The sequence below is a fragment of the Capra hircus genome, chromosome 5 (genome assembly GCF_001704415.2).
Source record: "Capra hircus breed San Clemente chromosome 5, ASM170441v1, whole genome shotgun sequence".
Lineage (NCBI taxonomy): Eukaryota > Metazoa > Chordata > Mammalia > Artiodactyla > Bovidae > Capra > Capra hircus.
Window position 1 is genome coordinate 3,376,920 of NC_030812.1, and position 144,179 is coordinate 3,521,098.

Here is a 144,179-nt window from a genome sequence, read left to right on the forward strand (position 1 = left end):
TAGCAATTACCTTCAAGCAATGTATCCATAGCCTTTATTTTCAGTTACAAAGAAACTAAACTCTGATCCTATGGGCAAGCTCAGAGCAGGAGCCTGTAAGAGAGCAGTTTGAAGAGTCTTAAAAAAATTTTGAGTCTCTGGGGTCCAAAAGAGCTTGTAAGTTTGGGCCTGCTGAGTTTCAGTTATAAGTTTATATAAAGGCTCGGCAAGTTCCCCATAACCCAGAATCCAAATGTGGCAGTAGCCTGTGATTTCCAAAAATCTTCTCAGTTGTCTTAGGGTCATCGGTAGAAATGGCAACCCACTCCAGTATTCTTGCCTGGAGAATCCCATGGACGGAGGAGCTTGGTGGACAGTCCACGGGTCGCAAAGAGTCGAACATGACTGAGCAACTTCACTTTCACTTTAACTCTAACAAGAAACCTTGAAATCAATGACAGAAAAAATATTTGGCTCGTTCAGGAATTTCAAACAATAAAGTATAAGGATTATCACTTGTTTGTATATCTTGAACTAGTCTCCATTTATTATTTGACTTTTTTTACACCCAAAATAGGAGTGTTGCATGGATTGTTATAGGGAATTAATAGCCCTTGTTTCTTTAAATTTTCGATGATGGGTTTTAACCCTTCCTTAACCTCAGGCTTTAATGGATACCACTTTTGTTGTGAAACTAGGTGAGGGTCATTAAACTTGATAATGACAGAAACAACATTTTGTGCTCTACCCACAGTTTTTTCATCAACCCACACTCTAGGATTTACATTTTGTTCCTTTAAAATGAGCAGGCTCCATATTCATGAAAACAGAGGCTGGGACCTTATTCAGTATATCCTTCCCCAGAAGGGGTGAGGGAGATTCTGGCAGGATCAAAAGTTCGTGAGGAAACAGCACAGAGTCCCAGCTGCAGCTTAAAGGATAACTGAAACAATACCGTTTGGCTCATCCAGACAGTCCCATTACGGTAGTGGATTGGGAGGAAAGCAGACCAGGGGCTTCAGTGAGCACAGAGAAAGTTTCCTCAGTGTCCAGAGAAATCGACTGATTGCCCACCCACCCCACACACACACAGTTATTAATACCTGGGGTTCCTCAGGTGTAATTGAGACGGGAGCTTATGTGGGGACCTCCAGGCACCTTCAGTTCCGATTGTCCTGAGAGTCTGACCCCTGGTGCCTACACCTCAGAGGGCAGTCTCTTCTCCAGTGTGGTCCTTTGCCGACCATATCTGGGGCCAGGGACAGCTTAGATACCTGAGGGCAATCCGCTTGAGATGCCCCTCCTTTCCACAGTAATAACAAGTCTATCCCTTTTCACCTGGGTCCCTCTGGGGGGACCCCAGACCCATCTACTCTGCTATTTTAGAGAAGATCTAACAGCCATTGTTGGGGCTTCAGTCTTTCACCTGGTTCTTTCTTCCTCCTGTCTTCCTCCTTGTATTCTCTACCATAATGTACCATCTGAGCCAACTGCAACAGTCTTTCTAAAGACTGATTCAGTCCAAACTCCTGTTTTTGTAACTTGTGTCATATATCTGAAGCCAACTGAGTGAGGAATTTATTATTTAAGATCGTTTCTCCCTCTGAACTTTCTGAATCAATGTCAGTAAGCTTGCAGAGAGCTTCCTAAAGTCTATCTAGGAATTTACCAGGAGTTTCCTTTGCTCTCTGTTCTATATCAGCCAGCTTAGCATAGTTTAAAGTCTTAGTGTGTGTTTGCTTGAGTCCTTCAAGAATACATCTTGCAAAATGGTTCTGATCCCACCTTCTTTTAGCCATCTTATAGTCCTAGTCTGGCTCTGTAATGGGAACCGCTTGACTCCCAGTAGGGAGAAGGGCTATTTCATGTTCCCTCTTTCCCCCTGTCTCATGTTCAAGCCATTCATCTCCAAAAGTAGTAGCTTCTCCCAAAACTTGAGTTCTTGAATCAGGAATCAGCATCTGTCACAAGACATACATTACATCTCTCCAAGTAATGTCATAAAGTAAAGTTACTCCTGTAAAGACTTCTATGTACTTTTTGAATCCTCTAGGTAATCTTGACTGTAATTGGTAGTTAAATTTCCTACTGAGACTGAGGCAACCCCTCCTGGAAGGCTGCCCTGATCCTAAGTATGTTCATTTGGGAGCCCCGTACAGGGGGAAAGTACAGGAGGGAGCTGAAGGTTTCACACCCAAATCTGCACCCTTAGGACATAAGTCTGGCATGTCTCTAAGATAGATAAATAGCAACACATATGAAACATCAACCCATTTCCTTTGTTCTTTTAACTGAACTGATCTAATTAATTGTAGAACAGTATTATAATTAAGAGACCCTTCAACTGGCCAGTATTCTCGGTATTCCAAAGGATACTGTGGCCATTCATTATCACAGAGAAAGATCAGGCATGTCTTTTTTAAATTCTGGGGATCAAACTTGTCCCAGTTTTTAAAAATACAATTAAAGGAGTGGTTCTGGAAACTGCTAGCTCCCATCTGTAAGAAAGAAAAAATGGCATCCACAGCCATGGCTTCTTTCTACCAGAGGCGTCCCTCCCTGCTCTAGATGGGGTATATACAGACTTTCCACAGAAGCTTTCCTTCTCTGGTCGGACTTAGTCTGTCTCTTACTGACACAGGGGCCTTACTCATCCTTCCCAGTTCTATCACCGAGGTGGGGTGGAGATGCACCAGGGTAGAGCTGACGGCATCCCAGGTTGATTTTTAGTTCTTTACCATCAAGACCTTTGTCTGATTTGTCTTTTTCTCTGATGCCACCCGGGGTGGAGCAGAGTAGCTTTCCTAGAATGTTTCCCAAGCTAGGACTACTGTGAGACGCATCCATTTGACGTGTGCCTGAGCACATTCATAAGTACAGTCTTGACTGCAGTAGAAGTGGTGAGTCATAAAAGGATGAACAACAACCAAGATGCCCCTTCTGAGCGTCACCACACCAATATATGTGATAGCAAAACAGATTGTGGAGGGTTGCCCAGAGAAGAAAAGGTGATTTTTGTGCTCGAGCTACTAGGGCCAGTCCTTCAAGTTCATTTCCACAGATTCCACAAAAAGAGTATCTAAGGAGTTGAGGCAAAACCCACTGGAGAGCTTTGTATGGTCTGCTAAGAACTGGCACTATCAAAGGAGGAAGACCCCTCTACTTCCAATCTGACCAGATCCTGCAATTCCCAATCTGTGTCCTCAAAAACCTCACGGTCACCAGCAATGTTTCTATCTACACAGATCAGAGGCACAGCCATGACAAAGACTCACTTTCAGGTCTCTGGGCCTGAGGCAGGCACCCAAGAGAGGGACCCCTAGCCTGAGAGACGTTTCTGAAGTCAGAGCTCTGCCTTGCTTCCAAAGTACTCACATAATTTTCAGCTCCTACCATGGCTAGGCACTTCAATACATGGGGTCTAAGTAAAAGTACATAGTAATGGCATGAATTACAAGTTCACTGAAAGTCTGTGCAGATTAGGATAGTAGTTCTAATTCATAATGCAGTTACAAAATGGTCACAGAGACCAGAAAAGCTGACCGAGAAAGGAAAGTGCAGTCCACATGCTTTGCCCATTTCCAGCCACTCCCGTCGCAGGGACGTTGGCTGTCTCTTGGCATTGGCAGGGCGGTACAAACCCCCAACAGGAACCCCTTTGGGGGCTGCCTTCAGTTACTATGAGGCCTGGTGAAACTGAAGAGCAGGGCTCATCACTTGCTTCGTGCGGGGCGTGTCATTCATTCACAGAAGCACACCTTAGAGTGAGTAAAGTAAAGCAGAAAACGTGTATATTGAGAAAGCAGAGAGGCTAGAGCTCTGAATGTTCTTACCTTGTCCTGAAGATTCTGGATGACCCCCAAGAAGATAGCTTATGGTGAACCGGATTCTTGATCTCCAAAGAAGATTTAGTTTCAGGACCAGGGACCAGGCTTGATCACTCAAGAATTTTTGTGTAGCAGAGCTTTATTAAAGTATGAAAAGGGACAGAGATGGGGATGGAGAGTGGCCCCCTCTCTAGTCTTAGCAAGGAAATTATATACTTTTTGAATTGGTTATTACAATAAATCAAAAGAATGTCTCAAGTTTGTAAAGATCTTACTAGACACATTCCCATAATTTTCATTTTAAGATGACAGAATTAGAACTAACAGTAGAAAGATCTTACCAGACTCACTCCCATTGAATACATTTTAAGATAATAGGGTTCAGTTCATTTCAGTCACTCAGTTGTGTCCAACTCTTTGCGATCCCATGAACCACAGCACACCAGGCCTCCCTGTCCATCACCAACTCCCAGAGATAACAGGATTAGTCAGAAGGTTTTCAAGAAGGAGAAACTGTCCTCAAGCAGGACATATTGTTGTTATATAATTCTTAGTACAGGGTTTGGATTGAGTTGTTTGCTGTGTAATCATTAGTTCTGGGCTTAAAGAAAAAAAAATGCTTTACCTGACTAAGACTAAGGAATGTAGAGAGAGAGAAAAAAAAAAGATGTTTGTCCTTTCCTCCTTGAGGATCCCAGACCACTATCTCCTCCTTGAGAGCCCCAGATTGCTCTCTCCTCCTTGAGGATCCCAGACTTCTTATCAACTTGCCTAAGAATTGATTCTTTCATTAGTTAATCCTGGTTTGTTTCTATAAAATAATAACTTTCAACATTATATAGGGCAAAGCTCTTTTAAATATCAAGACATTAATCTTGAGCTTGGGTTTTGAAATTTTCTGTTTCAAATGGACTGCTTTTTTCCTGTGTGAAATAATTTTCTTTCTAGAAAACTGAACAGCTTTACTGTCTTCATAAGTAAAACAAAATAATACAGAGGAAACGGACTGATTTTACTTTTAATCTATGACAGTCCTATTTTTTTCTTAAAATGATTAAACTCTTTTTATATTTCATGTCTACTATTTATGTTAAACACATATTTCATGGTCCCAGTGTTCATTTAATGTTTGCTTGTATGCATTTACTACCAACTAAAAATAGTTATTTCATTCCATCCATCTATACCATACTTAAAAGAGACATCTATGGTATCAAATTTCTGAAATCCAAGGTCTAACCTTTAACCACAATTAAATACATTAAATTTACAAATGCACTGGCATAATAGATAAAAGTCGCTTATATATATTAAAAGATTACCCAGTAGTGCCACATGGTAAACCACTGATTTTTATAACCTGTTCCCAGGAGAGGATTTGTGTTTTGAAATAATCATGATTCTAGGAAACATTTATTGGGGAGTTAATATGTTTTAAGTACTGTATTCAGTACTTTATTATCATACTTAAGCTCCAAACAACTCTATAATAAAGAAAATATTATCTCTGTTTTACAAAAGAAGGCAATTATTCTGTCTACAGTTCAATTCAGTCTCCCAGTCGCTCCAACTCTTTGCGACCCCATGGATTGCAGCACACCATGCTTACTTGTCCATCACCAACTCCCAGAGTTTACTCAAACTCACGTCCGTTGAGTCGGTTCTGTCTACAATGTCATAACTAATAACTGAGCTAGTTGCAAACCGGATCATTGGATTCTAAGGCACATGGGCTTAAAAAGTCTGTATAGGGAAAATAGCCCTGGAAGAATGGTCACTGAGGGAGATAATTGCTTATGATGACTGCACTCTAAAATGGTTTTAAACATCCCACCATTGAGAAGTTCTTTGTCTTCTTTGAATATGCCACAAGGCATATAACACTATAAACTTCTCTTTGCTCTTTTTAAAATGATTGCCCAGCACGAGGAAAGTTTTCAGAATTCATGAGGAGGAAATGAACTAGCTCAAAATCCCTCATCAGCTTCTCACAGAAGACAGATTCTTTTGTACAAATGCATTTTGCTGTAAACAGTTCCATTATTAGCTGCTATCCCTTCCCAGCAGGTAAAATGTGACACAACAATAAATGTCTATTCCCCATGTAACTTCTGATGAAACAACAAATAACATTGATCAAAAGGACAATTATTTTCTACTTCTTAACTGTTTGGATGGAAATAGGTGGCATGATGTCTATTATATCTAAGGATATAACATTTAAATATAATAATTTAAATCTTGATTGGAAAGGTCCTATTCTAAATTTTAGACCTCCATGGAACTACAGAGAATAAATTGTCCAATTTTTCTTAACTTGTAGGTGAAGAAATTCAGGCTCATAAAACTTGAGTCTTTTTAGGGTCACACAACTAATTATTGACAATCTGAGAATAAAACAGTTGTCTTGAGTACATTTCTGAGGCTGAACTGAGGAACCATTTTAGATATTTATTTTTTGGACATATATTGTTGTTGCTGTTGTTCAGTCACCAAGTCAGGTCCAACTCTTTGAGACCCCATGGACTGCAGCACACCAGGCTTCCCTGCCCCTCACCATCTCTTGGTGTTTGCCAAGTTCATGTCCTTTGATCAGTCATACGATCTAACCATCTCATCCTCTTTCATCCTCTTCTCCTTCTGCCTTCAATCTTTCCCAGCATCAGAGTCTTTTCCAATGAGTTGTCTGTTTGCATAAGCTTGAACACATATTTAAAATTTAATTATTTTTTTCTCTTAATCTCAAAGTTACATTCTTTGCTACTTCTACCAAAATCTTTACCATCCTGGATCCCATTCTTTTTCACTTCATTTATCATTTACTCATGCTTAAATGAAAGGGTATATAACCACCTAGATTTTGTTGTTTGTTTTTCAAAATTTAAATGTAAGGTCTTTAAAGACAAAAGTTTTATTTCTGGTAGGATTACCAGTCACACTGGTTTCCCTGGGACTGTTTTCTGGATGTGGGGGTTTTAGGGCTAAAATTGGGGATATCCTGGGAAAACGGGGTTGGGTTTGTCATCCTATCAGGGCCTCTGTATATAGTTTTATAAGTCATTCATCTCGCTCTTCCAAGGAATATCATTAACATCAGAAATAACCAGAAATTTAATTATTACCCATGTATTTGGGATGGTAGCAATGTGGCATTATTTGCAAGGAGTTGCTATTTGATTTGGGATGGTGCTTCTTCTATCCTCATTTAAAGGACACTGTATATGTACCATAGACACTCAATTAGCAATTGTTGCCTGATACCCCTATTAAAATTATAGCAGAAAGGGAATAATGTTTAGTTATGGTTTGTCTATGCATTTCTCAGTCTCAAATTTTGGGCAAAATAATTTCTTGTTAAGTGGGGAAGCTATAATATGCATTGTAAGGTCACACATATATACTCAGAAATATACATGTATAACCCATACTATGCATATATATATATATATATATTCATATTTTGTATGTATAATAAGATAGGAATTCATGATCATATTGGTACCATACATACATACATATTGTCTTAAATACTATTATTTTATTTTATTATTTGACTCAAGATTGTCTAATAAAGGCAACAGGAAAAAGTAAGTAGAAAACAAGGATCAACTAAAATTTTCTTGGCTTCAGGAAACAGACAGCAAATCTCTTCAGTATAAGAATAGAATCCCTTTAAAAAAAAATGTTTTTTAGATTAATCTCAGCAAAGTGACCATCACTATAATGAGGGAGGCTTGGCAGAACTATCTTTAACTCCATTCCCCACTGTGACAGACAACAAACCATATACTTAGTACCTGCTTGCATTGTTGAGATGAAATTTGTCATGTCACTTCCTATATAGCCCGTGATTGTGTTTGCGGTTTGGGGTGGCTCTACAAAGTCTTCATAGAATTGCAGTTATCAGCTATTCACTGCTATCACCAACCACAAAATTACTATTTTTTTTTGCAATCATCCACTTCCAATAGTTCTTCCCAGACCCTGCAATGACTAGTTTAGGCATTTGGTAATTTTCTTTGGACCTCAACATTCACTTTGCTCACAACCAGACTTCTTTTTTCATTGTTATGAGAAATACCTTTACAAAAGCCTCTTTAATGCGTTTTTATAGAGGCTATTTTGTGGCTTTGTTAGCTGCTCCTCTTGATCTGTTGATCAAAATCACCCCAACAAGACTGTGATAGAACATTTTGCTTCAATTTCTCCTGGCTTATACTTTACCTCTTGGTCTATATACTCAAACTCTTTAGTTACTAGAGTATTCTTAAACCAGTTCAGCTGCAAACATCTAAATTATGTTTGCCTCATCTTTCAGAAATTCCTTAAAATGTATCTGGGGAAGGTACAAATCTTTATGCTTTTATGAATATTTATGTATAACTTAGAATTTGTCATAAGCCTCCATTTCTACAAGGAGGGAAATATTTTATCTGAGGACCAATAGGTTTTCCTACACAAATGAAAAATGATGAAATCCTTTTTTCTTTTTACTCTCTTGTTTGCTTGAGACTTCTCTTACTAAACAGGCCAATCATATATTAGCACATCCCCTCGAAAGCAAACGTAAACCTTCTATAGAGAAAAGTAAGATAATACAAAATATAGCATTAGCTCTATAATTGGTCATATATAATGTCATGACCATTTACTTACAAATTATCACTCATAAAAAAGAACAAAATGCAAAAGAAATTGGCAGACACTAAAAACTGAACTTCAGATAATTATACGTTGATATTAAACAAAAATTAAAAATAAATGTGGCTGTTCAGGTAAATCTGAGGATTCAAGGTTTTCAAATGAGCCTATCAATATATCTCCATCCCAAGTCTAACAGCCCCACTTCCACCCTATGAGGGCCCTAAAATTCACATAATAAAATTATTTAGCTTTAGAATGCATCCTTCCTTGAATTTTTCCTGCTTGTAAAATTAAGTTCCTTGCCTGACATTTAACTATTTGTGACCACTGGCTGTGTATAATGAGGATCTCTTTAAATGTTCCCTATAAGGCTTTTTGAATTTTTCTTCTTTGTTTTAAAATATTGATTAACACACCTAAACTTGTAATTTTCTCTCTTCAGTGACTCAGTCATTCCAACTCCACTGTCTTCGTAATTAGTGTGTTATTTATACCTCTCAATTGCCCAAGACTTGTACCAGCTAGTGAATTTCATTCCACTCGCATCTCTAGAATTGCATCTGCACAATTTGCTTCTTAGAACAACTTCTCTTAAATCTTTAGAGGAAAAAGTCTGAGGAAGGGGTTTTTTTCAGTTGTTTATTTAGAAGGAAGAAGAATGAGAAAAGTGCGACTGGATGGAGGCCAAAAGCAAAGATAAAATATTATCTCTGTTGGAAACCAGCCTTAACCTGGTCCCGCTAGGATGATATGAAACATAGATGCACATCAAACTGGCCTCCCATGAGGCAAGTGGTCTAGCTACTGGTATCAATGTGTCAGTTAATCATGGGCTGATGGTCAAAAATGAGGGGTGGGGTGGTGGACAGAACTGCTTCAATCAGCCAAAGTGAGTTCATGGACAAGTAAAGAAGCTGTGACCTGTGGAAACACACATTAGCTGACTCAATATATTGGTCCATGGTGTCCAGAGAAACTGAACCAATAAGGGATATGATAGACACTAATATATCTATATTTATCTGCATATCTCTCTATATATCGATACAGAGAGATTGGGATTTATTATGAGAAATTTACTCACATAATCATGCAATTGTAGAGACTAAGTCTTGAGATCCACCTACAGTCAACAAGCTGGGGACCTAGGAAAGCCAATGATGTAAGTTCCAGTCCAAAACCTGGCTGACTTGAAACCCAAGAAGTGCTGATTTTTTGTGTTTGGTGATTTATGAAATAAGTGATTTGTGTAATCCTTTGCTATGCTTCATTAAAAATATCATTTAAAAAGAATACAGCTTGACAAGTTGACAAAAAAATATCTTTCATTGTTTGTTGGGCTCTGGTTATTAAAATTAGTGCAAGAATCTGGGAAGTTTACATGGTATCCAGAAAATGGTTTAAGTCCTTCCCTTTGGTTCATGTTAGAGACTCAGCCTTTTCTCCATCTGCTATTCTGGCAGCTCTTGAGTTTTATCCTATGCTATCTGTTGGTCAGCAACCTGTTAGAACCACTCACAAATGGCTCTCTTTTCCCTTATCATTGTTTTCAAAGCCCAATCTCTTAGTATAAAATTCCCAGTGGCAAACAAGAGTCATGAATAATCTCTCTAAATTCCTGTCTGTAAATAAGGGATAGGTCTTATTTTCTTTCCTGTCAATTTTTGCCATTTTCTTTCCTCTTTTCCTTCTGAGTGAAGTGACTTGTTCAAGTCACTTCAAATTGTGGAAATTTTGAAAAAAAGATATTTTGTCCTTCTGTTTTCTAAGATATAGTTAGCCTTAGTAGCAGCAGCAGCAGAAAGCTAACTGTATCTTAGAAAACAGAAGGACAAAATATCTTTTTTTCAAATTTTCCACAATTAATGTAAAATAAATAAATACATATTTTAACCCACCACAATAAAAAGGTGACTTGCCATCATTTGAAATATTAAAGACTAAAAGTCAATCTTTCAGTGGTTTCTGTGAAAGTGATGGTTTCTCCATGAATAGTCCCAATAATCTGTCTTTTATAATGTGAGCCACTCACCCTGTCACCATTGGTTGGACTCAACTGGGAAAATCAGATATACTTCTGCGGTTTCATAACTAGACTCAAATTATTTAATTTACTTGAAGAGTTGTCTTGGCTGATTTATAAAGTTGAGAGCTATACAGTGGCCATTACTAGCCTGATACTTAAAAGAAGGAGTAGAAAAATCTATTGTTATTAAACAAAACAAAACAAACAGTGAAAGAGGTATATAGAAAAGAGAAAAAGTAGGCTGATGCAGCTTCTAATTCTAATTATTTCCTGAAAGCCAGCTGTGATGTGAAATGTGGTTGTCTATAGGTGCAATGGATACTTATAAATTCTATCCTTTGGTTTCAATGTGCCCACATTGTTTTTCTCTTATATGGGGCCAACTAATATCAAATGGTAACATCATTTATTTTAGTTACTAAAACATATATGTATATGAAATATTGTCGATAGAAAGCTACTATAAAAATGTGGTTATGGACATGTACAGCTACTATTTAGATCTCCTAAATATTAGATATCAATTATTTGTGTGAAATAAAATGGCAAAACCCACAGATATGATAACAGAAGTTATCAAAATAAACTTTAATGAGCTGGGTATGTTCCAAAATAAAAAATGTATGGTGATTCCACCCTGTTCAAAAAGAGCAGAGCTCATTGCAGTTGAACAAAGGTGATTTTAGTTGCTCTCTGAAATGAGGAAATGAGCAAGGCATGAAATGGGGGTGGGGGCGGTATGAGAAGTCTCATTAAGAATGTTAGGACTTTCTTACAGAATTTGAACTTTTTTAAGTGATTTGAAGAGAGTGCAAGAAAACATAGTCTTCTTCTGGATTAGATATTTCCAGAAAAAGAAAAGGTGATTGTATGATTGATTATCTTAGTAATTTTGTCTAAAGGTTGAGAAGGAGCTAAAAGTGTTAATTCAAAGCAAAGTAGCACTCACTTGTGTTAGCTGGGAGGGAGATGTTTGGCCACTATTGCTTGACAATATTGTTATTTTTATCATTGTTGAAATAATTATGGATTGATTTTCTTTTGACTTGGCCTCATCTTGGTAGTATTGTATCAAGAGTATCAGAGTAGCATTGTCTGATTTTTTTTGTTGTTGTTGTTCTACAAGGAAATACCATACATGCCTCAGCAGTCTTCAGGCTCTGTTCTGATTTTCCCTGCTCAAAGCCAAAATCTGAAATTCATAGCCACAATTTGGCTGAGTAAAGGAAACCCATATCCTAATTAAAAACACATGCACTCAGATAAAGAAAAATTTGTTTTCTATTTTCTTCCATATAGCTGACTGAATAAATTGACAGGACCTCTACTTCCTTACTAGCAGACACTAGATACATAATAAACACATTTTTTAAAACATACCTGATCTCACAGAAAATAAAAGGAAAGAGCCACAGCAATACAATAAACACAATGGGCTTATACCAAATCAGTGAGTATGGCCAAGTGGGCTTACCTATAATATCCATTTTCTCATTTTATAGTAATAGAAACCCAAATGTTCAGTTGGACACAGGTCAAAGTGACCATTACTCAGATGTTTTAAAGATAAATACAGACTATATATCTAAGTTTGATTAATGAATTATAAAAACAGTGCCTTCAGTCAAATCTAGGAGTCTTTAAGAGATACTGTACTCCCAGCACCACTTGTTAAAGAGATTGTCTTTATTCCATTGTATATTCTTGCCTCCTTTGTCAAAGATAAGGTGTCCATATGCGTGTGGATTTATCTCTGGGCTTTCTATTTTGTTCCATTGATCTATATGTCTGTCTTTGTGCCAGTACCATACTGTCTTGATGACTGTGGCTTTGTAGTAGAGCCTGAAGTCAGGCAAGTTGATTCCTCCAGTTCCATTTTTCTTTCTCAAGATTGCTTTGGCTATTTGAGGATTTTTGTATTTCCATACAAATCTTGAAATTATTTGTTCTAGTTCTGTGAAAAATGTGGCTGGTAGCTTGATAGGGATTGCATTGAATTTGTAAATTGCTTTGGGTAGTATACTCCTTTTCACTATATTGATTCTTCCAATCCATGAACATGGTATATTTCTCCATCTATTAGTGTCCTCTTTGATTTCTTTCATCAGTGTTTTATAGTTTTCTATATATAGGTCTTTAGTTTCTTTAGGTAGATATATTCCTAAGTGTTTTATTCTTTTCGTTGCAATGGTGAATGGAATTGTTTCCTTAATTTCTTTTTCTACTTTCTCATTATTTGTGTATAGGAATGCAAGGGATTTCTGTGTGTTGATTTTATATCCTGCAGCTTTACTATATTCATTGATTAGCTCTAGTAATTTTCTGGTGGAATCTTTAGGGTTTTCCTAAAAAGAATGAAACTAGATCACTTTCTAACACCACACACAAAAATAAACTCAAAATGGATTAAAGATCTAAATGTAAGATCAGAAACTATAAAACTCCTAGAGGAGAACATAGGGAAAACACTCTCAGACATAAATCACAGCAGGATCCTCTATGATCCACCTCCCAGAATTCTGGAAATAAAAGCAAAAATAAACAAATGGGATCTAATTAAAATTAAAAGCTTCTGCACAACAAAGGAAAATACAAGCAAGGTGAAAAGACAGCCTTCTGAATGGGAGAAAATAATAGCAAATGAAGCAACTGACAAACAACTAATCTCAAAAATATACAAGCAACTCCTGCAGCTCAATTCCAGAAAAATAAACGACCCAATCAAAAAAAATGGGCCAAAGAACTAAATAGACATTTCTCCAAAGAAGACATACAGATGGCTAACAAACACATGAAAAGATGCTCAACATCACTCATTATTAGAGAAATGCAAATCAAAACCACAATGAGGTACCACTTCACACCAGTCAGAATGGCTGCGATCCAAAAATCTGCAAGCAATAAATGCTGGAGAGGGTGTGGAGAAAAGGGAACCCTCCTACACTGTTGGTGGGAATGCAAACTAGTACAGCCACTATGGAGAACAGTGTGGAGATTCCTTAAAAAATTGCAAATAGAACTACCTTACGACCCAGCAATCCCACTGCTGGGCATACACACCGAGGAAACCAGAATTGAAAGAGACACATGTACCCCAATGTTCATGGCAGCACTGTTTATAACAGCTAGGACATGGAAAGAACCTAGATGCCCATCAGCAGATGAATGGATAAGAAAGCTGTGGTACATATACACAAAGGAGTATTACTCAGCCATAAAAAAGAATTCATTTGAATCAGTTCTAATGAGGTGGATGAAACTGGAGCCGATTATACAGAGTGAAGTAAGCCAGAAAGAAAAACACCAATACAGTATACTAACACATATATATGGAATTTAGGAAGATGGCAATGACTACCCTGTATGCAAGACAGGAAAAAGGACACAGATGTGTATAACGGACTTTTGGACTCAGAGGGAGAGGGAGAGGGTGGGATGATTTGGGAGAATGGCTTTCTAACATGTATACTATCATGTAAGAATTGAATCGCCAGTCTATGCCTGACGCAGGATACAGCATGCTTGGGGCTGGTGCATGGGGATGACCCAGAGAGATGTTATGGGGTGGGAGGTGGGAGGGGGTTCATGTTTGGGAACGCATAAGAATTAAAGATTTTAAAATTTAAAAAATAAAAAAATAAAAAAATAAAAAATAAAAAAGAGATACTGTACTGTGTTCCTTGTAGCTTTCTACTGTTTTGCTTTGTTTTTGCTACATAGTTTGCAAAACAAAGTACCTGGGGACCTAAGGTAAAGATCACATATGCAAATGGACAGAAGAAGCAGGGTCTCTGAAACACTGGAGAGCAATGTCTCCAGTACCTGGACATATACATGATAAAATATAAACTTCTATCTTGTTTGTGTCACTGCTACTTCAGGTTTTTTTGTCTGCAGCTGAACCTAATATTAATTGATACAATGAATACATGAGTCACTGGTACAAGTGACTATACAACCACCAATACCTAGAAACTAAACCTGGGGCTTTCTCTAAGTCTAGGAAGGAGCTTCTGTATTGTTAAGACTATAAGCAGAAGTCATAGATGAGTAGAAGCCTAGATCACTTAACTCCTACAACAAGTAAATGTTATATTCAATAGAAAAAAAGCAGCATCTTCTTAGACCCTCTGAATTATTTCTTATTATTATTGCTATTCTTTATTGGGAGAAGAAAGAGTATTTTCAAACTGTCCTAATATCAGCAGGGAAAACTTAAAGCTCATGTATTTGGGTGGGGGGTGACTAATATCTTATTCAAAAATCACCATTAATTAGCTATTTTCCATTCTGCTTTATAGATCAACCTGTTCCTAGAAACTGAAGAACCCAAGAAACTAAACTTGTAAATATGAAAATCTGAATTTAGAATATGGTGAATTCCCAGAATGTTCTGGATATTTTAAGAAGTAATGAGGAAAGTTATATGAGAGGAAAAGGGAGACAACGAAAGTTGCTATTTATCAAGCACATGCTCTGTCAAGCACCCAGTTAAACAACTTACATATTTCATTGGTTTTTGAGTTGTCTTTTATAAACTGTCTTCGTCCTTCATCTTAGCTAGAGGCATACATTTGGCTTTCTCTTGCCTCTGCTTAGTACTGACTTGGGTAATATCTGATTTCCCTTCTTAGGTCTACAACTAAACAGTGTATGGACATGCTTTGCTCTTCCTGTAGTTCTCATTTATATGACATTCATCCAGTGAGGATGCTTGTACTCAAGTGATGTCTTTTAATTCAAAGCCTAGTTTTCAAATATATTTCCTTATTAAAGAATCTAGAATTTATACCTGCCCCCAACCACACACACACTGACAGTGAGAGTAGAATAAGTTATGACCCAACATACCCTGATTTACTTATATTAAGGACACACTCCCACATGCCCTCCAGGGCATGTTAGGCATCTTCCTCCTTTTCTCATCATTTGTTGTTGTTGTTTCTCTCTCTGAAGGGAAAAAGATAAGCAAAACTGTTTTATATGTTTATCTTGCTCAGTTGCTTCAGCCATGTCCAACTTCTTTTGACCCTATGGACTGTAGCCCACCAAGCTCATTTGTCCATGGGATTCTCCAGGCAATAACACTGAAGTAGGTTGACATTTCCTTCTTCAGGGGATTTTCCTGACCCAGGGATCAAACCTATCCTTCCTGAAGTTCCTTCATTACAGGCAGATTTTTTACCACTGAGCCACTGGGAAAGCCTGTTTTATATCTATATTTTCTGATATTTTTTTAATGTATTTATTTGGCATCACCCTTATGGCAGAAAACAAAGAACTAAAGAGTTTCTTGATGAAACTGAAAGAGGAAAGTGAAAAAGTTGGCTTTAAACTCAGCATCATGGCATCTGGTCCCATTATTTGATGGCAAATAGATGGGGAAACAATGGAAACAATGGGGGCCTCCAAAGTCACTGTAGTGTCTACAGCCATGAAATTAAAAGATGCTTGCTCCTTGGAAGAAAAGTTATGACCAACCTAGACAGCATATTTAAAAAGCAGAGACATTATTTTGCCAACAAAGATCCATCTAGTTAAAGCTATGGTTTTTCCAGTAGTCATGTATGGATATGAGAGTTGAACTATAAAGAAAGCTGAGTGCCGAAGAAGTGATGCTTTTGAACTGTGGTGTTGGAAAAGACTCTTGAGAGTCCTTGGACTATAAGGAGATCCAACTAGTCAATCCTAAAAGAAATCAATCCTGAATATTCCTTTGAAGGACTGATGCTGAGTCTGAAACTCCAATACTTTGGCTACCTGATGTAAAGAAATGACTCACTGGAAAATATCCTGATGCTAGGAAAGATTGAAGGCAGGAGGAGAAGAGGATGACAGAGGATGAGATGTTCAGATGGCATCATGGACTCAATGGACTTGAGTTTGAGGAATTTCTGGGATTTGTTGATGGATAGGGAAGCCTGGAGTGCTGCAGTCCATGGGGTCACAAAGAGCCAGACATGACTGAATGACTGAACTGAACTGAACTTAGTCTTGGCTGTGGCAGGTGGGATTTTGATCTTTGCTACAGCAGGTGAAGTCTTAGTTGTGGCATGTGGGATCTAGTTTCCTGACCAGGGATAGAATCTAGGACCCCTGCATTGGAAGTGCAGAGTCCAAGCCTTTGTGCCCGGTCACATTCGTATCTTCAAATCAGATAACCAGAAATAATTTTCCAGTTAAGAACATCTAAATATCGGTGTATGAGAACATTGGGTGAGAGAAGAAAGCTTTTTGTTGTTGTTGTTTTGATGCTTGACTGACTTTTCAGAAACTTAAAGGAAACTTTCATAGTATGAGATAAAGGGATTTCAGAGAAGCCAGAGAGCACTAAGGCCAGCTTTTATCCCAGAGTCAGGTAGCCTTGGTGATAAGGGAAGTTAGATTATGGATCTCTCAGAAAAAGCCAGCCTCCTCAGTAGGTAAGTTATGAAAAACTCACCATGTAGAGGCAGGATGATAGAAGAGATCAATGCCTATTTCAACCTGAGCTAGAGGGGAGACATAATAGGAAAAGCTATCGGGGACAATCTCTAATCACACCTTCAGTTCATATGACCTATCTGTTTGAAAAATCTGCTGAAATGTATTTTAAGGATGTCTAAGGGCTTCCAAAATCACTGCAGATGGTGATTGCAGCCATGAAATTAAAAGACGCTTACTCCTTGGAAGGAAAGTTATGACCAACCTAGATAGTATATTCAAAAGCAGAGACATTACTTTGCCAACAAAGGTCCGTCTAGTCAAGGCTATGGTTTTTCCTGTGGTCATGTATGCATGTGAGAGTTGAACTGTGAAGAAAGCTGAGTACAGAAGTATTGATGCTTTTGAACTGTGGTGTTGGAGAAGACTCTTGAGAGTCCCTTGGACTGCAAGGAGACCCAACCAGTCCATTCTAAAGGAGATCAGCCCTGGGATTTCTTTGGAAGGAGTGATGCTAAAGCTGAAACTCCAGTACTTTGGCCACCTCATGGGAAGAGTTGACTCATTGGAAGAGATTCTGATGCTGGGAGGGATTGGGGGAAGGAAGAAAAGGGGGCGACAGAGGATGAGATGGCTGGATTGCATCACCGACTCGATGGACTTAAGTTTGAGTGAACTCCGGGAGTTGGTGATGGACAGGGAGGCCTGGCGTGCAGTGATTCATGGGGTCACAAAGAGTCGGACACGACTGAGCGACTGAACTGAACTGAACAGAAGGGCTTCCCTGGTGGCTCAGACAGTAAAGAATTGCCTGCAGTGCAGGAGACCTGGATTCAATCCCTGAATTGGGAAAATCCCTGGAAGAGGGGATGATTCCCCACTCCAGTCTTCTTTCTCAAAGAATTCTATGGACAGATGAGCCTGGAGGGCTACAATCCCTGGGGTCACAAAGAGGCAGACACAACTGAGGGACTAACAGACTTGTTCAAGATTTGTAGTGGGAAATGCTTGCAACAGAAGAAAAGAAAATGCCTTTTTGGAGCAATGTCTGTTATAATCATGCAATTAAAAAAAAAAAATCACCAAACATGGAACCTTTCCAACTTTAGAAATACTCATGAGCCAAGGATAGTGTCATCCCTTCATGGCCACAGGGACCCAGTTCCACGACACTCCCACAAATACTAAAATTCACTGGATGCTCAAGTCCCTTATGTAAAATGGCACAATATTTGCCTAGAATCTACATACAATCTCTCATCTACTTTAAATCATCTCTACATGTGTACTCAGTTGCTAAGTGACATCTGACTCTTTGTGACCGCATGGACCAGGCCCCTCTGGAGATCCATAGGATCCATAGGATTCTCCAGGCAAGAATACTGAAGTGGGTTGCCATTTCCTATTCCAGGAGATCTTCCTGGCCCAGGGATCAAAATTGTGTCTCCTGCACCTCCTGCTTTGGCAAGCAGGTTCTTTACAACTGTTCCACCTGGGAAGACCTCAACTATCTATAGATTTCTTATAATGCCTGGTACAATGCAAATGCTTATGCAAATAGTTGTGTATGTGGCAAATTCAAGTTTTGTGTTTCATAAATTTCTGAAGTATTTTTTTAATATTTTTGATCTGCCATTTGTTGAATCCACAGATGTGGAACCTGTATATAAAGAGGGCTGACTGTATTTTTGTCATTTGGAGTATTTATTATCAGAATATGTTAGACTGAGGAGTAAAATAAGTGATGCATTTAAGTTTCATCACTCTATAAATACATGTTTTCAGGGCAATTTTTCTGCAAACATAATATTCAGTCATTTTCATTCATTTCTCCTCATTTAATATTTAGCTCACTAACAAAAATATAAGTATAGAACTGTTTCTCCCACCAACATCTTCCATGAGCTGTACTAAATTCGGATGATATTCATCCCTTTATGATGCATGGATTTTTTACTAATATCTACCAAATGTTGTACATCTGCTAGCAGAAACAGATGGCCTTGAGAGGGGTGAAATGCATGATCTCTAGCACCTGTTATCGCATTATAACATGAAATAAATTGTGGAAACATGTTTGAAACTATAAAAGAATCAGTATAATTTTGTAGTAGGCTTCGGTGGCTCAGACGGTAAAGCATCTGTCTACAATGTGAGAGACCTGGGTTTGATCCCTGGGTTGGGAAGATTCCCTGGAGAAGGAAGTGGCAACCCACTCCAGTACTGTTGCCTTGAAAATCCCATGGATGGAGGAGCATGGTGCAGGCTACTATCCATGGGGTCGCAAAGAGTCAGGCACGACTGAGCAACTTCACTTTAGAGTGAGTTGCTCATAGACACCATTTTTAAGGAGAGATATATAATAAGTATATTTATCTATAATTTTTGTTAAATGAAACATAAAAGACAAAACATTTGCAAATGGTAATTTTGTATTAGAATTATAGAATAGTCAATCCTACTGATAATGAATTGTCTTATAATAAAATTCTATGACTTTATTTTCAAAAATATTATGTGTAGATTATATGAATGGCTTTTAAGAATGTACGTGATCAAGCACCTCTAAAAATAACCTAACTTTGGAAGTCTAAAAGAAAAATATACTATGAAACATTTTATTGTCAATCCCCAATTATCTCATAGAAAAAACTTCAGGAATATTATATATTTCTCCATCATTTACAGTGAACTGCATTTAATATTGCTATGTGCATGTCCATTTGAAAGTATGTAAGTACATTTTTTGAAAATTCTGTTAATACTTCATTGATTAAGATCAACTTTTATTAAAGGACAAACAAGTATATGTGATTGATGTGTCTTCCTCTGGTCTTGGATATTTACATTTCTCTATTCTTTCTAATTTGCTTAATTTTTGGTTGAAAACACTATTATTCTCCCACAGTTTTTATGCTTCCCACATTTAACAAATACAAAAATTATTTTGCCACTTTGGGAAACTGAAAGTTCCTACAAGACCTTTTAGAACTAACACCCAAAAAAGGTGTGCTTTTCGTTATAGGGGACTGGAATGCAAAAGTAGGAAGTCCAGAAACACCTGGAGTAACAGGCAAATTTGGCCTCGGAATGCGGAATGAAGCCGGGCAAAGACTAATAGAGTTTTGCCAAGAAAATGCACGAGTCATAGCAAACAACCTCTTCAAACAACAGAAGAGAAGACTCTACACATGGACATCACCAGATGGTCAACCCGGAAATCAGACTGATTATAGTCTTTCCAGCCAAAGATGGAGAAGCTCTATATATTCAACAAAAACAAGACCAGGAGCTGACTGTGGCTCAGATCATGAACCACTTACTACCAAATTCAGACTCAAACTGAAGAAAATAGGGAAAACCGCTTTTCAGGTATGACCTAAATCAAATCCCTTATGATTATACAGTGGAAGTGAGAAATAGATTTCAGGGCCTAGATCTGATAGATAGAGTGCCTGATGAACAATGGAATGAGGTTCGTGACATTGTACAGGAGACAGGGATCAAGACCATCGCCATGGAAAAGAAATGCAAAAAAAGCAAAATGGCTGTCTGGGGAGGCCTTACAAATAGCTGTGAAAAGAAGAGAGGCGAAAAGCAAAGATATAAGCATCTGAATGCAGAGTTCCAAAGAATAGCAAGAAGAGATAAGAAAGCCTTCTTGAGCGATCAATGCAAAGAAATAGAGGAAAAGAACAGAAAAGGAAAGACTAGAGATCTCTTCAAGAAAATTAGAGATACCAAGGGAACATTTCATGCAAAGATGGGCTCGATAAAGGACAGCAATGGGATGGACCTAACAGAAGCAGAAGATATTAAGAAGACGCGGCAAGAATACATGGAAGAACTGTACAAAAAAGATCTTCATGACCCAGATAATCATGATAATGTGATCACTAATCTAGAGCCAGACATCTTGGAATGTGAAGTCAAGTGGGCCTTGAAAAGCATCACTATGAACAAAGCTAGTGGAGGTGATGGAATTCCAGTTGAGCTTTTTCAAATCCTTAAAGATGATGCTGTGAAAGTGCTGCACTCAATATGTCAGCACATTTGGAAAACTCAGCAGTGGCCACAGGACTGGAAAAGGTCAGTTTTCATTCCAATTCCAAAGAAAGGCAATGCCAAAGAATGCTCAAACTACCGCACAATTGCACTCATCTCACATGCTAGTAAAGTAATGCTTAAAATTCTCCAAGCCAGGCTTCAGCAATACATGAACCGTGAACTCCCTAATGTTCAAGCTGGCTTTAGAAAAGGCAGAGGAACCAGAGATCAAATTGCCAACATCCGCTGGATCATGGAAAAATCAAGAGAGTTCCAGAAAAACATCTATTTCTGCTTTATGACTGTGCCAAAGCCTTTGACTATGCGAATCACAATAAACTGTGGAAAATTCTTCAAGAGATGGGAATACCAGCCCACCTAACCCGTCTCTTGAGAAATCTGTATGCAGGTCAGGAAGCAACAGTTAGAACTGGACATGGGACAACAGACTGGTTCCAAATAAGAAAAGGAGGACGTCAAGGCTGTATATTGTCACCCTGCTTATTTGACTTATATGCAGAGTACATCATGAGAAACTCTGGACTGGAAGAAACACAAGCTGGAATCAAGACTGCTGGGAGAAATATCAATAACCTCAGATATGCAGATGACAACCACCCTTATGGCAGAAAGTGAAGAGGAGCTAAAAAGCCTCTTGATGAAAGTGAAAGAGGAGAGTGAAAAATTTGGCTTAAAGCTCAACATTCAGAAAACGAAGATCATGGCATCCAGTCCCATCACTTCATGGGAAATAGATGGGGAAACTGTGGAAACAGTGTCAGACTTTATTTTTGGGGGCTCCAAAATCACTGCAGATGGTGACTGCAGCCATGAAATTAAAAGACACTTACTCCTTGGAAGAAAAGTAATTATATTCAAAAGCAGAGACATTACTTTGCCGACTAAAGTCCGTCCGTCTAGTCAAGGCTATGGTTTTCCCAGTGGTCATGTATGGATGTGAGAGTTGGACTGTGAAGAAGGCTGAGCACCGAGGAATTGATGCTTTTGAACTGTGGTGTTGGAGAAGACTCTTGAGAGTCCCTTCGACTGCAAGGAGATCCAACCAGTCCATTCTGAAGGAGATCAACCCTGGGATTTCTTTGAAAGGAATGATGCTAAAGCTGAAGCTCCAGTACTTTGGCCACCTCATGCAAAGAGTTGACTCACTGGAAAAGAGTCTGATGCTAGGAGGGATTGGGGGCAGGAGGAGAAGGGGACGGCCAAGGATGAGATGGCTGGACGGCATCATGGACTCGATGGACATGAGTCTGAGTGAACTCCAGGAGTTGGTGATGGACAGGGAGGCCTGGTGTGCTGCAATTCATGGGGTCGCAAAGAGTCAGACACGACTGAGTGACTGAACTGAACTTAACTGAACTTATGTATCTTTTGAGCAGAGACTCTTGGATTAGCCTCACTGATTTAGCCATTCAGTCAGGTTACTATCCTTTGAGTCAGTAGACTGAGTAGAGCAAAGTGCCATCCACAGTGTACTCTGTTGAGGAGCTGAGTAGAACAAAAATGCAAGGGAAGGGGGAATTATCATTTTTTCTCTCTGTTTCACCAATGAACTGCCCATTAGGCTTTCCCCTGCCCTCAAACTGGGACTTTTGCCATTAGTCTGCACTCTCAGAGGATTTGGGGATTGAACTAGAGCTTTATTAACTGCCAAAAGACTTACAGCCTTTTGTCAAATAATAATTTTCTCTTTGTTCTTAATACAGTACAAATTTCCTTCTAGGACTTATTATGATCGTTAATGGAGAAGGGAATGGCAACCCACTCCAGTACTCTTGCCTGGAGAATCCTATGGACAGAGAAGCCTAGTGGGCTGCAGTCCATGGGGTTGCAAAGAGTTAGACATGACTAAGTGACTGAGCACATGATCATTATAATTAGTTATGCTTGATTTTTCCCCTGATTTGTGTTCTACGACATACATATCAGAATACACATATACTGACCAGCTGTATATATTAAATATATAATTATGTGATGTTCACTGATTTGCTGAATCTATGGATGAATTAAATGGTTAGATTGCTGTTGTTCAGCTGCTAACTGAACATGTCTGACTCTTTGTGATCCCATGGACTGCAGCACACCAGGTTTCCCTGTCCTTCACTATCTCCTGAAGTTTGCTCAAACTCATGTCCATTGAGCTGGTGATGCCATCCAATCATTTCATCCTCTATTGCCCCTTCTCCACCCACCCTCAATCTTTCCCAGCATCAGGCTTTTTTCCAATGAGTTGGCTCTTCTCATCAGGTGGCCAAAGTATTGGAGCTTCAGCTTCAAGAGCAGTCCTTCCAATGAATATTACCGTTGGTTTCCTTTAGGATTGACTGGTTTATCTCCTTGCTGTCCAAGGGACTTTTAAGAGTGTTCTCAGTGCCACAGTTCAGAAGCATCAGTTCTTTGGTGCTCAACCAAAGAAAGTTGGTGTTCCAGCTCTCACATCCGTATGTGATTACTGAAAAACCATAGCTTTGACTATACGGATCTTTGTTGGCAGTGATCCCTGCCTTTTAACATGCTGTCTAAGTTTGTCATAACTTTTATGTTTGTGAGTGTTTGAGGGTCTCCTGCAGATGTGTGGGATGGCATGGCCTGCTTCAAGGACAGAGGCGGTGGAAGCAACAGTCCTGGAAAGGGCTGGTTGGCATAAGTCCTTGTAGAGGTCTGCAGTAGCCTTACCATAGAGCCTTTAGACTCGAGGACTGGGTTGCCTCAGGCCAAACAACTAACAGAGAGGGAGCACTGCACCACCCATCAGCAGAAAATTGTATTAAAGGTATACTGAGCATGGTCCTGCCCACGAGAGCAAAACCCAGTTTTCCCCAACACCAGTCCCTCACACCAGGAAGCTTGCCTCTTATCCTTATCCATCAGAGGGCAGACAGAAGAAGCAAGAACTATATCCCACAGACTCCAAAGAAAGCTAACCAGTATAATCACATGATCACAGCCTTGTATAACTCAATGAAGCTATGAGCTATGCTGTGCAGGGCCACCTGAGACAGATGGGACATGGTGGGGAGTTCTGACAAAATGTGGTCCACTGTAAAAGAGAATGGCAAACCACTTCAGTATTCTTGCCTCAGGAACCCCATGAACATCATGAATAATGTTTAGACAGAGAATAAATAAATGAAGTAAAATTTTTCCTGGGGTCTCCTTCCTATCAGCTGTTACTGCTTATAACTCTTTGAAGACATGAACAGTTTATTATCTGCAAAACATGACAAGCACATATATGGCAGAAAAAGGTCTCATTGCTCCAGCACTGTTAAATGCCTTTTTTCCTCCAAGTCTTACTCCTATAATGTTTGTTTAGGAGAAGACATGGCACAATCATCAAGGAATCAAATTTTACACACAGATGAGAAGACAATGTTTATGAATTTAAAAAAGCTCACTATGCTATGTGGATTATAGAAGATAAATTTGATAATTATGTGATAAAATTCCTTAGCAAATCAAATGTGATTCTTAATTAAATTCATATATAAACTTTGTGTTTAAAAAATATTTTCATACTGATATAGGTCTTGTATTTATATATTCTGCAATGCAAGAAACTCAATATGTAAAATATTGTGTAATTGGTTAATTGAGCTCTCATTTCAGAATTAATCAAACTAAAATACATTTTTGGGATTTGAGAATGTTATTATTGTTTGATTATTAATGAGAATTTGGTTGGAAATGAGTGAGCAGTGAGAATATCTTCTAAATCACTTATGCAACCATCTTCATTATAAACTCAGTATGCAATTGAATAGATTCTTTTCATAACTTCTAAAATGTTTTGTAAATTAATTTCATTTTTGTTAATACAGAAGCAATTTTCTTTAAAATGAGTTATATTCACTTACTTAGTCACTTCAGTTGTTTCCAACTCTTTGCAATCCAATGGATTGTAGTCTACCAGGCTCCTCTGTCCATGGGATTCTTCAGGCAAGAATACTGGAGTGGGTTGCAATTTCCTTCTTTATATTCACTTAGATCAGTTAAAAATACTGAGGTTTATTTTCTTTATTAATTTGAAAAGAGGAGGTGAGGCCTCATAGATATAAAGTAAAATTGCAATTTGAAAAATATAATAACTATGATATAATAATTTACAACTTTTGTTCATGCTTCTGGATACTATGTAAAGCAGAAATGCCTTTGACCTTATGTTTTTACACATGAATGCACTTTTAATTAAGACAGTATCATCCTTTTAAAACAAATTCTTTCCAGAACCATTCACTTGAATAAAATAATTATTTTTAAAAATTTTAATAGCACTATCTGAAGGTCAGCAGTTCCTCATAGATATGAATGCTAAGGCAAACTTCCTGTTTATATTTTCCCTCTGGTAATGGAACCAAGGCAAATAAGACTCGAATTTGTAAATGTCCAGTTTACATTTTGAAACTAGTCAGCAATACTCATTCCATTATATAAAGGGCATTATTACTAAATTTTAGAATTTCTTTTTTCAAATTCTGCTGAAATATATTGAGTAAAATAAAATGAAAAGCAAATGATTAGGCTATGTCATACAACAATAAAATAAATATCAGATATTTTCTTTGTCTCTCTATACTAGTCAATCAATAAAAGAAAACTACACTTATATTCTTTATGGAAGGATTTCTAACTACAGTTTTATGTCCTTTTCATTGTAGTACCACTGTATTACCTATTTAGAGAAGCAGTATTAACAAATGAAGCATTTTCTTACTTTTAAAATATATTCATGAGAAAAATAGCATTTTAGGTATTAGTTTAAAATTGACTAATTTATGATTATTGAAAAGAAACAACTGAAATAGAAAAATTTTACAATAATCAGTGGAAGGATTAAAAGAAAGATAATAAACATATTTTTGGCCTATTTCATTTCATTTTTTTTCTCTAACTTTGTTCTAAATACATTTGTTTCTCAAAATGCTACTAGAGAAAAATAATTACATCAAAATATCTATTAAAGTGTAAATTATATCACTTTTAGAGATAGACAATTAAGACCAATGACACAGTAATTGTGAATTGAAGGTGTATTAAATATGTTTCATCAGGATACATACACAGCACCAGTTTGACTCTTTCTATGAACAACTGATGTTAATTCAATAAAGTACAGTGAGAACAACTGGGTTTTTGTTGTTTTTGTTTTGTTTGTTTTTACTGAAACTTTTATAACTAATTCTACAAGGTTTTTGAAAATTAAGCATTTCACATCTAGGTTTGATGTTAAACAAAATATCAATATTTGAATTTAACATATTATATATATATTCAACTTTTAAAGAATATGTTTCCACAAGTGGTTAGGACATTACTTAAGTAGTAGTCTTTTATCAGTCAATATATTTCTTCAAAAAATTTTTTACCTTGAAAGAGGCCTTAATGATTATAACATTTCTTCACCACTTGCTATTAATTACATTTTAGAATACTCAAAGTAGAATTACTATGTGAAAATATATGAAATTTTGACAATAAACATACTAATTCTCCAAGTGCTTTTCAAAATAATGTTTGTTTATTCTGTCACAGTAAGGAATAACAATGCATGCCTGTTATATTCTTAGTTATATATAAAGATTTTCATTTTGTTTTAATCATGCTTTTTTTAATTTTTATTTTTACTTTATTTTACTTTACAATACTGCATTGGTTTTGCCATACATTGATATGATTCCACCACAGGTGTACGTGAGTTCCCAAACATGAACCCCCCTCCCACCTCCCACCCCATATCATCTCTCCGGATCATCCCCGTGTACCAGCTCCAAGCATCCTGTATCCTGCATCAAACATAGACTGGCGATTCTTTTCTTACATGATAGTATACATGTTTCAATGCCATTCTCCCAAATCATCCCACCCTCTGCCTCTCCCTCAGAGTCCAAAAGTCCGCTCTACACATCTGTGTCTCTTTTGCTGTCTCACATACAGGGTCATCATTACCATCTTTCTATATTCCATATATATGTGTTAGTATACTGAATTGGTGTTTTTCTTTCTGGCTTGCTTCACTCTGTATAATCGGCTCCAGTTTCATCCATCTCATTAGAACTGATTCAAATGTATTCTTTTTAATGGCTGAGTAATACTCCATTGTGTATATGTACCACAGCTTTCTTATCCATTCATCTGCTGATGGACATCTATGTTGTTTCCATGTCCTGGTGATTATAAACAGTGCTGCGATGAACATTGGGGTACATGTCTCTTTCTATTCTGGTTTCCTCGGTGTGTATGTCTGGGTCATAATGCAGTTCTACTTGCAATTTTTTAGGGAATCTCCACACTGTTCTCCATAGTGGTTGTACTAGTTTGCATTCCCACCAACAGTGTAAGAGGGTTCCCTTTTCTCCGCACCCTCTCCAGCATTTATTTCTTGTAGACTTTTGGATCACAGCCGTTCTGACTGGTGTGATGTGGTACCTCATTGTGGTCTTGATTTGCATTTATCTAATAATGAGTGATGTTGAGCATCTTTTCATGTGTTTGTTAGCCATCTGTATGCCTTCTTTGGAGAAATGTTTATTTAGTTCTTTGGCCCATTTTTTGATTGAGTCATTTATTTTTCTGGAATTGAGCTGCATAAGTTGCTTGTATATTTTTGAGATTAGTTGTTTGTCAGTTGCTTCATTTCCTATTATTTTCTCCCATTCAGAAGGCTGTCTTTTCACCTTGCTTATATTTTCCTTTGTTGTGCAGAAGCTTTTAGGTTTAATTAGATCCCATTTGTTTATTTTGGTTTTTATTTCCAGTATTCTGGGAAGTGGATCATAGAGGATCCTGCTGTGATGTATGTCGGAGAGTGTTTTGCCTGTGTTCTCCTCTAGGAGTTTTATAGTTTCTGGTCTTACGTTTAGATCTTTAATCCATTTTGAGTTTATTTTTGTGTGCTGTGTTAGAAAGTGATCTAGTTTCATTCTTTTACAAGCGGTTGACCAGTTTTCCCAGCACCACTTGTTAAAGAGATTGTCTTTACTCCATTGTATATTCTTGCCTCCTTTGTCAAAGATAAGGTGTCCATATGTGTGTGGATTTATCTCTGGGCTTTCTATTTTGTTCCATTGATCTAAATATAATATATACACATATATATACAAATATACATATATATATATACAATCAACTTGACATTGTTTCTGGCTTAAATAGTTTTTCCAAGTTGATTAATTAGTGTTAAAGAATATTTCTATTTTAAGATGGTCCTGAGGGTTTTTGACAAATTATTTTGGGTTCCTGATTTTTAAGTTAACTGTTTACATTTGTCTACTTTTTAAAGAACATATTTGTTTTCTAGTTAGGTTTTCAAGATGTTGTATGCTAATGCTAATTCTATATCATGTGTGTTTAAAATATATTTTCAAGTCTGCCTCATTTTCTTTTGGCTTATCTTCCCTTTTTCTGAGTAAAACATGCAATTATAAAGTAATGAATATTTTAATTCATTATATGTTGCTCTTTCTACATCTTATTTTGTATATTCCATATTTTCTTCATGAAAGTTTAAACATTATAAATTTTTCCTGTTTTACTAGCTGATAGTAAGTTATTTTCTTTTTGCAAAGTAGGAATCCTTACTTATGCTTTTTGTAATGGATATTTGTTGAGAGAGGCATTCAAGTAAGCACAGTGCCTGGACCCCTGCCTGGTCACATAATAATGTGGTTCGAGACAGGAACATTTCCTTACAAAGAAATAAAGAAACCTCATAGCCTGTGCTGGGCATGTCTTTGGGAATATACTTCTCTCTTATGGATTTGAAGTGTGCTTTTTTGTTCTCTTTATATGTGTGTATCATACGGCACTCAGTCAGCCCCACAGCTATAACTGTTTCCAAAGCAGAGGGGTGCATGCAAACCCGTTTGCTAGGCGGTGGGAAGAGACCCTCTGCTCAAGGGAGATAAACACTCAGCTGTTGCTGATCTCCTAGCTCTATGTGAGTAAAGATGGGAAAAGGAAGGGAATACCAGACCACCTGATCTGCTTCTTGAGAAACCTGTGTGCAGGTCAGGAAGCAACAGTTAGAACTGGACATGGAACAACAGACTGGTTCCAAATAGGAAAACGAGTACATCAAGGGTGCATGTTGTCACCATGCTTATTTAACTTTTTTGCAGAGTACATCATGAGAAATTCTGGACTGGAGGAAGCACAAACTGGAATCAAGATTGCTGGGACAAATATCAATAACCTCAGATATACAGATGACACCATCCTTATGGCAGAAAGTGAAGAAGAGCTAAAGAGCTGCTTAATGAAAGTGAAAGAAGAAAGTGAAAAAGTTGGCTTAAAGCTCAACATTCAGAAAACTAAGATCATGGCATCCGGTCCCATCACTTCATGGCATATAGATGGGAAACAGTGGAAATAGTTATAGACTTTATTTTGAGGGACTCCAAAATCACCGCAGATGGTGACTGCAGCCATAAAATTAAAAGACGCTTACTCCTTGGAAGGAAAGTTATGACCAACCTAGATAGCATATTCAAAAGCAGAAACATTACTTTGTTAACAAAGATCCATCTAGTTGAGGCTATGGTTTTTCCAGTAGTCATGTGTGGATGTGAGAGTTGGACTGTGAAGAAAGCTGAGCACCGAAGAATTGATGCTTTTGAACTGTGGTGTTGGAGAAGACCCTTGAGAGTCCCTTGGACTGCAAGGAGATCCAACGAGTCCATCCTAAAGGAAATCAGTCCTGGGTGTTCATTGGAAGGACTGATGTTGAAGTTGAAACTCCAATATTTTGGCCACCTGATGAGAAGAGCTGACTCATTTGAAAGACCCTGATGGTGGTAAAGATTGAAGGCAGGAGGAGAAGGGGATGACAGAGGATGAGATGGCTGGATGGTATCACCGACTCGATGGACACGAGTTTGAGTGAACCCCAGGAGTTGGTGATGGGCAGGGAGGCCTGGCGTGCTGCGGTTCATGGAATCGCAAAGAGTCGGACACGCCTGAGTGAATGAACTGAGCTGAACGGATGTGAGTAAAGCATTGTTCCAACCAGTGTCTGTGTGTTACATCTTTCCTGGAGGCCTGATTCCTACACACCATGGAGTGGTTGACATCTGAAACGACTCTGCCTGGTGTAGGCAGTATTATGCTATTTGCTGTGTTCCATGTTACGGGACTCCTCCCATGGAGGTAATAAGTGCTGCTTAATGGATAATTTTTATTGATTCAAATTCTGTTCAGTAAGTTAGATATCTCTTCATTTATTTGTACTATTTCCCACAATGTCTACTAAGTTTCTTTAGACTGTTTATCTTGTATCTAGTCTTTCTATTTTGTTCCATTGCTGCTAATTGTTAATTTTTACAGCCTCAATAATGTCTTAATTTCTATCATTTTTAATAGTATTGCTACTTTAAAGGAAATATTTTATCATTTTAGGCACCAAATCTAGACTACAGTAGGTATAAAGACATGGGAAAGGGAAGGACATTGATTGACTTTTTACTATCAAAAAAATGAATAGTTAATTTACTATTTTTGTCTTTTGCTGAGGCTCTGGCTATCATAAATAAAAGTTATATATAAATATTATAAATGCAATTATATAAATACATCTCCAAATTTGAGTTTAGTCACCAAGTCGTGTCTGACTCTTGTGACTCCATGGACTGGAGCCTGCCAGGCTCCTCTGTCCATGTAATTCTCCAGGCAAGAATATGAAAGTGGGTTGCCATTTCCTACTTCAGGGGATCTTCCCAAATCAGGGATCAAACCCAGGTCTCCTGCACTGCAGGCAGTTTCTTTACCAACTGAACTATCATGGAAGCCTGTATTCATATTAACTACAGAAGTCTACCTCCCATCCTCTTTTTCACTCCTGAAAGACAAATTTTAAAAATCTACTTTATCCTCTGATGTGAGACAGCTGTGTGACATGTTGCAAAGGCTTGGTGCACAATCTTCTTAGAGGTTTTGTTCCATGCTCTTCCATATCGACTCTCCAATTCATCATGCTCCCTCTGGCTATCTGAAGCTTGATGTGGACAAGCAGAGAAAGAGAAGATGTCTGGCATGGAAAAATTCCTAGTTGCCTAATGTAGATGAAACTTAGTACTGGCTTCCCCTGGACTAACACGTGGTCAGATGCTACACTGTTCTCTTATTGAGGTGCAGTTTGTTTTTCAAACTCATAATAGAGGGACATTTGATTCTCCCTCAGGGGTGTGAAAGCACAGTGTGTTTCTGTTATAACACTCTAGAACAGCCTTCTTGGTGGCTAAAGCCAGGTTTGGGGTCAGTCTTTCTGCCTGAAAACCATCCTGCAGGTTGTCTGTATTTATTTTAAATAACCACTTACTTGGCTTGTGATGATGACTAAGAGTCCCAATATTCCAAGTTAAATGGATAATGGAAAATGGGAGAAGGATTAAACAGCACTCCACAAATCCCTTCAAAGAAATATTCTCTATCAAATATCTCCCCCAATCATGTCTTCCTCCTCATGCTCAGAGTAGCAACCTTTTTCTGTAACGTTTTCTAACCATTGACCAGTAACATTTTCTGTCTCACAGAAATGATCATTGTGCTGTCCAAGCACAATGCTTAGCTCCACACATAGCTCCATAGCACTTGAAATCGAAATGCGCATGTTACTGCACACAGAATTGTAAATTGTCTTTAATTCAAAATAATTAAAATTAAATTTGTCATATTTATGGTAGCTTCCATAATAGGAAAGTCATGGAGTTCTGTTTTGGTATAGAGGACTCAAACTCCATTTATGTGATGAGACAAAATTCTCTGATACCTTGTCTTTCTTTAGAAAGTGAGACTACCTTAAAAATATTGTCTTCAACTTTGGGGCTCCAGAGGAAAATTCAAGTGGTAAAAGTTCCTACTAATATTTTTCCCAATAATATTAAAGAACTTACTGGATCTATTGAGATAATCATATAAATTCTTCTTTGCTTTATGTTAATGTGTTGGTAAATTTAGATAAATTTCCAAAGTAAAGCAGCCTTGGATTCTAGGTAGGGATTATTATTTTTGTTCTCTCACACAGTCATGTCTGACTCTTTGGGACCCCATGGACTGCAACATGCCAGGCTTCTCTGTCCTTCACTGTCTCCCAGAACTTGCTCAAACTCATGTCCATTGAGCCAGTGATGCCATCTAACCATCTCATCCTCTGTTGCCCTTTCTCCTGCTGCCCTCAATCTTTCCCAGCATCAGGGTCATTTCCAATGAGTCAGCTCTTCACATCAGGTGGCCAAAGTATTGGAGTTTCAGCTTCAGCATAACCTTCCAATGACTATCAGGGTTGATTTCATTTAGGATTGACTGGTTTGATGTCCTTGCTGCCCAAGGGACTCTCAAGAGTCTTTCCAACACTACAATTCCAAAGCACCAGTTCTTTAGTGCTCAGCCTTCATTACGGTCCAATTCTCACATGTGTACATCACTACTGGGAAAACCATAACTTTGACAGTAAGGATCTTGTTGACAAAGTGATGTTTTTGCTTTTTAATACATTGTCTAGGTTTATCATAGCTTTTATTCTAAGGAGCAAGTGTCTTTTAATTTCGTGGCTTCAGTCACCATCCATAATGACTTTGGAGGCCAAGAAAATAAAATCTGCCACTGTTTCCATTTTCCATTTATTTGCCATGAAGTGTTGGGACCAGAAAGCCCAATACTTAAATGTTGAGTTTTAAGTCAGCATGTTTACTCTCCTTTTTGACTTTCATCAAGAATCTCTTTAGTACCTCTTCATTTTCTGCCATTCAGTTCAGTTCAGTTCAGTTCAGTCGCTCAGTCGTGTCCGACTCTTTGCGATCCCATGAATCACAGCACACCAGGCCTCCCTGTCCATCATCAACTCCCGGAGTTCACTCAGACTCACATCCACTGAGTCAGTGATGCCATCCAGCCATCTCATCTTTGGTCGTCCCCTTCCCTCCTGCCCCCAATCCCTCCCAGCATCAGAGTCTTTTCCAATGAGTCAACTCTTCGCATGAGGTGGGCAAAGTACTGGAGTTAGAGCTTCAGCATCATTCCTTCCAAAGAAATCCCAGGGCTGATCTTCAGAATGGACTGGTTGGATCTCCTTGCAGTTCAAGGGATGCTCAAGAGTCTTCTTAGTCGGCAAAGTAATGTCTCTGCTTTTGAGTATACTGTCTAGGTTGGTCATAACTTTTCTTCCAAGGAGTAAGCGTCTTTTAATTTCATGGCTGCAGTCACCATCTGCAGTGAATCTGAAGCCCCCCAAAAATGAAGTGTGACACTGTTTCCACTGTTTCCCCATCTATTTCCCGTGAAGTGATGGGACCAGATGCCATGATCTTCGTTTTCTGAATGTGAACTTTAGGCCAACATTTTCACTCTCCACTTCCACTTTCATCAGGAGGCTTTTTAACTCCTCTTCACTTTCTGCCATAAGGGTGGTGTCATCTGCATATCTGAGGTTATTGATATTTCTCTCAGCAGTCTTGATCCAGCTTGTGTTTCTTCCAGTCCAGAGTTTCTCATGATGTATTCTGCATAGAAGTTAAATAAGCAGGGTGACAATATACAACCTTGATGTACTCTTTTTCCTATTTGGAACCAGTCTGTTGTTCCATGTCCAGTTCTAACTGTTGCTTCCTGACCTGCATACAGATTTCTCAAGAGGCAGGTTAGGTGGTCTGGTATTCCCATCTCTTTCAGAATTTTCCACAGTTTCTTGTGATCCACACAGTCAAAGGCTTTGGCATAGTCAATAAAGCAGAAATAGATGTTTTTCTGGAACTCTCTTGCTTTTTCCATGATCCAGTGGATGTTGGCAATTTGATCTCCTGTTCCTCTGCCCTGTCTAAAACAAGCTTGAACATTAGGGAGTTCATGGTTCACATATTGCTGAAGCCTGGCTTGGAGAATTTTGAGCATTCCTTTACTAGCATGTGAGATGAGTGCAACTGTGCAATAGTTTGAGCATTCTTTGGCATTGTCTTTCTTTGGAAGTGGAATGAAAACTGACCTTTTCCAGTCCTGTGGCCACTGCTGTGTTTTCCAAATTTGCTGGCATATTGAGTGCAGCACTTTCACAGCATCATCTTTCAGGATTTGAAAGAACTCAACTGGAATTCCATCACCTCCACTAGCTTTGTTCATAGTGATGCTTTCCAAGGCCCACTTGACTTCACATTCCAAGATGTCTGGCTCTAGATTAGTGATCACACCATCATGATTATCTTTGTCGTGAAGATCTATTTTGCACAGTTCTTCTGTGTATTCTTGCCACCTCTTCTTAATATCCTCTGCTTCTGTTAGGTCCATACAATTTCTGTCCTTTATCGAGCACATCTTTGCATGAAATGTTCCCTTGGTATCTCTAATTCTCTTGAAGAGATCTCTAGTCTTTCCCATTCTGTTTTTTTCCTCTATTTCTTTGCATTGATCGCTCAAGAAGGCTTTCTTATCTCTTCTTGCTATTCTTTGGAACTCTGCATTCAGATGCTTATATCTTTCCTTTTCTCCTTTGCTTTTCACCTCTCTTCTTTTCACAGTTATTTGTAAGTCCTCCCCAGAGAGCCATTTTGCTTTTTTGCATTTCTTTTCCATGGGGATGGTCTTGATCCCTGTCTCCTGTACAATGTCATGAACCTCATTCCATAGTTCATTAAGCACTCTATCTATCAGATCTTGGCATTAGGGTAGTGTCATCTACATATCTGAGGTTGTTGCTATTTCTCCTGGCAATCTTGATTCCAGAGTATGTTTCATCCAGCCTGGCATTTCTCATGATATACTCTTCATGAAAGATAATAAGCAGAGTAACAATATACAGCCTTGTCATACTCCTTTTCTAATTTGAAATCAGTCCTTTGTTCCATGTCCAGTTCTATCCGTTGCTTCTTGTCCTGCATATAGGTTTCTCAGGAGGCAGGTAAGATGGTCTGGAATTCCCATCTCTTTAAGAATTTGCCACAGTTTGTTCTGATCCACATAGTCCAAGGTTTTAGCATAATCAATGAAGGAAAAGTAGATGTCTTTTTTTCTGTAATTCCCTTGCTTTTTCAATGATACAGTGGATGTTGGCAATTTGATTTCTGGTTCCTCTGCCTTTTCTAAATCCACCTTGTACATCTGGAATACTTGGTTCATGTACTGTTGAAGCTTAGCTTGTAGGATTTTGAACATAACCTTGCTAGCATGTGAAATGAGTGCAATTGTGTTGTAGTTAGAACATTCTTTGGCATTACCCTTCTTTGGGATTGGAATGAAAACTTACCTTTTTCAGACTTGTGGCCATTGCTGAATTTCCCAAATTTGCTGGCATATTGGGTGCAGCACTTTAAAAGCATCATCTTTTAGGATTTGAAGTAGCTCAGGTGGAATTCCATCACCTCCAGTAACTTTGTTTGTAGTAATGCTTCCTAAAGCCCAGGATGTCTGGCTCTAGTTGAATAACCACATCATTGTGGCTATCCCAGTCATTAAGATCTTTTTGTATAGTTCTGTGTATTCTTGCCACCTCTTCTTAATCTCTTCCACTCCTGTTAGGTCCATGCCACTTCTGTCCTTTATTGAGCCCATCTTTACAGGTAATGTTCCCTTGACATCTCCAATTTTCTTGAAGAGATCTCTATTCTTTCTCATCCTATTGCTTTCCTCAATTTCTTTGCATTGTTCACTTATGAAGGCTTTCTTATCTCTCCTTGCTATTCTCTGTACCTCTGCTCAGTTTTATATTTTTCCCTTCCTTCTTTGCCAGGGATAGTCCAGGGATAAGCACTATGTATTAATGATCTAAATGTGGTTATTTGAAGATTTTTGCATATATGCTGACAAGTAAAAATAATTTATTTTATTTTATTGTACTCCCTTTGACCACTTTAGAAATAAGTGTATACTAGCCTCATTAAATTTGTTGGAAAAATATACATTATCTGTTTCTTTAAGATTTGATAAAAAGCATGTGGTCCTGATTTCTATTTGTTAGGAAAAGGTTTAAAGGGTTGCTTTACTACTCTACTTAGTAATTTCATTTTTATACATGTGTGACAATTCCATTAAATTCTATTTTGTAAGAAAACTATTCATTGGCATTAAATTATCTATATTTTTCTCTTGATTCTTCAACTTATATGTTTCACTTGTGCCTCTACTTACAGTCACATCGATGTTTATAATGATAAGCGTTTGCAATTACAGTGACTACTTACAGAACCTTTGTGATCTAAAATTTAATTGATACAAAATGTTATCCTTATTTCTTATACACAATCTTCTTTTGTTTAACAGTGATTGAACAACCTTTATATTAAAACTCGGACTGAACAATAAACAGGTAACAATAGGAGGTTTTTGAGTGACAGTCTAGCATTTGTTTTAAAACTCTAAACTGTAAGCTCTGTTTAGAAAATGGACACTAACCCAAATATGGAATTTATGAAGTTTAAGTACTGCTTAGAGGCAATCACATCTCTCTTAATCTTGAATTTACTATTTCAACCTTTAAGTATAGATCATATCAGTACTCTCTGCTGCTACTTCTGCTGCTGCTAAGTCGCTTCAGTTGTGTCTGACTCTGTGCGATCCCATAGACGGCAGCCCATCAGGCTGCCCCATCCCTGGGATTCTCTAGGCAAGAACACTGGAGTGGGTTGCCATTTCCTTCTCCAGTGCATGAAAGTGAAAAGTGAAAGTGAAGTCGCTCAGTCGTGTCTGACTCTTAGTGACCTCATAGACTACAGCCCACCAGGCTCCTCGGTCCATGGGATTTTCCAGGCAAGAGTACTGGAGTGGGGTGCCATTGCCTTCTCTGAAGTACTCTCTAGGACTTTTGTATTTGTCATTCCTTTAGGATTTAAACTCCCTAATGTATTGTGCTCAAAATTGCATGTCCTTATGGTTGACTAGGTTGTGGTTGCCTAAAATTATTGCTTCTGTCATTTTTTCCTTTGCCTATAACATATTTAACAAAGCTAGAATTTGTTAGAGAAATTAGCATTACATGTGATAGATTTTGTACTCAGCCCTGAAAAGAAATAAAACATAAACTCTTCCCTCATTAATAATCCAACCATTATTTTAATAGTATTACTTATGAGATGAAATTGTCTAACCATTATTCTCGCACCATCTAAATTTTTTTTTTTCATTTTGAAATTTGGAGGTATTGTGCTTAGTATAATTTCCTCACTTGTTATGCTCCAAGTATATATTGATATTTTCATGTTTAGGTAAGCACATGTAATGAAAAGACCCTGATGCTGGAAAAGATTGAAGGCAGGAGGAGAGGGGACAACAGAGGATGAGCTGGTTCGATGGCATCACCGACTCAATGGACATGAGTTTAGGTAAACTCCAGGAGTTGATGATGGACAGGGAGGCCTGGTGTGCTGCAGTCCATGGGGTCACAAAGAGTCAGACATGACTGAGCGACTGAACTGAACTGATGTACACATACATAGATCCATCATTGCAAGTTTTTGCAATTTAGTAATCCTTGTCAGTTTTTAATAAAATTAAAATTTGGCTATTTGCAATCAGAAAGTAAATATTTGATATATCAACATCCCTTCTAAACTTGTCTATGCCATGAATGCAAGGTAGCTGATATATTAAAACCACTGCACATTAGCAAAAAAAATATTTAAGAGGTTTAAAATACTATAAATAATGATGCATATTAGATTTTAAGACTGTAAGATCCTTATGTCTGTGTGGAATCTGTATCAGATAATGCCCTTCCATCCAGAAACAGCACAAAGCATGTGTATAGAAGGAAATAAAAGATCACATTTCTAGGGTCTTCTTTGTGGTTTCAGTAATCCCCGATACCTGTATAGATCCTATGTAGGATTCTGTAAGACACCACTGTATTCTTATTATTATTGCCTTTCTACTGGAGCTAATTAGACTTAGTTTCTCTCCTTGGCACCCCAAAGCTTCCCAACTAAAATAATTTACCATCAAAATAAAAGTATAATTAAGACTAATAGTTTCATTAGTTTAAAATATTGGTTATAGGAATTAAATGATAGAACTTCCCTGGTGGCTCAGATGGTAAAGCATCTTCCTACAATGCAGGAGGCCCAGGTTCGATCCCTGGGTCAGGAAGATCCTCTGGAGAAGGAAATGGCAACCCACTCCAGTACTCTTGCCTGGAAAATCCCATGGATGGAGGAGCGTGGTAGGCTACAGTCCATGGGGTCGCCAAGAGTCAGACATGACCAAACGACTTCATTTTCACTAGTTCATTTTTAGTTCCCCATCTTTGTAAGAAAATGCATGGGACTATAACTAATGAGGAAAGATGTGAAACTATGAAATATATATATATATAGTAATTGCAGAAATATTGAAGCAATGCATATATGAGGCCAGTATGAAGCAACATCTAAAGGACACTATTTCAAAAATAGAAGTTCTTTTCTCTTATGAATTTGATGAAGAACAGGAATTTCCAGAAGGCAGTTTTTCATGATTCAGATTGCATAAGATCTAGTAACAAAAAATGTCATGTCTCCGAGTAAGATTTTGTGGTTTCTCAGCAAAAGGCCTTTAAAGAACAAGAAACATACATATTGCTCCACTGGGGACCCACAGAGTCTTTCATTGCAGACTCATTGGCCTAAAAAAAGTGCTGTCCTCAGGAATCTATAACTCCTCCACAATACGGGTGGGAAATGAAGAGACAGGGCTGTGAATGATGAAATGCCTGAGAAGCCAAGACTCTGAACACCCACAGGCAGAGAAATGCATGATTAACCATGGTTCAGATAATAAGAGCTAATATTTATTGATTGCTTGCTTTGTACTTACAAAGTCTTTCGTTATAGTCATCTCTTCATTCACATATCAGCTATTTGAGACTAGAAAGTGTTATCACCTCTGAGAAACAAGATTGTAATAAGTGATGGGCTCAAGATCACCTAGTCTGACAATGGAAGACTTCGGATTTTCATCTAGGAGGTCTGGCTCCAGGCGGCGGCCGCCAAATGTGATTCTGCTCTTTGACAGCTATGCCAAGAATAGGCAAGTGAATAATACAAGTGAGGGTGAACAATAGCCTCCAAAAGATGTGTCTGTTCTCTAATTTTGTTTTACTTGTGCATTTTTGTCCTTTACCTCAATGAGTCACACTGACATGACAATTAAGGCAATCACATTTGCAATTACACATGCTCTATAATTTGATATATTCCTTTCATAAATATTTGTTGAGCACCTCATCCAAAGCTAATCACCAGCAGACCGTAAGAAAATATAACACGGAATGTGTTCCTGACGCTTCTAAGAAAACTAGGGTGAGATGGTTAATGGCAAGTTGTAGAACCAAGCATCCATGATGGGCAGAGAGAGCAGTTTCTAGGACCACATAGATGTGGAGGACAATCTCTCAAGGAGACTGGTCAGCCAGGGTTTCTGCAAAGAACTGGGATTTTACTTGACATGTAAGGCAATTGCCTCTGTCTCTGACTTATAAATGGGAAGCCCTTGTGAAGCAGTCATCAAATTCTTCATCTGCAACCACCCCATGACTCTTCAAACCTACAGAACAGCAAAAGTTAAAGTTCTAGAATGAGTATTTGACTTTGTTTAATAGATCTTCATGATCCTCTGACCTGAATTCTTCCCTCTCTGTTATGTGTTATCTGCTTTTTAAGGCCATAATTGAACTTGATATAGTTTACAAAACATCTATCTAGTTTGGTACTGCTGACTTTTGTGGTTCTCTCTCTCTCTCTCTCTCTCTCTCTTTTTTTTTTTTTTTTTTTTGCTTTATTCTTAGCAATCATTATCTTAACTTCCTAAACTTGTTCTAAAATTTATACAATTATTAGAAGATTTCAAATTACTATCCAACAATCTATGGCCCTGTTTCTTTTCCCCAACAATATATTGCTTTTGCACTGGGCACAAAGTGTGGTGCTATCTAGGATTTATGTGTATAACACTTACAGATTATCTTTATTTTTAATTTTTTTAAGGTATCTGGTTTCCGCTGCTAACAGCTTAGTCCCAAATTATATGAGAATAGAAGTAATCTAAGCTTTCTAATTATTTTTGTTGGATAATTCTCCTCTATGGTATTTACGTGTTATTTTATGCTATAAGATTAGTTATACTGTAAGAAGTTAGGGATAGCATCCATAAAGGCATCAGTTGTGATCCTTTCCAGGAATACAACTGGTGGATTATCAATAAAGCAAAATCAAATATTAAGTGACTAGAAAAATTGGGCATGAACTCCTGAAATCACTGGAAAATTCATGAAATTCCAAGACCTGGTCTAAATTGACTGACATCCTTGATATTGTATTATATAATTTGAGAGGAGGTAATCTATGAGTTATTCCTTTAAGTTTTCATATTTTTTCTTCTAAGATGTAAGAACCTGTTTTTGAACAGTTGAGGTCTTTAGATGAGGCTCTGGAATAAACCAAAATGTAATCAGACAAACAATGACTAGTCTTTTAAATTATGCAGAATCTTAACAGTTACAATAAATGGGGAGAATACTTATATGGAAAGAGTCATGGCCAGATATCAAATCCTCTGAGTCAATTATCCATACTAGCTCCTATGGATGGGAATGATTTTGGAAACCCATCCAACTTTGATGCATCCTTTGTGACTGCTCAAGTTTCCTAAAGAAGAAAATGTTAGCAGTCTTACATTTTAACTATATTTACCTCAATCTTCATTAATTATTTGAAATCCTCATTTCAGTGTGAGGTAGAGTCCCCTTGTCTCTTGAAACGCCCACTTAGAGTGAAAGTAAGCTCCTGATTCTAAGCCTAGGGCCGTGTCCCCTGGCCCTACTTGCCTTCCTACTCCTTCCTTGTTCCCTCATTCTCAGATTGCTTGTGTCTTGTTCATTTTCTTCTTTCCTTTTTTTCTTTTTTTTTACATTTTCTATTCAATGGAGAAAGAAAGAGAGGGAGAGACCCTGCTTAGTGCCAACCTTCCTAATTGCATACTGAACATAGTAATTGACTCAATGGAATAAATGTATATTTGGAACCACATCCTTGAATGGCAGGTATGATTAAAAATTCTGCAAATCACATGAAAAATACCAAAAGTGTAGGTTGAGGGCAATTGAAGTCCTTTTATAAAATCTTTGTGTGTTTGTAAGTACCTTTGCAAATGAGTGTGCACTGTGCATATATGTGTGAAAATACACAGCAAAGGTCGTACCTTTAGCAGCCATAAAATTCATAGGTTTTGGGGAACCAGAGGTAAAAAAATGTGTTAAATAGTGATATTAAAAACTTCATGTGGTAACAGTTCCTAACCTTCCTTTTCTGAAATTACTTTTGACAGAAAGTGAACTTACTCTCTATGCTTGCTAATATATACTAGTATGGAGTCTTTAAAAATTAAGCCAGTTAGGTGAAAAATTATCAGATAGCTGCTGAGCTAATATAATTTGAGACTTCTTGGATTGAACATAGGAATATTTTAGTGTCTTGGAGAAATGATATTCGAAGTGCAGTGTCTACTTCCAAAAGTACACACACACACACAAAAAAAAAAATTCTAGAACTTGTATTATTCTTTATTTAGTCTCATAAGTTTAGATCTACTTCTGTTTATGAAGTTTTATTACAGTTGTGTGGACATAGTGTTGATAAGTAAAGAACATGCATGTATTAGGGAAATGTGCTTAAAGTTATTATTATTATTATCATATTAAGTAGGATGTAAGAGAAAAAAATTAGTTACTGGTTGAACGGTGTTGTGCAATGCAAAGCATAAATGGAAGTCTTCAACCACCTCCAAAACTCCAAAATTATTCTTAATGTGTCTGTCAACTTGACATGAACAATAGATTGTCCACTTTGCAGGCGGGAAAGGAAAAAGCATGAGTGACTTCCTATTCCCAGTGAAAGTGCAAATGTATTTCTATAGAGGGTTTCATTTAGTATTCTGTCTTAAAATGTGATTCTTGTTTTCTTCATGCAAAATTTATGTTGATGTGCACACGCACACATACACACACAAATGAAAGATTGTTTCACAAAACGCAATGGCTATGGACAAATTCTTAGTGAATATCTATGTCATAAACTGGCAAGTCCAATTTTATATAAAATATATTTTATAAGCTAAAGGTTGTGAAATAGAAATTGCAGAGAAAATTCCACTATAGCTTGTAGTGAAAAATTGTGTCATACAGTCATATTTAATATAGCTTACTTTTTTGAAACACTTGAGTAACAAATGACTCTTTAGAATTATATATGATAGATATTATGCCACACATTTGTGCTTTGACTTTTAGTTTTTATACTTCTCAAATACATTTAATACTGCATGTCAGTGTTTTAAAGATTTTTAACTACAGTCAAAAAGTTAGTTTTTGAATTTCAACATTTTAAAATTAAGCTTACAAGATACTATTTATCAATAATTCATTTCCCTGAACATTATAGATGAATCATATTCAGATCTCAGAAGTGAGTGGTTAAATAAATATACTGAGATAGTTAGATTCACTATTTATTTAAGTCAACCAGTTTTATAAAACTTCTGTAATGAAACTGAAATTTTCCCTATTATAACATTTTAAAAGTATATTTAACTTAATTTTACAAAGCCCAGAAAGGAGAGTGATGGTAGCCAAATAGATAACATTTAAATTTAAGAACGATAATCTTCAGATCAAAACAAAACATGTGTAATTACTTAATGTCCTGAGAAATTTCTAGTTATTTTTAACTTTATTGCAAAAGCAGATTTCCTTGCCAGTTTTACTCGTGTCAGTTGCTAATGAAGATTTTTCCTGTATGAAAAATTCTCCCTAAGAATATTTTAGGTTATTTCAGAAAATTAAGTTTTTCTCCTGTGCTATTACAGTATAGGTGTGGCTCTATTTTTAAGAATTCCAAATAGGTAAAAATCTTCTGAATTTATTCATAATACTTTATGCAGTTAGACACAACAAATAAATGACTAATTGTGCTTATCCTTAAAAAGGATTATTCAGCTAATGACATCTTTCCATTTTTATTTTTTGTTTTTAATAAAAACTTAATTCTTACAAACTTTTTATATAGAGAGCCATTAGAAGATAGAGACTATACCTGAATCAATAATAAATTAAATTACTGTTCTAATGCCTCTAATCATATCCTAGAGGACTGAAAGTATTGATGCTGTTTTCACAAAAATCTAATATATTCTAAAGAGAGTAGTTTCTTTGCTACAAATCTCAAATTCATTTTGTACAATTATCCCACTGATATTTGACACCGTGTTTAGAGGCATATTTATATTTAAATGTCTTTCTCTTTATTCATTATGAGCCTTTTGGGGGTAAAAAATTCCACTTTCTTTATGTTGTAAAAGATAAGATTGATCTCTTTGGTATTGCTTAATTGTTGATAATAATGCTAAAAACACCCATCTACATACCTCCAAGAATGCTTGGGTGATTAATGAGGTATATTTAAATCATCTGAGTTTCAGAAATGAAAGATACTATATAAATATAACATTCCATGCTATTATTATTAAAATTCAGGCAGTTCTGATTCAACCTCATAACCATTTTAAAGGATTTATTGGCCAAGGAAATTACCTGGGTAAAATAAAATATCATGTCAGTATTTCCAATGCTGAGCTTATTCAAAAACTTTCTTTGAGTCTATGTACACAAAAGAAATAGACCCTAAGGGATAATTACGTGTAGGAGGCCGTCAGTTTAGAGATTAAGACACTAAGGTCGAAACCACGCAAAACAGCACAAGGAACTGAGATATCATACTCAAGACGACAGCAGGTTCATTAGTCATTCCTCCCACCTCATAAGATCCAGCATACAGACTCCTCTGCTTCCAGGCTTTTCTTCAGTTGAAAAGATCTATTCATTACTGAAAAGCTCTTGTGTTAAAATAATCTTTGCAATTTTTTTAAATTTGCTGCTAGATTGATTACCTTTAATTAACCTACTGCCTTATCAGAGAGAGGTGTGAAATTGCTCTTTGCTCTTCTCAGCTTCTGGCAGGTTATCGAGCAGCGTTCTGTCGGCTTTGCTTCGCAGAGCAAACTGAAAATGACTGTCACTAAAACTTTCCTTTTCTGTCTAAACATCCCAAACAGTTGACAACATTTCTCCATCATGAGATCTCCCAACTCAGAATTTTTGTTTTAATTTAATTCTACTTTAGTTTGGATTTAACTTGTCCTTCCTCCAAATTAAACAGCAGGAATTCACACCCAGTGGGTAATATCAGAGTCTCATCTGCCTAAGAAAATGTTGTAATTCATGTTTATATTTAAATTTAGAAACAAACAAAACTTTACTAGTATTTTGTAAATGGATTGGCCTTGACATCTGCACTTTGTGTATGAAATTGTCAGTTTTTATTTACAATTTAGAGCTGCTTGAAGAGAATCACTTCCTACAAGAGACCTCTTTGTCAATACTGGGAGACATGGTGGTTTTATCTAATGCTAAGAATCCAGCAACGATCATAAAAGACTGCAATGAACAATTGTGGGTATGTGGTCAGTCTTGTCTGACTCTGTGATCCCATGGACTGTAGCCTGCCAGGCTGCTCTATCCACAGAACTTTCCAGGCAAGAATACAGGAGTGTGTTGCTATTTCCTATTCTAGGGGATCTTTCTGACCCAGGGAGCCAACTCACACCTCCTGTGTCTCCTGCAATGGAAGGTGAATTCTTTACAACTGAGCCACCTGGGAAGCTACAATGAACAATCATATGCTAACAAATTGGAAAGCCCAGAAGCAATGTATATATTCTTAGAAACATATAGCATAGGAAACTGAATCATGAAAAAATAGAATATCTGCACAGATTAATTAATAGCAAGAAGACTGAATCAGTATTCAAAAACCTCATAACAAAGAGAAGTCTCAAACTAAATAGGCTTACTGATGCATACATGCTCAGTTGCTTTAGTCGTGTCCGACTCAGTGACCCCATGGACAAAGAAGCTTGCCAGGCTTCTCAGTCCATGGGATTCTCTAGGCAAAAATACTGGAGTGGGTTGCCATGCCCTTCTCCAGGGGATCTTCCTGACCCAAGGATCGAACCTGTGTTTCCTGCATTGCAGGCGAATTCTTGACCAACTGAGCCCATATGGAAGCCAGCTTTCTGGTGAATTCTACCAAACATGCAAAGAAGAATAAATGTCCACCCTTATCAAACTTATCACAAAATTTGAAGAGGAAGAAAGTTTCCTAACTTATTTTACCAGGCCAGCATCACCCCAATAGAAAAAACAAACAAAAATATCAAAAGAAAAGAAAATTATAAGCCAATAGCCCTGATGAACATAGATGCAAAAATCCTCAATAAAATGGAAAGGAAAGCTATGTTTGAAATGGGAGAAAATATTTTCAAACCACACGTTCAATAAGGAGTTAATAGTCAAAACATATAAGGAATTCATATAACTCGAGAAATAAAAAATAACCCAATCAGAAAGTGGACAAAGAACTTTAAGAAACATTTTTCTAGAGAAGATATTCAAATAGTACACAGGTACATACATAATACATAGTTGTTTAACATCACTAATCATTGAGGCAATACAAATAGAAACCACAATGAGGTATCCTCTCACACTGTTTGGGATACTTATTATTAAAACGATAAAAGAGTAAAAAAAAGTGCTAACAAGGAGGTTTATAAAAGGGAACTCTTGTGCACTGTTGGTGGGAATGTAAATTAGTATAGGCATGATGAAAAACAGAATGGAGATTCTACAAAAAATTAAAAATAAAATTGCCACATGATCTAAAATACCACCACTGGGTATGTGTATCCAAAGAAAGTGAAATCAATATCTGGAAGAGATGTCTTTTCTTTCATGTTCATTGCAATATCATTCACAATATCCAAAGTATAGAAACAACGTATGTGTCTGTTGAGGAATAAAGAAAATGTGATATACATATATACAATGGAATATTATGTAGCCTTTAGAAAGAAGGAAACATTTTTCATTTGCAATGACAGGACGAACCTTGAGAATATCATGCCAAGTGACATAAAAGACAGGGAAAGACAAATGCTACATGATATCACTTTTATTTAGAATCCTTAAGAAAGAGAGTTCCCCTTACAGAAACAGAGAGCAAAAAGTGGTTGCCAGGTGCTACTGCTGCTGGTAAATCGCTTCAGTCGTGTCCGACTCTGTGCGACCCCATAGATGGAAGCCCATCAGGCTCCCCCGTCCCTGGGATTCTCCAGGCAAGAACACTGGAGTGGGTTGCCATTTCCTTCTCCAATGCATGAAAGTGAAAAATGAAAGTGAAGTCGCTCAGTCGTGTCCGACCCTCAGCGACCCCATGGACTGCAGCCTTCCAGGCTCCTCTGTCCACAGGATTTTCCAGGCAAAAGTACTGGAGTGGGGTACCATTGCTTTCTCTGTGCCAGGTGCTAGGATGGGGAAAATAGGGAGAGGCTGGTAATAAGATAGAAACTTTCAGTCATAGTTGACTAAGACCTGAGGCTAATGCATCACATGTTTGCTATAACACTGAACTACATAACTGAAATTTGTTATAAGAAAAATAGAACTAAAGTATTCTCACCAAAACAGGAAGGAGTATTAAATATGTGAAGTGATAGATGTATTAACTCAATAGGAGAAATACTTGGACAATGTAAAAATATATTAAACCATTACATAGTACATTTTAATATTTTTTCAATTTTATATATCAATTTTATCTCAATAAAGCTGGAAAAACACTATAATCCTAATATGACAAATTACTTTTATATATAATACTATGCCACTTTTATATTTTATATGATCAAAATATTCATGGTCTACTTGAAATCAAAGAAAATTATTTTTCTCTAAGTGTGTTTTATTTTTGTAACAGACTTTTCTAGTGTACTTTTAATTTGTTATTTTTATCACTAAAACAGTCATACATTTATTCACTTTTGTAAATATGTTTTCCAAAAGTGTTTTTTATTATACTAGTTCATGCTAATGTTACAGCCTATGAAGGGTAAGCAAAATGATAAATGATAACTTTTCAGCTGCTAAAAGGATGCTAATAACAAGATATTTTTACTACTTATGATTATTCTTCAAGTAAAGTTACAAATACATATTATTTGTATTGCAAGCAATGCTTGATGTTATTTTTCTTCAAAGATAGAAAGGGTATCATTTTATGTTAATTGTATGGAAAATCAATAGAATCATAAAATGTTTTACCTTTTTGGAAAAATTTGGCACTGATTACAAAGATAGAATTAGAGTTAATATATAGTTTTAAAAGGGCAGTAAAGTGGCTTCCTTAGTAGCTCAGATGATAAAGAATCCGCCTGCAATGCAGGAGACCCAGATTTGATCCCTGGGTAGGGAAGATCGCCTGGAGAAGGAAATGGCAACGCACTCCAGTACTCTTGCCTGGAGAATTCCATGGATGGAGGAAGAATTAGAGTTAATATATAGGTTTAAAAGCACAGTAAATTTACAAAATTATTCAGTTATATCATTTAATGGCTAAGAAGACAGAAAAAGAATAAACAGATGAGAGAACAAGAAAATGAAACAAAGTAAACAACTTTATTTCTGTTTCTAAAATAATTAAGGATTCATTTAAGTATATAGCAAAATATATCATTTGAAAGTATTTTTTGTTAATTTGTCTATTGAGGTTTTGACTTAAAATATGTTCACTTTTAACTACAATACAGAATATCACTAAATTTCTTCAATTATATGAGCATCCACTACCAATACAATTCTGAAATAGATATGAATTTTAGCTTTAAGCAATCTGCTTGTTTGTTTGATTGTACTTTTCATTACATTATTCTCAGTCAAGTCTTCCATTTAAGTTACAAAAACATGCTGGTCATTTCCCTCACAGTTTACATGACTGGTTTTCATGTGTTGCTTCAAGACTGACAGTTTCATGTAGTTGGTGCTAGAAATTTCTTGCATAAAAAATGCTAATTTTAGTCTGATTCATATTTCCACAACAACTGAGACACAAATATTTTAAGAATTTGCTTACATTCCTTTGTTCTATGTTGAGTGACATTGATGTGGATTAGTGCATTGATTATGGATGGAATTGTTGTTGTTTATTCACTTAGTCATGTCTGATTCTTTTTGACCCCATGAATTGCAGCATGCCAGGCCTCCCTGGAGTTCACCCACTCCTGGAGTTCACCCAAACTCATGTCCATTGAGTGGGTGATGCCATCCAACCATCTCATCCTCTGTCATCCCCTTCTCCTCCTGCCCTCAATCTTTCCCAGAATCAGGGTCTTTTCAAATGAGTCAACTCTTCACATCAGGTGGCCAAAGTATTGGAGTTTTAGCTTCAACATCAGTCCTTCCAATGAACACGCAGGACTGATCTCCTTTAGGATGTGACAGGTTGGATCTCCTTGCAGTCCAAGGGACTCTCAAGAGTCTTCTCCAAAGCCACAGTTCAAAAGCATCAATTCTTTGGTACTCAGCTTTCTTTATAGCCCAACTCTCACATCCACACATGACCACTGGAAAAACCATAGCCTTGACTAGATGAAGCCTTGCTGGCAAAGTAATGTCTCTGCTTTTTAATATGCTCTCTAGGTTGGTCATAACTTTCCTTCAAAGGAGTAAGTGTCTTTTAATTTCATGGCTGCAGTCACCATCTGCAGTGATTTTGGAGCCCCCCAAAATAAAGTCAACGACTGTTTCCCCATCTATTTACCATGAAGTGATGGGACCAGATGCCATGATTTTTGTTTTATGAATGTTGAGATTTAAGCCAATGTTTTCACTCTCCTCTCTCACTTTCATCAAGAGGTGTTTTAGTTTCTTCAGTTTCTGCCATAAGGGTGTTGTTATCTGCATATCTGAGGTTATTGATATTTCTCCCAGAAATCTTGATTCCAGCTTCTGCTTCCTCCAGCCCAGAGTTTCTCATGATGTACTCTGCATATAAGTTAAATAAGCAGGGTGACAATATACAGCCTTCACGTACTCCTTTTCCTATTTGGAACCAGTCTGTTGTTCCATGTCCAGTTCTAACTGTTGCTTCCTGACCTGCATACAGATTTCTCAAGAGACAGATCAGGTGGTCTGGTATTCCCATCTACTCAAGAATTTTCCACAGTTTATTGTGATCCATGTTATTTAATAATATCATAATAAAGTTGCAATGATAATTGTTCTTAATAATTGTGCTATGAGCATGTGAATTGTTAATATTTAGGAAAACATGATGGCAAATGTAAGGGAACTCTTGGTATTGTTCTTTCAATTTTTCTGTAGGCTTGCTATTAGCCTCATATTGAAAAATAATATACTGTTTAATATGTACTACTTTAAAGTATTCAACAACGAATGATATAAAACCACACAGACCAAAATTTTAATTTTTTTAGTTCTCATGAGGCACTTAATACTGTGAGACAAGAAAGTGAAGTGTGTTTACAATTTTAAAATAACAGACGAAAAAGAAATGGGCAAATTAAAGCAAGAAGTTAAACTCAGCTCTGAGAATCAATAAGGGGGAGTGGCAAAGCTTTCACCTGCCCACTTCTTCCCCTTTGCCAGAATAGCATTACCTGTTTGGGCAGTTATGGCTATATATACAGAATTTTTTGAGTTATAGTTAATGTGTAACAGTACATAAATTTCAGATGTACAACATAATGGTTCATAATTATTAAAGGCTATATTTCACTTATAGTTATTGTAAAACATGTCTATATTCCCTGTTTGTACTATATATACTTGCAGCTTTTTAAATTGTATACATAGTAGCTTGTACCTCTTAATCTCCTAAACCATGTTGCCCCTCCCCACTTTCCTCTCCTTCCACACTGGTAACCACTAATTTACTCTCTATGGATTTGAGTATCTTTGCAGTTGTATTCATTAATTTGTTTAATTTTTTTAGATTTCACATATAAACTATATCATATAGTATTTGTCTTCCTCTGTCAAACTTATTTCACTGAACATAATACTCTCCAAGTCCATCCATGTTGCTACAATGGCAAATTTTTATAGATACCACATCTTCTTTATCCTTTCATCTGTTGATGGACACTTAGGTTTCCTCCATGTCTTGGTTATTATAACTAATGCTGCTGTGAACAATTGGGTGTATGTATCTTTTCAAATAAGTGTTATTTATTTCTATTGGCCAAACACTCAGATGTGAAATTTCTGGGTCATATGGTAGTTCTATTTTTATCTTTTTGGAAAACTTCCATATTGGTTTTGGATTGACTGCACCAATTCACATCCCCACTCACAGTGTACAAAAATTCCCTTTTTTCCACACCTTTACCAAAATGGGTTATATGTGAAATTTTTGATGATAGTCATTCTAACATATATGAGATGGTTTTTAATTGTAATTTTAATTTACATTTCTCTCATGATTAATGATGTAGAACATCTTTTCATGTGCTTTATGTTCATCTGTGTGTCTTCTTTGGGAAAATGACTATTCAGGTCTTCTGTCCATTTTTTAATCTTGTGGTTTATTATTATTATGTTGAATTGGATGAGATGTTTATATATTTTGGATATTAAATTCTATGGGTCATATCATTTACAAAAATTGAGCAAGTTATCATTTTGCTCTATTGATGGTCTCCTTTGCTAAAAAAAAAACTTTTAACTTTAATTAGTTCCTATTTCCTTATTTTTGTTTTTATTTCTTTTGCTTTAGGAGACAGATGCAAAAACATATTGCTATGATTTATGTCAGAGTGTTCCACCTATGATTTCTTTCTAGGAATTTCATGGTTTCTGGTGTTACACTTAGGTCTTTAATCCATTTTGAGTTTATTTTATGGTACGAGAAATATTCTAATTTTATTATTTGACATATAGCTGTCCGGATTTTCTAGCATCATTTATTGAAAAGACTATGATTTTCCTCCATTGCAGATTCTTTTTCCTCAGTCATATATTAATTGACTGTAAGTGCATGGATTTCTTTTTGGGCTCCCTATTCGCTTTCATTGATCTATGTGTCTGGTTTTTGTGCAATATCATACTGTTTTTATTGTTGTAGCTTTGTATTATGGTCTAATAACAGGGAACATTCATCCAGTTCTGTTCTTTCTCAAAATTGTTTAGACTATTCAGTCTTTTGTTTTCATATAAATTTTAAAATTATTTGTTTTAGTTCTGAGAAAAATTCCCTTGGTATTTTTATGGGAATTGCATTGAATCTGTATATTGCCTTATGTAGTATGGTTACTTCAACAATAGTAATTCTTCTGATCTATGAACATGGTATATCTTTCCATCTGATTGTGTCATCTTAAATTTATTTCATTAATGCCTTACAGTTTTCTGAGTACAGGTCTTTTACTTCCTTAGGTAGGTTTATGCCTAAGTATTCATTTTGATGTGATTATAAATGGGATCATTTCCTTAATTTCTGTTTCTGATAGTATTGTATACTGTTTTAATAGTGAGCACTGTTCTCTCTAAAACTATGTGATTGGCATCTGAAGTTGACACCTGCAAAGATACAAGTTTCTTTAAAATACATAATAGATAAATTTACTACACACCAAACTCTACACTGAGCATTGCACATTGAACAGGAACTTTTCTGGAGACTTGGGCACTGGACATGTCTGCCTAGCAGTGCTAGTTAACAGTAATAGTTCCAGTTTATATTACTCTAGATGATGGATTATGTAAAGAAAAATCTATTTCTCAGAATTATCCTCCCCATTGAGAGATTATACTTCATACCAAACTTAAGTATATTCATGTGGTCACACAATGTTAATATTTAATATTCTCATAATAACAGCGTGGCCACTTTATCTTTCTTTCTTTTCCTAAATATTCTTTCTACCATAGCAGAAAACAAGATCTTTTAAAAGTTGTTTTATTTTGTTGAGTATATGACAAAGTTGACAGGATATTTTATGAAATAAAGTCAAAGTAATTTACTTTTATTTACCACTTGAATGATTTCTCTTCCTTTTTCCTCCAGCCAGTCACCACCTGTTCAGGTGGGAAAATAAGACAGCAATTGATTTATTTATTTTGGGACATTAGCTGTACAAAATCAGCTTAATATATGTTGATGCACTTAGAACTACCTGGGGATTTTATAAACACCCTGACACCCAGGTTGCACCACATAATAGCTAAATGAGAATACCTGAAGGAAAGAACCAGGCATCAGTATTTTAGAGCAATATTTCAAACAAAACACTGAAAACCTTTCTGCCTCAAAAGAGTTGAAAATTCTCAATAAAATGAAATGTTTTAAAAGGTTTTGATGAGCTGACGATATATTAAGGCAAATCCCTGAAAAAGGGACCCACAAAGTCAATAATATACAAAAAAATGCTGAAACTCATTAGCAGTTAGGAAAATGTAAATTACCATACTAATTACCTACAATTTCACACCTATTAAATTGGCAACAATTTAAAAAATAGCAAGAACTAATGGTAAGGTGTGGGGCAAAGGAAACTCTCATTCGCTGCTGTGAGATTTGTAAATTGGCACAGCCCCTCTGGAGAACAATTTCACACTCTCTAGTAAAGTAGAAGATGTGCATGTATTATACTCAGCAAGTACATTTCCCCAAGAGATGCCCACATGTACCTAAGGAGACGTATATAAAAATGTTCCTGATAGCTTTCTTTGTAATTTGAAAAACTGAAAATAATGTGAATATTTATTCAGCAGAATAAATCAAGAAGTTGCTTTAGTCACACAACACTGAAGTAAATACTCACTAAAATGAAAGAACAAGAGCCTCTTGTAATAATATGGATAATTTATTTTAAAATATTGACTGAAAGAGCAAGTTCCAGATGATCATAAAGTGTAATACCTTTAATATAATTTTAATGCATGCAGAATAAATTACATGCTGTTTGGATACAACTCCATACAAATAAAATATAAAAATTTGCATAAGAGTTTAAATGCCAAATGTGGAGTAGAGGTTATCTGTAAGCAGGAACATTGGAGATGAGTTCTGGGAGGAATAAATTGCAACTTTGATTCTATTTTATTTCTTAAACTTGGCAATAGATGTACAAATGCAAATTATATTATTATACATATTTTCTCAAGCTAGAAATAGTTTGCTAAGCAATAAATTGCTTATTGTACACTTTAACTACTGAAAATTTTGTGCTTCAATTTTGTACTTTTAGTTTTCAGCTCAGAATCTCCTAGCCTAAGTAGACAATAATTTCTGAACGATTATGATTACCTAAAAGAAAATTTTAATGTACACATTCTGGATAAGAATTGCTGACTGTTAAATCCTTTAACCTAGATCATTTTTCAAATGGAGTAAGTAAAAATTAATGTTTTTAGTCTGTTGCTGTTTGCTTTGCGCCATACCACATCTAAAGTTTGCAGATACTGTTTCTCTTACCATTGCTAAAGAAAGAGACACCCATTTGAGAAAGAATTTCTTGGTCCACAGGAAGCGTGAATTAGCTATTACAAAGTTTCTGCCTGGGAAGTTGCTGTCTGACAGTTGTAGGGAGCCCACAGGGTCCCTGGGGCCTCTGCAATTCTGTTATCAACCTAAGTGACGCTGTCTTTATGTGTTAATTCTGGCTTCCAATTCCAGTTTACCTTATCAGTTGCACATCCATTATAATTATTCCCTGTTCTGTTTCTGTTAATGATTTATTCACTCTCATAGTTTTAATCAAAGTTGACAAGTTTAACCATAGGACTGTTAAGGGTCCTCTTTGTACTATAGGTACCATCTGGCATACTCCACTGGTGGTGTGCTGGGTAGGGATTTCTCTTATTACCAACTCCAAAAACATTTAATTATGAAGGATCATCTGGAAAAGCACTCTAGTAATCTAGTGTAATCGTTTCCCCTTGATATTCTAATGTCATCAATAAAACCCTCTAGACTGTTGGCAGCCAGTGCCATGTCTGCTGTGAATACAGGCAGCCATTTAGTGGTAATGGAGTTCAAAACATAACACCAAGTGGCACAGTAAAAAACACCCAGTACCTTCTACTATTGCTGCACAGAAAAGGCTACAAAGAGCAAGAGCAGAAAAGCAGGCTAAGGGAATAGGCATATTTCCCTATCATTCAGGCTCCTGGAACTTGCTACTATTAGTACTATGTTGTAGAGTAAGAATTCTGTATGGTCCTTCCAGACACTTTCTTTGTTATACTCCTAAGGATTCTAACCTTTCATTAAGTCCTGATTGCTCTAGAAAGTCTTCTGATATAACTAGTATAGGTGAGAAGTCTAGCATATTGATGAATCTTTATTAAAAGATACAGTAAAACAAATTTTGAAAGTTAGGTTTTTAGCTGAATTATTTTCTTTGTGGTCCTATATTTTAGGCCTACTTTATCATACTTTGCCAGTTATCGGTTTTACATAAAATTATTCTCTGGACCTTCTCAAAAGTAGGGAAAAAATGAAAAATTGACAACTTGAAATGGACATATATGACTCTTGTTGGTCAGAATTCTTATCAAAATATAAACTGTGGTAGAAAGAAGTTGTTAAAATTACAGATATTTCACAGAAATTTTGTCTGAGAAAATAAACTTTGGACAGAGATTCTAGAATTGACTTTCTACCCCACAGCATAGAAGTGGCTTCTTAGAAAAGCTATTTCCTCTGCCATGAACATAAAGCTGCAAATCACTCATTCCTGCAGTTTCAGGTCTTTGTAAAACTTGGCATCAGTGTCAGCACAAGGCGTATGCGGCACTTTAGTTCTCCATTTATCCAATCAAAATTTCCTTTGGGTGCATAAAATTGGTGGAATCTAAATTTCATGTCTAAGCCTTAGTAGAAAGAAAAGAAAATGATTTTTTAAGTAAAAGGGAGTGGTTTGGGGGAGATTCTGTATTGGGAGGGCAAGTAAAATAAGGCCAAATTAAAGGTAAAGCAAGAAACCAAATTATGGAGACAATTACTGTTGGTGATCAAAACAGATATCCACCAGAATTCCCACCTTGGATTGTTCAGTATCAAAACAGCAGTAACATACCTTTCAACATAAGATATTGCAACATCCTACATATAAACAAATTAGATTTATCCCTTTCCCAAAGGGCAAGAGCCCAGTTTTATCCATCACCGAACACAGCTTTGAGTCTAGAGTTTTTAATTAATGGCCTTTCCTCTGTAATTTCTTCACAGACATATCTCAATAATCTCAACTGTGTACATAATACAATTAACACCACAATATATTAAATGAAAAGTAAAAGAGTATTTCAAAAAAATTAACGAATATAACTAATTTATTTCTATGACTTTTATTTTTTCAACTTTTCACAAGGTCAAAATTACTATTTTTACTAGCTTTTCTTTTTTTCTGGTTTAACATTTCCTTTGCATTCAATGAGCACTTCACTGGACCAGGACTACCTAATTGGTTGGATAGCTAATCTTCCCTGAAGATTAAGAAACTTTCAATACTACTATATGCATATTGCATTAACTTTAATCAAAACACATAGAATTTTGTGTTGGTGCCTTAGATCTTCTGTGCTTACACCTTATTATACCAAAAGTATTGTTCTTTGTTAATCAGGAACAATTATTTAAGATTAATCTCTCTGTTCCTATTTTCTCAATGACCTGAGCAGTCCCAAATGGTAATTTTGATGGTTAATTGTATGTGTCTACTTGATTGAGTTAAGAGATGCCCAGGTATCAGGTGACACTTTATTTCTGGGTCTGTCTATGAAAGTATTTCTGGAAGAGATTGTAGATAGCAGATTGTTACACTGTAGGATTTCTCAGTTTCCATATCACATGTGCTAATTCCTGTAATAAATTTCTCTCTGTGTGTGTGTGCATGTGTGTGCAGATAAATAGATAAAGATATGGCGGTGGCTTAGTCTCTAAGTTGTGTCTGACTCTGTGACCCCAAGGACTGTAGACGGCCAGGATCCTCTGTCCATGGAACTTCCCAAAATAGAATGTGAAATGGGTTGCCATTTTCTTCTCCAGGGGATCTTCCTGCTCCAGAGATCAAAACTGGGTCTTCTGCATTGTATATGATCTCTGGCTTCTTTCACCAAAGAAGCCTGGATAAAGATACAGATAGATTGACTATATATATATATGTACATAGATCTGATGGATTCTGTTTACCTGAAAAAAAAAAAAAAGCTGGCTAATACAACCATTTAGCAATCATAGCTTTTAAATTCAATAGAAATATATTTGGAATCCTCTTTTAAAATGTTTTCAATCTTTTCCCTACTAGTATAAGACCTCTATGAGTGTAACTTTAATGTAATATGTTACAAAATCAATACTTTGAAAGGAATCTTGATTGGAAGTTGCTACTCTAGCTTGTAATCCTTGTTCCCTTGGGTTCATATTTCCAAACTCTGGGAGAAATAGCAGTACATATTGATCTTATGTACTAAGCTAATACATCATATTCCAAACCCAGAGTATTATCTCCTTTTTAACGTCTTAACTGAGTATTCTATAGAACCTTCCACTATTGTTCCAGGCTAGCCATTTTTGAATGATAAGAAACATGGTAAAGCTAATAATTTGATAAGCATGAGTTTATTTTCTCCCTTCTCTTTCTATAAGGACAGTTTATTTATCAAAGAAAAATTCTGTGGGATATATGAGCAAATGAGGATTAGTAAGGATGCAAATCGGAGAAGGCAATGGCACCCCACTCCAGTACTCTTGCCTGGAAAATCCCATGGATGGAGAAGCCTGGTAAGCTGTAGTCCACGGGGTCGCTAAGAGTCGGACATGACTGAGCGACTTCACTTTCACTTTTCACTTTCATGCATTGGAGAAGGAAGTGGCAACCCACTCCAGTGTTCTTGCCTGGAGAATCCCAGGGACGGGGGAGCCTGGTGGGCTGCCGTCTATGGGGTCGCACAGGGTCGGACACGACTGAAGAGACTTGGCAGCAGTAGCAAGGATGCAAATAGCACCAGAACTGTGGACAAGGAAGGAAAACCCACCTCCATAATCAAACCCTATACCAGTAAGGGAAACAGGACTCCTTCCATGGAGGAATATATTCAGTATTATTAACCTGCCATTGCAAGCAGGCTGTTATCTCCAAGGTATGATAACATGTGAAAGGCTCTGGATTGCTGATGCCTAACTCTAAGCAAATATCGAGTCACAGTGGTAGCCCATGCCGCCTTGGTTAAGGAAAAAGGAACATATTACTGAACCCACGTATTGCTTCCATTCTTGCTACATCCAGTTTGTCCATTAAGCTGGTAGTTGAAGAAAAGTCTTGCTAACATCTACAGAACAGATAATTCTGTCATTTGATTATTGGGAAATTTTTGCAGTGGGTATTATTTGATGAGCATTCACTTGAAACAAACATATTTTCAATCTGGGTCAGCAAGGAAAGGGCTTTCCTGGTGGCTCAGCAGTAAAGAATCTGCTTTCAATGCAGGAGACTCGAGTTCCATCCCTGGGGCAGGCTACAGTTCACAGAGTCACAAGGGTCAGACATGACTTAAACCACCACCACCACTACAATGAAAAGTTCTTCACCCACATACAGGCTTTTCCCAACTTCAGCCAAACTTCCTTGGTATCAATATTACAGTGTTGATTCTCTCAAGTTCCCAGATAGGCTGTGAACCCAGTAATTATGCACATGGGATAAAGTAATTGTATAATAAAGGCTGAATCAATAACAGAAGGGTTAAATGAATAATTGAATAAATAGAGCAATAAATTCGCCCAAATCTTTTACAAAATAGGAAGCATGTAATTCTAAATTCATCAGGTGGACCTGCCACAACTTACTATTTAAGTTTAAATTTGTCTTTCTATAGTAACTTAGGCTCATTATATTAAATACGCTTATATAATGGTATCCAGCATATATAGGTACAGTAAAAATAATTTGGGGAGAAAAAAATATAAACTAAATTTATACCTTTCTAATTTATATTACTAGCAAAAAGTGGGCTTACCGGTATTATGATTTTTTAAAATTTAAATTTATTTATTTTAATTGGAGGCTAATTACTTTACAATATTGTGTTGGTTCTGCCACACATCAACATGCATTTTAGAGAAAAACATTTTTGCCATGTTACAAAGGAAAATAATTGCTCTTAAGTTATATCAATAGTCTGAAAGCCATAACATAATCAGAGACTAGCTTTTCGAATGCACTCTTCTTTAAATGGTTTATTTGTATCACTGTCTTCTATTGAAGCATTGTATTTTAAACACAGTTTATACTCACGATTCAATGCAATATGCCATCTTTGCTTTAAAAGAACTTTTTTTTTTTTTTTCTGAAGAGTATGATTCAGAGAATGGTACTAAGTGCCAGAAATCATTTGAGGGGATATTTATAATTAATAATGGCAGGTAGTATTGCTCAGTTAAAATAATTTCTTACAAACTACTCATTGATAGTATAAAGCATTGTAAAGCTTATACAAAATTTCCTTTTCATAAAAAGTTTCAATAGCTCTTTGTATCTCTAGAATATTATTCATGTTGCAATATCTAGAATTAATTGAGTTGGAAACTAATTAGAGTAGATGAAATGCTACTGTAAATAATGACTAATCTTATTTATCATGATTGTATTCACATTCAGCATCACCATAATTCACTCTTTTTAAGTTCACAAAGGCAAATTATGTCTTTTTAAATACATGTTTTTATTTTGCTATTTTTTTGTTGTAAAAATGACTTAGCTGTGCTCTTAAGTGTGTATTACTTGCTAAAAAAAAAGTATTTGTGTGATTTTTCTGCTAATGTTAGTGATTTGTGGTAAGGATTTAGCTATCTGCAGTAATTGAGCATAAATAAGCCAATATATCAAGAAAACATTAGATCAAATTAATCAATACTGGAACACAGGGAGACCATAGCATGAAATGGTTTTGACTGACATCTAAGATAATTCATCTAAATTTGTCAGGCAAGTAAAATTTGCAGTAAACAATTTTCTCCCATAAATGGAAAGATTAATTGCAGTGTTAACCAAATCGCTTTCATATCCAGGATAAATCACTTTTTCTTTTGTGAAGAGTGCATTAATCATTGCAGTGAGGCTGTGCTAGAGTCTAATTAGTAACTAGATAGTGCTTATAATGTGTTTTCTTCAGACTCATGCAGCTTAATTTTCTACCTTGATCCTTCCATGTGTATGTCTCATTGTGAAAAGGTAAACGGGCCAGACTAGATGAAACAAGAAGCTGACAACAAGAGTTAGCTATGACTATCGATGCTCGGCTGATGGCACAGAACAAACTTATACACGTCATGCATGTCATATCCTATGTAAGTCTGCCACACCAGACAGAAATCACTGTTTCGACAAAAATGATTAAGGTTAATACTATAAGGAACCTTTTCAGGAGTAAGATTCTAACTCATTAATTGCAGACATAAAGACACTATTATCTGTGCCAGTCAATGTGAATGTCTCTGGAATTCAGTTTTTAATTATATTGGGAAAGAATAAACCCTGTACGATTTTCACTATAGAATTTACTTATTAACCACTTTCATGAGTCAGTCTTCTGTTTTGCATTAGTTACATATTCTGTAAGTAAAATCTATGCTAACTCTGCATTCCTTGTTATTTTGCACCTAGCATACATTAATAAATAAAGTAGAAAGTGTCGTGCCTTCTTCAGGGGGATAAAACATGATAATCACCATAATTCATAAAGAACCAGGACTCTTAGTCTCTTCTTTATCCTGAGATGAGTATTATATTCATTACAAATTTAACTAAAAACAGCAGCAGAGGGCAAGAGTTCTATTTTACAGACTTTCAATCTATTTTGACACTGACAGGCATTACATTTCAAAACTCATGGATCCATCATTAGGTTGCAGAGTAGCATTACCTGTAATTCTGGAGAGTCATGCAATGTACTGTTTCTTATTCTTTAAGACTCCAAATCTTGTTCTTCCCATTTTTTACTTTCTGAGTTAATTTCTCTACAGTTAATTTCTTCCCTATTTTATATGCATGAAAGACTCAGAAAGAGCCAGAATATCATGAAATGACTTTATCCTCTTTTATGGTAATTTCAAAATTCATGTTTGTAATGCACTCTTCATGATAAAATATAGTTTTGAAGACATTATTTTAATTTGCTTTCAAAGGACAAGTATTACTAGTTTGATTTTAATAGTACATGAGGCTCATAGGGTGAAATTAATGTTTTTCTTCTAAGCTGAATAGCTGGTAAATATGACAGTCAAAATTTCAACCTAATTCAAGTTTTCCACCTAGCTCTCTTCCTTTCATAAAATACAGTTTTGTTTTTTTTTACTTTTGCTTTGGGTGATCATCACAAAATAGTTTCATTAAATTGTCACAGTCTTTGAGGTAGCCCTCATCATTTAAAATTAAGCAATGTTTAAAATTTGTATTGGTAACCTTTCATGTTACTCATATGATTATTAGCTTTTACATGCATACTCTTACAATACGCATATGTATGCAAGCCCAGTTAGGCATACCTATACAACCTACTGCCACTGAATATATGTGTAAAAATGTAAATGTATGTGTGCAGTTCAGTCATGTCTAAGTCTTTTCAACTCCATGGACTACAACACTTTTTAGCCCACCAGTCTCCTCTGCCTATAGGATTTTCCAGTGGGTTGCCATTTCCTTCTCCAGGGAATCTTCCCAACCTAGGGATCAATCCCTAGTCTCTTTCATCGAATGCATCAGCAGGTGAGTTCTTAACCACACTGGCACCACCTGGGAAGCCACCAAATACGATAAACACAAAAAACAAGCGCACCCTTGGCGGATTCATGTTGATGTATGGCAAAACCAATACAATATTGTAAAGTAATTAGCCTCCAATTAAAATAAATAAATTTAAATTTTTAAAAAACAAGAGCAAAGGAATGAATTTTAGTACTAATCATTTTCAAATTCCTCGCTAGAGAAGGATCTAAGAAGACAAAGGTAAAATTAAACAAACAAACAAATAGACAAATATAACTACGTGACTGTGTCTGTGTGTATGTATACAGTCACGTCTGACTCTTTGCAACTGGACTGTAGCCCAGCAGGCTCCTCTGTCCATGGGATTCTACAGGCAAGAATACTGGAGTGGGTCGCCATTTCCTTCTCCAGGAACCTTCCCAATCCAGGGATCAAATCCACGTCTCCTGAGTCTCCTGCATTGCAGGCAGATTCTCTACCACTGAACCACCAGGGAAACCCAACTACATAACTACATGGCTTTAATGAATATATCATGAAATAACATTATCTGTGTAACTAACATAAAACTCTGAACAACTTTTTAACATTAGTGCATATAAATATATTTTGTTACTCAATATTTTCTTAAAAGTCATCTCAGAAAAATGAGTTAGACCTAGTGTGTTAGTGTGTATAAGTGAGAACATTTTAGAATTTGTCTAATAAGTGAACATCTGAATGAATGTCTCACCCGTATCGGCACCTAAGCATGTGGCTTACAGGAAATCCCGGCACCCATACTTTCAAAATTCTTTCAATTAATTTTAGCATTGATAGATCCTTCATGTCTGTGTGATGCTAAATTTTCATGAGCTGAGTACTCTGTAGAAACTAGAAATATTGTATCAAGCACAGATACACTTACTTCCCGTTTTTCAGATATAGAAACTAAGGCTTAGAAAAGGAAAGCGATGACCTAAAGTTCTACAACTGGGAATGTAGCTAAACACAGATTTCTCTAGCTCTAGAACTCTTGGACTTGCCTTGTGTCTTACCATGCCATCACCAAAGTAATTTATTCTCTCTCCAGCTTCTTATTGTCTGACTGGCTGTGGGAAAATGTCTGAAGTTTGAAAAGTAAAATGTTACAAAACGACCTCTCTTTTGCAATTATTTTTTCTTTTCATTCTTGCTCCACTCTGATCTCTAAAAAGACATTATGATTTAAAGGGAAAATTAATTGCAAGATGTTCTGGAAAGTGCAGAGCTGAAATTATGAGATGTTAATGTGGTTATTTAAGCAACAATTCTTCCCTTTCCCTCAGCTGCAAGTTTTTATACCAGAGAAACTGTATATTATCAACACATTTCCTAAGTCTTTGAGAATATTCATGAAAAATCTTTTATGTTATAGAATACTCTAGAATACGATGTAGCTACTGAGATATTTTTCACATGATTTGTAACTCATTTAGGAAATTGTTAAACTTGTCCACAACCTAAAGCAAAAGCATTAATGATCTTAACCTACAGATGGAAAAAGCTAAGGACCAGGGAAGTTAAAAAATTGCTTAAAATTAAAGTTACTAAAAATAATAATAATAATAAATAAATAAATAAATAAAGTTACTGTTGACAGAACCAGAATTCAAATACTAGTCTGCTTGATTTATATACATATATTTCAACCGCTTTGTTTCATTGCCAATGATTTAATTGTAGACTGTCAAGCCTGATTTGATATTGTTTGCATTTGAAAATTTAATTTTCACTAAAATAACTTGCTAACATATATATTTATTTGGGCTCCAAAATCAATATTGATGGTGACTGCAGCCAAGAACTTAAAAGACACCTGCACCTTGAAAGAAAAGCTATGACAAACATAGACAGCATATTAAGAAGCAGAGACATCACTTTGCCAACAAAGGTCTGTATAGTCAAGGCTATGGTTTTTCCAGCATTCATGGACAGATGTGAGAGTTGTACCATAAACAAGGCTGAGCATTGAAGAACACTGAACATTGATGCTTTTAAAATTGTGGTGCTGGAGAAGAATCTTGAGAGTCCCTTGTACAGTAAGGAGATCATATCAGTCAATCTTAAAGGAAACCAACTCTAAATATTCTTTGGAAGGACTGATGCTGAAGCTCTAATACTTTGGCCATCTGATGCATAGGGTAGACTCACTGGAAAAAAAAAAAAAACCTGATGCTTGAAAAGATTGAGGGTAGAGAAGGGGGCAACAGAGGATAAGATGATTGGATGGCATCACCGACTCAACGAACATGAGTCTGAGCAAACTCAGGCAGATAGTGAAGGACAGGGAAGCCTGGCATGCTGCAGCCCATGGGATCCCCCCAAATCGGACACGACTGAGTGACTGAACAACACCAAACTAAATATATACTTTCGACAACGTTTGTACAATATATCTACAGATCAATATATCTTTCTACAACATATCTATACCATTTATAGATATGCTATAACATCTTACAGCATTGATAACAAAAGTCTGTTCCATTCTTAAAAGTTCGTTTTAAGTTCATGAACAAGTAAACCATTTCAGGAATGCTCTCGGTAAATGATCAAATCCTAACAAATAATTTTAAATATTTCAATAAAAATGTATGTGGGCAGAAGAACAAGAAACAACACAAATCAATTATTTAAATTCTTTAGCAGAAACAAGTTAGAGAATTAAAAGCAATTTTTAAGAAAGCTTCCTAAATGAGTGCACCCTCCCTCCCATATGAGACAGGAAGTCAAAGACTTATCTTTTAGAAGATGTCAAAGCAATTGAAGGTAAGTTTAACAACAAAGAAATAAAATGTCAAAGCTGGTAGAAGAAAAGTAAATCCTTTCGATGTGAAATGTCGCTAACGAATACCATGTGCTGTGGTTAGTTGCTCAGTAGTGTCTAACTTTCTGCACCCCCATGGACTGCAGCCCACCAGGCTTCCCTGTCCATGGAGATTCTCCAGGAAAGAATACGGGAGCGGGTTGTTATTCCCTTCTCCAGGGGATTTTCCCGACCCAGGGATGGAGCCCAGGTCTCCCGCACTGCAGGCAGATCTTTACCATTTGAGCCTCTTCCTGCTAATATCACCTTGCCTAGAAACTGTGATCAGAACATCCCTCATTTACTTATGAGCTCAGAATCTGGTCTTCTCAACCTTCTGCCAGTTACTTCACAAAGTTTTTTCTCTCATGCCACATCATGCAACTGACAAGTCTTTTATCCTTCATTAACCGCCCAACCTTGAAACCTCTTTAAGTGCATTATGTGTGATACAGAAACAGGTTTCTAGAATTCTAGAATTTCTTCTTGCATCAAATCCATTGTCTATACTATTCTTTCCAGGATTTTAAAAATTATTATTCTAGTTGGTGCTCAATATTTAGTGTGCTATTCAGATGAGGAAATATATAGCTCTATTTTCTATAACAAATACTGTCTTTTTCTAAAGTCAACATTCCTGCTCAATAGTCAAGGAATAAGCAAAATTACACATAGAGATAAAAATCTCCTATATTCACTTAAAATCATCTCTTCCATATAATTAGTATTTCTCTCTTTCTATTTTTGAGCACTGCATGGCTCATATAGTAAATCCAATGAATTAAATATTGCCTGATTTATAGAATCATAACAAAAGTTTTTCTATAATAACATCACCATTTTCCAAATCAAAGCTTCTCTAGGGGCAACAAAGGATGATTTTCAGAACTAAAATAAGGAGAGCCAAATAAGGTTTTAGTGTCACAAAAAAAGCTTTCATTTCTCAGATTGTTTTTATTTTTTTCCCTACTTTGTATTATGGGTAAAAACTTGACTCTCAAAAGTTTGTGTATGTCTTCCTGTATTCTAAGTGGTATAATCCCATCAAAAGCTCAGTTTTCGTAACTACTTTTCAGTTGTTTTGGTTTTAATATATTTTAATAGCATGGCATATTATGCATCTTGTCTCTTTTCTAATCTCCACATAACATATGAGCTGTTATTCATCTATGAATAAACATATGCATATATGAATTAAATTTTGAAGATACTCAAAGAGCTCTTTAATACACTTGTATTATAAATTTGTGCTTAAGAAATTGATATGTTAGAGTCTATTTAGTAGGTAAAAAAATGACAATTGAAAATTACTTTCCAAAACTGCATCTTTTAATAAAGTATATCAAATGTTATGTCTGTGAATATCAATACTCGTGCAGTTTATTTAGAGAAAGAATTTAATTTCTCTGATCACTTTCATTATCTGCAAAATGAAAAAGGATTTGACTTTCATGGGTGTTTTTAAGTTAAACTACAGTTGGTAAAGAATTTTTAGACTCACTTTGTGTTATAGATGTTACATACTGAGAGCACTGTAAGTGGGAGAGGAAAGAGTACATGCTGGTGGTGAAAAAAATCAAGAAATGGACCATTCCTTCTATTCATAACATCATGAGCTACTTTTGTGTCAAAATAATGTGGTTTCAACTCCCATTTTTTCCATAATTCTCATCTTTTAAGTTCTCTGATATTCGCCTTACTCACTTGAGAAGAAATAGTTAAATTGTCAGAAGGTAGAAAATTTAGAAAATAATATATTTTATATATTAGAAAGAATTTTAAGGCTCAGAAGATTGATATAAATAAGTAGATAATGACAGAAACCTGAAATTCTAAAATAACTATATTTTGTTCATTTAAAGGTGTTTGTCCATTTTACTTCTCTTGGTGTTCTTTCTATTCAGTGAAGAAATTGAAAAAGTATGTGTGTTTCTGTGTACATGAGCACAATAACTGTTTTGCTTGAAGGGCTATGCAGTGTTCATGATATGATTAAATCTTTAAAGCAGTAAATGCCTTGTTAAGATGCAGAAATGGGTGTATGAACGCTGTTGTTGCTCAGTCATTCAGTCCTGTCCAACTATTGTGACCCCATGGACTGCAGCCTGTTAGGCTTCCCTGTCCTTCACCATCTCCTGGAGCTTGCTCAAACTCATGTCCGTTGAGTCATCCAACCATCCAACCATCTCATCCTGTGTCATCCCCTTCTCCTCCTGCCTCCAATCCCTCCCAGCATCAGGGTCTTTTCCAATGAGTCAACTCTTCGCATGAGGTGGCCAAACTATTGGAGTTTCCCTTCCAGCATCAGTCCTTCCAATGAACACCCAGGACTGATCTCCTCTACGATGGACTGGTTGGATCTTCTTGCAGTCCAAGGGACTCTCAAGAGTCTTTTCCAACACGACAGATCAATAGCATCAATTCTTCAGTGCTCAGCTTTCTTTATGGTCTAACTCTCAGGTCCATACATGACCACTGGAAAAACCATAGCTTCAACTATATGAACCTTTGTTGACAAAGTAAGGCCTCTGCTTTTTTAATACACTGTATAGGTGTGGTATAGCTTTACTTCCAAGGAGCAGTTCAGTTCAGTTCGGTCACTCAGTCGTGTCCGACTCTGCAACCCCATGGACTGCACAGCATGCCAGGCCTCCCTGTCCATCACCAACTCCTGGAGTTCACTCAAACTCATGTCCATTGAGTCGGTGATGCCATCCAGCCATCTCATCCTCTGTCATCCCCTTCTCCTCCCACTTTCAATCTTTCCCAGGTTCAGGTTCTTTTCCAACTTGTCAGTTCTTTGCATCACATGGACAAAGTATTGGAGTTTAGCTTTAGTTGAAATATTCCAATGAATATTCATGACTGATTTCCTTTAGTATGGACTGGTTAGATTTCCTTGTTGTCCAAGGGACTCTCAAGAGTCTTCAACACCACTGTTTGAAAGTATCAGTTCTTCGGTGCTCAGCTTTCTTTATAGTCCAACTCTTACATCCATACATGACTACTGGAAAAACCAGAGCTTTGACTAGATGGACCTTTGTTGGCAAAGTAATGTCTCTGGTTTTTAATATGCTGTCTAGGTTGGTCATAAATTTTCTTCCAAGGAGCAAGTGTCTTTTAATTTTATGGCTGCAGTCACCATCTGCAGTGATTTTGGAGCCCAAAAGAATAAAGTCTGTCACTGGTTCCCCTGTTTCCCCATCTATTTGTGCTGCAACAGGATGCCATGATCTTAGTTTTCTGAATGTTGAACTTAAAGTCAATTTTTTCACTCTCCTCTCACACTTTTATCAAGAGGCTCTGTAGTTCTTCTTTCAATTTCTACCATAAGAGTGGTGTCATTTGCATATCTGAGGTTATTGATATTTCTCCCAGCAATCTTAATTCCAGCTTGTGCTTCACCAAGCCCAGCGTTTCTCATGATGCACTCTGCTTATAAGTTAAATAAGCAGGGTGAAAATATACAGCTTTTTCCTATTTGGAACCAGTCTGTTGTTCCATGTCCAGTTCTAACTGTTGTTTCCTGACCTGTGTACAGATTTCTCAAGAGGCAGTTCAGGTGCTCTGTTATTCCCATCTCTTTTAGAATTTTCCAGAGTCTGTTGTGGTCTACACAGTCAAAGGCTGTGGCAAATTCAATAAAGCAGAAATAGATGTTTTCTGAAACTCTTGCTTTTTTGATGATCCAGCGGATGTTGGCAATTTAATCTGTGGATCCTTTGCCTTTTCTAAATCCAGCTTGAACAACTGGAAGTTCACGGTTCATGTACTATTGAAGCCTGGCTTGAAGAACTATGAGCATTACTTTACTAGCATGTGAAATGAGTTCAATTGTATGGTAGTTTGAGCATTGCCTTTCTTTGGGATTGGAATGAAAACGGACCTTTTCCAGTCCTGTGGCCACTGCTCAATTTTCTAAATTTGTGATATATTGAGTGTAGCACTTTCATAACATCTTTTAAGATTTGAAATAGTTCAGGTGGAGTTCCATCACCTCTGCTAGCTTTGTTCGTAGTGATGATTTCTAAGGCCCACTTGACTTCACATTCTAGGTGTCTGGCTCTAGGTGAGTGATGACACCATTGTGATTATCTGGGACATTAAGATCCCTTTTGTATAGTTCTTCTGTATATTCTTGCCGCCTCTTCTTAATATCTTCTGTTTCTGTTAGGTCCATACCATTTCTGTCCTTTATTGTGCCCATCTTTGGATGAAATGTTCCCTTGGTATCTCTTATTTTCTTGAAGAGATCGCTAGTCCTTCCCATTCTACTGTTTTCCTCTATTTCTTTGCAGTGATCACTGAAGAAGGAGTTTTTATCTCTCCTTGCTATTCTTTGGAACTCTGCATTCAAATGAGTATATCTTTCCTTTTTCCTTTTCCTTTTGCTTCTCTTCTATTCACAGGTATTTGTAAGGCCTCCTCAGACAACCATTTTTTCCTTTTTGCATTTCTTTTCCTTGGAGATGGTCTTGAAACCTGTCTCCTGTACAATGTCACAAACATCCATCCATAGTTCTTCAGGCACTCTATCAAATCTAATTATTTGAATCTATTCATCACTTCCACTGTATAATTGTAAGGGTTTTGATTTAGGTCATACCTGAATGATATAGTGTTTTTCCCTACTTTCTTCAATTTAAGTCTGAATTTGGCAATAAGGAGTTCATGATCTGAGACACAGTCAGCTCCCGGTGTTGTTTTTGCTGACTTCATAGAACTTCTCCCTCTTTGGCTGCAAAGAATATAATCAGTCTGATTTCAGTGCTGACCATCTGGTGATGTCCATGTGTAGAGTTTTCTCTTGTATTGTTGGAAGAGGGTGTTTGCTATGACCAGTTCATTCTCTTGGCAAAACTCTGTTAGCTTTGCCCTGCCTCATTCTGTACTCCAAGGCCAAATTTGACTGTTACTCCAGGTGTTTCTTGACTTCCTACTTTTGCATTCCAGTCCCCTATAATGAAAAGGACATCGTTTTGGGGTATTAGTTCTAGAACATCTTGTAGGGCTTCATAGAACTATTCAACTTCAGTTTCTTCAGCATTACAAGTTGGGGCATAGACTTGGATTACTGTGATATTGAATGGTTTGCCTTGGAAACAAACAGAGATCTTTCTATTGCTTTAAAGATTGCATCCAAGTACTGTATTTCAGGCTCTTTTGTTGACCTGATGGCTTCTCCATATCTTCTGAGGGATTCTTATTCACAGTGGTAGATATAATGGTCATCTGAATTAAATTCACCCATTCCAGTCCATTTTAGTTCACTGGTTCCTAGATGTCAATGCTCACTCTTGCCATCTCCTGTTTGACCACTTCCAATTTGCCTTGATTCATGGGCCTAACTTTACAGGTTTCTATGTAATATTGTTCTTTGAAGCACTGAACTTTACTTGCACCACCAGACACATCCGCACACCTGGGGGATTTCCATTTGGCTCAGCCTCTTCATTTTTTCTGGTACTATTTCTCTGCTCTTCTCCAGTGGCATATTGGGCATCTACCAACCTGGGGATCTCATCTTCCAGTGCCATATCTTTTTTTTCTTTTCCTACTGTTCATGGGGTTCTCAAGGCAAGAATACTGAAGTCGTTTGCTGAAGTCCCCTTCTCCAGTGGACCACGTTTTTGTAATTCCTCATCATGACCCATCCATCTTGTGTGGGCCTACCCAGGATGGCTCATATTTTCACTGAGTTAGACAAGCTTGTGATCCATGTGCTCTGTTTGGTTAGTTTTCTGTGATTATGGTTTTCATTCTGTCTGCCCTCTGATGGATGAGGATAAGAAGCTTGTGGAAGCTTCCTGGGGGGAGTGACTGGCTGTGGGATAAGCTAGGCCCTGCTCTGGTGGGTGGAGCCTTTCTCAGTAAATCTCTAATTCAATTTTCTGCTGATAGGTGGGGCCTCAGCCACCATGCTCACACCATAAAAACATTAATTGTTTGGATGTGTACTTTTAATTAAATGAAATATGGACTTCATTTTTAAAATAGTGCTAAATCTTGTAAGATCTGTTTATGTGAATTGTTAATTGAATTATTTCCAATGAACACAGCAAAGATATAAGTAAGTATTTGTCTATGTTCTTCTTTCCTTACTGACATTATATTAACACAGGCCAAGAAGGTACTTTTACATCTTGATATTTATAGCAGGTGGACTACAGCCCTTGGGGTCACAGCAAGTTGGACAGAACTGAGCATGCAAAGCCAAAGAAAAAAAAAAAAGGCAAAAATTTATGAATATGTACTATGCCATAAATTGACTACTTAGAAACACTCTCAATATTTGCTCAATTGTATAGTTAATAGATTGAAGTCCTTTGGTGAATATTAGGATTAATCACCAATTTTTATATTACATTAGAGAAAATAGCTATATGTAAGTAATTTATAAAATGAAAAAATTTCCTGCAGCCTGAAAAATAACCTTTTTGGCCTTGGAAACAAAGATTTATAACACAGTGGAAAGAACTATCTCCTGCTACCCTGAATATCTTGTTTTGTTTCAACAATTGAGCCTTTACTGTAATTTTTGGGTTGACCTACATTCAATGAATCATTAGAACTTGACTTAATTTACAAAGAAAATATTTCTAGAAAAAAAGCTGCTTGATCCAAACTGACACTAAAAATTGAAAAACTGTGAAAGGGCAATGTTATAGTGAGTAATTTGATGACTTCTTGAAGCACAGTCGACTTTGTATTATTCTGTTAGTGAATTAGATGGCAAAATATTGAGTTCATTATTCAGTGTCACTGTAGCTATGTCAAAAGTATACAATACACATCTACATTACTAAACTCAGCACCCATCACAATAAAAAAGCAATGAAAAAGTAGAAATTACAGCAATTTTCTCATCCCCCTCCCCAAAAATGAGAGACTGTAACTAACATCACTTCTAATTATTAGTCAACTAAGAAAAGTCATTTGTCAAAAAAAAAGAAGTCATTTATCAATAATGAGTTGATTGAATCACTTTGATCAGCAACTGAAAAACGTGTTCAGAAAAAAATCAACTGTTTAAGACAGCTTTTGAGGAAAACAGGTAAAGATTTGAGATCATTGAGAGATATACGTATAGTCAAAAAACAAAGAAGTTATTTGAGATGGCTTTTCTTAGCTCTTGATGAGTTAACAATTTATATCAATCCTTCTTAGTTGTTGATTCAGGGAAATGATGCTAAGTTTGAAGTGAATGAAGAATTAACCTCCGTCAACAGCCTGCCCTGAAGAACCACAGTGGAGATAAGTTTCAAAGTTGAGAAAACACAATTTAGTACAACTTGAGGTATAAACTACTAAGATGTGTTACAATGGATCATGGCAACAGTATGTGTAGAGCAAACAGCAAGTTCCTGCTCTGTAGCATAGGGAACTATATTCAATATCCTGTGATAAACTATAATGGAAAACAATGTGAAAAATGAATGTGCATATATATGCATGCATGCATGCTGAGCCGCTTTAGTTGCATCTGACTGTGCAACCCTACGGATTGTAGGCTCATCTGCCCATGGGATTCTCTAGGCAAGAATACTGGAGCTGGTTGCCTTGCCTTCCTTCAGGGGATCATCCAGACCCAGGGATCGAACTGGTGTCTCTTACATCTCCTGCATTGACAGGCAGATTCTTTACCACTAGTGCCACTTGGGAAGCACTGAAATATGTGTGTGTGTGTGTATATATATATGTGTGTGTGTGTGTGTAACTAAATCGCTTTGCTTTACATTGCAAATAAACACAACACTGTAAATCAAGTATACTTCAAAAAAATATGTGTAGAGCAGAAAAAAAGTTTATTTGGACAAAATTACAAAGCTTTTGTAACAGCTCATGCAGCTCAATTAAAAAAAAAAAAAAAAACAAACCCAATCAGCAAATGGGTGGAGGGCCTAAATAGACATTTCCCCAAGGAAGACACATAGATAGTCAACAAACAAATGAAAAGATGCTCAATGTCACTAATTATTAAAGAAATGAAATAAAAAATACAGTGAAGTATCACCTCACACTTATCGGAAAGGCTATTATCAAAAAATCTACAAACAGTAAATGCTAGAGAAGATGTGGAGAAAAGGGAACCCTTTTTACACTGTTGGTGGGATTGTAAATCGATACAGCTTCTATGGAAAGCAGTATGGAGGTTCCTTATAAAACTAAAAATAGAGCTGTCACACGTCTCAGCAATCCATGAGTACCTGGGCGTATACCCAGGGAAAACTACAATTCAAAAAACACATGCACCCCAGCGTTCACTGCAACACTATTTACAATAGAAGGACATGGAAGCAATATGAATGTTCTTTGACAAGGAATGAATAAAGAAGATGTCTAGTACATTAATACAATGGAATATTGCTCAGCCATAAAATGAATGGAATTGTGCCATTTGCAGAGACGTAGGTGGATCTAGAAACTGTCATAGAGAGTGAAGTAAGTCAGAAAGAGAAAAACAAGTATCACATATTAACAGACATATGTGGAATCTAGAAATATGGTATAATCTTACTTGAAAAGCAGAAGTAGAGACTCACTTGTAGACAACAAATATATGGATACCCAGGGGGAAGGGGGCATGAATTGAGAGATTGGGATTTATATATATATATATATATATATATATATATATATATATATATATATATATACACAATTGAGATATATATACAACATACACACTATTGACACTATGTAAAGTAGGTGACTACTGAGATCCTGCTGCATAGCACCTACTGAATGCTCTATGGTGACCTAAATGGGAAGGAAATTCAAAAAAGAAGGGATATATGTAAACAAATAGCTGTTCCAATTTCAGTTCAGTTCAGTTCAGTTCAGTCGCTCAGTTGTGTCCGACTCTGCAATCCCATGAATTGCAGCATGCCAGGCCTCTCTGTCCATCACCATCTCCCTGAGTTCACTCAGACTCAGGTCCATCGAGTCCATGATACCATCCAGCCATCTCTTCCTGGGTCGTCCCCTTCTCCTCCTGCCACCAATCCCTCCCAGCATCAGAGTCTTTTCCAATGAGTCAACTCTTCGCATGAGGTGGCCAAAGTACTGGAGCTTCAGCTTTAGCATCATTCCATCCAAAGAAATCCCAGGGTTGATCTCCTTCAGAATGGACTGGTTGGATCTCCTTGCAGTCGAAGGGACTCTCAAGAGTCTTCTCCAACACCACAGTCCAAAAGCATGAATTCTTCGGCGCTCAGCCTTCTACACAGTCCAAATCTCACATCCATACATGACCACAGGAAAAACCATAGCCTTGACTAGACGGACCCTTAGTTGGCAAAGTAATATCTCTGCTTTTGAATATGCTATCTAGGTTGGTCATAACTTTTCTTCCAAGGAGTAAGCGTCTTTTGATTTCATGGCTGCAGTCACCATCTGCAGTGATTCTACAGCCCCCAAAAATAAAGTCTGACATTGTTTCCACTGTTTCCCCATCTATTTTCCATGAAGTGATGGGACCAGATGCCATGATCTTCGTTTTCTGAATGTTGAGCTTTAGGCCAACTTTTTTGCTCTCCTCTTTCACTTTCATCAGGAGGCTTTTTAGTTCCTCTTCACTTTCTGCCATAAGGGTGGTGTCATCTGAATATCTGAGGTTATTGATATTTCTCCCAGCAATCTTGATTCCAGCTTGTGTTTCTTCCAGCCCAGCGCTTCTCATGATGTACTCTGCGTAGAAGTTAAATAAGCAGGGTGACAATATACAGCCTCGACGTACTCCTTTTCCTATTTGGAACCAGTCTGTTGTTCTATGTCCAGTTCTAACTGTTGCTTCCTGACCTGCATATAGATTTCTCAGGAGGCAGGTTAGGTGGTCTGGTATTCCTATCTCTTTCAGAATTTTCCACAGTTTCTTGTGATCCACACAGTCAAAGGATTTGGCATAGTCAATAAAGCAGAAATAGATGTTTTTCTGGAACTCTCTTGCTTTTTCCATGATCCAGCAGATGTTGGCAATTTGATCTCTGGTTCCTCTGCCTTTTCTAAAACCAGCTTGAACGTCAGGGAGTTCACAGTTCACATATTCCTGAAGCCTGGCTTAGAGAATTTTGAGCATTACTTTACTAGCATGTGAGATGAGTGCAATTGTGCAGTAGTTTGAGCATTCTTTGGCATTGCCTTCCTTTGAAATTGGAATGAAAACTGACCTTTTCCAGTCTTGTGGCCACTGCTGAGTTTTCCAAATTTGCTGGCATATTGAGTGCAGCACTTTCACAACATCATCGTTCAGGATTTGAAACAGCTTAATTGGAATTCCATCACCTCCACTAGCTTTGTTCGTAGTGATGCTTTCTAAGGCCCACTTGACTTCACATTCCAAGATGTCTGGCTCTAGATTAGTGATCACATCATCATAACTATCTGGGTAGTGAAAATCTTTTTTTGTACAGTTCTTCTGTGTATTCTTGCCACCTCTTCTTAATATCTTCTGCTTCTGTTAGGTCCATGCCATTTCTGTCCTTTATCGAGCCCATCTTTCACTTTGTTATCCAGCAAAAACTAACACATTTTTAAGCAATTATACTCTAAGAAAAATTAACTAAAAAAGAATAATCTGAGCAATAAAGAGTAACCCTACCAAAAATAACCACAAAAAATTGTAAAGCTTTTGCAAATAAATAGTTATTATATTTTTTCATCAACAGAGACTTTGATGATAATATTTAAATCTATTATATTACTGTGGAAGCAGTAATGTAAAAGTGAATTTCATTTACTTTCAGAATTAAGCATTATCTGAATTTTTTGAATGGTATGCTAACATGCCTTACTACACAGAAATCCTATGAACTGGCTAAAAATCCTTGAACTAAGAAGAAAGTCACAATTTTTAGAAAATAAATTCAGTTCAATTCAGTTGTTCAGTCATGTCTGACTCTTTGGGACCCCATGAACTGCAGCACACCAGGCCTCCCTGTCCATCACCAACTCCCAGAGTTTACTCAAACCCATGTCCATTGAGTCGGTGGTACCATCCAACCGTCTCATCCTCTGTCATCCCCTTCTCCTCCTGCCCTCAATATTTCCCAGCATAAGGGTCTTTTCAAATGAGTCAGTTCTTTGCATCAGGTGGCCAAAGTATTGGAGTTTCAGCTTCAAAATCAGTTCTTCCAATGAATATTCAGGACTGATTTCCTTTAGGATGGACTGCTTGGATCTCCTTGTTGTCCAAGGGACTCTCAAGAGTCTTCTCCAACATCAAAAGCATCAATTCTTCTGTGCTCAGGTTTCTTCATAGTCCAACTCTCACATCCATACAAGACTACTGGAAAAACCATAGCTTCGACTAGACTGACCTTTGCTGGCAAAGTAATGTCTCTGCTTTTTAATATATTGTCTAGGTTGGTCATAGCTTTTCTTCCAAGGAGCAAGTATCTTTTAATTTTGGTTGCAGTCACCATCTGCAGTGATTTTGGAGCTCCCCAAAATAAAGTATCTTACTGTTCCCATTGTTTCCTCATCTATTTGCCATGAAGTGATGGGACCAGATGTCACAGGTCCCTTGGACAGCAAGGAGATCCAACCAGAAAATAGATTAAAAAAACAAAACAAAACAAAAAAAACTGGAAACCAGCTTTTATCTCATGCTTCATATTGTCAACCTAAAATTACAAAATAAAATAATGGCTACATGGAGAAATTATAATCAGAAAAGTAATTTCAATGACAACTCATTTTCTTCTATATCTCAAATAATATCAAATTATTTTATTTGCTTCTCATGTATCAAGTATGAAAATAAGAAATGACATATCTATTGCCCCACCAATTTGCAGGAGATATATTTTCTGTGTTCAAGCTATAATTTTAATACTTTTTTTCACATTATGATGCAAGTACAAAGGAAATTTCCATAATTCAAAATCCATTTAACTGTGCAACTGAAGATCTTCTCCTTGTTCTTCATTTGGAAGTGAGTCATATGCAGTGTAATGACATGATAAAAGGAAAGCATAAAAAGAAGAATCTAATGAAGGTATATGAATGTTTTGACATGAATATGCTTAATTAAAAGATATGCTAAAATAGATTATAATTATAATTATATTAGATTCATATCAGTATAAGACAATGCTCTTCTATGTGAAAGACATTGTCAAAGGTGAAATACATAAAGTCCCATTAAAGTCTGGTACTAACACATAGATATTTGCAATTATTTTTGATAAGTTAGAACAATAATTTTAAAAGCCAATTTAATGAAATCTTTTCCCTCAAAAATTTTTCATTCTTCTCCTTAAAAGGCTCAATGTACAGAAACATTGTACTCTACTATCATTATAGTTTGAATTTATTAAAAATTTTGAAAAATTATTTTGTGTCTTACATACGTACTTACAAAATCATGGCCTGCATAGCTAAATAACGTACCAGCTTATCTGTTACAAAAGTTTTTAAATTACTGTTCTGTATCATAATTGTGGTGGTGGTTATATTATTATTTGTCAAGCTTGTTGAATTTTATACATATCATTCATGGAATTTTTGTGTGTAAATTATTTCCCCAAAAAGTTGGTTACAATGTAGGAGATGTTTTACATGTAGATCCTGATGTTTCCCTTGTAGAAAGACTTTAAAATACAAATCAACTTATTTTATTGGCCTCCTAATATTTGCTAGGTCTCTATATGTCAAGGCACATAGGAGTGTATTAACACAAAGACTGAAATATAATGTGGACTATGAAATTTAGTTACTAATAATGTATCTATTTCTATTAAATGCAATGAAAAGTTGCACCCTAATAGAAAAATATTAATAGCGGGGAAAACTATGGAGGCACGAAGAAAGTTTAAGTTTAAGGACATTCTCTAATATCTGCTCAAATTTTTTTATCTAAAATTATTCTAAAATAATTCATATTAATCAAAGATTATATACTAATGAATTAGCTCATTTGTTAAACATGTTAAAAAATCTTGTTTTTCCATAGATATTCTGGAGATTTATTTTGCAAGTAAGTTAAATGGAATCCATTTAATCTGTTTGAGTCTTAAGATTTATTAGGTGACTGAGCACTTGGGCTTCCACTAGGGCTCAGCAGGGAAAGAATCCACCTGGATGCAGGAGGCTCAGTTTCAATCCCTGGGTCGGGAAGATCCCCTCTAGGAGAAAACGGCTACCCACTCCAGCATTCCTGCCTGAAGAATCCCATGGACAGAGGAGCCTAGAGGGCTACAGTCCACAGAGTCTGAAAGAGTCAGATATAACTGAGCAACTAAGCAAGCAAGCCAGAGCAGCATTTTTTCTATGGCTAAATATTCCTTACTATTAGGGTGAAAATTTGCATGCGTGCTCAGTCACTAGGTCCTGCGACCCCATGGCCTATAACCCACAAGACTCCTCTGTCCATGGAATTCTCTGGGCAAGAATACTGTAGTGGATTGCCATTTCCCCCTCTAGGGGATCTTCCCGACCCAGGGATCAAACCCACTTCTCTTTCAACTCCTGCATTGGCAGGCAGATTCTTTACCACTGAGCCGTCTGGGAAGCCCCAAGGCAAAACATTACTGAATAGTTTATTCAATAACCTATGAATTATCTGATAGTCCAATCTGGCTAGTGGTAACAGCGCTATTCCTGCTGCTGCTGCTGCTGCTGCTGCTAAGTCGCTTCAGTTTCCAACTCTGTGAGACCCCATAGACGGCAGCCCACCAGGCTACCCTGTCCCTGGGATTCTCCAGGCAAGAACACTGGAGTGAGGTGCCACTTCCCTCTCCAATGCATGAAAGTGAAAAGTGAAAGTGAAGTCACTCAATCGTGTCCGAATTTTTGCGACCCCATGGACTGCAGCCTACTGGGCTCATCCATCCACGGGTTTTGCCAGGCAAGAGTACTGGAGTGGGGTACCATTGCCTTCTCTGGCACATTCCTCAGTTCAGTTCAGTTCAGTCGCTCAGTCGTGTCCGACTCTTTGCGAACCCATGAATCACAGAATGCCAGGCCTCCCTGTTCATCACCATCTCCCGGAGTTCACTCAGATGCACGTGCATCGAGTCAGTGATGCCATTCAGCCATCTCATCCTCAGTCGTTCCGTTCTCCTCCTGCCCCCAATCCCTCCCAGCATCAGAGTCTTTTTCAATGAGTCAACTCTTCGCATGAGGTGGCCAAAGTACTGGAGTTTCAGCTTTAGCATCATTACTTCCAAAGAAATCACAGGGTTGATCTCCTTCAGAATGGACTGGTTGGATCTCCCTGCAGTCGAAGGGACTCTCAAGAGTCTTCTCCAACACCACAGTTCAAAAGCATCAATTTCTCGGCACTCAGCCTTCTTCACAGTCCAACTCTCACATCCATACATGACCACTGGGAAAACCATAGCCTTGACTAGATGGACCTTAGTTGGCAAAGTAATGCCTCTGCTTTTGAATATGCTATCTAGGTTGATCATAACTTTTCTTCCAAGGAGTAGGCATCTTTTAATTTCATGGCTGCAATCACCATCTGCAGTGATTTTGGAGCCCAAAAAAGTAAAGTCTGACACTGTTTCCACTGTTTCCCCATCTATTTCCCATGAAGTGATGGGACCAGATGCCATGATCTTCGTTCTCTGAATGTTGAGGTTCAAGCCAGCTTTTTCACTCTCCTCTTTCACTTGCATCAAGAGGCTTTTTAGCTCCTCTTCACTTTCTGCCATAAGGGTGGTGTCATCTGAATATCTGAGGTTATTGATATTTCTCCCAGCAATCTTGATTCCAGCTTGTGTTTCTTCCAGCCCAGCGCTTCTCATGATGTACTCTGCATAGAAGTTAAATAAGCAGGGTGACAATATACAGCCTTGACGTACACCTTTTCCTATTTGGAACCAGTCTGTTGTTCTATGTCCAGTTCTAACTGTTGCTTCCTGACCTGCATACAGATTTCTCAAGAGACAGGTTAGGTGGTCTGGTATTCCCATCTCTTGAAGAATTTTCCACAGTTTATTGTGATCCACACAGTCAAAGGATTCGGCATAGTCAATAAAGCAGAAATAGATGTTTTTCTGGAACTCTCTTGATTTTTCCATGATCCAGCAAATGTTGGCAATTTGATCTCTGGTTCCTCTGCCTTTTCTAAAACCAGCTTGAACATCAGGGAGTTCACGGTTCACATATTGCTGAAGCCTGGCTTGGAGAATTTTGAGCATTACTTTACTAGCATGTGAGAAGAATGGAATTGTACAGTATTTTGAGCATTCTTTGGCATTGCCTTTCTTTGGGATTGGAATGAAAACTGACCTTTTCCATTCCTGTGGCCACTGCTGAGTTTTCCAAATGTGCTGGCATATTGAGTGCAGTAGTTTCACAGCAACATCTTTCAGGATTTGAAAGAACTCAACTGGAATTCCATCACCTCCACTAGCTTTGTTCGTAGTGATGCTTTCTAAGGCCCACTTGACTTCACTTTCTAAGATGTCTGGCTCTAGATTAGTGATCACATCATCATGATTATGTGGGTCGTGAAGATCTTTTTTGTACAGTTCTTCTGTGTATTCTTGCCACCTCTTCTTAATATCTTCTGCTTCTTTTAGGTCCATACCATTTCTGTCCTTTATCAAGCCCATCTTTGCATGAAATGTTCCCTTGGTATCTCTAATTTTCTTGAAGAGATCTCTAGTCTTTCCCATTCTCTTATTTTCCTCTATTTCTTTGCGTTGATTGCTGAAGAAGGCTTTCTTATTTCTTCTTGCTATTCTTTGGAACTCTGCATTCAGATGCTTATATCTTTCCTTTTCTCCTTGCCTTTTTTCCTCTCTTCTTTTCACAGCTATTTGTAAGGCCTCCCCAGAGGGCCATTTTGCTTTTTTGCATTTCTTTTCCATGGGGATGGTCTTGATCCCTGTCTCCTGTACAATGTCATGAACCTCATTCCATTGTTCATCAGGCACTCTATCAGATCTAGGCCCTGAAATCTATTTCTCACTTCCACTGTATAATCATAAGGTATTTGATTTAGGTCATACCTGAATGGTCTAGCAGTTTTCCCTACTTTCTTCAATTTAAGTCTGAATTTGGTAATAAGGAGTTCATGATCTGAGCCACAGTCAGCTCCTGGTCTTGTTTTTGTTGACTGTATAGAGCTTCTCCAACTTTGACTGCATAGAATATAATCAGTCTGATTTTGGTGTTGACCATCTGGTGATGTCCATGTGTAGAGTCTTCTCTTGTGTTGTTGGAAGAGGATGTTTGCTATGACCAGTGCATTTTCTTGGCAAAACTCTATTAGTCTTTGCCCTGCTTCATTCTGCATTCCGAGGCCAAATTTGCCTGTTACTCCAGGTGTTTCTGGACTTCCTACTTTTGCATTCCAGTCCCCTGTAATGAAAAGGATATCTTTTTTGGGTGTTAGTTCTAGAAGGTCTTGTAGGGCTTCATAGAACTATTCAACTTCAGTTTCTTCGGCGTTACTGGTTGGGGCATAGACTTGAATTACTGTGATATTGAATGGTTTGCCTTGGTGACGAACAGAGATCATTCTGTCGTTTTTGAGATTGCATCCAAGTACTGCATTTTGGACTCTTTTGTTGACCATGATGGCTACTCCATTTCTTCTGAGGGATTCCTGCCCGCAGTAGTAGATATAATGGTCATCTGAGTTAAATTCACCCATTCCATTCCATTTTAGTTCGCTGATTCCTAGAATGTCGACGTTCACTCTTGCCATCTCCTGTTTGACCACTGCCAATTTGCCTTCATTCATGGCCCTGACATTCCAGATTCCTATGCAATATTGCTCTTCACAGCATTGGATCTTGCTTCCATCACCAGTCACATCCACAGCTGGGTATTGTTTTTGCTTTGGCTCCATCCCTTCATTCTTTCTGGAGTTATTTCTCCACAGATCTCCAGTAGCATATTGGGCACCTAATCACCTGGGGAGTTCCTCTTTTGGTATCCTATCATTTTGCCTTTTCATACTGTTCATGGGGTTCTCAAGGCAAGAATACTGAAGTGGCTTGCCATTCCCTTCTCCAATGGACCACATTCTGTCAGACCTCTCCACCTTGACCCACCCATCTTGGGTTGCCCTGCAGGCATGGCTTGGTTCATTGAGTTAGACAAGGCTGTGGTCCTAGTGTTATTAGGTTGACTAGTTTTCTTTGAGTATGGCACTATTCCTAGCTCTGTATAAATTGTTGCTGTTCAGTTGCCAAGTCTTGTCTGACTCTGTGCAACCCCGTGGAGTGCAGCACAACAAGCTTCCCTGTACTTCATTATCTCCCAAATCTTGCTCAAACTCATGTCCATTGAGTCGATGATGCATGCCATCCATCCATCTCATCCTCTGTTGTCCCCTTCTTCTGCCCTCAATCTTTCCCAGCATCAGAGTCTTTTCCAATGAGTCAGCTCTTCACATCAGGTAGCCAAAGTATTGTAACTTCAGCTTCAGCATCCGTCCTTCCAATGAATGTTAGAGTTAATTTCCTTTAGGATGAACTGGTTTCATCTCCTTGCAGTCCAAGAGACTCTCAAGAGTCTTCTCCAACACCACGGTTCAAAAGCATCAATTCTACAGGGCTCAACCTTCTTTATGGTCTAACTCTAACATCCTTACATAACTACTGGAAAGATTATAGCCTTGACTATACAGACCTTTACCAGGTCCTATACCTTTTAATATTTTTATATGTTCTTTTCTTGGGTTCAGATAGTTTCTTCTCATGTGCACTTAGATCAATTCTTTGATGACTACTCAAAGAGACTCCAAGCGAGTCTCATCTCTGTTTCAGATGTATATCAATCTTCAGCTGCATTCTCTGTTCTCTTTGCAGCAGCCTGAAAATTTTCTCAGAACAAAAAACTGGTGACATTTTCAGGGTTGCCTCATTGGTTTTCCATCCTCAGCAATCATCATCTGTAACTGCCTGATGTCCATTATCTTGAAAACCATTTCTTATTTTGTCTCAGATGTATTAAGTAGAAGGTTAAATCCAGTGTTGTTTCCATTATGGTCAGATGTGGAGGTGTGATTTTTTTATTTTTGTGATTTTTTTTTATTAAGTGTCTGGAATTGTGTATAAATGTTGTAACAGCTGAGAGTGATGATTTTAACTCCTTTTGCGGACAAGCTATACTTTATTTTTGGAAGGTGCTAGATGTAGAGGCAGCTTAAGCTGGTCTAATCAAGAAATGAGTGAATGAGTGTCTTCAAAGTTAGACCTTTCTGGCCTACTCTTTATTAGTGCTTACTCTTAGATTATATCCTGCCATAGTTTTTAACTGAAACCCAATGTGTTCACCAGGGTTCTTCTTTACAGATCCATAAATAACCAAGTTCTGTTTCTCCAATCCCCCCAGCATGTTCAAAGTTCAGCTGTTTGATCTGTTTTCTGCCTCTTTTTCTTCTCTTCTCAGCATTTAGCTCTTGTAACATAAGAATTGGAGAAGGCAATGGCACCCCACTCCAGTACTCCTGCCTAGAAACTCCCATGGACCGAGGAGCCTGGTAGGCTGCAGTCCACGGGGTCGCTGAGGGTTGGACATGACTGAGTGACTTCACTTTCACTTTTCACTTTCATGCATTGGAGAAGGAAGTGGCAGCCCACTCCAACGTTCTTGCCTGGAGAATCCCAGGGACGGGGGAGCCTGGTGGGCTGCCGTCTATGGGGTCGCACAGAGTCGGACACGACTGAAGCGACTTAGCAGCAGCATAAGAATACTCCAACACCTTAGAAAGAAATGGCATGAAGAATAGTGATCTCCTGTGTATGCCCTTCCCATCTCTTTATGATATTGGACCTTGTAGTCAGTGTTCTTTGATTCTTTCCAAATGCTAATTTTATCTAGCTGTCATATCTCTTCCCAGAGTGATTTGTCTCATTTAAAACTATGCCATCACAACCACAAGTATGTCTCCCTCTCTCTTTTTTTAACATTTGTTGTTGTCATCTTCTAATTTTAATCCTAATGCTATACTTTTGGCCAAACCTTTATCATCAGTTATGTGGACACTTAATACAGTCCAATGACTCATGACTTTCTCATTTTATAACGTTTTATCTTATCATTCATACTCATTAGCTTTAAATCTTTCCAAATATTTTTCAACTAAAATAACATTGTGAAATATATTCCATGATTGGCTGCTTGTCCATGTCTCTACTTGCTTACTCCGTTCAGAACATCGTTTTGTCATACATTCCACCAGGATGAACAATTTTCGGTTACTTAAAGAAGCCACAATCTTTCATCCTAACTTTGTTCATACTGCCGCCTTAGCCTAGAGTTTCCTTTGCCTTCCACCCTCCATTATTTAACTTTGCTCATTTTTATACTCAGATTAATTTTCACTTTCTGTATGTATTTCCATCACTGACAACATTTTCATCATCGGTGCTAGTTAACAACCAATAGGTTTACACTAGATATTTTAAATGCTAAGTATATTTATTTTTTATATATAATTTTACATATAATTCAATAATATTCAATATTGTTGATAATATTTTATACAGATTTTAACATGAACCATGTGATTTATATTTAATGTTATAAATTATACATTACATTATACATAATTAATTTGATTCATTTTCTCCCTTTCTCCTTTATTTTAGTTCATTCCTTAAGTACAAGACAGAAGTAAAATTTTAAATTGGTTTCAACTTGTGACTGTGTATCAGAGAAGATAATGAGACCTTATTTGTAGGAGCCAGTCTCCAAGGTCTCCAAGATGACTCCCAGTGATATTTCCTCCAGATATTCACTTCCTTGTTTAACCCTGTCCCATTAAATGTAAGCTGGACTAAGTGGCCAGTTTCTAAAGAAAAGAATGAAACAGAACTGATTAATGTGTGACTTGGAAACTAAGTCACAAAGGGCAGTTTGATGTTGTACTGTCTCTCACATCACTTTCTCTGGCTCCATAATATAAGCGAGCTCCAGGTTATGATCAACTCTCTGAAGAAACCCATTTGATGAACTGAAGCCATGTGTGTGAACTTGGATGTGGATTCTCCAATCCAGTAATGCCGGGGTCCAGCCCCGGTGGATCCAGGGAATTCGAAGGGTGGACGGCGTTGGCGTAGAAAGACTTGTTTGTTTATTAATGTAAGATTAGACTAAGAAACTATAGTGTAGTAAGAAGATTAAGTAGAGGAAGAGGGCTGAATAGCTTGGTTTACGCGGAAGGCCAATAAAATTCCAGACAAGGAATTTGCACCATCTACGTTGGGCCACCGGCGCCCACTTGAATATCTAAGGGTGCCTCGCCTTAAGCTGCCTTTCGTGCGGGTCTTAACAGCCAGGGCAAGTAAGTAGACCTGGCAAGCCTCCGCGCCCCAGGTGGAGATTCAGCCTGAAGTTAAAGTAAAGAGCAGAGAGAAGGAAAGGGAGAGAAGAAGAAAGAGAGAGAAAGACATGGGGGGAGCCAGAGTCCCAAGAAACCAGGCCGAGAGACTAGTTCGAGAAACTGGTCCGAGAAACTGGCCCCCGGCCCCTGGCCCCCTCCTTTATTGTTCAGAAGGCCTTTTATACTTTTGATAAAACATGGAGATCAACGGGTAACATAGAATTATGTAGCGTTTGCAGCCCAGACTCTTTCTATACATCATTTTGTATACAAAAGGTCTCAGGTGATTTACATTATCTTCTGGCCAAGAGGCTTGTTAACACTTTTTGGCTCTCTTCCTTAATGAATGTTAATTTTGTTTCCCCTGAAGTGTTTTTCTTTAATCTGCATCTCCTTAAAGCATTAAAGTTACATCTCTATAGAACAAAGGTGCAGTGGGATATAACAAAGAAGGTACTTAACTCAAAGATCTAATGTTGCTAATACCAGGTCTACTACTTGTTTTTTTTATATACCAACTATATCTAAAAATAAAGGATATGAAAATTTGGCAGCAAGCATTGACCCAAAAAATGAAACCTTTAATCAGTCCTATTCTAAAGATTTTGACTCCTCGGAAGCTCCTACATTCCTAGGATGTTTTAAGCTTCCTGTGCCTCCTGCGGTCAGGAGGCCTCAAACAATCACATGCGCAGCTGTATGAGTCCTGCAGGCAGGCTAGAAAGCCATCAGAGGGTTTTTGGATTGAAACACTCTTTCAAATGCAGAAGACTAAAGCCCTGAATTGACTTTTTCCAGAAAATGTCAGAAGAGTGGAAAAGCAGAGCACAAAAGCCGGCAGATTTTTGTTGGGGTACATGCTTAGGAATTTCCAGAGGGGTCCCTGAAGTCTGAGCACGCCTTGCGTATGTCAGCTTCCTTCCTCATGACCTTGTCACGGGCGGGATTCCTCACACTGGCTCCCGGCACAGTAAAATTTGCAAATGGCAAGAGTCCATCTTGACATTTGACTGCAACCTCAGGAAAAATAATACATCAGAGCTCACCAGTTAAGATGCTGAGGTCAGATTATTGACCCCATGAAATTATGTGAGATAGCAAATGTTTTTGTTGTTGGTTTAAATAACTAAGTTGGGGATAATTAATTACATAGCAATAGATAGCAAATGTATTAGTTATATAAAGGCATAACTAACATTTACAACATATCAGCTCTTTAATACTTTCAGTAACCTCTGGGAAATTGTCATGCTATACTTTTGTGGAAGAGTCTGAAGCTTATAGCAGAGGTTAAGTATGCCCATCCTAGAATGTTTTCACTTTATTATATTTGCTTCTATCAGTTATTAAAAGAAACTATTGCATTAGAAGAGCTCTGGCAATTGAAGAAGGGAAGAGTTCAGAGGTATGTCCCTGAACATGGAATATACCACCCTTTTAAAGTAATGGATTACAGTCTTTTTTATTTACTACATTGATAATTTATTATAGAAAATCCTAGAATTTGCTTTTAAAATTCTTATATGATATACAGAAATTTAATTTTATGGAATATGAACATTAAAAATATCAAGTTGCAACAGAATATTCTGATTTACTATAGAATTAAAGGTGTATAATGAGTTCTGTCTGCATACAGAATACACTTTATTTTCATAAATACATGAAAATTTAAAAAAGCATATTTATTAATCTCTCTAAACTTTATAAATTTTAAGCATTTAATGTAAACTTGAGCTAGCTTGAGTCATTCATTCATTTTTGGATGACCATTCACTTCCAAATTGAAAGACTGTCATGTAAATATATATAAAAGTGTTATAAATCAGAGGGAAGCAGGACGTGAATGAATATGCAAATTGCATAGGATTTTGAAACTCTTAGTATTCTACTAATCCAATTACCAGGAAGCTGATTGCCAATCTGATTCAACTGTGTGAGGATGGCTGCCTCATTAAAGCTAATGGCTCCCTCTGGCTAGAAATGATTGGGGTTACCAACTGTTAAATTTTGGTAGCCCAGTAAAAAATGTGTCAGAAGCCATTTGAACATCAAAACTATATAGAATTCCAAGTATGAAGAAAAATCCTTTCTTATAACTAAGATTCTGAGAGGAAAGAGAGAAGGGGACGAACACCTGACTCTCTCTACGGGACAATATACAGCATCAAAAGGTATTTTGGCAAAAGAAGGTAACAGGTGTGCTATAACTAAAGCTTCAGTTCCTTATATTATATAAAACTAATAAAATTAAAACTGAATGAGAAAGCAGAGGTCCTTTTCTCTATTTTTTAGTAATTAACCTCTATTTTCCATGTTCCTGCAGTGGTACATTGAAAAATTTAAAAGTACATACAAGAGTAAAAGAATAAAAATATGTCAAATAAAATTTGCATTTATGACTTCCCCAAATATTGTTTTAAAATCCATAAAGCATTCATTTAAATCCTTAGAAAACATTAACAAATGTATATGTTTTATGAAGTGTCATTTCATTAGATAATTCTGCTTATTGAGAAGTTCCTGAGTTTGGTAAATTAATAAAATCTGTATCCATCAATCTTATTTCAGAAAGTGATTTGTTTCACTGAGAGTTAGTCTTTCTCTTAATTAACAGTGTCACATGAAGTCTGAGATCCGAGCTTTAATTAATGTGATGGGAATCGCATATTTAAAAAACTCATGGATAAAAATGGTTCTTTTCCTGATAATGGCACCACTTTACTTCCTCCATTAGGTGCATAAAAAAATATCAGAGAAACATAACCTCCCAGGGCAATAGCTCAGAGTTTAGTGTTTCCCATGGGATATGCAAAGCCAGGACCAAGATGTGAAGCAGTCTTGGGATGCTTCTTTTTGGTAGCTGCTTTAGACTCTTAGCTTCAAAAATTGGAAAAGAATAGCATGGCAGAAGATGAAGAATCAATTTTAATCATATAGAATGCAATGTATTTTTGAAACATTTTTTTAAATTTCTTTTAAAATTAGCATTTGTCAACGAACAATCAAGATGAAAAAAATGATAATTTTATACTCTAGTGAGCAAGGCACTTATAGGCTCCACTAGTTTCAGTGACAAGAAAATTGCTATGCCACTGACAAACATATTACTAGAAAAAGTTAAACTAAATTTTACATCAAGGCTCAAATCAACAAACAAGTTTTCATGTTAGGCTTTGATTGAGAGATGAAACCATGAAAAATCAATAACCTTTTTGAAAGACTAGAAGATATGATATTAAAGTGATGCTTGGTATAGAAATGAATCCTGAGAAGCTAATCTCAGAAAGAAAAAAATGTTGCGACATTTTTCACTGATATATTTTTCAAATTTGTGTGCAATCATTAAAAATAAGGCATCTGCAAGGAAGACTGAGGTTTGAAACTTTCTAATTTGAAATAATTATTTTGAATTTAATGTTGAATAGAATTTCTAGCAGGAATTTGCATGCCAACTTGTATTCGTATTCTCTAAACCAGGAATACAGAATTTATTTCTTTTAAACTGTGGTAAGCATCTTGATAAAGTCTGTCTTATTTCTCTTATCTTTCCCCTAGGTAAGAAGGTTAGGGGCAAAATAAACTATATAATTATTCTATAAGCAAAGACTTAGGAAAAATAACTTAAATGGCAATAGAATTCCCTCTGAAATAAAGAAAGATGGCACAGACGTTCTAGTTCATTTCTCTTCTGGCCAGGTAGAGATTGTTTTTCAATTACTTGTTCAAAATGAAAGCTTGTGACCCAAACACCTGTGCCGGATTGCTATTTGAGATCACTAATTTACTCTGCATGACATCCCCTGGAACAGATGCAAGCGGACAGAAGTGACTAAAATGCACTGTTCTGATGGTTGATCAGAGGCTGATGTAGCCAAGAAACAGAGAAGAGTGGCTCATATGAGAATTACCGACTGCATCAACAGTCCATGACGGAACCATTCCCTGCAAATGTGTGAAGGGAGAAAGGGAAAGTGTTCATCACTTGATTGTGTCCGACTCCTTGGGACTCTAAGGGATGTAGCCTGCCAGGCTCCTCTGTCTATGGAATTCTCCAGGCAAAAATACTGGAGTGGGTAGCAATGCCCTTCTCCAGGGCCAGCAAATGCATAGTTTGAGAATTTTATCAGTATTTGGGAATGCTAAATGTCTCTGTTAAAACTATGGAAGGCACTTTCTCATGTATTATTGAGAGTTCATGAGGTGGTATACATTAAACCTGTCAAATAATATAAGTTGGTATTATTTAATGAGATGCCATTTGTTCCTGATTTGCCTGAGTGATATTAGTGTTAATAACATGCTTTAAGTGTCTTGGGTTTTATTTCCGCTACCATTTTGATTTTATATTCCCAAAAAAGGTGAAAGCTAAATTAGGTTAAACTAGAAGAGAGTTAGATGTAAATTACACATTCTATCTTTTAAAAGTCAGATGTTTGGTATAACTATTCTACCTTATGTTGAGGTTCTTAATACTTAGAATATTCAATCATACAGAGTCTCATGCAAATCTGAATGCTTAACAAACAGGCACCAACTTTTGCTTAGAGCAGTGGTTTCCAAAGAAGTTTGCATGCAACCGGAATGAAAATATTAGCACTTTTATTCATATTAATTTTTATAACTAAAAACTGTAAGATAATAAGAAAAATACCAGGATGTGATAATATTATACAAATTACAAGGTTCCTTTGCTTATTTTAAACATCCTGTATTTAAGCAATTCAGTTATCCTAAGAGAAAAGTGAGAATTTCACAACAGGCAAGACTGACAGTTCTGTCCTCAAAGTTTATTCATATATGGTTAAGTTGATTTAATTTTAAACTATATTAATTCTAATGATTGACAGACAAAAATCATACCACTAATACAAGCACAAACAGAGTGTATGGTATATAATTTAAAGATACCAAGTAAGTCTTGTATTTCTTACCTGAGGTAATTTACAGCTGTATCACATGGCTAAAAAAAAAAAAAAAAAGGAAAATTCAAATCAGAGCTTACAACGAATAACTCAAAATGCTTTTTAAATTTGAATTTGAATGGCAACCTTCACTTCAATATTGGAGATAAAGGTAAAGAATGTTTCTTGTCCAGAGAGAACTACATTGGGACAAGAGCTAAGAAATTTTAAGAAAGCTGTGAGTTTTTAGGTTTGTTTAATATTTATGATACAAGCTGAGAAAAAGTGGGACTTTCTGTGGAGTCTTTACATTAATGAAGTACATTGGTGACTGGGAGAGCAAGGGATAACTGCCAGAAAGTTGGGGTTCTTCTTCTTGCTCTTCATGGAACTGGCTTTGCAGAGAATAAACATACATGGCTGTCAGCCCTCTGGTTTATATTCCCCCTTGCTGCTGCTAAGTCACGTCAGTCATGTCCAACTCTGTGTGACCCCATAGACAGCAGCCCACCAGGCTCCCCCGTCCCTGGGATTCTCCAGGCAAGAACACTGGAGTGGGTTGCCATTTCCTTCTCCAATGCATGAAAGCGAAAAGTGAAAGGGAAGTTGCTCAGTCATGTCCGACTCTGACCAGGCTCCTCTGTCCATGGGATTTGCCAGGCAAGAGTACTGGAGTGGGGTGCCATTGCCTTCTCCAATATTCCCCCTTACTAGGGAGAAATTCTTTTTTTCATCATTGACAAGAAAACTACATGAAGTAGAGATTTCATATGCGACTGTGAGACTTCCCAGGTGGCAGTAATGGTAAAGAATCAGTTTGCCAATGCAGGAGATTTAAGGGAAGCAGGCTCAATCCCTGAGTCAGGAAGATCCCCTGACTGAGGGCATGGCAACCCACTCCAGCATCCTTGCCTGGAGAATCCCATGGACAGAGGAGCCTGGGGAACAACAGTCCATAGGGCTACAAAGAGTCAGACATGACAGTGACTTCACACTCACGCACGCTTGCAACTTTGTGAAACTACTGTGAATGTTGAACTTTACCCTGAATAACATTCAAATTGAAATTCATAATAACTTCTTTTATTATGACTTTCATGTTATCAGTAAGATAACAGAATATGAATATAAATATACAGAATATTAATATAAATATACAGAATATGAATATAAATATATAGAATATGAATATAAACTTTATCATTGGAGAGCAAAAATCTTTTTTACATTTAAAGTGTTTTCTTTCTCCTTAGTTTTTTACAATCTATTTCATATATATTTTATAATAGTCTATAGTAAGTACATATATTTGGGTTATATGTTCAATCATTTTTATTGAGATATCAATCCATGCAATAACTCATTTCCCAACTATGTGATGGCAGTTTGAAGGTACATGATTGTGTTTAGAGTCTTTAACCACAAGGCCTTACCCACATTTTCAGCCTCATCTCCTTTTTCCCTCATCCTTGCATTAGCACTGCAACCATGAAAAGTCTTTCAGTAAAGTTTACTCTCACAACCCTATGCTTTTACAATGATAGATAACACTAAGATACGTCAATGTGAATTTCACTAATTTATTTTTTATTGAAACTGGTCTATGGCCTTAAAAGTCTATTTTATAAGGGCTGAAAATTTATGAGAAATAATAATATATTTGAAATAATATTTTATTACCCTGTTGTCAAAACCTGTAAACAAATGTGAAATTCCCTAGGAACTAAACATTCAAAGAAAAAGGTTTTTAAAGTAATATACATTGAAAACTAATGAACATTTAAAAAAACCAATATCTTCATGATTTATAAAGTAAACCAACAGCAACAATAACACAAATTTCATAATATATTTAGCATCACAATGAAGTTCACATATGACATGGGTTGTTAACTGCCTGCAAATTTTATTTTCATCATTTGAGCAATAGATTCCCTCCTTTTTTAGTACAAAGCAGAGTAGAGAGAACATGGCCCAGCCCTTCTGCAGATAGTTATGACCAGGATAAAGTTCTACCTAATAATTAAACAATTTATGCAATATTTGAGTAATACCCTTAGAAGCAACCTGATGGTCCCTACTGAATGTCTCTCTGACTTCATGTGGGCAGTAACGTGAAGGTGGGTGTTTCGTGCAAAGTTGAACTCAGGAGGCAAGTAAAAAATCTAAGCAAGAAAACCTGAGTCATCTCAAGAATGAATCCTTCTGTCCCCTTAAAACACATATAAACTTGGACTGGGAAAGAAATAAATGTTCCGTCCTTTTAGAGCCACAGATTTGGGTATAACTAGTGCAATTTATATCAAGATTCTTAATAACTAAAATATTCTATTTAAAAGAACCTTATGCACAAATATGGATATATTTTCATTTTTTTACAAACAGTTCATTAGATAGTCAATGGTTTATTTATAGCCTAGAAAGATAATAAACTTGTTCTAGCTTGCTCTATAATTTTTTTTCCTTATCTGACTTTGGGAAATGAAAAAGACTATATATATATATATATATATATATATATATATATGTATATATATATATATATATATATGTGTGTGTGTGTGTGTCAGCATTTTATATGAATACATACAGCTGATCCAAACTGGATTCTGAATATTTCTTCTATACAGTTGTCTTTTCACTATATATTTTTTAAAAAGGCCCAAATGCCTCAACATGTAAACAACACATTATAAATTTCAAGGATTATACAAAAAGATTTTGCTAATCATGTTTTAAGAGGAAATGAAAAATCTCCAGCTGCTTTCTAGCAGTGAGATGTTGGGCACATCATATAATCTGTTTTCCATGTTTAAAATGAGGGAAATTTTCTCTAAAAAGCTATGTTTCTGTTGGTTTCTAATACAATCAGTATATAAAAATTATATCCATTGTTTTGACTAGTTATTGCAGTAAATATTCTTGGATCTTAAAAAAAAATGACCCTCTTAAAATGATAGAAATCTTAGAATAATGAAACTTGAATCAATTGTTAGCCTTTAAAATATTATCATATATTATTTGATAATAAATGAAATTAAATATTATAGTTTTCCAATATGCAAATATAGATTTAGAGTAAAAGTTCTAAACCAGTAAATTCACCTTTATAGGAAAGGTATTTTTTTAAAAGGCAGTAAAGTATAATTACCTTGATTTTCTTTAATCTTCCTTATATTCTAAGAAAGATTTTTTAGCAAATCTTTAAATACTAAAAAAAGGATGCTGGCATCTCATTAATTTGTACGAATGAATTACTTTAAGTACTGAGAGGATACCTTTCACTTTCACTGCAAATTCTTTAATTTCATGTATTAATTGAAAAGGAAGGACTAGGACTCTTCCAATTGCATCCACTACCTGCAATATGCTAATTTAATCTTTCTAAGTTGCAGACAGGTAGCAGACTCTGTGAGCTCATTGCTACCATGTGAACTTGAACAAATGGGTGTCCAAGCCCCAGCTGGGAACATTATACACGAATCCTGAGTAAGAAAGCGTGGCGTCAAGTAAGACAAACCTGGTTAAAGCAACTTGGGGTGAGAAGAGCAAATGCTAACCTGTAAACAAACACCTGTTTTGCAAATACATAGGCATGAGCTGCTTTATACTGTGCTGTGCTCTTCTGCATTTTTCAATCAATTCCTTAATCCGGGAGTGCATGCAGTATCATGTAAGGGTGTGCATGGGTGTGTGTTCATGCACAAAATATGAGCTAGGTATAGTAGAGTTTCATACAAGACACATGAGATTTCTTCTTTACTGTGAGGTACTGATATACCATAAAGATATGTATTAGGATGTTCACAGAAACTTTATTCATAAAAGTGAAAAATTGGAATCAATACAAGTGTTCATGAATGGACACATTGTTGCATAGGCACTCAGCGTATCTTCAGAAAGAAATACATTTTGTTTAAATATTGTATATTCTTTATTATTCATCTGTTGATTGATATATCTTGGCTATTGCAAATAGTTGTGCTATAAACGTTGACAAGGGTATCTTTTCAAATTAGAGTCTTAGTTCTTTTTCTTTTTCAGATTATATCTGGGAGTGGAATTCTTGGACCATATGGTAGTTCTATTTTTATTTTTCGAGAAATCTCAATACTGATTTTCATAGCGGCTGCGTAAATTTGCATTTCCACCAGCAGTGGAGGAGGGTTCCCTTTTCTCTACATTGTCACCTGTATTTGTTATTTGTGTTCTTTTTGATGCCAGCCATTCCATCAGGTGTGAGGAGATAGTGCACAGTGGTTTTGATTTGATTTTCTCTGATGATTAGTAGAGTTAAGCATCTTTTCATGTACCTATAGGCCATCTGAACGTCTTCTTTGGAAAAATTCCTAATCAGATCCTCCGCCCATTTTTTTAATCAGATACTTTTGTGGTTTGCTTTTTGTTTGTTTTTGATGTTCTGTTGTACCAGCTATTTGTGAAGCTGATAATGAAGTAGGCTATGCACGTGTAAGTTGTCGCTGCTGTTGTTCACTCACTAAGTCACCTCTGACTCCTCTTTGTGACCCCACTGACTGCAGTACACCAGCTCCCCTGTCCTTCACTATCTTCCGGAGTTTGCTCAAACTCATGTTCACTGAGCTGGTGATTGTATCAACCTATCTCATCCTATGCCATATTCTTCTCATTTTACCTTCAGTTTTTCTCAGCATCAGGGTCTTTTTGACAATGGGTCAGCTCTTAGCATCAGGCGCCCCAAGTATTGCCACTTCAACTTCAGCATCAGTCTTTTCAATGAATATTCAATGTTGATTTCCTTTAGGATTGACTGGTTTGATCTCCTTGCAGTCCAAAAGACTCTCAAGAGTCTTTTCAAACATTATAGCTGGAAAGGATCAATACTTTGGTGCTCAGCCCTCTTTATGGCCCAACTCTCATACCCATGCATGATACTAGAAAAACCATAGCTTTGAATTATAGACCTTTGTTGGCAAAGTGATGTCTACTTTTTAATATGCTGTCTAGGTTTGGCATAGCTTTCCTTCCAAGGAGCAAGTGTGTTTCAATTTTATGGCTAAAGTCACAATCCACAATGAATTTTGAGCCCAAAAGATAAAATTTGTCACTGCCTCTACTCTTCCCCCTTTTATTTGCCATGAAGTGATGGACCAGATGCCATGATCTTCCTGTTTTGAATTTTGAGTTTTAAGCAGCATTTTCACCCTCCTCTTTTACCCTCATCAAGAGGCTCTTTAGTTCCTCATGAGTAAGGGCAGGGGATATTATAGGAAATTTCATTAACTTCCTCAACTGTGTTTGAAGTGAAGTGAAGTGAAGTGAAGTCGCTCAGTCGTGTCTGACTCTTTGCGGCCCCATAGACTGTAGCCTATCAGGCTCCCCCATCTATGGGATTTTTCAGGCAAGAATACTGGAATGGGTTGCCATTTCCTTCTCCAGTGTTTGTTCCTGACCCAGGGATTGAGCCTGCACTGCAGGCAGATTCTTTGCTGTCTGAGCCACCAGGAAAGCTTTAAAATGTAATATATTAAAACAACAACAACAACTTATAAATAAAGCATGAGATCTTCAAGAATACTGTGGTTTTTATTTATAACTTCAATATAAAAAGACATTTTCTCTTAAATACGTAAGGCAAAATACTCATAATTGTGGAATACATTGTCATGAACAAAATAATTATTGACCAATTTGAAATAACATGAGGTGCTTACAGCTCATATCTTATTATTCAATATAATACAGTATTATTCAATATTTTTATTTATGATGATATAATTGAATAAGCAAACCTTCTATTTTATTCTCACTTTACAATACCTCAGTCAAAATAACTATTGTATGATTTCTTAGCTCAAAACAGTTATTCTTCAGACATTTTCCTTAGTACTGAAAAAAATAAGTGTATTCCAAGATCCAGAAGAAGATCTGTCTAAGGAAAATACTGCTGAAATCAGTTTGTTGTTGTTATATAGTTGCTAAGTCATGCCAGACTCTTTTATGACCTCATTTACTGATATCAAGGGAACATTTCATGCAAAGATGGGCGCAATAAAGGACAGAAATGGTATGCACCTAACAGAAGCAGAAGATATTAAGAAGAGGTGGCAAGAACACACAAAGATCTATACAAAAAAGATCTAATGACCCAGATAACCACTATGGTGTAATCACTGACTTAGAGCCAGACATTCTGGAATGTGAAGTCAAGTGGGCCTTAGAAAGCATCACTACGAGCAAAGCTAGAGGAGGTGATGGAATTCCAGTTGAGCTATTTCAAAACCTAAAAGAATGATGCTGTGAAAGTGCTGCAAAATATGTCAGCAAATTTAGAAACTCAGCAGTTGCCACAGTACTAGAAAAGGTTGGTTTTCATTCCAATCCCAAAGAAAAGCAATGCTAAAGAATGCTCAAACTCCCACACAATTGCACTGATCTCACACGCTAGCGAAGTAACGCACAAAATTCTCCAAGTCAGGCTTCACAGTACATGAAACATGAACTTTCAGATGTTCAAGCTGGATTTAGAAAAGGTAGAGGAACCAGAGATCAAATTGTCAACAACTGTTGGATCATAAAAAATGCAACAGAATTCCAGGAAAACATCTACTTCTGCTTTATTGATTACGCCAAGCCTTTGACTGCATAGATAATGACAAACTGTGGAAAATTCTTAAAAAGATGTGAATACCAGACCACCTTACCTGCCTTGCAAGAAATTTGTATGCAGATCAAGAGGCAAGAGTTAGAACTGGACATGGAACAACAGACTGGTTCCAAATCAGGAAAGGAGTACATCAAGGCTGTGTATCATCACCCTGATTATTTAACTTATATGCAGAGTACATCATGCAAAATGCCAGGCTAGATGAAGCACAAGTTGGGATCAAGATTGTCAGGAGAAATATCAGTAACCTTAAATATGCATGTGATACCACACAAGGCAGAAAGTGAAGAGGAACTAAAGAGCCTCTTGTTAAAATGGAAAGAGGAGAGAGAAAAGCTGGCTTAAAACTTAACATTCAAAAAACTAAGATCATGGCAAACTTGTTCCATCACTCCATGGCAAATAGATGGAGAAACAATGGAAACAGTGACAGACTTTATTTTTTGGGCTCCAAAGTCACTACAGATGTTGACTGCAGCCATGAAATTAAAAGATTTACTCCTTGGGAAAAAAAGTTATGAACAACCTAGACAGCATATTAAAAAGGAGAGACATCACTTTGCCAGCAAAGGTCCATCCAGTCAAACCTATGGTTTTTCCAGTAGTCATGTATAGATGTGAGAGTTGGACTATAAAGAAAGCTGAACACCAAAGAATTGATGCTTTTGAACTGTGATGTTGGAGAAGACTCTTGGAAGTCCCTTGGACTGCAAGGAGATCCAAGCAGTCCATCCTAAAGGAAATCAGTCCTGAGTGTTCATTGGAAGGACTGATGCTAAAGCTGAAACTCTAATACTCTGGCCACCTGATGGGAAGAACTGACTCATTTGAAAAGACCCTGATGCTGGGAAAGATTGAAGGCAGGAGGAGAAGGAGACAACAGAGGATAGATGGTTGGATGGCATCACTGACCTGATGGACATGAGTTTGAGTAAACTCCAGGAGTTGGTAATGGCCAGTGAGACCTGGTGTGCTGCAGTCCATGGGGTCACAAAGAGTTGAACATGACTGAGCGACTGAACTGAACTGAACCATGCTCCTCTGGCCACTGGATTTTCTAAGCAAGAATACTGCAGTTGGCTGCCATTTCTTTATCCAGGGGATCTTCCCAACCCAGCAATTGTCCACGCAGCTCCTGCATTGGCAGGCAGATTCTTTGCTGCTAAATCAGTGGAGAAGCCCTGAAATTAGTTTAGGTTTATAATAATTACATCCCTAACTTCCCTTATTTTTCATATTTGACGTGAGAAGTCCAGCATTTCTCAATTCTTTCCACACATTTTAATGAAAAAAAGTTATAAAAATTTTATATGGTATTTTCATTTTCATTTAAGAAACTTGTTTTTACTCACAAGGTAAATCATATAGTCTTCTGCAAAAGAAGATCATGAGTACTTTTGAGGAAAGATTAACTAGAATAGAAAATACTTTCCCAAGGGATTTATATTCAAAACTAGTCACTAATATCAACATTATTCTATATTGTTTTTTCCTTTCCTCCTTTCCTATGTAAGATATTTAGTTAAAAGATATTTGAATTTATATTGTAGTATAATTGTCTTGAACTAACTACTTTCTACCAATAAGAATGTTGATACAAACAAGATCCAGTGGGTTTCTGTGATATTTTTCTTAATAAAACAACAAAATTGATGTTCTCACAAGTACTCCATGACTGAAATTTCTATGGTTGAAACACAATTTGTTAGAGAAAAAGATTTTCAAATTGTGTTTGACTAGACCAATACTTATGAAAACAGAGAGCCTGCTCCTAAAGAAACTACTAAAAGGAGAAACATTTCATTTTGTTTCTAGCTTTTTCTTATAGCCACCATATTCTTTCTGCCTATAATTTTGTTTTCTTAAAACACTTTTATTAAATACCATAGACTGCATATACATTTAATCATCAGCTTTGGGAAACATAAATTATAATTCTTATTTTACTTAAACAATTGGCTTTATGAGGAAGGGATCAAGTTGATAGAATTTATAGAGTAGAAAAACCCTGAGCTCCTTCTCCTTATGGGCATATCAAAGTTAAAGCTAGTTACAGAGCAACTCCCTATGAGAATGACCTGAAGATAAGCAGAAAACATTTTCCACGATTAAAAATATATAAAAGGAACCATAATAAGGTGGGTAAGAGTGGCAAAGATGTTCTTGTTAAGAGGCCTGCCTCAGATTGGTGACTTATAAGTGGGAAGGATGCCACCACCACAGAGGTCCTTCCCCAGGAGCAAGGAGAGAGTCCCACACCAGCCTCAATATCTTGCAACAGGAAGAAGAGCATCCAGAACGTCAGACTTTGAAAACCATTGGGGCTTACATTTGGAAGAAATAGAGAACTGTAGGAAATAGAGACTTCGTGCTTAAAAATTGCATGCATAATCGGCTCCAGATTCATCCATCTCATCAGAACTGATTCAAATGTATTCTTTTTAACGGCTGAGTAATACTCCATTGTGTATATGTACCACAGCTTTCTTATCCATTCATCTGCTGATGGACATCTAGGTTGTTTCCATGTCCTGGCTATTATAAACAGTGCTGCGATGAACATTGGGGTACATGTGTCTCTTTCAATTCTGGTTTCCTCGGTGTGTATGCCCAGCAGTGGGATTGCTGGGTCATAAGGTAGTTCTATTTGCAATTTTTTAAGGAATCTCCACACTGTTCTCCATAGTGGCTGTACTAGTTTGCATTCCCACCAACAGTTTAGGAGGGTTCCCTTTTCTCCACACCCTCTCCAGCCAGAAAGAAAAACACCAATACAGTATACTAACGCATATATAGGGAATTTAGAAAGATGGCAATGACGACCCTGTATGCAAGACAGGAAAAAAGACACAGCTGTGTATAACAGACTTTTGGACTCAGAGGGAGAGGGAGAGGGTGAGATGATTTGGGAGAATGGCATTCTAACATGTATACTATCATGTAAGAATTGAATCGCCAGTCTATGTCTGATGTAGGATACAGCATGCTTGGGGATGGTGCATGGGGATGACCCACAGAGATGTTATGGGGAGGGAGGTGGGTTCATGTTTGGGAACACATGTAAGAATTAAAGATTTTTAAATTAAAAAAATAAAAAACTAAAAAAAGAAAAAAAAAATTGCATGCAAAGTCTCACATGCTCTGAGTCCTGGCACAAAGGAAGTTGTTTGAAAGACATCTGCGTCAGACCCACTTACTAATCTTGGAGCCTCTCCCACAAAGGCCAGAGGCAGCTGGAATTCTCCTTGGGAACTAAGATGCTAGAGGCAAACATTTTGGAAATCTCATTCTTTCACGCTGACACGGCACTGGCAAATGCCATTTTGGAATCCCCCTTCTTACCCTATTAGTGCCTGGGGCCAGCCCCACCCACCAAAGGTCCCACAACAACTGTAAGAAGCAGCTTGCACAGCCAGCTGAGCCAGGGTCAGCCCTGTCTACCCTCACGCCAATAGTAGCTGACCCCATCAAACAGAAAGATACAGCCCACACAGGGGCCACTCTTGAAGCACTTAACTCTGGTGGCAGAGGGGAGTATGCTGCTGGGATCCGAAGGGCATCTCTTACATAAAGTCACTGCTCCAAGGTCAGGAGATGTAACTAGCCTAATATTTATAAAACAAGCACAGAGATCAGGCAAAATGAGGAGACAGAATAATACATTTCAAATGAAGGAAAAGACAAAATATAAGAAAAACGACTAAGTTAAATAGAGACAAGCAATCTACCCAATGAAGTCAAGGTATTGATAAAGATGCTTACCAATCTTGCAAGAATAATAGATGAACTCAGTCAGAACCTCTGCAAAGAATTAGAAAACATAAAAAAGAACAAATCAGAGCTGAAGAATTCAATAACTGAAATAAAAACACAAAATCAAGAGTAGATTCGATGACACAGAAAGTGGATCAGCAAAATTGAAGACAGAGCAGTGGAAATCACTTAGGCTAAACAGAGAAAAAAAATTTTAAATAAGGACAACTTAAGAAATTTCTAGGACAATAGTGTATTAACATGCACATTATAGAGGTTCAAGAAAAGAGATTGGCCCATTTTTTTTGATTGAGTCTGTTTATTTTTCTGGTGTTGAACTGCATGAGCTGCTTTTATATTGAGATTAATTCTTTGTCAGTTGCTTCATTTGCTATTATTTCTCCCATTCTGAAGGCTGTCTTTTCACCTTGCTTGTAGTTTCCTTCATTGTGCAAAAGCTTTTAAGTTTAATTAGGTCCCATTTGTTTATTTTTGCTTTTATATCCATTACTCTGGGAGGTGGGTCATAGAGGATCCTGCTGTGATTTATGTCAGAGAGTGTTTTGCCTATGTTTTCCTCTAGGAGTTTAATAGTTTCTGGTCTTACATTTAGATATTTAATCCATATCAGCAACTATGTGACAATAAAATGGACAACTTAGAAGAAATGGATGAATTCTTCGAAAAGTATAACCTTTCAAAACTGAACCAGGAAGAAATAGAAAATCTTAGCGGACCCATCACAAGCATAGAAATCGAAACTGTAATAAAAAATCTTCCAACAAACAAAAGCTCAAGGCCAGATTATTTCACAGGTGAATTTTACCAAAAATTTAGAGAAGAGCTAACACCTATCCTAATCCTTCCAGAAAATTGCAGAGGAAGGTAAACTTCCAAACTCGTTCTATAAGGCCACCATCACCCTAATACCAAAACCAGACAAAGATGCAACAAAAAAAAAAAAAAAAGAAAGAAAACTACAGGCCAATATCACTGATGAACATAGATGCAAAAATCCTCAACGAAATTCTAGCAAACAGAATCCAACAACATATTAAAAAGACCATACATCATGACCAAGTGGGCTTTATCCCAGGGTTGCAAGGATTCTTCAATATCCACAAATCAATCAAAGTGATACACCACATTAACAAATTGAATGATAAAAACCATATGATTATCTCAATAGATACAGAGAAAGCCTTTGACAAAATTCAACATGCATTTATGATAAACACTCTTCTGAAAGCAGGCATAGAAGGAACATACCTCAACATAATAAAAGCCATATATAATAAACCTGCAGCAAACATTATCCTCAATGGCGAAAAATTGAAAGCATTTCTCCTGAAGACAGGAACAAGACAAGGGTGCCCACTCTTACCACTACTATTCAACATAGTTCTGGAAATTTTAGCCACAGCAATCAGAGAAGGAAAGGGAATAAAAGAAATCCAGACTGGAAAAGAAGTAAAATTCTCACTGCAGATGACATGATCCTTTACCTAGAAAACCCTAAAGACACCACCAGAAAATTACTAGAGCTAATCAATGAATATAGTAAAGTTGCAGGATATAAAATTAACACACAGAAACCCCTTGCATTCCTATACACTAACAATGAGAAAACAGAAAGAGAAATTAAGGAAACAATTCCATTCTACGTTGTTTTTTCATTCATTTTTGTCTGTTTGTTTTTGTTCTGTTTGCTTGTTTTTGTTTAACTTTACCCTACTTGCTTTCCAAGCACTGTAGAACTGTGGTTTGGTGTTTGTTATTAATTTTAGAGATTTCTCAGTTTTATATTTTCAAATATTTATTCTATTTTGTTTTCTCGTATTTTTTGCTCTGGTTTTAAATTTATGTGTATATTATACTCTGAAATGACCTCATAGTTCTTCATATGTGTGTTGTTTTCATTCTTTTTCTTTTGAATTTTAATTTCTGAAGTTTCTTCTGACCTATCTTCCACAACACTGATGCTTCTTCTGCCTTGTCAAGTCTACTGGTAGATTTATAGAAGATATTCTATACTTATGTCATACTGGGTTTTTCCCCACATCACTTTCTTTATTCTTTCTTAGATTTTTCATCTCTCTTCTCATGTTTGTTCTTGCATGTTACCTACTTTTTTCCCATTGAAGTCCTTAACAAATTAACCATAGTTATTTTAAATTATTTGCTTGATGATTTCAACATATGTATCACATATTTGCTTGGCTGCAATGGTTGTTTTACCTTTTCAGAATGCGTCTTCCTTGCCCACAGGACTTTTTATAACTTTTGTTGTTGTTGTTGTTGTTGTTGTTGAAAGGCAACAGTGGTGGCTCATAACAATAAAGGAAATGGGTCTTCAGTGAGAGATTCTACATTAGGGCTTCCCTCGTGGCTCAGATGGTAAAGAATCTGCCTGTAATGCAGGAAACCAGGGGTTCAGGCCATGGGTTGGAAAGATACCCTGGAAAAGGGAATGGCAACCCACTCCAGTATTCTTGCTGAAGAATCCCATGGACAAAAGAGCCTGGTGGGATACAGTCCATGGGGTTACAAAGAGTCATACACGACTGGATGACTAATGCTAATGCTACATTAGTTTAGCTAGGAATCATGTGCTTCTTAAAGTTTTCTGTAGCTATAAGTGTCAAATGTTTCAAATTACTCTGGTGTCCTTGTTTTTGTCTCACCTTCATTTGGGGCTTCTCTAAGAACTCCTCCTTGTGTCTCCTTCAGCAATAATCTTTGGTATTATACTGGAGTCATGCTAGATATGTATGGATAAAGACATTTCTAAAGTCTAATGAAATCTCATTTTTTAATGGCATTTGTCAGAGGATTGTGACTTTCCCAACATATTTCCCCAACATTATTATTTTTTTCCCCTTCTCTCCTATACCTCAGCCTTTCATGGACATGATTCTTCTCAATCCATTTCAGTGATGTTCTGACTCCTATTGATTATTTCCCGGCTTAGTTGACACAGAAAGACTACAGAAGGCTGAAGTGGAAGGAATGCCCTTCCCCTGACTGGGATAATGCTGTAGCAATCTTTTCCCCTGGAGAGTAAGACTTTGTTATGGAGATGGCTCAGGGAATTCTTTCCCTTGTTTTTGTTTAACTTTACCCTACTTGCTTTCCAAGCATTGTAGCACTGTGGTTTGGTGTTTGTTATTAATTTTAGAGATTTACTCTTCCCCTCCCCTGGCATGTGTGTGTTAGTCCCTCAGTCCTGTCCAATTCTTTGCAATCCCATTGACTGTAGCCTGCCAGGCTCCTCTGTCCATGGACTTCACCAAGCAAGAATACTGGAAGGGGTAACCATTCCCATCTCCAGGGGATCTTCCTGACCCAGAGATTGAACCCAGGCCTCCTGCAGTGCAGGCAGATTCTTTACTAAGTCACCAGGGAAGCCTTCCTAAGTGGTGCTGTTGGTAAAGAACCCACCTGCCAGTGCAGGAGACATAGGAAATGTGGGTTCGATTCCAGGATTTGGAAGATCCCTGGAGGAGGGAATGGTACCCACTTCAGTGTTCTTGCCTAGAAAATCCCATGGACAGAGAAGCAAAGACTCAGATGTGACTTAGCACACATGCACACATGCATACCCTGACATAGTTACAGGGTATCTTTCTTATATGTTTATTATGAGAAGCTGGTGTGATTTCCTGGAGGTTAAACACACACGAAAACTTAACCTTGGCTTTGCCTCTAAGAATTCTTTACTGTCAAGTTGAAATCCACACTCAGACTAAAGTGATTTGTCAAAACAGCTTCTGCTCCAGGTAACCAAATCTTGGCTGTGTCTCTTTGAATGAGCACATTTCTACAGATTTTGGTGTGGTGGTTTGCCCTCTGATTGGTTCAAGTGGAATCCTTGATTTTTAGTTTAGTTTTTTTTTTTTTTTTCTTTTTCTTGTTGTAAGGACAGAAGTGATGACTGCCAAGCTCTTTACAGATCAGCTCTGATACTGGAAGTTCTCTTTAAAGAGTTTCAATTGTTCCCATTTTTGGGGTCAGAATGTAGATCAAACTGAACTCATTCAGTGGTGACCAAATACTCTTAACTGAAAATATTTTGATGTACAAAGAGTTAAATATCTTCTTTTTGAAAGAAAAGCATTTTGCAAAACTATTTTCCTAATTTAACTGTTGTTTATCAATCAGTGAATACTGATTCTCTAATTGTAGTTGTAAGCGAAATTGACATATGTTGCATATCTTCAACGAGTAGATCTAATTGTTGAAAAGCATTTAGGCTTATGTAGTTTATTTTTGTTTCCAGATCCACAGCCCAAATCCTGGCCACAGAAGATTGATACAGGTTATTGTGTTGTGACTTTTGCCAGATTGCTAAAAGTAATACAGACTCAGGTATTTTCCTTTTCTGCTTCGGAAAAATCTTATAAAGTCTTACATTAATAAAATTCTACTTAGAAGCTAGAGAAAGGAAGGCAGATTTCATAACTATAAAAGCACTATTTTTTAATGCTAATGATGATATGTACTTCTCTCCTACAGGCATATTTAGTGATAAATATGAACGTTTTTGTATTTTGGGTTTCTTGGGGCAAAAAATCCATAATGTTATCCATTTTATTTTGTTTAGTCATGAATCAGAATTCAATTTACCTTAAGGTTCAGGAAATTTTCTTGGAGGTGAATAGCTGAGCAAAATTGGGAATTAGCTAAATAAGAAAGAATAACAGACTTCTGTATAGAAAGGATGGTTTGTAAACAGAGAAGAAAAAATTTACTATAGTAAGGAAGCTAGAAAGGCTTGATGTTTCCTAAGAACAACAGGAGAGCTTTTGCTAAAGCATGCAAGAGATAAGCAAGAGAGGATATAGTTGGAGATTTGTCATGAAAGTTCTAAAAAGCAATGTTAAGGAATCTGGATTCAATTCTATTGGCAATGAGGAGCTTGTGCCCAGGTGATATAACAGATGATGAGGGTTGAAAGGGTCATAGTGGAAACAGGAAAAGAAAGAAAGAATAAGAGAGTCAAGAAAATACTGAGACAAAATTGGAATGATCTTCTGTTTCAATGTAAAAGTTGAGGGAAAGGTAGAAATAGAGATTCCTGCTTGGATTTCTAGGTGTGGTGATTGAATGGTTGGTACTAATATTTCCAGAGAGAGGGAAAAAAATTGAGAAGAAAGCCACACTTGAAATGGGGTGAAAATGGGGAAGAAGGAATAGGCTCAAGTTGATATTCTATAATATGAATTGGGAATGTGTTACTTGTAGCATATTTACCGTCAATAACAGCATTTATAGAATAAACTTATGTGAGTGATTCTTGAGAGGAAAGAGCTAAGATAGGCACTCCAGAAAATATCAGAATTTAATTAATAGAAAAAGAGGAAACAAGATAAATGAAGGAATGAAAGTGAAAGTGTTAGTAGCTCAGTCCTGTCTGACTCTTTGCAGCCCCATGGACTGTAGCCCTCCAGGCTCCTCTGTCCACGGAATTTTCCAGGCAAGAATACTGGAGTAGGTTGCCATTCCCTTCTCCAGTGGATCCCTTCTGCAGGGATGAACCCTGCATTGCAGGCAGATTCTTTACTGTCTGAGCCACCAGGGAATACTAGTGTCTAAATGGAAGATGAAGCAGGTAAATGACATCACAGAATTCAACAGGCAAATTATTTTAAGGAGAAATATATTGTCAATGACACTAAAAATATTAAAAATCAGTGATTCAGTAACAAAGTACAGAATGTCTGTTGTTCTTAGACAAACAGAATTTGTTGGTTGAATTGTTTTTTTCAGAGTAATTTTAGTAGGCACATATGGATGTTAGTGCAAAAAGAAATGAATGGAAAATCATGAAAATACCATACCAATAGACAGAAGAAATTTAGCTGCAAAATTAAAAGAGCTAGGGAAAGATATCTGAACCTGAAGAGGGAAATGTGAGTGAGAGTGTGTGTGTTGTCATGAGAAAGACTTGGGCACGTTTGCAGTCTAGGGGTAAAGACTTACTATCCTAAGTAAGAATGCAGATGCAGAAGGGATAGCAGAATCCTAGGTGTAAAAATGGGCTAGAAGGGCACTTTCATTCCTGTGATTTCGGATAATTGGTTAGTTCTGTGGGCAGATAACTGTGAGAGAATTGCAGAAACCATCAGTTCAGTTTAGTTCAGTTGCTCAGCTGTGTTTCTTTTCGACCCCATGGACTGCAGCACACCAGGCTTCCCTGTCCATCACCAACTCCTGGAGCTTCCTAAAACCCATGTCCATTGAGTCAGTGAGGACATCCAACCATCTCATCCTCTGTCATACCCTTCTCCTCCTGCCTTCGATCATTCCCAGCATCAGAGTCTTTCCAACTTAGTCAGTTCTTCCCATCAGGTGGCCAAAGTATTGGAGTTTCAGCTTGAGCATCAGTCCTTCCAATCAATATTTAGGACTGATTTCCTTTAAGATGAACTGGTTGGATCTCCTTGCTGTCCAAGGGACTCTCAAGAGTCTTCTCTAACACCACAGTTCAAAAGCATCAATTCTTCGGTGCTCAGCTTTCTTTATAGTCCAACTCTCACATCCACATGACTACTGGAAAAACTATAGCTTTGACTAGAAGGACCTTTGTTGGTAAAGCAATGTCTCTGCTCTTTAATATGCTATCTAGGTTGGTCATAACTTTTCTTTCAAGGAGCAAGCATCTTTTAACTTCATGGCTGCAGTCACCATCTGCAGTGATTTTGGAGCGCCCCCAAAACATAAATTCTGCAACTGTTTCCACTATTTCCCCATCTATTTGCCATGAAGTGATGAGACTGAAACCATACTGCATGATTTTGCTTTTCTTCTTGTTCTAAGTGACACTGCCACATCAGACATTTAGTTTGGCCAGTTTCTTAAAGTGCATGCATTGAAGTAAACGTTTATCTACAATCATCATGAAGACTCCAGGTTTGCCAGTGGTCTAATATTCTGAAAACAACCACATATATTAAAAAAAAAAATCCCCAAATATAAACAAACCTGTGCCCTCTTGTGCAGCATACTAAAAATGAAGCCTGTATCATTTGGAGTTTTATAAACCATTTGGGAATTGCATCATCTTAGGTAAAACTATGACCACGTGCTCATCTTTTAATGAGAAATACAGTGAATTCTAAGATAGAAAATAAATAGAAAAGACAGAAAATAAGTCAGGTTTGCACATTTGCCTCCCTGTTTCTTATCTGCTCCATCTTCCTTTCTGCCTCTTCACTGAGCTCAGGAGAAAGGCAGCAGCTGCTCTGGAAGTGCTGTACCAGCCTGTGCACAGGCACTTCTTACCCATTGTGAGTGAAATTGACTAGAATCACACATTCTTCATCAATTTCCCACTCAGTGCAAATCAGTTCTTCCACTCAAGGGGACTGCACTACATTTGCTCTGCAGCTGGCAGTCCCATGGCGCTAAGTTGGAGGAAAGAAACACGGCCTGCTGCTAGTGAGTAAATGCACTCTGGGTGGGTGTGCTCACCTGATTCTGTGATTGGAATCAGCCTCTTCTACACAGAGAGTGGAGGAGGCTCAAGTTGAGCTGAAGGAAATGAAGAGTTTCTGGTTTTAATGCTCAAGTTTCATTCTAACTCATAACTAATGAACTAGCATCCTGCACAGCGGTACCATGTTCCACAGGCAGCGATTATATAAGAATAGCATTCCAAACTTGGTCGTCCTGTGACTGCCTGGCATACAGGCTGCTAGTGTGGGAAGAAGCTTTCACACAGATGCTAGCTAGCAAATAGACGGATGGAAGTGGTGGTGGCTTACTGGGTTCACAACCAGAGAGGACAAAGATTTAAATTTAAAATCCTTAAACTAAGGCACAAGATGATTCATGCTGAAAATATGTTTCTTGATGCGACCTATGAAATTTCTAAATGGGTGTTTTTCAACTGAAAGCACAAAATGGGTTATCTTAGTAACCAGCCTCATGTAATCTCCCAATAATTTGAACTGGAATTTCTTAGGAAACTTATTATAAAGCGGATTCCTAGACCATACCATGTGAGTCTAATCAGTAATTATGAATGAGGCACAAGAATTAGTCATTTACAACAACTTCCCAGGTAATTAATATGTACAATAAAGCTTAAGAACTACCAGCATATACTGACCTTGATAAATGACACAAAAACATAATTATGAAAAAAGAATCCAAAGGCACTTTCAGTTTAAATGGTGTCATTTTTAAACTAGTAGCAGTTAAATAATCCCAAGTGTGAGAAAAAAGAAAATGAATGCTATATGGATAAAGAGTAAGTAGTTATCATTTGGATAGCAGAATTCATGTTTCTTTTCATACAAATGGGACAACTGAGTTAAGCATTTGAAGACTTTTAGTAATTGCTATTAGAGCTAGAGAGCAAACAACTCTACTGTAAAAGAAGGCTCAGAGGACTTGTTGAAATCATGACAATCCAACCTATCACAGAATTTTAGTTGTATATAACTTCAGCAAACAAATGCAAATATATGGCACAATAGGTGCTTCTGTTCTTTACTGAGTCAGTGGTTTAGTTCAGGTCAGTTGCTCAGTTGTGTCTGACTCTTTGCGACCCCATAAACCAAGCATGCCAGGCTTCCCTGTCCATCACCAACTCTTGGAGTTTACTCAAACTGATGTCCATTAAGTTGGTGATGCCATCTAACCATCTCATCCTCTGTCATCTCCTTCTCCTCCCGCCTTTGATCACAACCAGCACTAGAGTCTTTCCAAATGAGTCTGTTCTTTGCATCAGGTGGCAAAAGTATTTTCTCCCAAGGAGCAAGCGTCTTTTAATTTCATGGCTGCAGTCTCCATCTGCAGTGATTTTGAAGCCCCCCAAAATAAAATCTGTCACTGTTTTTGTTGTTTCCCCATCTATTTGCTATGAAGTGATGGGACCAGATGCCATGATCTTAGTTTTCTGAATGTTGAGCTTTAAGCCAACTTTTTCACTCTCCTCTTTCACTTTCATCAAGAGGCTCTTTAGTCAGTGGAATTGCTCATTAATTACAGCAATCCCACTCCCAAATCAGATTCTGATGGTGCCCCAGAACCTATGTCAACAAGGCTCTCCTTTTTTCTAATCTCCAAATTACAGGTAACCACACTGAATAAATAATCTCATGAAAAACAATTTTCTTTTAGTTTAGGGACATTTATTAGATAAAGGACACTAGTTAATCTTCAAAGGCTGAATTCTACACAATGTATAGACATACACTAATTAATAGGCCTTTATAGACTTAGTTTGAAAAAGTCCAATATAGATTAATATCTTACTTTATCTAACAGTAAAAATTACTTTTGTTTTTATTATGGTCTTGGAAATAGAAATTCATGGTTTTCATAAGCAATTTACTTATATAAAAATATGTAATCAAGGAAATAATGATATTATCCAAAATATCTTCATTCCTTTAATTAGTTCTTAGAAAATTAGTTCACTGAAAACAAATTTTTTTCTGCCAAACCAGGCATAAATTTATAGTCTAATCAGTTTAAAAAACAGTCTTTGAAATTTAATTAACCTAGCTAGAACAAAAAATAGGATGCATGATTAGAATCTACCTTTAAAATGTTCAGATGTCTGTTGCCTCATTAATCAAACATTCTTGGTGAGTGTACTCCAGCCTCTGTTATATACACTCCCAAAGAAAGAGTTTACACCCTGAAATAAGTGTTGCCATGTTTTTTTATGAACTTTCTGCATCCATGAAGAGGAAAATGAAGTGTAGCCAATCAATTAGTAATACCCCTTTGTTTTTTGAGGGGCATTTTATTGATATCTGGCTTCACAAATATCAGCATGTCATACACTGAACAGTTTCACTGTGGAAAAGAAAGGATAGGGGTGATTTTTCTACACTGCTTTTGTGTTTTGTATAACCACTGGCACTAGGGAGTGCTTGCCAGGAGGGCAGTGGAAAAGAAACCGCCTGCCAATGCAGGAGACACAGGAGGCTTGGGTTCAATCCCTGGGTCAGAAAGATCCCCTGGAGGAGGAAATGGCCACCTACTGCAGTATTGCTGCCTGGAGAATCCCATGGACAGAGGAGCCTGAAGCTACAGTTCATAGGGTTGCAAGAGTAGAACAAGGCTGAGCAGACATGCAACGTGCAAGGTGTTAGGAACAGAACACACGGGCTCAAGAGAAAAGAAGTGACAAAGAGATCACCTTAAATCTCTTTTAGCCCTTAAATACGTAATCCAAAAACAATTGTACTTCATGATACTATTCTATATCCCAGGCTCTGTAATTCTCTCTGGTAACATTTTCAGTAACAGCAAGTCTACCCAGGTCAACTTGGTAACTTTTTGCCCCATCCCTATCTTGCATTCACAGTCTTTAAGCATTTACTAAATCACATTGTGATTACTCATTTTCTACTAGTCTTTTAGTTTCTTGAGACTATGGACAAAATTTGGCTGTTTCTTATTGACAAATACAACCTCAGAATTGAGGTTGTACAAATCAGGCAGTCAATAAAATTTCATTGAAGGAATTTTAAAAATTATTTGAAAACTGTCTTAATGATGTCTTTGGAAAAATATAGATCATCTCCCATAAATATTTCTTTCCTTTTGAAGCTTTAGAAAGCAGAACACTATTCAGGGATTAGGAGTAGAGAGTTGTTAACTCATACTGCTTATTGCTTCAATCATGAGATAAGTAATCTTTTGAAACTATGCTCAAAGTGAATTGTGTTGAATTTGTTTAAATCTGGATCAGCTACATTTAACATTGGATTTTCAAAGTTTGCTGTTCACTGTTAAACTAGAAGGAATTAAGGATGGATCTTTTTAATTAAAAACAAAAACCAACTAAGATAATGTAGTTTATTGACTTCATTGATGTATCTTGAGGTTTTTTTTTATTTACTTTCATCAATAAGAGACAAGAATTAAACTGAAATAAAATCATACCCTTATAGAAATCTTGGATGTGTGCTTGCGTGCAAAGTCACTTCAGTCATGTGCAACTCTGTGGGACCCTATAGACTGTAGGCCCGCCAGGCTCATGGACCTCTCCAGGCGAGGATGCTGGAGTAGTTTGCCATGCCCTCCTTATGACCCAGGGATCAATCAGTTGTCTCCCATGTCTCCTGCCTTGGCAGGCAGGTTCTTTACAACTAGCATCTTCTGGGAAGCCCGAAATCTTGGATACATCATATATATTTTATTATATGCAATGTAGTCCAGTTCACTAGTGTTATCTGTGCCTCGCAACAAAGTACTTGCTATGAGCTGAAAGATGATCTTGAGTTCTTTTAACTTAATGCATATGTACTATGTGTTCACTCTTATCCGATTCTTTGCAACCCATGAACTGCAGCCCTCCAGGTTCCTCTGTCGATGAGATTTTCCAGGCAAGAATTTTGACGTGACTTGCCATGCCCTCCTCCAGGGGACCTTCCTGACCCAGGGATTGAAACTGAGTGTTTTGTGTCTCCTGCATTGGCAGGTGAATTCTTTATCTCTGTGCTACATGTGAAGGCATACAAAATAGAACTGCTAAAAATACATTTAAATTGATGGCAATTGACTTGAGCTTTGCAGTTTATTCCATGTTAGTTTACAAAATGCATTTATTTTCCCTTCTAGTGCTATGTTTACCTCCCATTAATACTGATAGCCAACAATCACCACACTTAAAAATAACTGTTATGTCAAATTTTCTAATCTGTATTTTTTTATTAGCCCCAACTCATCTCTGTGTCACTTAAAATTTTCATGATGATTTTGTCTTTCTAAGGTGTATAGCCTTTCCTCAGACTGGTATTTTCATTTTTCCGTTCTTACCTGCCATACATTAAATTTATAGGAAAGAATAGAAAAACTATAGTGATAAAAGAAATCAGCCATTCACTACCCAAGATAATCTAGAGCAGAAGAAGAGGAATGTGGTGTGTCTTCGGGGAGACTATTCTATTTTAGAAAATTCACTTGCAATGCAACTCTACTTTCAGATACTCTAAAATATTCCTCTTTCATAGATTATGATCAAAGTTTGAAAACAGGAATAATTAAGTGTATATACATGTATTCTACTGAAAGAATAATTCATAAAGAGACAGTTTACCTTCAAAGAGAAAAATGTATCAAGGTCTAAGATGACCACTTCATCATGAGAGGGTGAAAATAAATGATATGGCAAACGTTGAGATGAGAGACACAAGTCTCTATCTTATCATTCTTTGGGGATGTACATTTATTTGGGCAGAGACTTTGAAAACAGAAACACAAAAACTTTTGCTGTATCTCTGTAATAGGCATAAAATGGCAAGTAAAGGCTCAGTGGTTATGGATTACAAATGGAAAAGATCCTATTTAAAAAAAAAAAAACCAAGGAGAAATGTTTCTTAATTACACTATATTTTGAAGCAGTGGCTGTAACATACAAAATAAATTCTAATTGAATTAGAATTCTAATTGAACATCTTTTTATACATGTAGAAACAGTCATAGGAGGACTTAAAGTTATCTATTATTGGATAACATAGGATAACAGTGAATATAATATATAATATCTTAACAAATATTGCTTCAGTAATCTCTGGGGCTTGAAAATACCAAAATTTATTCCCTCATTTTTTTAAATTGTCTCTCCAATTTTCAAAGAAATCTATATTCCATGAGGAATTCTAAAATTTGAATCTATCAAAGGCAAAGGAGTATCAAAGATATGAGGTGAATAATTGAATTTTTTATGGGTGCCAAGAGATTTGTGTACTGTGATATGACTAACATAACAGATTAGAACATTGTTAGATCAAAATATATGAGTTATATTTTCTGATATTCATTAAAATTACATAAAATTTAATTAGAAGTGTACATGTATATTTATTAGAAGTGCATATATGCATAACATACATAATAAAATCTACACAGTGGTAATGTGTGTATACATTATATGCATTTACATATAACACATTAAAATAATAACTATATTTTTATACATTAAAAGAACGTAACTGTTAGATCTGATAGACAGTTGAAATCACCGCCCCAAAAATTGGAGAAAGTGAAAGTGAAGTCGCTCAGTTGTGTCCGACTCTTTGCGACCCCGAGGACTGTAACCTACCAGGCTCCTCTGTCCATGGGATTCTCCAGGCAAGAATACTGGAGTGGGTTGCCATTAATACAGGGAATCACCATTTGCTGGAGCACAAACTCATGAGAAGAAACCTCTGAGGGAAACAGGGCTGGTGTAGGAAAACCTACACTGTAACTGACAAGTGGCCGGAGGCTCTTTGTGGACAAGTGTGAGGTGAACCTCTCCAGAGGAAGCTGCTCAGAGAGGCCCCCATGGTTTTGCATTTTGTCTCTAAGAGCTAGACCTGGTTCTCAATGTAAAGATCAGACAAAAATCCCTTCATGATTCCAGCAAGGGGAGGGAAAAGTAACTATTTTGAAATGTTTTACTAGAGATTGTGTTAGTCACTCATTCATGTCCGATTCTGCGGCCCTATGGACTATAGCCCACCAGGCTCCTCGGTCCATGGAATTCTCTAGGTAAGAATACTGGAGTGGATTGTTATTTCCTTCTCCAGGGGATCTTCCCAACCCAGGGATTGAACCCTGGGTCTCCTGCATTGCAGGCAGATACTTTGCTGTCTGAGCCACCAGAGATTAGCCCAGTGGTTTTATTTGTTTTAGATAGTCTAACTGACCTACAGGCAGGGAAATAGCCAGTTCCAACCAATTCTAGCATCCTTGCAGAGAAGGTAAATACCCAGCTCCACACTCTTCCAGCCATCCCACCCCACCCAAGTTGGGCCAGGTGAGGAGAGTTCTATGAAGTTCCACCACATCTTACCACCGTCACTGAAGTCCAATTTATGATAGTTCCTTTTATCAGTACTTAATGTATAGCTATCTAGAACAAAGTTTCAAGACATAGCAAAAGGCAAAAACACAATTTGAAAAGTCACAGCAAGCCTCAGAACCAGATATAGCAAGGATTTTGGAATCATCAGACTGGGAGTTTAAAACAGCTATGATTCACTGCTGAAGGCTGTAATGAGTAAAAGAAATACTGTGTAAGAACAGATGGGCAATGCAAGGAGAGATAGAATTTTAAAAAAAAATTTAAAGAAATGCTGAGGATTAAAAAAAAAAAAAACTATTACATAAATGAAGAATGCTTTTAAATGGGCTCAATAGTAGATTGGACCTGGCTAAGAAAAACATCTCTGAGTTTGAGGATGTGTTATTTCAAATGTTCAAAACAAAAAAGCAAAAAAAAAAAAAAAAAAAAGAAAAGAAAAGAAATAAAAGAAAATGGTACAGAATATCCAAGAATACTGGGACAGTTACAAAAAGGTGTAGCGTATATATAATGGGAATAAGGAAGGGGAAGAAAGATAGGAATATAAGAAATAATTGAAGCAACAATGATTAAACATTTCCCCAAATTGAAATGACAGTTTCAGAAAGCTCAGAAAACAACCACCAAAATAAATACCAAAATAGCTATTGTATATGGAAATTAGGCACATTGTATTTAACTTACAGAAAAAGACAAAAAATGTTTGAAAGCAGCTAAAGAAAGAAACACGGTACACTCTTACCTACAGAAAAGCAAAGAGGACAATTACATCTGACCTTCCCTCAGAAACAATGCAAGCATGAAGCAAGTGGAGAGAAATATTTGAGTGCTGAGAGAAAATGACCACCAACTTAAAATTTTGTACCCTTCAGAAGTGAAGGAGGGACTTCGCTAGTGGTGCAGAGGGAGCCCCTCTCCTTCATGCTTCCTGAAGCTCCTAAATCTTTTTTACCACAGAGTTGTCTTTAACTGCAAAAACAAAAAATTTGGCTCTTCAACTTACCTTACCTATGAATAAACCTCAAGATCACTTGGTTCTTGGTTTTGCCCTAATTAAAGATTCTACTAACCAAGGGTTCCGGAGAATATTTATGCTATTCATATTGAAAATACTGCTTCAAAAATTAAATTTAGCTTACTCGTCTTCAGAAGACCCACCCTCCCACTCAACCACTTCCCCCACTGCTTCTCTCACTTCTTTCCTTCTTACTTTCTTTCAGTTATTTTGTCCACAAAAGGTACCATGTCAGATGCTGTGCTTAAGGCTGTAAACACAAAGATGAGTAAAAATATCACTCCTTTAAGGGTAAAATTCACAGTCCAGTATAAGGGATTTCTTGAGGGAAAAGGTATAAATATATTTATATGCATCAGTGCATACCACTTCATAAACAAATGGCAACCCAAATTTCTTCATAGAGATGATATCTGATCTGAGAGATTTTGATATTTTCAATTGATACTCATAATTAATTATAAATGCACAAATAATTAAATGGGAAAATATCATTTATTAACTGATTAATCATATTCTTTCAACAAAGTGTATTTTCCTCCTTTGAGATCATGATAAAGACAATCAACCTGTGGTTAGAATCAAGTATAGAATTGTGGGAGGTTTTCAGGTTTGATAGCATTTTATGAAAATTTGAAGTCATAATTACAATGTTATTTGTAGGCTCACAAGATTCCAGGGAATACATGAATTATACCAATTATCTCTAATAGGAATGGCAGAGGAAGAAGCATGGAGTGGCTCAGAAATAAATTATGTTGCATGAATAAAGTGTTCCTTTGGCTCACATCACCAGGTTTTATTATTATATAATCACTTACAAAATGAGATGAAAATAGAAATTGTCACTTATAGAAACTTCCCTTTGTGCAAACTTTCTTTAAATTTTCAGAAGTTTGAAACTTATTTTTGCCTAAAAATCACTCTTATTACTTGGCTTTTGACAGTATATAAAGCTCCAGTTATATAAAGTAAACGTGGCAATATAATTTAAAGTTTACCTTTAGGCTTTTACTCATTGTGTGCTTATGGACTAGGTAAATTAATCTCATTCTTGCTGAATGTAGACATAAGAACATATTTTGCTCAAATATGAAGGTTTACCCTTCGATAGTGCCTCTTGTTACACAGAGTGACCTGTGCTCAGTTGCGCATCCAGCTGTTTGAGACGCTATGGGCCACCAGGCTCCTCTGTCCATGGAATTTTCCAGGTAAGAATACTGGAGTGGGTTACCACTTCCTACTTCAGGGGATCTTCCCAATTAATGGATCAAACCCAAGTCTTTTGCATTGCTTGCATTGGCAGGTGGATTCCTTACCACTAGTACCACCTGGAAAGCCCACTGAGTGATCTAATTCTCAGAGAAGCTTTCCAGCTTCCATGCTAACACCTCGTATTTTTCTCCCTTTTTCCTTTTGTCAGAATAGAATCAAGCTTACCTGGGAGACATTGTTGGCTCAGTTCCAGACCATGACAATAAAGTGAACATAATAATAAAGTGAGTCACACAAGATTTTGGTCTTTCTGTGCATATAAATTGTATGTTTGAACTATTCTGTAGCCTATTAAGAGTGGAAGAACATTATGTCTAAAAGAAAAATATAAATCAGTCAGTCAATTCAGTCCCTCAGTCATGTCTGACTCTTTGTGATCCCATGGACTGCAGCACACCAGACTTCCCTATCCATCACCAACTCCTGGGGATTACTCAAACTCATCCATTGAGTTGATGATGCCATCAAACCATCTCATCCTCTGTCATCCCCTTTTCCTCCTGCCTGCAGTCTTTCCCAGCATCAGGGTCTTTTCCAAAGAGTCAGTTCTTTGCATCAGGTGGCCAAAGTATTGGAGTTTCAGCTTCAGCATCAGTCCTTCCAATGAATATTCAGGACTGATTTCCCTTAGGATGGACTAGTTAGGTCTCCTTGCAGTCCAAGAGACTCTCAAGAGCCTTCTCCAACACCTCAGTTCTAAAGCATCAATTCTTCAGCTTCCAGCTTTCTTTATAGTCCAACTCTCACATCCTTACATGACTACTGGAAAAACCATAGCTTTGACTAGATAGACCTTTGTCTTCAAAGTAATGTCTCTGCTTTTTTGATATGCTGTCTAGGTTGGTCATAGTTTTTGTTGAAGAAGAAAGTAACTTTTCATTTCATGGCTTCAGTCATCATCTGCAGTGAATTTGGCACCCAAGAAAATAAAGTCTGTCACTGTTTCCACTGTCTCCCCATCTATTTCCCATGAAGTGATAGGACCAGATGCCATGGTCTTAGTTTTCTGAATGATGAATATTAAGCCAACTTTTTCACTCTTCTCTTTCACTTTCATCAAGAGGCTCTTAATACTGCTTCACTTTCTGCCTTAAGAGTGGTGTCATCTGCATAGTTGAGATTATTGATATTTTTTCTGGCAATCTTGATTCCAGCTTGTGCTTACCCAGCCCGGCATTTCACATGATGTACTCTGCACATAAGTTAAATAAGCAAGGTGACAATATACAGCCTTGATGTAGTCCTTTCCCTGTTTGGAACCAGTCTATTGTTTCATCCAGTTCTAACTGTTGCTTCCTGACCCGCATACAGATTTCTTAGGAAACAGGTCAGGTTGTCTGGTGTTCTCATCTCTTTTAGAATTTTCCACAGTTTGTTGTGATTCACACACTCAAAGACTTTGATGTAGTCAATAAAGCAGAAGCAGATGTTTTTCTGGAACTTTCTTGCTTTTTCGATGATCTAATGGATGTTAACAGTTTGATTTCTGGTTCCTCTGCCTTGTCTAAATCCATCTTGAACATCTGGAACTTCACTATTCACGTACTGGTTAAGCCTGGCTTGGAGAATTATAAGCTTTACTTTGGTAGTGTGTGAGATGAGTGCTGTTGAGCGGTAGTTTGAGCATTCTTTGGCGTTGCCTTTCTTTGGGATTGGAATGAAAACCTACCTTTTCCAGTCCTGTGGCCACTGCTGAATTTTCCAAATTTGCAGGCATATTGACTGCGGCACTTTAACATTATCATCTTTCAGGATTTGAGATAGATCAACTGGAATTCCATCATCTCTACTAACTTTGTTTGTAGTGATGCTTCCTAAGGCCCACTTGAGTTCGTATTCCAGGATGTCTGGCTCTAGGTGAGTGAGCACACCATCATGTTATCTGGGTCATGAAGATCTTTTTTGTTCAGCTCTATGCATTCTTGCCACCTCCTCTTAGTATGTTCTGCTTCTGTTAAGTACATACCATGTCTGTCCTTTATTGAGCCCATGTTTGCATGAAATGGTCCCTTGGTATCTCTAATTTTCCTCAAGCAATTGCTAGTCTTTCCCATTCTATTGTCTACAATGTAAATACCTTAATTTTAAAATATTTTATTGCCAGAAAATATTAACCTTCAGCTAGTTGTAGTAGTAACATCAAAGACCACTAACCAGAGATAACCATGTAATAATAATGAAAAACTTTGAAATATTGCACAAATTACTAAAATGGACACAAAGATACAAATTGGAAAAATGCTGTTGGAAGAATGAGGACTGCCACAAACCTTCAATTTGTTAAAAGCACGGTATCTTTGAACCACAATGAAGTGAGATGTGCCTATATCTGAATTTAAAAGGAGCATTACTTTTCTTTTGTTCTTAGAGTCTTCTGGGGTATATCCAGAATATCAGATATATTGGTGGCAAGAAAAATATAGGTACAATTGTCAAGCAAACACCCAACTTAAACCTCTTCCACCTGGCCATAGTTCTAGCTGAAGTACTTCTCGCCTCTGCAGTGACTTACCCGTGCACCATTATTTAACATACATGGTCATATTCCTTTCTTTGGGGAAATCTTCCCCCCAAAATTGAGTTCTCTACATTTGTTTTTGTCTACTCCTATGGGGCCATGAGTTGGAAAGATGGATTTTGGGGGGTGGGGTTGCTTTTTACATTGATTTAGTTTAAAATCTTTGATATAATTTTAAACTTATGAAAGTAACGCAAATAAGGAGGAATTCCCACACACATTTTATTCAGACTCTCCAGTTTTTTTTTAATATATTTCCATTTGTTTGTAGGTGTATTTAATAGTATATAAAATATTTTTATTTGTATTTGTTTTTTATCAACAAAATATTTCACTCTATTCTCTTCTTGCTTGTCTACTATCATTTTTATCTGTCTTCCTCTGTATGTAAATTTCTCCCATTTCTCACTTCATTTAATGTTTTCTGTATCTTCATTTTTCTTCCATGTGAACAAGATAAGCCTAGATTTTTTTAAAAAATTATTCTGGGGAGGTACTTGGGGGCTAATATTTTCCTCTTTGGTGTTCTCCAAGCCTTATGGATGTAGCTTTGTATCTGTTCTTGTCCATTTTATTTTTCTTTCCTTCCTGGTAGTCCTATTTCAAATATGTTACAAAGTGTGAAACTAACCCCTCATCTTAGATTTTAATTTGTTTTCTGTTAAGTTCTCTCCTTGCATTTTTGTTTGGAGAGTTTTCACTGACCTATACTCATGCTTACCCAATCTGCCAAATCAGCTTAAGTAGAGTACATCATAATGCTATAAGCATTTTTTATTTTATTTATTTATTTTTTGGAAAAATTTTTGACATGTAGTATTTTAGGTGAATTCCTTTTTTGTTTTTTCCTTGCTCTGCCTACTTTACTCATTTGCTCTTACATGTCTACTTTTTCCATTAGAATTCTTAATAAATTACCTATCTCAGTTCAGCTCAGTCGCTCAGTCATGTCCAATTCCTTGCGATCCCATGAATCGCAGCACACTAGGCCTCCCTGTCCATCACCAACTCCTGGAGTTCACTCAGACTCACATCCATTGAGTCAGTGATACCATCCAGCCATCTCATCCTCTGTCATCCCCTTTTCCTCCTGCCTACAATCCCTCCCAGCGTCAGAGTCTTTTCCAATGAGTCAACTCTTCACATGAGGTGGCCAAGGTACTGGAGTTTCAGCTTTCGCATCATTCCTTCCAATGAACACCCAGGGCTGATCTCCTTTAGAATGGACTGGTTGGATCTCCTTGCAGTCCAAGGGACTCTCAGGAGTCTTCTCCAACACCGCAGTTCAAAAGCATCAATTCTTTGGTGCTCAGCTTTCTTCACAGTCCAACGCTCACATCCATACATGACCACTGGAAAAATCATAGCCTTGACTAGACAGACCTTTGTTAGAAAAGTAATGTCTCTGCTTTTCAATATGCCCTCTAGGTTGGTCATAACTTTCCTTCCAAGGAGTAAATGTCTTTTAATTTCATGGTTGCAGTCACCATCTGCAGTGATTTTTGAGCCCCCCAAAATAAAGTCTGACACTGTTTCCACTGTTTCCTCATCTATTTCCCATGAAGTGATGGGACCCGATGCCATGATCTTCATTTTCTGAATGTTGAGGTTTAAGACAGCTTTTTCACTCTCCTCTTTCACTTTCATCAAGAGGCTTTTTAGTACCTCTTCATAAGGGTGGTGTCATCTGCATATCTCAGGTTATTGCTATTTCTCCCTGCAGTCTTTATTCCAGCCTGTGCTTCTTCCAACCCAGGTTTTCTCATGATATACTTTACATATAAGTTAAATAAGAAGGGTGACAATATACAGACTTGAAGTACTCCTTTTCCTAATTGGAACCAGTCTGTTGTTCCATGAGTCTGTGTCACATTTTATTTTGATTCTGATGATTTCTTTGTTGTCTCAGATTGCTTTTGTTTATTGTGTTTTGGCATAACTTGTAATTTCTCCTGATAGGCAAATATGTATCAATTAATGTGATTGCAGCCATGAAATTAAAAGATGCTTATTCCTCGAAAGGAAAGTTATGACCAACCTAGATAGCATATTAAAAAGCAGAGACATTACTTTGCCAACAAAGGTCTGTCTAGTCAAGGCTATGGTTTTTCCAGTGGTCATGTATGGATGTGAGAGTTGGACTGTGATGATATCTGAGCACCGAAGAATTGATGCTTTTAAACTATGATATTGGAGAGGACTCTTGAGAGTCCCTTGGACTGCAAGGAGATCCAACCTGTCCATTCTAAAGGAGACCAGTCCTGGGTGTTCGTTGGAAGGACTGATGCTGAAGCTGAAACTCCAGTACTTTGGCCACCTGATGCAAAGAGCTGACTCATTGGGAAAGACTCTGATGCTGGGAGGGATTGAGGGCAGGAGGGGAAGGGGATGACAGAGGATGAGATGGCTGGATGACATCACCGACTCGATGGACATGAGCTTGGGTGAACTCCGGGAGTTGGTGATGGACAGGGAGGCCTGGCGTGCTGCACTTCATGGGGTCGCAAAGAGTCGGACATGACTGAGTGACTGAACTGAATTGAACTGAAGGTAAATTGGTCTGTTATGTGAGGATTTATGTTAGTTTCATTAGTAGTGGGCTCCATTAATATTTGTTCTACTAATAGATGCCAGAGGCTTCAAATTATATTTTTGTCCATGTTATGTCTCTTCTCTTGATTTAGGGCTCCCCTAAGTATTCTCAGGGGGAATTAACACCTTGCTGCATTTCCTACCTGTATCCACTGCTGAGCTAGTAGCAAGGATGGGAAAGAGGGAAATCTATAGTTTTCAAGCAAATTTCCACCTTTTAGACAGTAGACCTTCCTGTAGAGAAGATTCTGAATTTATTTCAGTAATAACTCTCCCCCTCCTCCCCACAGTCAGGAGGGGGTTTTTCTTGGATACTCCGCGAGAATGTAGGGTGGTTCCTGTCTTTCTTCAGTCACTAAGTCATGTCTAACTCTTTGTGGGGGTTCTTGCAGGAAGAATACTGGAGTGATGTGTCCTTCTCTCCTCTAGTGGACTGCACTTTGTCAGAACTCTCCACTTTGACCTATCCATTTGGGTGGCTGGTCCTGCACAGCCTGGCTCATAGCTTCATTGAGTTATGGAAGCCATGGTTCCTGTACATAAATCAAACTAATGTGATGGGTCTCTCTTAAAATTCCAGCCTCCAGGAATTTTTAACTCTCAAGTTGATTTCTACAAATGTATGGCTTCTGATACAATTAAGCAAATCTTAGCTGTATCTCTTTGAACTTGACGGTTTCTCCAGATTTGGGAGTAGTAGCATGTCCAAATCATGTCACTTTCCTCTAGGTCTAAGAAAGGCTGATTTTCAGTTTATCCAACTTTTTCTGTGACAAAGATGAAAATGAAAACTTCTGAACTTTCTAGTCAATGGTAAAGCTAGAAGCATTCTTTTTGTTTTTTTTTTTTTTAATACTTACTAATAATTTTCTAACTCCTTTATTCTTTCTCTATGAACTTTCTGTCATTATTTTGGGAGGAAATGCTGCTTCTCTGCATCTTTTTTGTATACATATATTTTAAAGTCAGTCTGATGGATTGTTCTTGCATTTAGTAAGATGAAATTCAATAAATATTTATTTTGATGTGCGAGTTGTTCCAGATTTATCCAATGCAAACCTCATCACACTAATTTCTGAAAAGTCTCCGTGATACTTGAAATTTCATTTCTTTTTGACACAACGTGAGGACCCTGTCTCAACTTCTTTTATTCCTCTGTCTTACTGTAGAAATCAGGCATCCTCTAAAATGTAATTCCTTTTAGTAGAGATTGCTATTTAGAAGCTGAGATCTGGACTTCTAGAGCTCAAATCTGGTCATTTTCCCTGTGGCCATTTTCATCTTTACAACAAAAAGCTGGATAGTGAGAAAGCATGAAGCACTTATACATAGTACAATATGTACTTTGAAACATTTGCAAAGTGAAAGAATGCATTTACAAATAATCACCTGTTGTTGACTGCACTTACAGGAAATGTCCAGAATAAGCAAATACATAGGGACAGAAAGTAGATTATGAATTGTCAGGGGCATGTGAGTGGGAGGGTATGGCTGCTATCGGGATAGGACTTCCTTCTGAGGTGAAAATGATGTTCTAAAATTACATTTTCTGTATGGTTCCCAACTCTGTGGATAGAGTAAGAACCTCAAATTTCTACACTTTGAACTATGGATTTAACTGTATGTCAATTATATCTCAGTAAAGTCACAATTCTTTGGCAATGCCAAAGAATGTTCAAACTACCACACAATTCTACTCATCTCACATGCTAACAAAGTAATGCTCAAAATTCTCCAAGCCAGGCTTCAGCAGTATTTGAACCGTGAACTTCCAGATGTTCAAGCTGGATTTAGAAAAGGCAGAGGGACCAGAAATCAAATTGCCAACATCTGTTGGATCATTAAAAAAAAAAAACAAAAAACAAGAGAGTTCCAGAAAAATGTCTACTTCTGCTTTATTGACTAGGCCAAAGCCTTAAACTGTGTGGATCACAACAAACTGGAAAATTCTTAAAGAAATGGGAATACCACACCACCTGACCTGTTTCCTGAGAAATCTGTATGCAGGTCAAGAAGCATCAGTTAGAACTGGACATGGAACAACAGACTGGTTCCAAATCAGGAAAGGAGCATGTCAAGGCTGTATATTGTCACCCTGCTTTATTTAACTTCTACGCAGAGTACATCATCTGAAATGCCAGGCTGGATGAAGTACAAGCTGCAATCAAGATTGTTGGAAGGAATATCAATAACCTCAGATATGCAAATGAGGTGGCAGAAAGCAAAGAGTAACTAAAGAGCCTCTTGATGAAAGTGAAAGAGGAGAGTGAAAAAGCTGGATTGAAACTCATATTTCAAAAAACTTAGCATTCAGAAAACTAAGATCATGACATCTGGTCCCATCACTTCATAGCAAATAGATGGCGAAACAATGGAAGCAGTGACAAAATTTACTGGGGGGGAGGGCTCTCCAAAATCACTGTGGATGACGACTGCACCCATAAAATTAAAAGACGCTTGCTTCTTGGAAGAAAAGCTATGACCAAACTAGAGAGCATATTAAAAAGCAGAGACATTACTTTGAAGACAAAGGTCCATCTAATTGAAGCTATGGTTTTTCCAGTAGTCATGTAAGGATGTGAGAGTTGGACTATAAAGAAAGTTGGGAGCTGAAGAACTGATACTTTGGAACTGTGGTTTTGGAGAAGACTCTTGAGAGTCCCTTAGACTGCAAGAGGATCCAACCAGTCCATCCTAAAGGAAATCAGTCCTGAATATTAATTGTAAGGACTGATGCTGAAGCTGAAACTCCAATACTCTGGCCATCTGATGTGAAGAACTGACTCACTGGAAAAGACCCTGATGCTGGGAAAGATTGAAAGTCGGAGAAGGGAATGACAGAGGATGAAATGGTTGGATGGGGTAACTGACTTGATGAACAAGAGTTTCAGAAAACTCCAGGAGTTGGTGATGGACAGGAAAGCCTGACGTGCTGCAGTCCATGGGTTCACAGTCGGACACGACTGAGCAACTGAACTGAATTTAAAGTCGCTATGGGAAAATATTAAACTGTCTATAAACTGTTTTATAGAAAATTAACATCTTTATAGTATCTTATCTTTCCATCCTTGAACACGTGTATCACTTTTTTAGTGTTCATTCATTTATTTCAATAGTTTCCTTGTGTTTGGTGTAGAGGACATGCAATCAGTTGTATCTTCCTAAATAGCTTCTTTTTAGATGCTTTTTTTTTTTTAATTTTAAAATCTTTAATTCTTACATGCATTCCCAAACATGAACCCCCCTCCCACCTCCCTCCCCATAACATCTCTCTGGGTCATCCCCATGCACCAGCCCCAAGCACGCTGTATCCTGCGTCAGACATAGACTGGCGATTTGATTCTTACATGGTAGTATACATGTTAGAATGCCATTCTCCCAAATCATCCCACCCTCTTCCTCTCCCTCTGAGTCCAAAAGTCCGTTATACACATCTGTGTCTTTTTTCCCGTCTTGCATACAGGGTCGTCATTGCCATCTTTCTAAATTCCATATATATGTGTTAGTATACTGTATTGGTGTTTTTCTTTCTGGCTTACTTCACTCTGTATAATCAGCTCCAGTTTCATCCATCTCATCAGAACTGATTCAAATGAATTCTTTTTAACGGCTGAGTAATACTCCATTGTGTATATGTACCACAGCTTTCTTATCCATTCATCTGCTGATGGACATCTAGGTTGTTTCCATGTCCTGGCTATTATAAACAGTGCTGCGATGAACATTGGGGTACATGTGTCTCTTTCAATTCTGGTTTCCTCAGAGTGTATGCCCAGCAGTGGGATTGCTGGGTCATAAGGTAGTTCTATTTGCAGTTTTTTAAGGAATCTCCACACTGTTATCCATAGTGGCTGTACTAGTTTGCATTCCCACCAACAGTGTAGGAGGGTTCCCTTTTCTCCACACCCTCTCCAGCATTTATTGCTTGCCGATTTTTGGATTGCAGCCATTCTGACTGGTGTGAAGTGGTACCTCATTGTGGTTTTGATTTGCATTTCTCTAATAATGAGTGATGTTGAGCATCTTTTCATGTGTTTGTTAGCCATCTGTATGTCTTCTTTGGAGAAATAAGTGGCCCCTTTTACAGTTCTAATTTTCTCTTTGTTTGAAGCTAGTGTATAGAATTGGAATTGATGGTTGTTTTTTTTTTTTTCTATCATTCAACCATGCTAATTTGCATTAAGTGTTAGTAGTAGTTTTATGAATTTTGTAGAACTTCCTACAAATTTTTATTTCTGAAATTAAGGACAATTTTGCTACTTCTGTTCCAGAGTTATCTTTTATCTTTTTTTTTTCTTCAGTGCAGACAAGGACATATATTACAATGTAGTAAAGACATTTTTACTTTGTTTCAAATTTAAGGGGAAATATCTGATGTCACCGATAAGTAGGAGGGGCTTCCCTGGTAGCTCAGTCTGTAGGGAATCCGCCTGCAGTGCAGGAGACCAGGGTTTGATTCCTTGGGGATGATCCCCTGGCGAAGCAAACGGCAACCCCCTCCAGTATTCTTGCCTGGAGATTCTTATGGACAGAGGAGCCTGGTGGGCTACAGTCCATGGCGTCACATGAGTTGGATATGATCAGCAACTAAACCACGATGAGTATGATGCTAGCTGTAAGTTCGTTACAGATGCTCTTTATCAGACCAAGAACGTTTTTCCCTCTATTGACAATTTATATTATGAATTAATGCTGAATATGTCAAATGCTTTTCTGTATCTATGCAAATTTTCATTTTCTCTTCTCCTTTACTCTGGTGAGTTACTTTGCTTGATTTGTTTTATATATATATATAAACTTTTTCTGGGGAAAACCCACTTAGTCATGAGGTATATTTTATATGTTACTGATTTGATATGCTAATATTCTCCTTAGGATTTTTGTATTTATATTTATGAAGTTCCTTTGCTCATCATAATTTTTATTTCTTTTACTATCTTGATTAATTTTAACAGCATTATACTGGCCTCAGAAAAGGAGCTGGAAAATGTTTCCTCTTCCGTTTTCTGAAGGAATTCTTATATGATTTTATTTCTTTTATAATGTTGTTTCAAAATGTATAGAGTTAATTTACTTGAGCTGCTGTTATCTTGGTTGGAGAACTTTTAATTACAAATACAGAATCCTTAAGTAAAAGAAATTTGCAGATGTTTACTTTACTTTGATTTTGGTTAAAATTATTAATATATTTAATTTAGTTTTATTATTTTTACAATTTCCTTTTTTTTCCAGAGTTTCCTCATCTTTTCCCCACCTTTCCTTCTTTCTCTTGGATTTTTCCCTAGCTTATCTAGGAATTATAATATGAGTTTTAAACTTATCATTGACAAGCAGAGTTTATATTATATTTTACCACTTCACATAAGTGAGAAAGACTGCAAATGAATCATATAGTTCCTTTTACCCCCATTCCACTGTGTTATTTTTATTATATATACCTTCTATATGCATTGTGAAACCCACAGTGCATTGTTATAATGATTGTTTGAAAGACTAAATTAGAAAAACATTGAGAAGAAAGTGTAAAGTATAAAGCATTCTATGTTTACCATATAATGATCATTTCCTGTGCTTTTTATTCCTTCCTGACATTCAATTTCTTCAATCTAAACAACTTTCTTTAATATCTTATATAATGTGTATTTGTTTATGATGCTGTCATAGCATTTTCTACAGCACGGAAAGGAAACAAATGTCAAACCACAATTGTATATTCAGTGAAAACATTCTTCAAATATGAATTCCATGCAAAGATATACAAAAATTGTAGGTATTAACCTTGAGAGGACTAATATTTCAGTACTATTTATACCATTATGGCCAAAAGCAGGAAAATGACTCTTTAGCTATATTTGCTTTTCCTTTTGTATATAGCAATAAAAATTCCTGGCTCTAAAGAGCTTCATTCAAAGTAAGAGAGAAATCTATCAAGATGGTAGGTGGAAATTGTAATACAGATGCAAGATATACATACATACCAAGTGGCTTAGTGGTAAAGTATCCACCTGCCAATGCAGGAGATGGAGACTCAGGCTTGATTCCTGGGTCTGAATGACTTCCTGGTGGAGGAAAGGGCAACCCACTCCAGTGTTCTTGCCTGGAAAACCACATGAACAAAGGGGCCTAGTGGGCTATGGTCCATGGGGTTTAAAGAGTCAGACATGACTGAGCAACTGAAGTGAGCGAATTATGCTTTTAAAAATATTTTCTTTTATTTTAACAATTATGTTTTAAAACATCAATTGTGTTTTTTTAATTTAATTTTAACAAAATGTTTCTAAATGCATATTTTAAAAAAAATTCAGCCTTCCTATTTCTGCTGAGAAATCTGAAAATTTTACAACATTGCTGCTGCTGCTAAGTCACTTCAGTCGTGTCTGACTCTGTGCAACCCCATAAACGGCAGCCCACCAGGCTCCTCTGTCCCTGGGATCCTCCAGGCAAGAATACTGGAGTGGGTTGCCATTGCCTTCTCCAATGCATGCATGCATGCTAAGTTGCTTCAGTTTTGTCTGACTCTGTGCAACCCTATGGACAGCAGCCCACCAGGCTCCTCTGTCCGTGGGATTCTCTAGGCAAGAGTACTGGAATGGGTTGCCATTCCCTTCTCCAGCTTACCACATCAGATCCTTATATATAATCTTAACACTTAGTTTGATCTTGAAAAATCCAGTTCTGGACAACAGTCTATCTCATCTATCAGCGAAACTGGGTCTTATAAGTTAACATGTCTCTGAAACTATTCCCAAAATGGGAAATTCTGAACACAAAAATCCTGAGGTATGTGGAAGAATAGAAAAAGTAACAAAAATGATAGAAAATTGTTTAGCAAACAATATGCGTTTCTAGATATTTATATCACTAAATGAGTGAATACTATGCATCTTCCCACCTTTCACTCCCTTTGCATTTTTGCTCTCTTGAAATTTAAGCCCTAGTTATGCACAGTGAATCCATAGACAAAGAGGAGGCAAACAAGTATGTGATAAAATTGTAATTCTGTGCATATTACTATGTAAACTATGTTATATAGGAGCTGAGATTTTGGAGAATTTTTAAGATAATATTTAATCTGGCATGTTACAGTTCAAGATAGTCTGTGGCAGGTTATTTTATGAAAACAATCACATTCTTCCAGATAAAATAATTTCAAATAAAGAGAAAAAATTGCATGTATGCTTTTAAACAAATTTATAAAATTTATGGGCATGGCATATTATTTGCCGACTAAGGTCCGTCTAGTCAAGGCTATGGTTTTTCCAGTAGTCATGTATGGCTGTGAGAGTTGGACTGTGAAGAAGGCTGAGCACCAAAGAATTGATGCTTTTGAACTGTGGTGTTGGAGAAAACTCTTGAGAGTCCCTTGGACTGCAAGGAGATCCAACCAGTCCATTCTGAAGGAGATCAACCCTGGGATTTCTTTGGAAGGAATGATGCTAAAGGTGAAACTCCAGTACTTTGGCCACCTCACGCGAAGAGTTGACTCATTGGAAAAGACTTTGATGCTGGGAGGGATTGAGGACAGGAGAAGAAAGGGACAACAGAGGATGAGATGGCTGGATGGCATCATGGACTCTATGGACGCGAGTCTGAGTGAACTCCAGGAGTTGGTGATAGACAGGGAGGCCTGGTGTGCTGCGATTCATGGACACATATGAGCGACTGAACTGAACTGAACTGAGACAGAGATAGACTTTTAGATAAATGATAGATGGATGGATGGGTCAATAGATAGATACGCAGACTTGATTTACCCAAATCATGTTCCTTCATCTAGGAGGAAGTTAACAGTTAATTTTCCTTATATTTCCTGTTATTAGACCAAATGATAGCTCATGTTTTTTCTGATATTTTGGTAAATTATGTTTCACGTTGATAATGGAAAAGAAGATTTTAGGGTCTACACTGAAGGGTTAATGCAGCCACAATGGGGAAAGTGGAGATATGCCTGCAAATGGGGCTCTCTGCTTGGGCCGAATGTGCTTGCAAACGAGGCGTTCTGCCAAGGAGTCTGGACACAGCCTTGTGTTTAATGGTCCCTTGCAAATGAGGAAACATTCCCTTCTTGTGATGAGAAGAAAGAAAGGGCTTTGGACAGACTCTGCAGTAAGCCGGAATTTCACTCCCTTTTGCTGTACGATAACATTTATGCACATGTGCTATACTGAGAAGGCTTAGTCATATAGTCTGGAATTCTGCCAAGGGGGGCTATATAAAAATAAAACCACAAGCTTGCTTGCTTGCGCAGTTCTTTTTCCTCTGGCCGGAGTGGTGGGTGTCTTTCTCTTGTGTGTCTCGTGTGTTTTGTCTTTGTGTCATTTCACTCGCAATCTCCAACATCTGGTGCCCAACGTGGGGCTCGAGTGAAACCGAAAGGGTGAGTAACCCCGGGGGGCGGGGGGGTGGTTTAAATCCATAGCAGGGGAACTTTCGGGAAAATCATGGGGAATTCCTCACCCTAGCAGGTGAACTTTCGGAAAATCATGGGGAATTCCTCATCATCATTATGGACACAGTACATGGAGTTAGTCAAAGGACTTCTCCACTCCATAGGCATTAAGGCTTTGACTCGTCGATTGAGTGAGCTCTTTCTCTTGGTGGAGAAATTTTGTCATTGGTTTCAATATCAAACTAAGTTACAGTTAAATTTGAAGGAATGGAAAATAATTCAAAAAGAATTGAGAAAGCAACATCAGAAGGGTAATGTGATCCCTTTGAAGTTATGGACTTTATGTAATGCTATAACACAGGCTTTGACTTTACAATCTACTGATAATGAGACTAAATCTAATGCTTCAATGAAGGAAGAGGCAATTTGTGAGGATGTGTCAAATGTTGGTGGGGCTTCTACGTTGCCTGAAGGCAAGGATACAGGTGAGCCTCCTCCTGTAAATGGTGAAACATCTGATAGTTCAGAATCAGATTCAGAGTCTTCTTCGGTTTCGTCAGAGGAGGGTAAGGAGATTAAAGAAATGACCCATCTATTCCAGGAATGGTAGAGATCCTGTAGGGAGGAGAGGAAATCTGTGCCTTCTGCTCCTCCTTATGCTTCTCTTTTCCCCACTGCGGTTGATCGGCCCGATGTGGGCAGGGAACGTTGTCGGTTCTCCTTTCCTTTGTCTATGCTTCATGATGATGACTTGCCTGCTCCCCCTGGTGGGTTTATCGATCCTCCACAATTATTTCCCATCCAGAGACAGCAAGATGACAACGTGATAAATATTCAATACACTCCTTTGAAATATAAATTTTTTTAAGATCTTAAAGCTGCAGTAGCGCAGTATGGTCCTCAATCTCCCTTTGTTTTGGCTATGTTGGAATCATTGGGAAAAGGCAAATTAATCATTCTGTTAGATTGGGAATCTATTGCCCAAGCTGTCTTGGAGGGTTCTCAATGGTTGCAACTTCGTAGCTGGTGGGAAGAAGAAGCTAGAAAGCAGGCTCGGATTAACGAAGGACAGAATCCCCCTGGTCTTCTCGAGGATAAGTTAATGGGAGAGGGCCATTATCGGACTTTAAGAGAACAGGCTCAGTACTCTGATCAGGACTTACAACAAGTCCTCCAGGTCTTTTTACAAGCATGGTGCCGTGTGGTGCCTACTGGCCACGCCCAGCCCTCCTTTGTTAAAACAATGCAAGGCCCCAATGAGCCATATACTGATTTTCTAGCAAGACTGAGGGTAGCTATGGAACGAGCTGTAGGGAGGGATGAAATTTCAGAGATATTATTACAAACTTTATCATTTGAAAATGCAAATACTGAATGCAAACATATACTGGGACCATTAAAGGGACAGGGTGCATCTATAGCTGAATATATCAGAGTCTGCTTGGGAGTAGGAAGAACAGAGCATCAGGCTAATGTCTTTGCTACAGCCTTGGCCAAATCTATGAGACCACAAGAGGGAGGTAACTGCTTCCATTGTGGAAAACCTGGTCATATGAGAAGAGAATGTCAGAAATTAAAAGCTGATCAAGGTGCAATTCCTAAAGACAGATCTCTTGCTGGGACGACTAAAACTCCTCCTGGACCTTGCCGTCAATGCAGGAAGGGGCTTCATTGGACTAATGAGTGCAAATCTAAAACAAACAAATATCTTGCGGGCCTAAGTCCTTGGGGCCCAGGAACAATAGTGGGGACTTTTCCTCCCTGTCCTGCCATCCCGCCTACCCCAACCCTGTTCCCTACCAGCAACAGTTACCAGTCAATGCCTCATTAGAAGGACCTCAAATGATGATTTCAGACTCACGGTCTGCTACTTCAGGAAGTGCTGCTGCTGATTTGCCACTAGCTGAGAATGTTCTTTTGTCACCAGGAGGAGGCATTTACAAATTAAAAACAAATGTATTTGGACCACTGCCTAAAGGCACCTTTGGCTTAATATTAGGCCGTAGCAGTGCAGCTTTGAGAGGTCTAACCATAATTCCTGGGGTAATAGACCCCGACTATGTTGGCTAAATTTTGATTATGGTTTCTACTTCTACCACGCTTTCATTGTTAGCTGGGGAACATATTGCTCAAATACTTCTCCTACCTTATCATCCCTTTTTGGCTCTTCCTAATGAATGAACAAGAGGATTTGGAAGTACTGGACGACATATATTTTGGGAAATGCTTATCAAAGATCCTCGCCCTGTTCTCTCCTTGATTATACAAGGAAAAAACTTTGAGGGACTAATAGACACAGGGGCAGATGTTTCAATCATTTCTTCTCAACAATGGCCCCAAGATTGGAAAAAAGAAAAAAGCCCTCTAATGCTGACAGGACTGGGCTCCATTGCAGATGTCTGGAAGAGTACCCATCCCTTGCGATGCCAATTCCATAATGGAAGATCAGTGTCTGTTGCCTTTTATAGTGTAAACATATCTATTACTATTTGGGGAAGAGATCTTCTCTCTCTTTTGGAGGCTTTTGTAACCATTCCACCAGAAAACTAGTAGCCACTGCTCAAATTCCTCGAGCACTCCCATTAAAATGGTTAACTAATACTCCAAAATGGGTTGAGCAGTGGCCATTACCACAAATGAAGCTCAAGGCATTAGAACAATTAGTACAAGAACAACTCCAACTTGGTCATTTAGAGCCCTCTACCTCCCCCTGGAATTCTCCTGTTTTTGTTATAAAAAAGAAATCTAGAAAATGGAGAATGTTAACCGATTTACGAGAAGTTAATAAATGTATTGAACCTATGGGAGCATTACAATTGGGACTCCCCTCTCCAGCTCTTATTCCTCAGAATTGGTCCTTAATGGTGCTAGATCTTAAGGACTGTTTTTTGTGTGTGTGTGTGTTTTTTTTTTTTTTTTTTTACCATTCCCCTACAATTGCAAGATAGAGATAAATTTGCTTTTACAGTTCCTGTTCTTAATCATGCTCAGCCTGTTAAGCGTTATCAACGGACAGTCTTACCGCAGGGAATGACAAATAGTCCTACCTTATGCCAAGAATTCATAGCTCGCTCTTTACAATCCCTCCATCAAGAATACCCCAGTTATGCTCTATATCATTATATGGATGATCTCCTATTAGCAGCTCCTAGTATTGTCGAACGTGATGAATTCTTTCTAAAAGTATAGGAGGCTTTAAGACTATACAATTTGCAAATAGCCCTGGAAAAAATTCAAAAGGACTTTCCTATTTCATATTTAGGGACAATGTTGGAACAACACAGAATAAGGCCACAAAAGCTGCAAATCAGAAGAGACCACCTCAAAACTTTAAATGATTTTCAAAAGTTATTGGCAGATATCAATTGGCTACGCCCGGTACTTGGGATTCCTACTTATCAGTTACGACATTTGTTTTCTACTTTAGAAGGAGATACAGCTCTGTATAGCCCCCGAACTTTAACCCCATTGGCTTTACAGGAACTTTAATTTGTTGAGCAACGACTAAATGATAGTTTTTTGACTGACTTACATGCATCTCAACCTATTTTGTTTATAATATTTCATACCCCTTATTCTCCATCTGGGGTAATTGCTCAAGAAAAAGGATTAATAGAATGGGTTTTCTTACCTAACAGCTTTTCCAAAAAATTGAATACATATATGGATAAATTAGCCTTCCTCATACAGAAAGGTTGCCATCGTATTTTACAATTGTCAGGATATAAACCATACCAGATTGTTACTCAGTTAACAACTGCTCAAATATCTTGATGTTTACAATTTAATGAAAACTCGCAAATTTCTCTTGCCTCATTTCCTGGTTCGTTTTCTAATCACTATCAATCATCTAAATTGATTGATTTTCTTCGGACTAACTCTGATATCTCAATCCCCAATTTCAGATGTTCCAGTTAAGGGACCCACTATTTTTACAGATGCAAATAAAAATACTAGTGGATATTGGACCCCAGAAAGTTCCAAGGTTCTCCCCCACTCATTTTCTTCTGTACAGCCCTCTGAATTGTGGGCTATCTATTTAGTTTTGCAAGATTTTCCCCAACTTCCTATTAACATTGTTTCAGATTCTCGATATGCTGTTCTATCTTGCCTACAGCTTCCCCATGTCTCCCTTCCACTGACCCTTAAAACAGCTATTGATAAATTGTTTTACCAAGTACAACAATTGCTCTTGCAACGTTCAGAGTTAATTTTCTTTACTCACATCCAGGCACATTCTGCCCTTCCTGGACGCTTATCATTCGGAAATGCTACAATTGATGCCTTACTTTATCCTATAGAAGCAGCAAAACAAGAACATCTCTTACAGCATACCAATTTCAAAGGGTTACAAAAATCTCATGCTATTACTCGAAAATAAGCTCGAAATATTGTTCGTTCTTGTTCCATATGTGCACCCTTTGCTTTACCGTTTACTTCACCAGGTGTCAACGTAAGAGGACTACAAACAAATCAGATATGGCAAATGGATGTAATTTACATTTCTTCTTTCGGACAACAAAAATATGTGCGTCATACTATAGATACGTGGACACATTTTCAATGAGCCACTGCATTACATTCTGAAAAGGCTGACGCTGTTATTACTCATTTGTTATCTTGTTTTGCAGTTATGGGATTACCAATTGAATTGAAAACTGATAATGCACCTGCCTACCAATCCGCTAAATTAGCTCACTTTTTATCCCAATATCATATAACTCATACTTTTGGTATTCCATATAATAGTCAAGGGCAAGCTATCATTGAAAGAGCTAATCATACCTTGCATGAATATCTTGAAAAAATAAAAAAAGGGGGAACAGGAGAGATTTATGAAACCTAAAGACGTTTTGAATAAAACCTTACTTACCCTAAAATTTTTGAATATTTGGAGCAAGGGAAATCTATCAGCAGCAGAGTTGCATTTTCAAGGTAAAAAAGAAGACAAGAAGATCTTGAATACGCCTATTTGGTATAAAGATAAAGAGAAAGGTTGGATCTCAGCATCATTAATATATCTGGGACAAGGGTATGCTTTCATTTCTGTTAATAATCACAGGTTTTGGACCCCAGCGAGACTGATCAAAATCAACAATGGCTGATCCCTTCGTTCAAAAATGTTAACTTTTTTGCTCCTTCTCTAGAATCTTTGGAATGGGAACGTTGCCGAGGTCATCGACCCTTTAAAGTCATGAATTATTCTGGGTCTATCATTGTAGATTGGAGTCCAGATCATGGGCAATTCTTAGAAAAATGGTCATAAATCTCTTAGGTGGCATCGTGCAAATAGCACTTTGATGGGCAATGGTAATGAAACAGTTAAATGGCAGCAATTTGCACTTGTCCCTCCTCAATTACAATTGCAAGGATATCCGCACATTCAAGGAGATATTTGGAAACTATGGGCAGTTTCTGGTAATCTCACTATGTGGTCAGGAAACTACTTTGGATAGTGGCGACTCTTCAGGTCCATTTCATGTTAATTTACACGTTAATAAATCTTATTCCACAATGGCATGTGTAAAATATCCTTTTGCTTGTTATATGGGAATTGGACCTGGAATGATACTGTGGGGTCTGTGTCATGTGGTTATTGTAATCTAACTCATGTGTAAATCACTCTTGGTGGAAAGAATTTGAAAGACGAGCCTGTAACTCCAATTTTTTGTTAGTAATTGTTAAAGCTCGGACAGAAGTATGGTTGCCTATAAATCTGACTAGGCCATGGTCAGATTCTTTTGCTGTTTCTCATCTAGTAACCACTGTACAGACTTTGCTACATCGATCTCAACGTATGCTTGGTGTGGTCATTGCTTCGATTCTAGCAGTCACGTCAATAACTGCAACAGTGGTGGTGGCAGGCCTCACGTTACACCAAGGAATTCAAACAGCTGATTATGGCAACAACAAAGCGAGATTTGGATGCACAACTTGCTACCAACGTGCTCAATCTTCAACACACCGTTTCCTGGCTTGGAGATCAATTAGCTGTTTTATCTACACAAAGTGTATTGAAATGCTATTGGAATTCTTCTCAATTTTGTATAACACCTGTACCATTTAACATGAGTGAGGGATGGGAAAGAGTAAAACGATCTTGAACTGGACATCAAAATCTCACTACGGAGATTATGGACCTGGAACGACAAATTTTGTCCACTTTAAGCAGGACTTTACCTGACATTGTGAGGTCTGATTTGTTGCAAAATCTTCAAGAAGGATTGAATAACTTAAATCCATTAGGGCGTGCATCCACACTAATTGGGACTACCTTTGGGAACACTATATTTATATTACTTTTATGTTGTGTTGCTTTTCTAGTCTTCCAGCAATGGCAGAAAGGGAAACAACTAAAACGCGAAGCAGAGAAGATCCAGACCATGCTACAATTTATTAAAGCAAATAAAAAAAGGGGAGATGAAGGGTTAATGCAGCCACAATAGGGAAAGTGGAGATGTGCCTGCAAACGGGGCTCTCTGCTTGGGCCGAATGTGCTTGCAAACGAGGCGTTCTGCCAAGGAGTCTGGACACAGCCTTGAGTTTAATGGTCCCTTGCAAACGAGGGAACATTCCCTTCTTGTGATAAGAAGAAAGAAAAGGCTTTGGACAGACTCTGCAGTAAGCCTGAATTTCACTCCCTTTTGCTGTACAATAACATTTATGCACATGTGCTATACTGAGAAGGTTTAGTCATACAGTCTGAAATTCTGCCCAGGGGGGCTATATAAAAATAAAACTGCAAGCTTGCTTGCTTGCGCAGTTCTTTTTCCTCCAGCCAGGGTGATGGGTGTCTGTCTCTTGTGTATGTGTCTTGCCTTTGCGTCATTTCACTCGCAATCCCCAACATACACTGTGGCCTGTCTAACTGTAAAGCTTTATGAACTTCCTCCCTGTAGAATGGAACTTTGCAATCTACCTTTTGATTACATTCTCAAGTAATATGACTCACATATTTAAATATAAAAAATATTTAAAATATTTAAATATAAAAATATTTAAAAATAGAAACATTCCAACTGATTATAATATTTTCATAACTGAAAATGAGTTGTTCATAGCCTATGATAGAAAATAGGCTATCATATAATACAAATGAATATTTCAAATTTCAAATTTAAAAATTGAGTATGGAACTCACCCAGCACAGTATGTTTAAATACTGCAAAGTTTAACATGTGCAGAGAAATTAATAACACAATTTTATACAATACTAAAAAACATATACAGTAACTAGATATTTTAGCTTACTAGAATTCCATCCAAGAATGAGAAAATATTAAAATTCTAATGCAGTTACTTAAAATAAGTGTACAATTTCACTGTTTTCATACTGGATTTTTCAATTTGTTTTGACATTGGGTTCATACAGCCTTAGGCTGTTTTCTTATAAAATAGACAACACTGCAATAAGAAAAATAGCTAGTATTTTAGTTTTATATACAAAGATAAAGAACTTGTTACATATTTGGGTGCATTTTCTTCCTCCCATTCCTACAATCTTATGATAACTTTATTATAATCTATGAAGTTTAAATATAATTGAGACCTGGGCATTCATATGATTTGCCTGCAGCAATCTTGATGAAAATTTTATTTGGTAAGAATGATTCACTTAGACAGTTAGTAATCTAAGACACATTTCAAATCTATGTCCTGTACATCACCCCATCATTCAACAAATATTTACTCCTAAAAGCTGCAATTGGCTAAAAATAAGGATATTACTTCATTTTAGAAATTGCTCTATTTTTTTTCATCTATCCTTTCAGGAGCCTTACCTAATTTTATGTTATCATTATTTATGTCTCTAAAAATAACCTCACATTTATATGTATAGTCTGAAGTTCTTACTTGTATATGCACAAAGCTTTGTTGATTTGTCACCTCAGATTCACTATGTGCAAAATTTAATGCCTCCATTTGGTTCACCAAGATACATTTGCTTTCCAGCTAACCCAATTCTGTCAATGAGCTTTTTTCATATGACTTTCTGGATTCCATATCTAGAAAACTTGGCCATATTTGACATATTCTGCTTTTTAAAAATATGTTTATGTTCAGTATGGCCCTGAATCCTACTAATAATTTCTTTAAAATAATTTGATCCTTCTCCATGTCTATCAGAGTTTCCAGGAACACTGACACCATTAGCTTCTACATAAATAATTGTAACAGAGTAAATTTCAACTTCCTTCTATATTAACCATGTTGAATTATTTAATCTACTGCCCCAGGCTCTTATGAACAATGATTTTCAAGAAAAAATTCACATAATTAAATATTTATTAAATAAATATCTACTCTCTTGTACATTTTAGGAAGACAGATAATACTTTTATAAACTTTAAATAGTTGCAAATAACATGTTTATTTCATTGTGGAGTTCTGTCTTAAAGCACTATTTAAATGTATCAAGAAATCCAAATACTGTAACAATTTTGCTTGCTTCTTGGAAGAAAATGTATGACAAGCCTAGACAGCATATTAAAAAAAAGAAACATATACTTTGCCAACAAAAGTCCATATAGTCACAGCTATGTTTTCCCCAGTAGCCATGTATGGATGTGAGAGCTAAACCATAAAGGAGGCTGAGCACCAAAGAATTGATGCTTTTGTACTGTGGTGCTGTGGAAGACTCTTGAGAGTCCCTTGGACTGCAAGGATATCCAATCAGTCAACCTTAAAGGAAATCAGTCCTGAATATTCATTGTAAAAGTTGATGCTGAAGCTGAAGCTCCAATATTTTGGCCACCTGATGCCAAGAGCCGACTCATTGGAAAAGACCCTGATGCTGGGAAAGATTAAGGACAGGAGGAGAAGGGGGTGACAGAGAATGAGATGGTTGGATGACATCATTGACTTAATGAGCATGAGTTTGAACAAACTCAAGGAGATTATCCTCCAAATTTAATGATTTTTCTCAAATCCATTGTATTTATTTTTATATTATTTAAAAATGTTAAATGTCCATTTTCAGCATTTTGTATTTCTTATGGCATTATTCATGATTATTTCTGTTTCAATTCAGGCTTCATTTCTGAGATGACTTTCTAAATTTTTTCTATGTATTTCCTGTTATATACCTTTCATATATTTGTTCAAGTATATTTTTTATTTTATTTTATTTATGACTTACATTGTTCTTTCAGAGTTTATATTATTTTTGTATTAATTTTAACACCACTTGAAATATTAAGAAATGTTAAAAACTGTTTATTGAGCAGGACTTTCTGTTAGACCTTCAATTTTTTTAGGGATATTATTCTGATTTTTATTATTCTTTTATTTCTCTTTACTAATAGGGGGCTTCCCTGGTGGCTCAGTGGTAAAGAATCTGTCTGCCGATACAGCAGACACAGATTTGATGTCTGGGTTGGGAAGATCCCCGGGAGACAGAAATGGCAACCCACACTGGTATTCTTGCCTGGGAAATCCTGTGGACAGAGGAGCCTGGGGGTCTATAGTCCTCCTGTTTGCAAAAGAGTTGGACACAACTTAGCAAGTAAGCAACAGCAATCTCTATGGAAATCAACCAAAAGTATTTATCAGTTGCTCATTTTTAAGTGAGATTAGTGTTCCTGTGTTTTTTAGACACTATTTGTGAATATTCATGTGGATATTACCTCTATCACTCTAGAGATTTTTTTTTCTTCTGTTATTTTCACAAAATACTCAAACATGTTCACATGCATTTTGGAGGTATCTTCCACTTTTTGTCTGCACCTTCTTTGTCTTCATTTTGATCATACTTCAACACTTTTTCCTCAGTATAGGGTCTTATCCTGATGTAAGCTTTGGTTTTTTACAATTTTTTTGCTTTTGTTTGTTTCTTAAATTTCACAGGCCTCAGACAGCTTCAGTCCTTTCTTCCAACAGCCTCCTTTCAATCACTCATAAACTTAGGCCTGAAAACTCCCTCTCAGTTTTGGATGCTCTTCTCAGTTTGAACTGGGACACTTGGCAGTGAATGAATATCTTTTGTGGTTTGTGGTATGTGGTTTGTGGATTTCCCAGAGCTGTAAGAGTTTTCTCTATAGGTTCTTTTCTACAGTTTCTGATTTCATGTGAGTCTTATAGATTTGACTCCACGCATATATTTTTGAGTTCCTGAAACCATACCATCACTAGATTTTTAGATAGGTATTTTCTTTGGGGTTTCCAGTTTTTCTGTATTAATGTTTGGTAGGAGTGGGGTGGGGATTTGTTGTTGTTGTTGTTAACCAGACAGAAAAGTCTTCTTTTCTTTATTTTTCATTATTTTTTTTTACAGTAAAAAATAAAAAATAATAAAATTTTTTTCCTCGTTGGTTTTATTTTTTTAACATAAATTTACTTATTTGAATTGCAAGTTAATTACTTTACAATATTGGTGGGGTTTGTTTGTTTGTTTGTTTTTCTTTTGATTGTTTGATTGGTCAGTTAATTTCTTTTAAATTAGGAGATTGGAGGAGATTCACCAAATGTTCAATTATTGCATCAATGTTTCCAGGATCCCAACTTGGCCTATTTTTGGTAAGAAGTTCTCAGAGATGGTGGGCTGTTTGTATACAGCCACCTGTTTATTGCTTTTGAAAGTAATAAATTCTTCCAGTTTTATTTGAAGACGCACTTACTGTAATTAACTCTGAACATTTTTATCACTTTACAATAATAGAATTTCAACATCCAATGCATATTAAATTTCCAAAAAATTTAAAGGATGAATTATTTATGTTTTTGGCATTTTACCATTTGACCTTCTGTAAATCTAAACTTTGTATATGTATCCAGAATGTATGCATATACACAAAAGTTCTTAGTTTAATTGTGAAGCTAGCATAATCAAATTGTTATTACAAATGTATCATTCATAATGCATGAAGCAGGGACTAAGGCAAGCGTTAATGCTCAGCGATACCTTTAAGAGTCACACACACACACACACACTTTCATAGGATGCAATCTCCAAAAACCTTTTCAACTATAAGTATCTTGTTTGCAATTACTTTCAGTGACAATGCATATGCTGTCATTTATTATGTATTTTTAAATTGGAAAAGACTCTGATGCTGGGAAAGACTGAGGGCAAGAGAAGGAGACAACAGAGAATGAGGTGGTTGGATGGCATCACCGACTCAATGGACATGAGCTTGAGCAAACTCTGGGAGACATGGTGAAAGATGAGGAGCCTGGTGTGCTTCAGTTTCTGGGGTCACAGAGAGCCAGACACAACTTAGCAACTCAACAGCAAAAAATGTGTATTCATATTACAGACAAAACTAAAATCTGAGATTTCCATATCTGAAAGTTTACACTAAATATAATGCCATCCCATCAGATATTTAACCTTCTTCCATAACTAACTTTATTTTTATCTCTTGCAATCAATTTACATAAAACCAAACATTTCTCTTTTAATCTGAACCAGACCTATTAATACACATTAATACCACTATATATACATTCACACTTATATATATATATATATATATATATATATGTTAGAGCTATTAAGTTTATCACAAAGAAATATCTAGTTTCTTAAATTATTATCCAACCCAAACAACTACTAGTTGTTAATGCAACTTTTTCCTGCCTCTACTCTGACTGATCTACATTCTACTCTCAAAACAGCAGTGGCAGAAGTCTTTCTAAAACTTTAAATCAAACCATATTCCTCTTTAACTCAAACCATCCAGTAGCTCCACACTTCACTCAGAGTAAAAGCAAACACTGTCTTTATGATCCTAATAGTATGATTACTATAAGATCTGGCCTTTCTTCATCTTTCTAATCTCGTCTCCCAGTCACTCATGTGGCCACCAATGCCAGCTTCATGGACATACAGTTTATGTCATTACATAGGACTGTTTGCTCAAAGGGACCCCACACTGTAATTCTCCCTTGTAACCACCTTTAAATTCTTAGCACTTTAATTTTACATAGATTATATAACTGGCCTTGCTGGTCATTTTGGTATTTCTTGACTATGCCAGTCATTACCACTGTTTTTGATAAATTGTTCCCATTTTCTCAAGCATTGCTCCCCTAGAAAACTGCATGACTGCCTTTATCACCACAGCTGATAAACCTAATCTTAATACCCTGGTAAAAACTACAGCTATTCCATTATCATCAACCGTGTTGAATTTCAGATTCCTTATGATGATACTTGGCATTTTTCTTTTTTCTATAATCCCTACTGCCTTACAATTGTATTATTTACTGTAGTTTTGTTTTATTTTGCTTTATTATATCCCTCCATTTTCTTGTCTATAGACTTACACAAAGGCAGTTCACTAACATAGTGCAACCTCAAAGAAGTATGCTTAGTATAAGTAGGACTTTGGTAAATCTTTGTTAAAAAGTGAATCAATTTAGTCCTCTTAACTAGGATTTAGCCTGTGTAGTTTTACTCAGTTAAACTGAGTAAATTTACTTTAGAATATATCATGCACAAATGCATACTCTATAATCGCAAAAATTTTGCTGTTTGGGTCCCAGTTTCCTAAATGTCATTTCCTTTGATCAAAAGAATGACATCCATATAGAAATTAAAACACTTGTTTTGACTTGAGAAAAACAGACAGATTTTTTATTAAGAACTTTGCAATATGCTTTTTTAAAATATAAATTTATTTATTTTAATTGGAGATTAATTACTTCACAATACTGTATTGGTTCTGCCATACATCAACATGAATCCACCACCAGTATACACATATTCCCCATCCTGAACTTCCCTCTGCATTATGCTTTTTAAATTTTGTAATCTCTCCTAATAAGAATCAAAGGACAAAAACTCTAGACTAAACACGTGATATTACTGCTTATGTAGCAATGCAAAAAAAAAAAAATCACACTTTCATGAGGCCCTAGTTTCTTTACTTGTTATGTGAAAGTCAGTACAATGCAAGGGTTAAAATGAACATCTGTGGAGGTTGTTCCCCAATTCCAGCATTCTAGCTGTGGGGTGTTGAGAAGTTATCTGCTTTCCGTGGCTTGGTTTCCTCATTAAATGTAAAGGGTGTAATAATAGAACTTTCTCAGAGTTGAAGTTTTAGGGACTAAATGAATTCATCAGTATAGCACACTCCAAACAGGCAAATACTAAACACATACTAAACAGGAATCTATGAGATGCTGTATAACTGTGTTAATATTATATGTAAAATGAGAATATCATTATTTATGTGCTGTGTACATCTTTGGTTCTTGTGAAACTCAAAAATAGCACAGTGAAAAATGAAGTTTAAAATTTATGAAGAATCATATAAAATATATTATATATATTCAGTTTAATGACTATCATAAAATAATATTTCCTTAAAAAATTGGCTTTAAAGTTAAATCTTTACTGTGCTTTATCTCCTCTCTCTCTGTGCAGCATGCTTATGTCTAAGATGACAGGTGCATTTTGTGGACTGTTATCTGGACAATAGAAATTCGAGAATTTATCAAGCCTCTATGATTCATGTGAAGTAGAGGGCCATATAGATATGGTCTCTTTGAGAAATGTGACAGAGGAGAAGGAGACTATTGCTTGGGATTTAGATTTGTAAATAAGCACAGTGTTATAGACAACCATTGGCTCCAGGTTTATTGATCAATGCCATTTCTTAGAGTAAATTGGACTAGCACATGGAAGGGCAGGGGAGTGTTTGTTAGAACTGTTAGTAAAAAGGATCATTTTCATTATCTTTATACAGCAATGTTGATTCAGACAATGTGATTTTTTGAAATATTGCAGAAAAATATTGCATTAGATCCTCCAGTTTTTTCTGTGCATTTCTAGTTTGCATTATCAAGCATTTGATTACAATTCAGTCACATGCTTTCTTTGGCTCTAGAAACTAATAATTTTTTTCACTAGATCAGAGTCCTGTGAGAACACTGACTAATAATTGAGCAGAGAATTAAGAGAAAAAGCATCACTTACTCTATTCAGCAAGGAATTTATTCTGTAACTCTGCAGGACTATGCAATTGACATGTAAAGTAATAGAACAAAGAGCCAAAATGAAATTTTATCAAGAGCTCACATTTCCAAAATAGATTTGATAAGAGTTAGAAATATTCTTTATCTCCTAGGGACCCAGATATGTTCCAGTTTGCCAAATAACCATCTGGAAAGCATGAGTACTGGGGAAATCAGATGCTAACTCTAAGGCCAGCTTAAGTCACAGTTGCGGGATAGTTAATATGTGATTGGTTCTGAGCAGATAATTTATTTGGTAAATTACTAAGCTAAGAAAATGTTCAGATGCATGTTAATAAATCCAGTTTTCACAAATGAAGACCAAATCAAGCAGAGATTTAAACCATAAATAAAACCAGAAAAAATAATACAGTTCTTTTGGTACACTAGGATTTGGCATCCCCCTAAAGACCAAGGAAATACACTTGCTTTTAATATGTCTTCATTCAATGTTATGGCTAACATGTAGCTTAGTTTTAAGATAGTTTTGTCTTTACCATTAACTAGGTAAATGTCATTGGAAAACTTAACTTTTTAAAATTTCAGTTATCTAATCTGTAAAATAATAGTGTTTTTTTGTCTATATAAAGTGGACTAGAGATCTCATTCTAAATCTGTCATAAGAAATTAATTTTGGAAAAATTAATCATTTATTTGGAAATGAAGAAGAAAGAAAAATTTTGAAGTAATTTTGTGAAACTTTATTGACATAAAATTAGATGTGCATGCTCGTGTTTAGTCGCTCAGTCGTGTCCAACTCTTTGTGACACCATGGACTGTGATGCACCAGGCTCCTCTGTCCATGAAATTTTCCAGGGAAAAATACTGAAGTGAGTTTTATATTATATTGTTCAATATAAGATATTCAATTATATTATGTCAATATAATTGGATATTTAAAAAATTAATATGTTTTTATAAGAAAAGTATACAATTACTTGATAATAATTATCAATAAACAAATAAGGTAAGTCTCTCCCCTACAAAAAAAAGAAAAAAAGAAAAAAACTGAGTAAAGTAAAACAAAAACCAATATGCTAAAGGTTTTGGAAGCAACAGAAAAAATGTGAAAAGATGCAAACATAGATAAGCATAAATAAAGAAAGAAAGAAAGGAGTAGTTAAGACATTAAGACTTTGGGCCGTAGCACCAAAGGAATAATGATGACTCATAAGTTATCCCACCCAAGTCACCATAACTATATGTTCCACATGTGAGCCTGAGGTCAAAGCCTTGCATAATTGTCTGTCCTGTACCTTTTGCATATCTTACCGTAGAGCTTTGGCTAGGAGGGAAAACTAGTTAAGGATTCAGAATCCTTATAGATCTCAGAAGATATATAAAATATATCACATACTGTGATTTAGCTTGATTTACAGTAATAGAAGTTTAGAGAGGAAAAGGTCATTGTAAGATACTGTGGTTTAGCTTAAATAATTAACCTACCTACGGGAAGTTGTTTCATATCAGAACAATCTCATTTATTATAAATACTGAATTGTGGAAATGTCACTTATTAATTCTATGATATAAATGAGTCATATGGAATACCAGGCTGAATATTTAAACAAATCATTTTAGCATAATTATCCATTATGACT